General features: G+C 38.0%; 2 protein-coding genes, 1 long non-coding RNA gene and 3 pseudogenes across 9 annotated transcripts; 4 read left to right on the top strand and 2 right to left on the bottom strand.

Moving 5' to 3' along the window:
* Positions 1 to 29,241: 29,241 nt before the first annotated feature.
* Positions 29,242 to 34,214, top strand: LOC143857278 (putative disease resistance protein RGA1 pseudogene; annotated as a pseudogene). 2 transcript variants are annotated; one of them, XR_013238569.1, is made up of 2 exons: positions 29,242 to 32,616; positions 33,494 to 34,214. The product of XR_013238569.1 is annotated as a putative disease resistance protein RGA1 pseudogene, transcript variant X2 (transcript). The 2 variants fall into 2 exon arrangements; XR_013238568.1 differs by having other exon boundaries at positions 33,472 to 34,214.
* A 15,001-nt stretch (positions 34,215 to 49,215) lies between these two features.
* Positions 49,216 to 50,545, top strand: LOC143857409 (glutathione S-transferase F13 pseudogene; annotated as a pseudogene).
* Positions 50,546 to 61,974: 11,429 nt separating this feature from the next.
* On the top strand, positions 61,975 to 65,266 carry LOC143857337 (regulator of nonsense transcripts 1 homolog). 5 transcript variants are annotated; one of them, XR_013238622.1, is made up of 5 exons: positions 61,975 to 62,260; positions 62,634 to 62,689; positions 63,881 to 64,096; positions 64,585 to 64,704; positions 64,784 to 65,266. XR_013238622.1 is itself a non-coding variant. In XM_077367766.1 (4 exons), the coding sequence occupies exons 2-4, from the start codon at positions 62,657 to 62,659 to the stop codon at positions 64,904 to 64,906; spliced, it is 276 nt and encodes a 91-aa protein (XP_077223881.1). In that variant the 5' UTR covers positions 61,980 to 62,260; positions 62,634 to 62,656; the 3' UTR covers positions 64,907 to 65,266. The 5 variants fall into 5 exon arrangements, 2 of the variants coding, with proteins under 2 accessions (XP_077223881.1, XP_077223880.1); XM_077367766.1 differs by lacking the exon at positions 63,881 to 64,096 and having other exon boundaries at positions 61,980 to 62,260; XR_013238621.1 differs by lacking the exon at positions 61,975 to 62,260 and having other exon boundaries at positions 62,272 to 62,689.
* A 472-nt stretch (positions 65,267 to 65,738) lies between these two features.
* LOC143857210 (uncharacterized) lies at positions 65,739 to 67,545 on the bottom strand. The gene is made up of 3 exons (XR_013238525.1): positions 67,265 to 67,545; positions 66,260 to 66,461; positions 65,739 to 66,031 (listed from the first exon to the last, which is right to left on the bottom strand). It is a non-coding gene; the product is annotated as an uncharacterized LOC143857210 (long non-coding RNA).
* Positions 67,546 to 79,756: 12,211 nt separating this feature from the next.
* LOC143857408 (putative disease resistance protein RGA3 pseudogene) lies at positions 79,757 to 81,526 on the top strand (annotated as a pseudogene).
* Positions 81,527 to 83,296: 1,770 nt separating this feature from the next.
* On the bottom strand, positions 83,297 to 108,880 carry LOC143857235 (MADS-box transcription factor 23-like). Its single transcript, XM_077367652.1, has 8 exons — positions 108,699 to 108,880; positions 85,945 to 86,020; positions 85,014 to 85,075; positions 84,011 to 84,110; positions 83,869 to 83,910; positions 83,694 to 83,777; positions 83,417 to 83,571; positions 83,297 to 83,315 (listed from the first exon to the last, which is right to left on the bottom strand). Exons 1-8 carry the CDS (start codon positions 108,878 to 108,880, stop codon positions 83,297 to 83,299), a joined length of 720 nt encoding a protein of 239 aa, XP_077223767.1.
* Positions 108,881 to 144,179: the final 35,299 nt, after the last annotated feature.

Here is a 144,179-nt window from a genome sequence, read left to right as displayed (position 1 = left end):
TTTGTTGTGGTGCCGACTCGCGGGTGGTATGCCGTCAGACATCCAAGCTGCCTACGTACCCAAGCCTCACTGGGATCAGAGTCGACGTAGTTCGGTGCACCTAAGCCAAGCTACTTATGCCTAACTCAACTAGGACACCGACCTAGACAGAATTGACTGTTTCAACAGTTTTGAGAGAAGTTATTTAATTCAAGTTGAGGATTTTATTATCTTAGGATTTCATCTGAGATGCTATATGATTCTTATCTAAATGCAAATTGTTCCTTAGACTAATGCAGGTTTGCCTACATCCTAGGTTACTAGGCTCGTCTTAAGGAAAGATTGGGTGACTAGTGTGACTAGACCTATGGCACGGTTGTTATACATAACAAACGTCCGTGATGAGGCTGGACTCCTAACTCTAGGACTCCCTAAAACTTAGGACACGACACAACACTAGTGTTCCTAAATTGGGCTCTAATGGTTCTTAGATTGGAAACCATAATCCAATGGTTCCGGAAGACTCGAGACAAATCAATTCAAATTCTTGAAGTTAATTAATTTCAGATTTCATGGATTTTCGATTTATGGACACTTGAGGATTACCAATGGTTCTAGGGTTCACCAATTTCGGCCCAGAATAGCATCCAAGGAAGGGAATCGTGCGTTCTTTCCTTGCGCAATTTAATACTTAGGTTATAACATCTTATTGCCTGGCATATCTCAGGATTTCCGTGGACAGTAACCTCGGAGCCAACAACATGCTATAGCTTAAGTATTCAAATTGTCAAAGATCGGTTGCAATTGGGATACGATTATGGATGCACTGACCATTTTTCCAGGGAATTCTAATGATCCTAAGATTTCTGTTTCAATGGATTAAGGAGTTAATGTGTGACAGAGATTTAAGGTTCTTTAGAAATATTCAGATGATTTTCAATTAATTTCGGATTTTCAATGAATTTTATCAATTTTAAACATATGAGTGATTTTACAAGTGAAATTGTAGCAAACGAATTCGAAATGAGTTGAAATTTCTACAGCAGCAAGATATGATGAAATGTAGCTTACGGAAAGAGTTTTACAGATTTTTACATTAAGCTCATATTTAATTTCGATTTAACAATTGATTGACCAGATTGCACAAATAACACAGAAACCACTAGAAATATGAATCTAAATTCAATGAAATTTCTACAGTAATAAGATATAAGTAAAAATAACATACTGAGAAATTTTCATGAATTTTGGAAACCATTTACTATCAGTTTCAGATTTTTTAATTTTCAGACCAGATTATGAATTAACCCTACATCCCATATGAAAACAGATCCCAATCACTTGAAACTTTTACAGTAACTAGAAATGTGAGATTGAAGACTACTGTAAAAATTTTAAGAATTTTAGTTGTGATCTGATGTCAGTAACAATTCCTCCAAAAGCTGGTAAATTTCAAAGAAAGCATAAAATAATATACCAAACAAATTCTCAAAATTCTCAAAATTTCATGGTAGAATGTACTGGTATCATATTAGTTTCCCACGAAATTTCATTAATTTTGGAATTCATTTAGTATATATTTTATTTTCGAAACACTCATGGAGATCATGATTTTGAGCATACATATTTAATTTTCAACTAAATCCAATTAAATACTAAAAATCATGCAAATATACCAAATAATTCTAGAAAAATCTAAAAATTAAGTACCTACCTGTGATCGAAATCCTCGCCGAATCCGAGAGCCGAAAAATTCGAAATTCGCACCGCCGCTTGATCCGCTTCCGCTTTCTTTCTCTTTTTCTTTGTTTTATTTTCTTTTATATTTTTTTTTATATGGAACAAGGGAGAGAGATGGGGAGAAACAAATAAGGAGAGAAAGTAGATAATGATAGTGTGAGAGTGAGAGAGTGAGAGATATTGAGGGAGAGAAAGAGAAAACTATCCAAAAACAATGTGTTCTTTTTTTTTTTTTCCTCCTCTCATCACCTCTCTTTATATAGTGAAAAACTTAGTGGAGAGGTGGAAATAAACAATGAGAATGGTGGGTGTGGTGGAGAATAATGGAAATAAACAATGAGAATGGTGGGTGTGGTGGAGAATAATGGAATATATAATGGTAATGGTGGGAATTGTGGTGGGGAATAATGGAATATATAATGTGAATGGTGGGTGTGGTGGAGAATAATGGAAATAAACAATGGTAATTGTGGGAATGGTGGTGGGAATAATGGAATATATAATGGTAATGGTGGGAATGGTGGTGGGAATAATGGAATATATAATGGTAATGGTGGGAATGGTGGTGGGAATAATGGAATATATAATGGTAATGGTGGGAATGGTGGTGGGGATAATGGAATATATAATGGTAATGGTGGGAATGGTGGTGGGGATAATGGAATATATAATGGTAATGGAGATAATGGTGTTATTTTAAAGGGAAAAATGAAGTTAGTGGAAATGGTAGAGAAAGTTAAGTCATGCTAATGGTGAGTCCCACATCAGCGGGTTCCGCACAAGCAGGTCCCACATCAGCGGGCCCTACACAAGCGGGTCCCACATCAGCGGGTCCCACACAAACGGGTCCCACATCAGCGGGTCCCACACAAACGGGTCCCACACTAGCAGGTCCCACACTAGCAGGTCCCACACCAGCGGGTCCCACACAAACGGGTACAAATTCTCCCTAGTTTAGATTTTTCTGAATAATCCTTCTCAACATTTAGCGGGAAAATGCGAAACACGACGGAAATGACCAAAAATATTTAGAAATGTAACAAACGGATGCGGGAAAGAAAGACATTGGAAAACCGACGGAAAACAAACCCTAATTTCTTTATCGATTAAGGTAGAGCAAAATGGGGTGTCTACAGCCCGTTTGTGAACGGTACCTCATTTTCTGAGTCTATTTGTGAATGGTCTCATGTTTTCCTTGAGCCCGTTTGTGAACGGTGCCTCGTTTCTCGAATCCATTTGTGAATGGTCTCGTCTTCTCCTTGAGCCCGTTGGTGAACGGTACCTCATTTTCTGAGCCCATTTGTGAATGGTCTTTTTATTCTCCTTGAACCCGTTTGTGAACGGTACCTCATTTTCTGAGTCTATTTGTGAATGGTCTCATGTTTTCCTTGACCCCGTTTGTGAACGGTGCCTCGTTTCTCGAATCCATTTGTGAATGGTCTCGTCTTCTCCTTGAGCCCGTTGGTGAACGGTACCTCATTTTCTGAGCCCATTTGTGAATGGTCTTTTTATTCTCCTTGAGCCCGTTTGTGAACGGTACCTCATTTTCTGAGTCTATTTGTGAATGGTCTCATGTTTTCCTTGAGCCCGTTTGTGAACGGTGCCTCGTTTCTCGAATCCATTTGTGAATGGTCTCGTCTTCTCCTTGAGCCCGTTGGTGAACGGTACCTCATTTTCTGAGCCCATTTGTGAATGGTCTTTTATTCTCCTTGAGCCCGTTTGTGAATGGTACCTCATTTTCTGAGTCCATTTGTGAATGGTCTCATGTTCTCCTTGAGCCCGTTTGTGAACGGTGCCTCGTTTCTCGAGTCCATTTGTGAATGGTCATGTGTTCTCTTTAAGCCCGTTTGTAAACGGTACCTCATTTTCGAGTCCATTTGTGAATGGTCTCGTCTTCTCCTTGAGCCCGTTTGTGAACGGTACATCATTTTCTGAGTCCATTTGTGAATGGTCTCTTATTCTCCTTGAGCCCGTTTGTGAACGGTGCCTCATTTCTCGAGTCCATTTGTGAATGGTCTCGTCTTCTCCTTAAGCCCGTTTGTGAACGGTGCCTCGTTTCTCGAGTCCATTTGTGAATGGTCTCGTTTTCTCCTTGAGCCCGTTTGTGAACGGTACCTCATTTTCTGAGTCCATTTGTGAATGGTCTCTTATTCTCCTTGAGCCCGTTTGTGAACGGTGCCTCGTTTCTCGAGTCCATTTGTGAATGGTCTCATCTTCTCCTTAAGCCCGTTTGTGAACAGTACCTCATTTTCTGAGTCTATTTGTGAATGGTCTCATGTTCTCCTTGAGCACGTTTGTGAACGGTGCCTCGTTTCTCGAGTCCATTTGTGAATGGTCTCATCTTCTCCTTGAGCCCGTTTGTGAACGGTACCTCATTTTCTGAGTCCATTTGTGAATGGTCTCGTCCTCTCCTTAAGCCCGTTTGTAAACGGTACCTCATTTTCTGAGTCCATTTGTGAATGGTCTCATCTTCTTCTTAAGCCCGTTTGTGAACGGTACCTCATTTTCTGAGTCCATTTGTGAATGGTCTCATATCCTCCTTGAGGCCGTTTGTGAATGGTACCTCATTGTCTGAGTCCATTTGTGAATGGTCTCTTATCCTCCTTGAGCCCGCTTGTGAAAGATGTCTCATTTTCTTTTTAAAAAAAAAAAAAAAAAAAAAAAAAAAACCGCTTGAGAACGATCTTTGTTCTTTCTGTTCGGAATCCATTCGAAAGTGGTATCTCATTCTCTCGTTGCTCGTTTGTGAACGGCACCGCATCAGGATTTCTTATTATGTTCTAATTCTAGGATTTCATTTAGGGCCTTGCATTAGGTAGTAAATGTTTGCGTCTAAGTTCCGTTTTGTGTAGAGTCTTTTGTCGATTAAAGCTACGCAAAATGGCTCTGTCATTTTGACTTTGGTATTCGATGACTACGTCATCTCTACCAAAGAGGGGCATCTGTAGACACCCCATTTTGCTCTACCTTAATCGATAAAGAAATTAGGGTTTGTTTTCCGTCGGTTTTCCAATGTCTTTCTTTCCCGCATCCGTTTGTTACATTTCTAAATATTTTTGGTCGTTTCCGTCGTGTTTCGCATTTTCCCGCTAAATGTTGAGAAGGATTATTCAGAAAAATCTAAACCAGAGAGAATTGGGACCCGTTTGGTGGGCCCGCATTGGGTGCTTCGATTAAATTTGGATCGAGAAAGTTGGACCCATTTGGTGGGGCCGCATGATGCATTTTGATTAAATTTGGACTCGTTTGGTGGGCCCGCATTGAACATTTGTTTAAAATCGAATCAACCGAGGGCCCACATTGTGGGGCCCGCCTTGTGAGGCCTCTTGTGAAGAGCAATGATGGTAGCTCTCCACTAAGAAACATGATGGGCCCTCCACTAAGAGCAATAATGATGGACTCTCCACTAAGAAACATGATGGGCCCTCCACTAAGAGCAATAATGATGGACTCTCCACTAAGAAACATGATGGGCCCTCCACTAAGAGCAATAATGATGGACTCTCCACTAAGAAACATGATGGGCCCTCCACTAAGAGCAATAATGATGGACTCTCCACTAAGAAACATGATGGGCCCTCCACTAAGAACAATAATGATGGATTCTCCACTAAGAGGGACAACATGATGAGCTCTCCACCAACATATCTCTCTCTCTCTCTCTTTCTCTCCCGATATATATCTCCCTTCCCATCCATAAGAGAAAGGAAAAAAAAAAGAAATTTATCTTCCATTATCTCTTTCTCTTCCATTATCTCTTCTAATCACTCCCTCCAATCCCTTTCCTCAATGTATTCTTCCATCCCTCTCCCTAATATTCTTCTTCCATTATCTCTTCACTCCCTCAATCACTCCCTCTAAACACTCCAGAGAAAGCGAAAGACGGCGGAGCGGATCGGCGGTGGCAGGATTTTTTATATTTTTTTGGATTGGGCGGAGATCTTCACCACAGGTAGGTGCATTGTTCTCAAAATATTTCTGTATTTTTCCGAATTTTTCTGATTTTTTCCGCAAATTGTGTTTTAAAAATGGAAAACTCTTCAAAAAACATCTTTTGACGAAGAAAAATTAAATTATATACCAAACAGATTCTAAAATTAATGAAATTTCGTGGGAAAATAATATGTTACTGATTCATTTTACCATGAATTTGTAAAGATTTTTGGAGTTTATTTGGTATATTATTTAATATTTTCTTTGAAACTTATCAGATTTTAGGAGAATTTTTACTAACATCAGATCATCATTAAAATTCATAAAATTTTTACAGTAGTCTTATCTTCCATATTACTTGTTACTGTAAAATTTTCGTGTGATTTGGATCTGTTTTAATATGGGATGTAGTGTTAATTTATAATCTGGTCTGGAAATTGTAAAATCCGGAATTGGTAGTAAATAATTTCTAAAATTCATGCAAATCTCACTGCATGCTATTTTGATTCATATAGTATTTCTGTAGAAATTTCATAGAATTTAGAGTTATATTTCTACTAGTTTATGTGTTAATTGTGCAATCTGGACATTTAATGGTTTAATCAAGATTAAATGTGAATTTAATGTAAAAATATGCAAAACTCATCCTGTAAGCTACATACATTTTCATCTTGCTGCTGTAGAAATTTCAAATCATTTCGAATTTATTTGCAACAATTTCACTTGTAAAACCGCTCATATGCTTAAAATTGATAAAATCCATGGAAAATTCGAAATTAATTGAAAATCATATAAAAATTCCTAAAGAACTTTAAAATTCTGTCACATGTTCACTCCTTAATCCATTGAAACAGAAATTTTAGGATCTTTAGATTTTCCTGGAAAAATGGCCAGTGCATCCATAATTGTATCCCAATTGCAACTTGATCTTTGACAATTTGAATATTTAAGTTATAGCATGTTGTTGGCTCCGAGGTTAGTGTCCACGGAAATCCTGAGATTCTGCCAGGCAATAAGATGCTATAACCTAAGTATTAAATTGCACAAGGAAAGAGCGCACGATTCCCTCCTTTGGATGCCATTCAAGGCCGAAATTGGTGAACCTTAGAACCATTGGTAATCCTTAAATGTCTAGAAACTGAAAATCTTCGAAATCTGAAACTCATTAACCTCGAGAACTTAAATCGATTTATCTTGTGTCTTTCGGAACCATTGGATTATGGTTTCCAATCTAAGAACCATTAGAGCCCAATTTAGGAACACTGGTGTCGTGCCGTGTCCTAGGTTTTAGGGGAGTCCTAGAGTTAGGAGTCCAGCCTCATCACGGACGCTTGCTATGAATAGCAACCGTACCATAGGTCTAGTTACACTAGTCACCCGATCTTTCCCTAGGACAAGCCTAGTAAACTAGGATGTAGGCAAAACCTGCATTAGTCTAAGGGACAACTTGCATTCAGATAAGAATCATATAGCATCTTAGATGAAATCCTAAGATAATAAAATCCTCAACTTGAATTAAATAATTCCTCTTAAAACTGTTGAAACAGTCAAATCCGTCTAAGTCGGTGTCCTAGTTGAGTTAGGCATATGTAGCTTAGCTTAGGTGCACCGAACTACGTCGACTCTGATCCCAGTGAGGCTTGGGTACGTAGGCAGCTTGGATGTCTGACGGCATACCACCCGCGAGTCGGCACCACAACAAATTGTGGTGTTTTGGATATTAATTTTCTTGTAAATGCTTAATCAAATCATTTAGGGCTTTCCATGAAATTAGAATTCTAGGAGAACTTTCACTTAGAATGAATCCAGACAAATTAATAAATCAAGATACACATTTAGGATTCTCATTGAAATTAGATCATAGGATGCATGTCACTTAGTTCGCACATTAACATAGAGTTGAATGAGCCATTTAAAATAAATTTAAAAGAGTTAGCTTTTGGAATCGAAGACCGATTATCGGGCAGGAATGGTGCATGTGGCGGATAACTCCCCATACCTTCCATTCTCGTAACCAGGTAGCGAGTCTAGATTTCTGGTTAATTACGGGTCCTAGATCCCACATCTAGGTGGCGACTCTGTCAGTCTCTTTCGTGTGGAATTCGGATTGCCTTAGTGATCCCAAGTTCACAGGAAAGATTAATTCAAATCAATAATTAAAATGCACACGCCAATCGCGTGGGTACGAGAGACCAAGAGAGAGCGCGCGGCGGCTCGCGCCCCACGCCCCTCTCGCGGGATCATGTCCCACAATAACTTATCTACACTTGTGTGTAGAAATTGTTTTCTCTTTCATAAATATATACACGCATACACCCATGCATAAATATATATATCTATCTAATACAATAAGCTGGGATGAAAAGAAGAGAGTTTTTTTCATTTTTTTTAAAATCACGTGAGAATTACACGTCACATTTTTTGACTTTTTTGAACAAATGCACCCATTCAACTCTTATAATTTCAATCCTACCCCCCTTTATGCTTTTAACAAAGGCACCCATTAAATCATATAATTTCAATCCTACCCCCTCCTTTATGCTTTTAACAAAGGCACCCATTAAAGCTGTATAATTTCGATCTTACCCCCCTCCTTGATGGTTTTTTAATTAAAAAACTATAGGGTGATCTTGACCATTCGATTTAAGATAAGAGGAATTATGGAAACATCTATAGATTGGAGGGCTAGGATCAGCCTATGGAAATGATTTTTCGGGCACAACCTATTTATGTTGTGTTCCATCACATGGACGGTTTGGATCAACCTATGACGTGGTCCGTACAGTTCTTTGTCGGCCCGTGCATCGCACGGGTTTTTTACCAGTATACTATAAAGCAGAAGAGAAAAGAAGAGAATTTTTTGAATTTTTTGTATATTCTATGAGAATTACACATCACTTTTTTTGACTTTTTTTTAACAAATGCACCCATTCAACACACATATTTTCAATCCTACCCCCTCCTTTATGCTTTTTAATAAAGGCACCCATTAAAGCCACATAATTTCAATCTTACCCCCCTCCTTTATGGTTTTTTAATAAAAAATCTGTAGAGTGATCTTAACCATCCGATTTAAGAGGAATTATGGAAACCTCTATAGATTGGAGGGCTAGGATCAGCCTATGGAAATAATTTATGGGGCACAACCTATTTATGTTGTGTTCCATCACACACACACACACACACACACACACACACACACACACACATATATATATATATATATATATATATATATATATATATATATATATATATATATATATATTAGAGATTAAGACTTTTTGAAAAAAAATGCCCTCCAAGTCTCTAGAATTTATTAATAATTAATTTCAGAGGAATGCTTAGGCCCTGTTCATTTTAGATTATGACAACCGATTGCCGGTCCAAAACCTATTATTGGACTCTGGGCAATCTGTTGTCATAATCTAAAATGAACAGGCCCTAACTAAAGGGCACCACTGAGAAAATCCGGCTGCGAAGTTGCCCCATTGGATCCATCGCACTTCAGTCCTTTAACTTTGTAATTTTACTGCCATTATCAATACGTGTAGATCCAATGGGGTCCCCTTACTGCTTGGATTTTGCATGGGCGGCTTTCAATTTAGAATTTTTCTTGTTCTTAAGATTACAAAACCCTTAACACTAATTTTCCTAGAAAATATGTTTATGTGAGAGAGATTTTTCCCTCAATTGAAACATAGCCTAATGAGCTGTTTGGGTGCAGGAAAATATTATTTCCATCTTTTTCCTTGGAAAATGAATTTTCCAATGTTTGGTAAACTCTTTTTCTATGAAAGTTTTCCCAAAATAACTTTTCCCCTTTTTTAAGGAAACTGAAAACTTACTAGGCATAAGATTTTATTTTCCATTAATAGTATTATTTTTACATTATTTTATTTTCCCTGGATCCAAAAAACTTCTAGTGCACATTTGGCTACTATGATTTTTTTCCCATAATAAATCAGTGTCTCATTTTTTGCCACTTCTCATCCCCGGAGACACTAGTTCCCTATTTTTCGTATCTTGATTATTAGCCATTTAACCCTCATCACCCCTTGGAGAAACCAATTTATCATGAAAAAAATCTTCGCGGCTATAAGTGCTCCTAATGTTGTATTTTGATGAGTCCTGACATAGATAGGTCGTGCCTAGGGGTGGCCAACCGGTTCGGTCCTCGGTTCTCGGTTCCATGAACCGTAAGAACCGAACCGAACTGTAGTACACAGTAGGACCGAACCGAACCGGCCCGAACATAATCGGTTCGGTCCGGTCCGGTTCTCCGGTTCTAATGGCTAATTATTAATTATTAATTATAATTTATAAAAACTTTTAATTAAAGTTATAATATAAGTTACTTTCTTATTATAAGAATAGTATTAACTATTACTTATTAATATTATAAGTAATTTATATTATTAAGTATATGTATAATAGAAATATAAAAATATTATATATATATATATATATATATATATATATATATATATATATATATATATTCAAAGTTTGGTTCTTCGGTTCCGGAACCGAACCGAGAACATTAGTCCCGGAACCGAACCGAATAATTTCGGTTCTTCATCAGTGTAACCGAACCGGACCAAAAATATTTTTTTACAGTTCGGTTCCGATTCGGTTCTGGTTCGGTTCTTCGGTTCTGGGTGGGTTGGGTCGACCCGCAGGCACGGGTCGCATTTGCCAGGTCTATTTTTGGGACACAAGTTTCATACAAGTTATTGGCAAACCTGTAATACCGTACTTATTATATCTCCACATATGAGACGTAAGTGATTAATCTAAGTCATTTATTTACTAGACCACACATTATATGACCTTTAGAGCTACTTGGAAGACATGCCCCTATCGGGAAATTATTTCAGCACAACTCTGTTTTGATACATGAGCTCATGTAACTTGTCTTTTAGCATTTAATTGTCACTAAGTACGGCTCTTTAAATACTAAAAGACAAGAAACATGAGCATCATGTATCAAAACATGTTTGTGTTGAAATCATTTCCCCCCTTATCCTGTGTGGACTATTAGTTTTTGGTAAGTAATAAATAACTTAGAGAAGTGATATATTGGCCCTTTGTTTTACTTGGGATCATGCCCTCTATTGTATTTATGACTACACTTTTATACTAGAGGGTGCGGTCCGAAGTAGAAAAAGCGTGAATATATCATTTCCCATAATCTTTTGCCATATGTGTAGGTCCCCATTGGTTTTATTTATCGACGGGCCCATCTTAGCCCCATTATTTATGGGCAGTGATAAATCGACCCCCATGTCAAGGTGGCAAACGGGACAAATTCTCGGCCCAGCGTGGCCAATGGGCTGTGCCGTGCCGGCACGCCAAAGGGTGGGGGTTAGGCACGGCATGGCCCGCGGCCCACTCGTGGCGTGCCGTGCCATGCCGGCACGTTTCAAAATGTAAGGGTTATTTTTTTTTCAAACAAGTGCATTCTCGGAATTCCGAAAATATGTTTTTTTTTTCTACTGGAATTTTTCTTGGAATTCCGACAATATGTCTTTTTTTCTACTGGATTTTTTCTAAAAATTCCGAGAATATGTTCTCTACTGGAATTTTTCTCGGAACTGCGAGAAAATTCTTGGAGTTTCGAGAAAAAATCCAGTAGAGAAAAACATATTCCCGGTATTCCGAAAATGCACTTGTTGGAAAAAATTGGAAAAATTTGCAAGTCATTTATGAAAAATTTGCAAGTCAAATTGCAAGTAATTTAAACACAAAGATCGATTGTGCCCGGAATATTTCTCCAGGAACCCGGGTGGCACCTTAAAATTTTGTTAATATAGAAAATTATTAGAGGAGGACATAGAGCACTACGTCTAGGTCTGTTTTGATTTATTAGTGACCAAACTGGGTTATTTCTAGGTTGGTAGTTTTGTAAAGAACTCGGTCTTCTATGTCCATGTTCTGTCTCTTACAATACATACATAGAATGTAATAAATTTGTAATCTCATCTATACTATGCCCAGATCTAATACATGCGTTTTCATTACATGCATCTAAAATGACCTCTAAACCTTGTAACTTGATCCTTGGGTCTATTATTGTACTTAAAAATATAGAGGAGGAATTTCTTGAAAATATTTTCTAAATTTATCCTCAATTCTATGAAGTAGACTTCCATTGCCCAATCTCGATCTATTATTTTTAAAACAAATTGTAATTTTATATATTTGACCCAAAATTAATTGTGAAGTTGGATAGTAAACACCGGAAAGAAGATTAGTTGCATTTAAAAATGCTTCTAATAAATCTGCAATAATTTCACAATTGTTTCAATATTCTAGAGATATAGTATGATTGCAAGGTGGAGGCATATTTTCTTGGCAAATATTGTAATTATAGTTTTGAACTCAAATGATGCTTTTAACATTTTATAAGTTGAATTCCACCTAGTTTTAATATCTAAGGGGATTTTTGTAGTTTTTTTAAAATTTTTTACATAAAACTTTAAATTCTTGTCTTCTATTCCCTGAAGACTGAATAAATTTAAGACAATTCTTAATAATCTCTATCTGTGGTGCAATTTCCGATAACTCATCTTGTACAGTTAAATTTAAAATATGGCATGCACATCTAATATGAAATAGTTATTCATCTAAAATAGGTTTCAATTAAGATTTTAATAACCCTATTGATGCAGTATTATTACTAGCATTATCGAAGCTAATAGAAAAAATTTTATTTTGAATTTTAAAATCGTGAATAGTAGATAATATAGATTTTGATATAGAATGGCCATTATGCGGGAATTCTAATTGAGTAAAACTAAGTATTCTTTTTTCTAATATCCAGTTTGAATTAATATAATGTCATGTTACACAAATATAGCCGTCATTTTGTTTACTAGTCCAAATATCAGAAGTAAGTGCAATTTTTCCATTAAAATTTTTAAAACTTGAAATCAATTGTTCTTTGCTTTCAATAAATAATTTAAAGGAATCTGATTTTATAGTATTTCTAGTCACTTTTTTAAAAGCAGGATTTATAGCTTTTTGAATATATTTTTTAAATCTTTTACTTTCGGCCATAATAAATAGTTGCTCATCTTGTATGATGTATGATGTTAGTTCTCTCCTATTCCTACCTTGAGAATAAGAAAAAGTCCCTAATGAACTAGAAGTGAGGCTTAATTGGGTTTGTTTAGGGTCTAATGACCCACGCTTTGCACTACAAGCAGCGGAATGCCTTGTCAAGTGTCCTGTTCCACCTTTACTCTTTCAACTAAAATCTTTTTTATATATTGTGGGCCACATGAGTTTTTGAAGCAGCTGCTCAGATAAGCTATTTGAGCAGCTGCGCAGGAACACTATTATCTCTCTCTCTCTCTCTCTATATATATATATATATATATATAGAGAGAGAGAGAGAGAGAGAGCGGTTTCTACACACAAGTGTAGATAAGTTATCTACACGCTAGCTTAAAATACTGTGGAGGCCCACATTGTTTGGGTGATCCAAACCATTCATTTGATTGGCCCTCACATAGATAGGGTGTCCAGAAAAAATCAGCTCCGTGGGATCATCCTAACCCTTCGAACCGTGGAGGCAAAAAATGGACAGATTTGTGAAGGTTTATACACGTCCATTTTACCTCCACAAATGGTAGGGTTGGGATGATCCTATGGAGCTGATTTTTTGTGGACACCCACCCTATCTATGTGAGGGTCAATCAAATGAATGGTTTGGGTTACTTAAACAATATGCCCTTCACTGTATTTTAAGCTAGTGTGTAGATAACTTATCTACACTTGTGTGTAGAAACCCTTTTCTCATATATATATATATATATATATATATATATATATATATATAGTGTTCTAAAAAGCGCTGGGCGGTTGACTCACCTCCCAGCGCCCAGGCATTTTTAGGCGTTTTTCATTTTTTTTAGATATTAATATATTTTCATAATATCTTGTATTTTTTTATATAAAATATAAATACTTGAATACATAACAATCCAAACCATTTTATGCATAAGCACTAAACATTAAATAATAACAAAAAGTCAAAAACATAATAAGAAATTAAGTATAAAGTACTTAATAATTTAAGTATTTAACAATACAACACAAATCCATAACAAAAAAAGATTAAAATCCAAGCACTTCTTCAGTTTTCACTAATCATTGTCCTCTCCTTCCAAGAGCAAGACTATATCTTCATCTGAGTGTTCAAACCCGCCCCGCCTAGGCCCATGCTCAGCGCCCAGGCGGCCGCTTCATCGCCTGGGCGACCGCCTAATAACGCCCAGGCGATGAAACAGCTTTTTTAAACGCCCAGGGCCTGGGCGGTGCATTTTTTCTGCGCCCAGTGCCTAGGCGGTCGCCTTTTAGAACAGAGGATATATATATATATATATATATATGAGGAAAGTGTTGGTGAGCTTAAGCTCACCAAACTTATGGTCCAAAGCGCCCAATCACATTAGGGCCTACTTTGTTAGGATGATCCAAAGCATTCATTTGAAAGGCCCTTACATAGATGGGGTGCGTACCAAAAATCAGCTCCATAGGATCATCCTAACCCATCCATTTGTGGAGGTCAAAATGGACAGACATTATTTGTCCACAAATCTACCCATTTTTGTCCTCCACAAATGGAGGGGTTAGGATGATCCTATGGAGCTGATTTTTGGTACACACCATATCTATGATAGGGCCTTGCAAATGAATGGTTTGGATCACCACAGAAAATGTGGGACCCATGTGATTGTGGCGCTTAAGCTCACCAACATTTTCCTCCCTCTCTCTCTCTCTATATATATATATGTATGTATATATATGAGTTAAGTGTAGCTACACATACGTGTAGCTAACTTAGCTACACCGACGGCTTAAAATACAGTGGGCCCACATTATTTGGGTGATCCAAACCATTCATTTGATAGGCCCTCACATTGATAGGGTGTGCCCAAAAAATCAGCTCCATAGGATCATCCCAACCCTTCAAACTGTGAAGGCAAAAATTGATAGATTTGTGAAGGTTTTTACACGTCCAATTTTGCCTCCACAAATCGTAGGGTTGGGATGATCCTATGGAGCTGATTTTTTGGGCACACCCTATCTATGTGAGGGCCCATCAAATGAATGGTTTGCATCACCCAAACAATGTGGGGCCCACTGTATTTTAAGTCGTTGGTGTAGCAAAGTTAGCTACACGTATGTGTAGCTACACTTTTCTCTCTCTCTCTCTCTCTCTCTCTCTCTCTATATATATATATATATATATATATATATATATATATATAGTAAAGGGTTTCTGCCCTCGAGCGCAGATAAGCTTATCCACGCCCGAGCGCAGATAAGCTTATCCGCGCTCGAGTGTAAAAACAGGGGTGGCCCCACATTGTTCGAGGGATCCAAAGCATTCATTTGGAAGGCCTTTTCATGGATAGAGTCTCCACAAAAAATCAGCCCTATTTGATCATCCTAACACTGCCATTTGTGGAGGGAAAAAATGGGCAGAAACATGGACACACAGTGTCTGTCCATTTTCCCCTCCACCTTTGATTTGGTTAGGATGATCCTATCGATCTGCTTTTTGGTACACACCCTATCCATGGAAGGGCCTTCCAAATGAATGCTTTGGATGCCCCAAAAAATGTGGGGCCACATGTGTTTTTGAGCTAGAGCTCAGATAAGCTTATCTGAGCTCTAGCTCAGGAACTCTTTCCTCATATATATATATATATATATATATATATATATATATATATATATATATATATGTGTGTGTGTGTGTGTGTGTGTGTGTGTGTGTGTGTGTGTAATGTATGTATGCATATGTATATGCATATAAAATATGTGTTCCCATTGCAATACATAGATTTGGAACTCGTTTGGAACCAACATACATTGCTTAATATGAGCAGTTTTGGGGGTAGACAGACATAAACGGTTCCATGTATTGCTTGCAGTGGTGGGATCTTGCATCATTTGAGTTTGCTTCGGGGCAGAGATCCTTATACACTCAAAATGTAAGACAGTTGTTTTCGACACGAACAAGTGAACTGATATACGACATAATATATTTCCAAATGTAGGACACAGATATGATAGATACAAGTATTCCATATCATGATGGCTAGAAACTTAACAGAGAACATGACCTTGGATATGATAGAATGGAAGAAAATGATCCATGTAGAAGAACCCAACTAGAGCCACGATTAGAGCCGGGAAGATTCCTTTCACTTTCTTCATGAAATTTTTCTAAAGGATTCATTTAGCCGATCCCAACTAGTTTGGGACAAATGCTTTGTTGAGTTGAGTTGAGACAAAAGACATCTACAAACAAAAAACTATAAAACTCAACTTGATTTATTTAAATGATGGAATTAATAATAAGCATAAAAATAGAATATGTATAACTCATACACTCAAAACTATAGTTACAAATGCATGACACTAACAAGCAACAACATGATAATTAATTCGAAGAAAGTGATACACACACACACATATTTGAAACAATGACAATTATTTTGGCCAACATAAGTATCCATTAAGTCTCTGGTAAGAGTATCATGTCATGTTGGATGTGATATGTTGGGCCTTTACAAGTATTCGGTATCATTGGTTATAAATGCCATCTCACCTTTCTCCAATTTATGTTAATAAATGATGTGGGTATTGTCTTTTTCATTGTATTTATCAAGGTTTAAAATTTTGGTTTCGGTAGGCGTGGAACTCGGATCGGGTTCAACCCGAAAAGGGTTGAGTTCGGGTCGGGTTGACTTTTCCCAACCCGGTTTGAGTTCGGGTTGGGTTCAGGTTGAACTCAGGTCTGGTCGGGTTCGGGTTGGAAAAACGGGTTCCTCGGGTCGGGTTGAACCTCGTCGGGTTGGAAATCGGGTTGAGTTCGGGTTGGAAAAATGGGTTCCTCGGGTCGGGTTGGGTTGGCCTCAATCTGTCCCAACCTGACCTGAGTTGCACCCCGAGTTTCGGTCGACACGGAAATAGAAACATTTTGGTTTCGAAAATTTCTGTGGAAATCTTGTAAAATCACTGAAACGTATGGAAACATATGCAAATGATGAAGTTTAAAGATGAAACTTCATGGAATGCTAGAATAATCACAAATTCATACTTAAAAACCATCGTATAAACAAGAAAGCCATCCATACTGGCTTAATCACATCAAACACCCAGTGACAATGCAAGTGAAATGCATTGTCGCACAAGTCTGGAATAACAAAGTCAATAAAGAAGTACAATGTAATGGAGTGTAAGAAAGTACAATGAGCATTCATCCCTCCAAGGACCCCAACTCTATGTCAATACTACAGTTACAAGATGGTATTGGTCATATGCTGATCTGACATCCCATGCATAAGAGACGCTTTGCTTGAGAATAATGTAGCCTACCAAATATCTATCTCGATATTAATGAAATGAAATGCAAAGTCAAATGGCTTACAACGAAAAAAAAAAAACATTTCTTCTTTGTTTATGCATTTTGGTCGAATTTCAGTCGAATTTTTGAAGTTTTGACCGAAATAATGAAGTTGAATGAATTCATTGTTTTTTTTTCTTTCAATGGGGATGAAAAAAGAATCATTTTGGCCGTTTCGTGCCATTTTTTTGAAAATTTAAAACCATGGTATTTATGCAAAAAATTACATAAAATTCAATCAGGTATGTCGTACTTTCTCATCAACCTTGTATGCACATCATCCTTGCTTAATATGGACTACAAAATTGTTCATACATGATACTGAAATATTGATTATTTCAATTTTCTTGGATTTAAATGTGATTTAAATTTATTATAGATTTAATCCCAGATCTTGAAGTGTGTTTTTTTGGAATAAAAAGCACGAAGAAATATTTTAGAGTTACTTGCAAGCAATCTAAGTGTGCTGCATATTGATTAACACCTTGCCTTTGAACTCTTCTTCTCCAAATGATTTTTCACGAAATCTCTAGAGATGATGGCCCTCCAATTGTGAATTTCATGACTCATATACTTACTGTTGTTTAGACACAATACAGTGTGAGATCTTCAGGTTTTCCAGGACTAGTTATATGATTCTAATTGGAGTATTCTAAGGTATTCTAATCAGATTGGGAATTTCATTCCTACAAAATTTGAGGTTGTTATATGTTGTTCCATTAATTAATTGGACTCCCAAAATTTTATTTTCAAAACAATATATATATATATATATATATATATATATATATATATATATATATATATATAGGGAAATGATTTCCGCGCTCCAATGTTTTGACAAACATGCGCTCCAACTTTTGTCGTGTAGTATTTAATGGGCTGTCAGAGGAATATTACGGTTCTCAAAAAGCTCTTAAAGCCACATGACAAATGTGTGGAGCGCATGTTTATCAAAACATTGGAGCTTTGAAATCATTTCCCTATATATATATATATATATATATGTGTGTGTGTGTAGGGATTTGCTAATGGCTTTCACATAAAGGCATTTCACGGCTGGCTGTTGCATGAGAGAGCAGCCAACTCAGAGCAGCATGACACGTTTCAGTGGTACCAAAATGAGATGCTCAATTATCATTCCAAATTGTAAACAATTTTAGGTCTAAAGGAACAGGATCACTATCTTACATGCATCTGATTCTTTGATCTCAGACATGGTCTTTTTATGATGTTGCATAAGGAACCTTTATGTCAATAACATTTATATCTTCAAAACCATAATAATCATGATAGTGAAAGGATTAAAGCCAAAATAATATAGTTTCATATCTCTTATAAGAACAAGTCAAAATCAAATTGAGGGTATATGATAATAACACATACACATCCTTAAACAATTGGAATCTTCATTTATGGCAGCACTCCTTATAGAGAACTAATGCCAAAAGAGATTGAGGAGGATATGCAGTACATAAGCTTTTAGGTTAGTATTACTAACTGGTTTTAGGGGGATAGGTTTGCCCTCTCTCTCCTTCCTTCCTGTCTCCAATTGGTAAATCAAATAACTAATTTCTTCATCTTCATCTAAAGCAGTGAGGATGGAATCCAGGCAAACATTTAAATTTTGAGAGCATTAGAAAGCTATCACCTTTTAATAGCTATTAAAAGGCTATGGTGCAGATACCATTAAGAAAAAGGTTATGGTGCAGATTTGCTGTAGCCATGGACCAGCCCAGTCTGAAACGGCCATGTGCCTGCTTGTACCCTATGAAAGTTGTTTCAAATTGCACATACTTCCTGTGATTGGTGCTGTTCTGCAGCTGACACTGGCATTCCTCAAAATTTATTGTTCTCTTATATTGAAAGCTGTAAAAAGAAAAGGTGGCAAAATATTTTTACCAAAGCTTGAAGGAGAAAGCATTGGCCCCATAAAAACTGAGATAATAGAAACTCAACCTGTATAAGAGCAATTATAAGTTACACTGACAATATAGAGGCCATCATCCATGCAGAGGAAGGACCTTGAAAAAGAAAAAAAAGGCAACTGAGAAACTAAGTAAAACCCAAATGGTAAACTTTCATTCTTGTAATTTTCACTACACCAACTACAAAATTTAAACCCACCTCAGATCAAACTTGGTGTGCTACATACATGCCTTGCTCCTATTTTCATGAATGTCCTTGAAAATTATTTATTCGAAGAATACATGTTTTAATGACTAAATTTTTATGTGGTAAAATAGAGCCATGGCTTAAAGATTTAGGAGCCGTTTGGATGACATCATTTTAAAATCCTTGATTCCTTCAAAATTAATGGAGAGAAGAACAAGAGGGAAAACATATAAGAAAACTTAAGGAAGAATGAACTAACAATGGGAGCAATGCTCTACCACAAAAAGGGTTTCTTTACTTCATTCCAATATTTTCTTCAATGGCTTAACACCTCTAGATCACCCCCCTTTAACATATTTTTCCACTATCTAAAGCATTTACTCCCATTACAACTTTCAAGCATACCATTACCTAAGATTTTGACCCTACTTGGAACTATAGCAAATACAACTTTCAAAACACATTGTAACTCTAATCTCCTAGTTCTGATACAACCACTTCCAAAATATTACAACTACGCGCAAAATTTATTTCCTAGGCTTTTTAACTCTTTGACCACCATTATAACACCAAAATCTAGGCCATCATGCTAGGTACACATGCATGCCATCACATGTGCTACATCAAAAATCTAGAATTGAAGAAAGCTTGATTATTAAATCCTGGATTTTAAAATATGCCTATTTGGATAGCATCCTGTATTTTTTAAGGATTTAATATTACGCTATTTGGATGCAATCCTGGATTTCAAAAGCACTGAATATGGTTTTTATTATTTAAGTTGGGAATTCCAATGACTATTAAAGCATTTTAAAACTTTGGAATCCATTTTCATCATAAACTTCGGAATCTATCTAGGCTAAATTAAGGCTTTAGTTTGTCCTTCAGAACCTTTGATTTTAACATCCCAGGATTAGTTTTTCAAATTTCTGAATCCTTTTTCATCGCAAACTACATAGCAATTGTTCAATATCCTATTTATTCAAAATGTAGGCTATTTTTTTTTGAAAAGGGCAACAGAATATATATATATATATATATATATATATATATATATATATATATATATATATGTAAAAACAGGACCGAGGTGGTCCTGAAGGAACAAAGATAATACAAAGATAGCAGTGCAATAATTCAAGGAGGTAGATAGTCAAAGCACTCAAACGCGGCCCGAAAGACTCCTTTCTTGGCAAGGGTGTCTGCTTCCGCATTGGCTGATCTCCTGACATGGCGAAAAACTATTGAGGAGCCCTTAGCTCTGTCCTCAATTTCCTCTAAGAGAGGCAAAAATCGCCAAGGGGGAGAAGCGTTACCCGAAACCCAGCGAATAACATTTAAGGAATCCCCTTCGACGATAATGTTGTCGCACTCCAGACGAGGCATCGAGAGAAGCCCGCTATGAATGGCTCGGACCTCTGCCTTGTTTGAGTCTGCCACTCCGATAGGCCCCGAGTAGGCCCAGAGGACTTCCCCTTTGTGGTTTCTACATAACCCCCCTACTCCTGCCATTCCTGGATTGCCGATAGACGATCCGTCAAAGTTAAGTTTCAGGGACCCCGGAGGAGGAGGAATCCAGGAGGGGAGGATTTTCACTTTGGTAGCTGATTCCAAGCATATGATTGACCATCCTTCCCAGAGGTCGAAAGCTGAAACAAAACGAAACAAAGGAAGGCTTCGAGCCCAGGATATGACCGCAGCTATCAACTGAATATAAATCCAATAGGGAGATCTAGCCTTCCCTTCAAAGATACGAGCATTCCTCTCTTTCCACAAGAACCACCATGAGGCCAGGAGACACATCTTCCACAGCGTTCTGCCTTTCCTTTTCCAAGGAGTCCAGGCCCAACTCTGAATGAATTCAGCCATAGAGTTGGAGGGGACCCAACTGATTCCAAAACGAGAAAAAATAAGACCCCAAATATGACGAGCAACCTTACAGTGTATGAAAATGTGGTCAATGGATTCCCCAGCGGATAAACATAGAGGACAGTGATCTACCAACCACATTCCTCGCTTCCTCAAAAAATCCATAGTTTGAATGCGGCCCCAGCTAACCGACCACCCAAAGAAAGCAACTCTCGGAGGGCAAGATTGTCTCCAAACCGAGGAGGACATGTGCTCCACTAAAGAAGGGATCAGATGGTTATAAAAAGATTTGACTGAAAATATCCCCGAAGGATTCCAAATCCAAATCCGACGATCTACGCCCGAAGACTTGATAAAGCAAGAATCCAATAAGGAGAGGAGGGCGCTGTAAGAGCTTAACTCCCTAACAAAGAAGTCTCTGCGAAACTTAGGAGACCAATCCACCTTCCCATGTTCCCTTGCAAAACATTCCGATACCCAGGCCTCTTTCTGAGATGAAACGATGAATAAGTCAGGAAACATCACTTGAAGAGGATCATCCGAACACCAAGAATCCTGCCAGAACCGAACCCGATCCCCCCTATATACTCTGAATCGGATGCCAGGAGCAAATAACGACTTCAACTTCAAGATGTCCCTCCAAACCGTGAGACCTTTGAGTTTAAAATTATCAACAGAGTCCCAATGCCCATGATCTGAACCATACTTACTTCCAATGACCCGGACCCACAAAGAGGATTGTTCTTCGCCAAATCTCCACAGCCACTTGCCCATAAGGGCCTGGTTAAAACTCTGAACCCTCCTGATACCCAAACCTCCATTTTTAGTAGGCAAGCAGACCATACTCCATTTAATCAGGGAGACCCCCTTGGAAGATCCTGATCCGCCCCACAGGAAGCGTCTCTGAATTTGTTTGATGCGTTTAGCAACCGAGGCGGGACATTGAAAAAGAGATAGAAAATATATCGGCATATTGGATAGAACGGCCTTTATAAGCACTAATCTACCTCATTTGGAAACCAACCGGCGCTTCCAGGTAGCCAAACGTCGCTCAATCCTTTGAATAATAGGAGCCCATAGGTTGTGTTTCGGTCGACCCACACCAAGAGGAAGACCCAGATAGGTTGCTGGAAAGACATCTAAACCACACCCCATAATTCCGGCGAAAAAGGATGCATCGCTCTCAGAAACATTGATCGCGAACAACCGAGATTTTGCGAAATTAGATCTTTGACCCGAAACCATCTCATAACAACGAAGCATTGCTTTAAGGTTGAGAATCTGGGATATGACCGGAGAACAGAACAGAAGAGTGTCATCCGCAAACTGAAGAAGCGATACTTCCACCTTACTCTCACCAATAAGGAACCCTTGATATAGCCCCAACTCACTTCCTTTTTTCAGCAGTCTGCACAGTGATTCGGCCACAATCAGGAAAAGAAAAGGAGAGAGAGGATCGCCCTGCCGCAATCCTCTAGAAGATTTGAAGAATCCTTTTGCTATTACTTTCTTTGACCATGTAACCTTCAAGGGCCGACTGATATTCTAGAGAAGATGCATATGTCGATAAAGAATTGCCTCCAATATCCAAGTAACATGTATATGGGGAATTATTAGAGTTAATAAGAAGCTAATGCATTTTAACAAGACAAGAAAATATAATCGTCCTGATTATTCAAAGTTGTCTGTCTATAAGTGTAACCTTTTGAAGCAAAAAGATGTAAAATAAAAGATAACATACAATGACAATCCACCAAGAGAACCGAAAATGTGTTCCCCGATATGATAAGGCTTCCATACTTCAATCCTTTGTTTCTGTTGGTACAGGCTTCTTATTGCTAGTTTGCCATTTTTGAGACAGAGCTTTCTTATCTTGTAGTGGCTGCTTCTGTCCATTATATACCCTCTACAGGAAACAACCACATTAGTAAATCGTGAAAGATATTTGGGAGGATTTAGTCCTTTGAGAGCTGGATCGACCAACTTAGCCAGTGCGTCAATCAAAATCTATGTGGGACATGGGCATTGGGAAGCTAGGACTGCAACAAGCGTGCGCTTATGCAGAAGAAAAAAATGAGTGGGAACTATTTGTATTTCATTCTACATTATCCTTGTTGTATGATCATCAATTTCTATTATAAATTTATTGAAAGCTGCCCAGACTGTTGTTTGTTTTGTACACATGCGTGTTCCCCGATATGATAAGGCTTCCATACTTCAATACTTTGTTTCTGTTGATACATGCATCTTATTGCTAGTTTCCATTTTTGAGACAGAGCTTGCTTATCTTATAGTGGCTGCTTCTGTCCATTATTTACCTTCTACAGGAAACAACCACATTAGTAAATCGTGAAAGATATTTGGGAGGATTTAGTCCTTTGAGAGCTGGATCGACCAACTTAGCCAGTGCATCAATTAAAATCTATGTGGGACATGGGCATTGGGAAGCTAGGACTGGAACAAGGGTGGGCTTATGCAGATGAAAAAACATGAGTGGGAACTATTTGTATTTCATTCTACATTATCCTTGTTGTATGGTCATCAATTTTATTATAAATTTATTGAAAGCTGTCCAGACTGTTGTTTGTTTTGTACACATGCCTCCATGCAGATACTTACTTATGTATGCTCTCTTGCTTTCTTTGTAAAAATGAAAAAAAAACCCTTTTGTTTGAATATTTTTTTTCATAGGCTGTCTGCTCATCAATTCTCTAAATGCAATCTGGGCCTTAAATGCAGGTGGTTGTCAAAGATACGCTGGTTTTAGCCTACTTTTTGTTTATGTATATTTTTAAGCAGATGCCATAGAAACTCTAATTTCTTGTTCAATTCTATGGATTTGTCTTACTAATGCCAGAAATTCATTATCTACTGAAATGCTTTGTGCAACATCCTCTGAAACATCTTCTCTTTGATGATAAAGAAGGATTGTTGCTCTGATGCGAATTTGAATATGCCCTCTCCCTTTAGATTCTTATGTGATCCGTTCTTCTTCAATCTATCTTTTGGAGCTCTATGCCCATATACATAGTTGTCTGGGTTGCTTTGGGAAAGAAATTCCATATCTTTTATTTTTGATGTTCTCTTTCTTTGTTTTGTTGAAGTCCTGCTTTTTCTATGGTGCTTAGGGCTCAACTAGCTGCTCTGACTCTTAAGGCATTGGCTTTCGGGAAAAGTTGTTAGCTGATTTGGTATTAAAACGATGTTATTCCACCTAGGAAGGGTTGGTATTAAACCAAGTGAAGGTAGTGTTGGGATGCTATAACAGTTTCCTAATTCATTCAGTGAGTTCTTTTGTAGTTAAGTTATATGATTGTCTCATTAAGATGGCTATGGCTTCCCATTCCAAATTCCCAATCACATTCTGCTAAGTATTCCAATAATCAAATCCAACCCACTTTGTGTATTCTATTTTTTTTAAAGCTCGTTTAAATTCAACACATTCTTCTAACAAGGTTATACTTAACAGATTGGATTTTGTGGATAGATATCAAAGCTGTTGGTTGCACTGCCAAATACCTTCAGAGGTTTGTCACCTGCAGAGTCCAAAATCTTTAGCCTCTTATAATCTAAGAAAATGAATGGTTTTGATTGGTAAACAAAATTAACAAGGGAACTGTTGAAATCATATGCTTGGGAATCCCAACACTACCTTCAATCCTTTTCCCATTCAGTTCTCTCTATTTCTAGTACTCAACACTCTACTCATAACTTGCTTATTGGATCGTAGCGCGGCTAGGCCTTGATTAGGAGAAGAGAAAAATGAGCTCATTATTAAGAACTAGCCCAGGATGATGGTTCCTTGAGTTTTCTTTTCAGAGATTTTCATTCTACTTCTGCTTAATAGGGGCACAGGTTCTTTTTTGCTAACAAATTTCATTCTAAAGAAGAAAGTTTACGTTTAATATAGCTGGGAAATGCTACTATTTGGGCAAAAAAGGGAAGGAATAAGGTAAGGACTCAAAAGGCCATTTTTTACTGGAAGTACTTGACCTCACATAGGACAATCTTATATAATAAGGTTTGCCACTGGTGTTACCCAGCTGACTGCAGTCTGCACTATCACTGGCTCTTTCTTACCTTACTATGGCGGATGCACCCCTATTTACCATCATTGAACTTGGTCCAGACATGGTGCCTGGTTTGGATCACCAAAAAGGTTTGGGTTTGCTAGGCAATTTTGTGGAAAACCATTTTTCAGCTTACTTTTGCACGAGAGAATAGCCAAGCAGGATAACTTTTTAGCAGATTTTGTCTTATTTATGTAATTCACCTGAGGTGGCTGTTCTCACATGCTGAAGTCAGCCGCGAAATGGGTTTTCTCAAAATTCCTAGCAAATCCCTACTTCTATTATCTATTGTTTTCTAAGATAAAAATTAAAAGAAAGTTACGTTGTAAAAATAAAGTTACCAAAGGTTCAATTTCATCCTCATCATCTATACTAATGCAATCACACCAACAACTAATTAACCCACAACTAATTATTAGAGTCAAAATTAGCCCCTGTTCTTTTTAAATTTTAAGAATTGATTTTGAGTCCAAGAGTGATTATTGGAAGCAAAATTGCATTTAATTTTGAGTCAACTATCAGTTTTGAACTCAAAATCAATTCTGAAAATCCAAATAAACAGGGCTTTAATTTTGAGTTCAGGAATCAGTCATGGACTCAAAATCAATTCTCAAAATCCAAATGACCAGTGACTTGATCTTTCACAAGCAAATAAATACATGGGCACACTTCATACGATGATCCAAACCTTTCATTTGTTGGGCCAAAATGTAAATAGGTTTTACCCCGTAAATTGTTCCCATAGGATGATCCTAACCCTTTGATCCGTAGAGGGATTACACAATATAAAAACCTCTAGAGAATGGAGGATGAGGATCATCCTATGGAGATGATTCACTGGATAGAACCTATTTACATTGTGACCCAACAAATGAACGGTTTCGATCATCCTATGAAGTAGACCCCGCTGTACTTTTCTGAAAAATAATGTGAAGTGTTACTGTCAAAATCTATAAGAGATGTGGTAGTCAAGGATGGACTAGTCCGGCCTGGATAGGAATGAGTGAAGGTTGGTTTGGAAGGACATAGGAGTTCAGTACATAGCACATAGCTGTGACCTGCACAACGTAGCACCCGGCCAGACGACCAACCCGGAGTGGTAGCTCCTGATACTTAAGTCAATATGACGTATCAGATAAGGAAAGCAGAACTATGAATAGTAAATTTCGGGATTCGGACCCCTACCTTTGGATTTATGAGGGTTATTTATAGTGGAAGCCCAGGTGTTAGATAACCTTTCTACCCTTGGACATGTGTCAACCTGTGAATGGGTAGAGATTACTTTAGTGCTTTTTTTCGAGGGTATTGTTACCTGTTTACCTCTGGCTTTAGTGTGTAATTCCAGTTTTGCTTCAATGCCACGTGTCGACTAGCAATTGGAGGATTCTCTTTGTACCCCATCATGAAGAAGAACAGTAATCCCATCAATTGCGACATTCCTTTAATAAAGCAAAATGCCTTAGGACTAAAATATTTAAAAGGTACAAGTAGAGCTAAAGCATCTTATACATACAAGGCATTTAACAAAAAAAAAAACAAAAATTGTCCAGCAAGTCCCCAAAAAATCGTTGGAATTTTCCTTATTAACAAAGAAAATTGGGATTTGCTAGGGACCATCGCGTAAGGCATTTCACGGATTCACCAGACTTTGTCCTTACTCATGAGGTGGCTGAGCTCTCATGCAACAGTCGTTCCGTAAAATACCTTAGCGATGGTCCCAAGCAAATCCCAAGAAAATTATAGACTTTTCAAAAATATTGAATAGGAAAAATGAGTATAACCCAGAGGTGGAGAACTCATTATCAATGTCAATGTGTGGCACGTGGGGTTGTGGGTCCTACTACCATAACCAATAATAACAGATTCCCCGATGCCTAGTGCGTGGGACTTTGTGGACCCCTAACAATTATTGATAGGGAACTGATACAAAGGTCCTTATTAATTCAGAGGACCCACCTTCTAAGACCTTCACACCTACTCAAGGAGGTAGTCACCCGATTTAAGACCACCTCACCTACTAAAACCAGATAGCCATTTACGTCAAGTTAGAACTTTGGTAAATGACCACAATACACATCAAAGCAGCATATATCCCATCTCTCTCTCTGTTAGGGGTGCAACTTGGGTCGGGCTCAACCCAAACCCGATGGGTTCAACCCGATTTTGGCTCGGGTTGGGTTGGGTTGGGAAAGCCAACCCGATATATTTTTGGGTTGGGTTAGGGTTGAGGCCTTGGCAACCCGACCCGAACCCGACCTCCCTCCTCTATTTTTTTCATGATTTTATTAGGATTATGTTTTTTCCTTGTATTTTTTTGTTTGGCCCTAGATGAACCCAAACCCGATCCATCCCGATTTGGAGGCGGGTTGGGTTAGGGTTGACAATCGTCAACCCGGGTTGGGTCGGGTTAGGGTTGAGAAAATGCTATCTCGGGTTGGGTTAGGGTTGGCCTCAACCCGACCCAACCCGACCCGAGTTGCACCCCTACCAAATTGGATTTTTATTAGAGTTTGTTTCCCTTTATTATTTTCGGCCTTTACTTGCCCTCTCATCACTCGGATCTCCCTCAGTTCTCTTCCATTCCCGATTTCCCGCCCTAAGCTAATATTTCATGGGAAAAAAAAATCACGATCGCCAAATACGGCCTTAATAAAAATTGATTTCAGCACAATCACATTCATAATTGTTGCTTGTGCTAAATATAGGGGTGCAACTTGGGTCGGGCTCAACAGTTCAACCCGATTTTAGCTCAGGTTGGCATTTCCTCATGTTGGGTTGGGTTAGGGTTGGGAAAGCCTAACCCGACTTTAATTTCGGGTTAGGTTAGGGTTGAGGCCGTGGCAACCCGATCTGACCCAAACCCGACCTTCGTTCTCTAATTTGATCTTAATTTTCTTTGGGTTATTGTATTTTTCTGTTTTGCAAATTTGTGAACCCGAACCAACCAAACCCGATTTCGGGTAGAGGGGTTGGGTAAGGGTTGAGAGATTTAGAAGCAGGTTAGGTTAGGGTTGACCATCCTCAACTTGAGGCTTGTGTTGGATTGTGTTAGGGTTCGCCTCAACTCGATCCAACCAGACCCGAGTAGCACCCCTAGTCAAATATAGGTATTGTGATAATTATTTTAGGGGAATGATATTCCCCCCCACCCCCCAGCGGAAACGGATAAAATCCCCTCCTTTAATGTTATCCGTTAAGTTTAAAAGGCAAAGAAAAACATTAAAGGGGGTGAATTTATCCTCAAGTACTGAACCGTTCTCACAGAAACCGTTAGGGCGGGTGATTTCATTTCCTTAATTTTATAACAACTTGGGTAGAAACAGTGAAGAAAGACCTGTTGGCTAGGAACATAAAAGAGAATATCACCTTGGATAGGATAGAATGGAAGAAAATGATCCATGTAGACGAACTCAACTAGTGTCAGGAGTAGACTTAGTCAATTTGAGCTGGGTAGATCCTTTCACCTTCTTGATGAAAATTTTCTAAAAGGATTCATTTGCCGACCCCAACTAGTTGGGACAAAGGCTTAGTTGAGTTGAGTTGAGTATGATAATTATTTTATATATTGAGTTGAGTTGAGTTGAGTTGAGTTGAGTTGTGCAGGACATGTCACGTGAAAGGGGTATCCTTATGTCTTTTGTGTGTGTGTGTGTGTGTGTGAGAGAGAGAGAGAGAGAGAGAGAGAGAGAGAGGTAAAGAGAGGGTCTATTTATGTCTTGTAGTTAAAGAGTGGGTCTATTATGTCTTGTAGCTACTCCGTTCATGTCTTGTCAGATAGATGAAAGTGATAGGCATGTGTGAGGAATGGGGTGTTTGTCAAGATTAGAATTTAGAAGGGTAAGTTTGTTATAGTGGCTATGATCATTTATTTTAAAAACAGCCACATTTTCAAGATAAAGAGGGGACTCTTTTGCTAAGTTAACGGAAGATTAAGAGCATAAAGAGTAGTATGGTCTCGTATTACAAAAGTAAGATTTTCAAGTTCTGAAAGGAATAAATAAAACGTACTAAAAGCAAAAAACAAAAAGAAAAAGAAAAAGTAAAAAGAAGAGCTGTCTATATAACACAACATGATAAAGCTTGCAAGATATCTGTGTGATTCTACTGCTCTAGCTTGAGAGAATTTTTTTTTCAGTCACCAAGGAAATATGGCAGAAGCTATCCTAAATATACTGTTTGAGAATTTGAACTCTCTAATCCAAAACAAGTTTCATCTACTCGGGGGTGTAAAGAAAGATATGAAAAAGCTTTTGAGAATTGTAAAAAAGATTCAACTTATACTTCCAAATGGAGAGGCAATGGGAGTCAAGAATGGGGAGTTGAAGGATTGGCTCTCAGAGCTTTCAGATGCGGCCTATGATGCTGATGACATCTTGGCAGACTTGGCTGTGGAAGATCAGCAATTAGAAGTTGTAGGAACAATTGGGCGTGGCAACATTCACGTAAGCAATACCATCTTACCTTGTTTTCATTTCCAACATAATACATTTCACCATGAGATAAGAACTAGGATAAAAGATATCCTCAAGAGATTACACTTAATTGCAAATGAGATGAAAAAGTTCAAATTGGAAGTAACAATTATGAGTTCTGAGAGTGAAGAGAGAACACCCACTATGTTGTCCTTTGTAAATGAGTTAGAAGTTTATGGGAGAGATGAGGATAAAGTAAAAATTGCGAAACTATTGCTAGCTGCTGTTAGTAATGAAAATGATGTCCCTGTTATTGGCATTGTTGGCATGGGGGGAATGGGGAAGACCACACTTGCTCAATTGGTCTACAATGATGAGATTGTAAAGGGCCATTTTGAGCTAAGAATGTGGATTTATGTGTCTGAAGATTTTTCTGTTACTAGAATTGTAAAAGCAATTTTCGTATCTGTAACTGGAAGTTCAGCTGAACGTCCACAGTTGGAAGAGATGCAACTACTCCTCCGAGATATAATTTGTGAGAAGAGAATTTTGCTTGTACTTGATGGTGTTTGGAACGAAAATAGAGAGAAGTGGGATAATTTGAAGCAAGTCTTAGCTTGTAGAGGTAAAGGGAGCAAAATCGTTGTAACTACTCGTTGTGAAACGGTTGCATCGATGATGGGGGCGGTTCCTGAATCCCTCCTCCACTTGACTGGTTTATCAGACAGTGATTGTTGGTCTCTGTTTGAGAGTCAGGCATTTGTATCAGGGAGAAGTGAAGATCATCCAAACTTGGTCGCAATTGGTAAAGAGATTGTCGAGAAATGTAGGGGTGTGCCATTGCAAGCAAAGGCACTAGGAAGCCTCTTGCGTCTCAAAAGGGAGGAAGCTTCATGGTTGTCTGTAAGAGACAACCAAATATGGGAACTAGAAGATGAAAATTTGTCCATTTTTCCTGCTCTAGGATTGAGCTATACTAATTTGCCATCTCGTCTAAGGCAATGCTTATCTTTTTGCTCAGTGTTCCCTAATGGCTTTACTATTGAGAGAGAAGAACTTATTCTAATGTGGATGGCTAATGGCTTTGTTACCCCTAATGGAAGAATGGAGTTGGAAGAAATTGGAAATGAGATTTTCAATGATTTATTATGGAGGTCTTTCTTCCAAGACATAGAAAAAGATGGTGACGGAAATATAACAAGGTGCAAGATGCATGACTTGGTGCACGATCTTGCACGGTCTATTATTGGGAACAAATGTTATATTGTGGATCCGGAAAAAACCAAAAATATTCCTCCATCGACTCGATATGTCTATTCTGATTCACCATTAGAAGACCAGAGCTTATATAAGGCCAAAACCTTACGGACTATACTATTGCCAGGTAAATCTTATCATGTCCAAATCCCTAGAGACATCATGGAACTTAGATACCTGCAATGCCTAGATCTAAGTAGACTTGATGTTAAAGAGATCCCAGATTCAATATGCAATTTGAAACAGCTAAGATACCTCAACCTCTCCTGGAATGGGTACATTAGAACAGTACCTGAATCGGTTAGCTACCTACAAAATTTGCAAACATTGAAACTAAGAGGCTGTTTCAAGCTCTGTAATTTGCCCAAGGATATGGGAAAAATGAGTAGCCTTAGGCACGTGGATACTTATGGTTGTGACTCATTATCTCGTGTGCCCATTAGGATTGGGCAGCTAAGTTGCCTCCAAACGCTATCCATTTTCATTGTGGGTGACGAGGAAGGACGTCGCCTCAGTGAGTTGCGCAATCTAAACCTTAGAGGAGAACTATCAATAAAACAACTTAGCCTAGTGAGAAGTGCAAGAGATGCCGAAGAAGTCAACTTGAAAAGCAAGAAAAACCTTAGAGAATTGGTGTTATCATGGGAGGATGGTCGTGTTGATGTTGAGATGCAGGAAAAAGTGTTAAAAGGCCTTGAACCGCACTGCAGTTTGAAAGATTTGGGGATAAAAGGCTATGAGGGTATTCAATTTCCAGGATGGATGCTGAACTCGTCACTCGCAAATCTAGTTAACGTTTCTCTTATTGATTGCCAAAGATGTGAAAATATCCCACCACTTGGGCAACTTCCCTCACTCAAGAATCTTGAGATCAAAGGAATGCGTGCATTGAAGCAAATCAACAATGAATTTTACGGTAATAGAGCATTGAATGGATTTTCATTTCCATCCCTAAGAAAACTATCGCTAAAAATATGGATAGTTTAGAGATGTGGGCATCAGTGGAGGAAGGAGGGGCTTTTCCTTGCCTCGATGAATTGGTGATTCAACGCTGCCCAAAGTTGATCACCCTGCCATGTTTTCTGCATCTTACCTCCCTCTCTATTAGTGGTCTTCATGAGATGCCATCCTTTCTAGATAGGTTTCTACCACACAGTAATGCACTCCAAAGTTTAGAAATTATATTCTGCAACGAGGCAAGTCTTCCTAGTACGCTGGGCAATTTCATTGCTCTCAAGTCATTGAGCATTTTGGGTTGTAAAAAGCTGGTGTCTTTGCCAGAGGGATTGCGAAACCTCACATCTCTCGAAAAGTTGGAGATTAAATGGTGTGATAGTCTAATATCTTTTCCCGAAGAAGGGGTACTAGAGGGCTTGATATCTCTTCAAAGTTTGGTTATTGTGGGCTGTCCAGATCTCATTTCTTTGCCGGATGACTTGCAGTACCTCACTGCCCTCCAGTATCTGGAAATCAATATGTGTGGTATGTTGACATCATTTCCTGATGGGCTACAACATGTCGCCACACTGAAAGATCTAAAAATTTACCACTGTTCGAGGATGGTAAATTTGCCAGAGTGGGTCGAAAATCTCACATCGCTTCGAAATTTGTCCATCTGTAGTTGTGGTGGTATGACTTCATTGCCCGCCGGACTACAACGCCTCACCGCACTCCAACAACTCCATATTTACGACTGTCCTAATTTGGAGAGACGATGCAAAAGGGAGGGAGGAGAGGATTGGCACAAGATAGCCCATTTACCATATATCTACATCTGATTGCAACTTCCATCCCTTGGACTCTACCATCCCAGGTTCGTTATTTACTCAACCCCTTTTTATCTTTTAATTATATATAATGCATTTCAATTACTCATGTCTTTGCACTTTCTTTCTTTCCTTCATCTATCTAATGAATTTATACCAAATACTGTCAATTCAATATACACCAAATGCCTCCTTACTTTGGATTTTGCTTTTTGAACTTATGCTGAAATGTATATGCTTTATTCCTTTGTTTATTCTCAATAATTATTTTATCCATTAATTCCAAATATCAAAATTATATTCCACTTACTTAAGATGATTTAGCTTAAAACCTTATCTTTTTTAAATCATTTTTTTGCAAGTCCCTAAAGACTACTAATGCTAACATAGGCTAGGCATTACACTCTTTTTAGGCTCTGTTTGGATTGCAGGAATTTACAGGAAAATTATTAAAATTTCCTACTATTTCATGAGTTTTAATAGAAACTAAGGCTGTGTCTGGCCGCCAAGAATTTGTTTTCATGATAAATCCATAGTCTCGAAAGTGGAGATGAGGGTGAAGTTGCTAAAACTCAGGAAACAAAATCCAAAAATGGGGTTTCTCTAGTGATGAGATGCTGCTAAAAATTGGGAAAAGCTCTATCGGGTTTTGAGTACAGTTTTTTGTTTCATGATTTTTAGCAACTTCATCTTCATCTCCACTTTCGAGACTACCAATTTATCATGAAAACAAATTCCTGGTAGCCAAAAGTGCCTTAAGAGGTACTTTGCAAATTAGGAATTTTCATAAAGAAAAAAATCTCTTTTTCTCTTTCATTTTCGGTGAGAGGATCCTGTTATATTTTTTTCTCTCTTTCCATTCCTCTAGTCCCCACTATTTTGTTTTCCTTTCTAATATACAGGTGGTTCTTCATTGCTTTCAAGGTGTGATAATCAAGCAAACAAGAGCCTACTTCTGGGTGCCTCTCTCCCTTGCGATTTGCATAGGCTCTGCTACCTGTTTAGCTGCATTAGGAGGATTTTCTGCAGGCTTGTGGTCGGGACATCGGGTAGAAGGATTTTCTTGGGACAGAGGTCTATGTTGGTTTCTGTATGTTTATTCATGGTCTGCTCTTGGGGCAGAGGATTGCTGGTAGTTTTTTCTTCTATTTTCAGTTAATGACTTAAAGGCTCTGTTCTGGAAGTTTTAAGGGTTGTGTCTTTCTAAGAGCTGCTCTCTGAATGTTGTGTTTTCCTAGTGTGTTTGCCTAGTCCTCAGATGTGGATTCTAGTGTGAAGAATGTGGTTTCTGAGGGCATTCTTCGTTTCTTCATCAAAATTTAGTGATATGTATGTCTGAATGCTGATAAACATTAAGGGGCCGTTTGGATACGCGGATTTTAGAATCCAGGTTTTTAGTTTGAAAACAATGTAAAAGATGATTCATGATCAAGCTGCTGCATGCTGTCCTCAGATGTGGATTCTGGTTTGGAAAATGTGGTTTCTGAGGCCTTTCTTCATTTCTACATCAAAATTTCGTGATATGTATTTCTGATAAATACTAATGGTATCTCCATTTCTACTTTTCTAGAGGCTTATTAGTACCTCTAAATTGTGTACCCACTTTTTTTTTTTAATGATTACTTTTATCACTAAATATTTTACACTCTTTATCTCTATTTAGGCTTGTTTGGACTGCAAGAAAAACATTTATGATGGAAATTTTTTCTTTCCACAATTTAGAAGAAAATGATGTAGTTATAATTAATTTAGAGGATATCATCATAAATTGGAGGTCCTGCAAAATTCGAATAGGGCGGGTTTAATTTATCTTTTTCTGTGTTAAAAAGTAGGAAATTTTAGAACAGTTTTCCTTTCCAAACTATCAAAATAAGTCATCCTGCAATCCAAATCCAAATAAGGCCTTAGTGTGTGTTTCAAATTCCGTTGGATCCTACTCTTGTTTTGTCTAAATTAAAATTTGTAATAAGTTGGAACTTTTAGTGTAGTTTTAGGTGCTGTTTTGAGTGCAGGATTTGTTTGGAAAAGAAATTATTTTTGAAAATTTCTTAGCCTTTTCATTTCGAGGTAAACTAGATTCATTGCTCTTAGAAATAAAGGTACTTTTGCAAGATTGTAATTCCCCACTTGCTTTTTCGCTAATTTGCTGGATTTGGTTTAATTATTTATTCAGTAACTTTTTCATCTGTTAGTTAAGACTGTTACTGTCTCCTATTGTCAAGGATATGTTGTGCACACATATGAGTACACATATATGCATGCATGTAACATGAGATTTCAAATGAAGTCCATTTTTCAAAAGGCACAGTGTGGCCACAAGGTAAATAGGCTAACTGTAGATAATCTCCATACCATGATTCTTAACCCTAAGATCTATGGAGGTTTGGACCATCCTATGAAGTGGGTCCCATTGTACCTTTTGAAAAATAATGGACTTCACATGCACACAACATTTAAAATATACTTGACAATGGGAACTGTATTAGTGCGATGCCTTGATCTTTGATGGCAGAGGATTTTTCAATCTTTGATTGTCCCTGTGATTGGATATTGAAATCTTTGATTGTCTCTGAGATTTCAGTATCAGTCTTTTCCCATCTCGAAATTGGCTATCACCAATAGTTGCTTTTTCTCAAACATAGCATGTATATTTCCCTTCTTACCTTACCACGCTCCTTGCATCTTCTCTACAATTCCTGATAGTCTTTTCGGCAATAGGCTGCACCATGGATGGCAATCCCTAGATTCTCGAAGTCCCATGCCGAATAGGGCCACTAAGATCCAGAATTTGGCATTGTTGGCAAAATGGTATTGTAGACTTTTCCAATGTCTTATAGTCAAATATCGGAGTGGTAAATATCTCCATCATGAGGAGGGAAATACAGAGGGTTTTCGCATTTGGAAGCTTTGAACCAATAATTCTACATTTCAAAAAAGGAATATGATATTAGGCCACGTTTGGATACCCAAAAGATTTAGATTTGGATTACTCACATTTGTAGTTAAGATTTGGAACTGGACCAGATCCTTAGATTTCCAAATCAGCTACAACAGTGAAAGAAATCCGATTTTCAAATCTGTTCTGCAAGACATTATTTGGAAATCAATATTTGTGGCAATTACCTTCACCCTCACTGCTCCTCGATCTCGTACAACATGTGCATGAGGATGATTGATGTATTTGTATCCAAAACTCAAATCCAAATCTAAATACAAAAACAGGAGGTATCCAAACGTGGCCCTAGTGGCAACTATGGATTTCATTTATGATTGGATAGTTGTGTGGAATATTTTTTTCTGATTCTTTTCCTTACTTGTTTGAAAAGTTTTAAAAATTTAAAATTCTTAGGCTATTATTCTTATTATTATGATATTTCCAGTCATAACGGGGTTTAGAGAGGGTATTCCTTGTTGGAATGAAACCAATGAGGTTGGAGGGAGAAGATAAGTTTCAAGAGAAGAAGATTGTTTTCTTGATGACAAACACACAAAGAAAGTAACCCAAGTTGTTGTACTACTCAAAACCCTTCAAATTTCACTAAAAAAACTTACATATGAAAAAGATACATGGTCTAAAATATGGCCTACATTCCAAATCCGGGATTAACTTTTCTTAATTACTATTAGCTTTCCTAAGCACAACTAACACACTATCACATGAAAAATAAAAGCATTACATAATTCCAAAGTGGTCAAGACTTATCTTCCAAGCTTTCAAGAAAGTAAGTAACTTAAGTCCCAAGAAAGTGAGTAACTTAAGTCCCAAGAAAGTCAAGTTGATAGATGATCAAGATCTAGTGGTCAAGATTAATTTCCAACAACCCCCCTTAAGCTAGACCACTACCATGCCGAGTTTTGTCTTCATCATGATGAATGTATCGGTCTTCAAAGCCTTTGTAAAAATATTTGTAACTTGATCTTTAGTTTTGCAGAAGCGAACATTGACAACTCTATCATTTACCAAGTTTCGAATGAAATGATACTTGATCCTTATGTGCTTGCTCTTGCTATGAAAAATTGGATTATTTGTGAGTGAGATCGCCAAACTATTATCACAAAATAAACTTGTACCACAATCTTGCGGATGTTTGAGTTCTTCTAATATCCATCGTAGAGCTTGACAACCCGCGGAAGATAATAAAATGTACTCCGCTTCCGCTGTAGAAAGAGCAACGACCGATTGCTTCTTTGATGCCTATGAAATTGCACTAGAACCAATGTTAAAAACATAACCGGAATTACTCTTGCTATTATCAACACTTCTGCCGTAATCACTATCACAATAACTAACCAAGCTTGAATCTTCAACTCTTCCATAGCGTATCCCATGATCAATGGTTCCACTTACATACCTTAGGATTCTTTTACCGGCTTCCCAATGACTTCTTTTTGGTGATTCCAAAAATCTACTAATCATACTCACCGCAAACATAAGATTCGGTTTGTAGCCATCAAGTACATGAGACTACCAACTAGACTTCTATAAAGAGTTGCATCAAATCATTTCTCGTCCTCATTCTTGTATAGTTTCAAGCCAACTTCCATAGGTGTGCTAATATGTGTCGCACCTTCCATTCTAAACCTCTTTAGCAAATCTTTTGTATACTTCTTTTGAGAAATAAAAATTCCATCATTTCTTTGGTTGAGAAATAAAAATTCCATCATTTCTTTGGTTGACCTCAGTACTAAGATAGAAATGGAGAAGACCCATGTCGGTCATCTCAAATTCTCGCATCATATTTCTTTTGAATTCTTCACACATGCTTGAACAATTACCAGTAAAAATCAAATCATCAACATATCAGCAAACAACTAAAAACTCACCTTGGGTGCTCTCTTTGATGTAGAGAGTGTGTTCATAAGGACACCTTTTAAAACCGTTCTTCATGAAATATTCGTCAATGCGACTATACCATGCCCTTGGTACTTGCTTCAAGCCATACAAAGCCTTCTTCAATCAGCACACTTTGCTTTCTTCACCTTTCTTCACATCACCGGGAGAGTGATCAACATACACCTCATCTTCAAGAAACCCATTCAAGAATGCCGATTTGACATCCATTTGATAAACATTCCAACTATTTTGTGCTGCCAAAGCTAGAACCATATGAATTGTCTCAAGAAGAGCAACGGGAACAAACACTTCTTTATAATCAATGCCATTCCTTTACTTGTAGCCTTTCACTACTAAGCGAGTCTTATACTTTTCAACTTCACCACTTGCATTTAACTTTGTTTTGTATACCCACTTCACACCAATAGTCTTTTACCCATTTGGAAGCTCAGTTAGCTCCCATGTATTGTTCCTTTGGATTGAACACATTTTTTGATCCATTGCTTGCTTCCACTTTTCTTCTTGACAAGCTTCTTCAAAACTAATCGGATCGGTATCGGCAAACAAAGCAAAATTTGCTAACTCTTCATCGGCAATTCTTCTAAACTTTTCATAGATTTCTCTTATACTTTTTGTCTTCCTTAGAGGAGAGTCGAGGCTTTTTGAAGATGATGAAGATGATGGAGCCGAAGAAGATGGAGAAGAATATGGAGTGATAGGAGGAGCCATATCCTCTTCATTTTCTTCAATTCCACCATCATGAGTATCTTTGCATTCATTAATACCAAAACTTCTTTCTTCTTCTCACTTTGATTCCAATTGCAAGACTCTTCTTCATTGAACTTCACATCCCTACTTATGACAATCTTCTTACTCATGGGATTGATCAACTTGTACGCTTTTGAACTTTCACTATACCCAATAAGGATGCATTTTTCAGATTTATCATCCAACTTTCTTCGTATTTATTCCGGCAAGTGAGAGTAGGCAATACTGCCAAAAATTCTCAAGTGAGAAATGCAAGGCTTATGACCACTCCAAGCTTCTTGAGGAGTCATACCTTGAACACTTTTTGATGATGCCCGATTCAATAGATAGATGGCACATGCAACGACTTCCGTCCAAACATATTAGGCATCCCTTTTGCTTTTAATATACTTCTAGCCAATTCCATAATCGTCCGATTCTTCCTTTCGGCAATCCCGTTTTGTTGAGGTGTGTATTGAGTGGTAAGTTGATGCCGAATCCCATTCTCTTTCAAGAAATTCTCAAACTCATGAGAAACATATTCACCACCTCTATCGGAACTCAAAGTTTTCAACATGAAATCACTTTGCTTTTCAACCAAGCTCTTGAAAGTTTTAAAGCATCCAAAAACTTCCGACTTTTCTTTAAAGAAATAAACCCATGTCTTTCTACTATAATCATCAATGAAGGTGAGAAAATATCGATTACCACCAATTGATGTTGTTTGCATAGGCCCGCATAAATCCGAATGCACTAGCTCAAGAGGATTTGATGCCCTCTAAGTAAGGGTGGCAAAATTGGCTGAACCGAACCAGAACCAAGCCGAAACCGAACCGAAACCGAATATTTTCAATGAGTATGAGTAAGAGGTGGTAAAATTGGCAGAACCGAATCGAAAATCCAGTTTCGGTTTGGTTTGGGGGTCGAACCGAACCGAAACTGAACCATTGCCACCCCTACCTCCAAGCCTTTCCAATTGGAAAAGATTCTCTTTGATGCTTTCCAAGTGCACATCCTTCACACACTTGATCTTGGCGGTTGATGTTCGGCTTGCCTCTCACCATATGCTTCTTATTCATAAGTGACACACTTGATCTTGGCGGTCGATGTTTGGCATGCCTCTCACCATATGCTTGTTATTCATGAGAGATAAAGTGTTAAAGCTCAAGTGACCATAACGAAGATGCCATAGCCATGACATATCTTAGACAATGGTGTTGAAACAAGGAAGACCTTCACTTTGAAACTTTAGAGGAAACATCTTGTTTTGAGTCATTCTCACCTTGGCTATGAGAACATGATTCTTGTCTTTGATTTCACATACATCTTCATTGAAATGAACATCATACCCTTTCATTAGAAGTTGCCCAACGCTCAAGAGATTGTGCTTTAGACCGGGAACATAGAAAACATTGGAGATGCGCTTGACGTCTTTCTTTGTTTGAACAAGAATATCACCACTTCCCCTTATGGCAAGCCTCTTGTCATCACCCGTTTGAACTTCACTTTGGAGAGATTCATCCAACTTTACAAACATGCCTTTGTTGCCGGTCATGTGGTTACTACAACCACCATAAAGATACCATGTCTCATCAAGGGCCACTTCTTGCACATTACAAGCAAGAAAAAGTGTGTCATCTTCTTTACTTTATTCCTTCTCAAGCATAAAACTAGATTCTTCCCCCAACTTCTTTTTATAAGACTTCATGGTATGACCATATTTCTTGCAATGATAACATTGAATTTGGGATAGAGGTCTTCCTCTCCCTCTTCCTCTGGTAGAGGGACTACTTTCATCTTTTCATTTTCTTGATTTCTTCCTCTTCCACGGAAAGAATTCCTTCCTCTTCCTCTAGAGTCACCCCTCAAAGAGAATTGAGTTTGAAAAGCTTGTTCTAGAGGAGAAGAATCAAATTGCTTCATTCGTAGTTCATGGGATTGGAGCGATCCCAACAAACTTTCTAAGGATAAAGTAGTTAAATCCTTTGATTCTTCAATTGCAACAACAATATACTCAAATTTTCGAGTCAAACTTCTAAGTATTTTCTCCACAATCCTTCGATCTTGAATATCTTCACTATTTACTCTCAATTGGTTCACAAGAGAAATAACACGATTGTAAAAATCTTCAACCGATTCAGAATCCTTCATCCTTAATGCATCAAACTCACATCTAGGGGTTTGTAATCTTACCAACTTTACTTTGTCTTCTCCTTTGTATGATGTATAGAGTTTATCCCATGCTTCTTTTGCCGAAGTCACCGATGAAATTCGTTCCAAGATGACTTCATCCACCGCTTGATAGATTAAAAACAAAGCCTTCTTGTCCTTCTTTCGAATGTCCTTCAACTCATTGAGTTGCTGTGGAGTGAGAGCCGCTTGATCCTCCGGTTATTTAACGCCATTCTCAACAATTTCTCATAGATCTTGAGATCCATACAAAACCTTCATTTGAATGCTCCATTGGTAGTACTCTTTCCATTGAATCGAGGAAGTTGAGGTTGGAACATATTGGAAGCCATGATCAACCTTCAACCTATGCTCAGATACCACTTTGTTGGAATGAAACCAACGAGGTTGGAGGGAGAAGATAAGTTTCAAGAGAAGAAGATTGTTCTCTTGATGACAAACACACAAAGAAAGTTACCCAAGTTGTTGTACTAGTCAAAACCCTTCAAATTTCACTAAAAAAACTTACATACGAAGAAGATACATGGTCTAAAATATGGCCTACATTCCAAATTTGGGATTAACTTTTCTTAATTACTATTAGCTTTCCTAAGCACAACTAACTCACTATCACATGAAAAATAAAAGCATTACATAATTCCAAAGTGGTCAAGACTTATCTTCCAAGCTTCCAAGAAAGTGAGTAACTTAAGTCCTAAGAAAGTAAGTAACTTAAGTCCCACGAAAGTCAAGTTGATAGATGATCAAGATCTAGTGGTCAAGATTAATTTCCAACATTCCTTCAAGACCATCTTTTGAATTCATAAGTTTACTGTTTACCATGAAAACTTAGCGATGTGCACATATCTCTTCTTGTATGGGTCTATGACCCTTTTGATACTTTTTTGTCAAATCCTATTATTCCAAAGTGAAATTATCTCATTTTTTGTTTTAGTTTTCATCAATTTAGGATCCTCCTACTTTGTCTTCAAGGGTTGTATTTCTCTAGCTAGTGCTTTAGGGTAATTTTTTTTCACTAGAAATCAGCTCCAACAATGGGCTTATTGTTCCTACGCTCGAGCTTAGATAAGCTTATCTGCGCTCCAGTGCAGAAACAGGGTGGGCCCCCATTGTTTGGGGTGATCCAAAGCACTCACTTGGAAGGCCCTATCATAGATAGGGTGTCCACAAAATATCAGCTCTATTGGATCATCCTAACCTTTCCATCTGTGGAGGGGAATAATGGGCAGATTTGTGGACAAACAATGTCTGTCTATTTTCCCCTCCACTATTGGATGGGTTAGGATGATCCTATGGATCTGATTTTTTTGTACACACCTTATCTATGGAAGGGCCTTCCAAATGGATGCTTTGGATCACCCCACAAATGTGGGCCCACAAGATTTATCAGCAGTTGAGCGCAGATAAGCTATCTGCGCTCGAGCTCATAAACCTTTTCCCCCACACATATATGAGAAAACGGTCTCTACACTGTCCATTATTTTATTTTTTTTGATAAGTTTTAATATGATGAAAGGCCTTACAGTCCATTATTTTTCAAAAAGTACAGTACAGCCCACACCAAAGGATGATCCAAACCGTCCATAAGATGGGAGAGGTTCAGGTTGTGCCCCAAAACTCATTTCCCTAGGTTGATCTTAATCATCCGATCTCTAGAGGGTTAGGGTCAACATTCGATATATATACATGCACACACACATATTTCTATATGCTATATAGCAGAAGAGAAAAGAAGAGAATTTTTTGAAAATTCTATGAGAATTACACATCACTTTTTTGACTTTTTTTAACAAATGCACCCATTCAACCTACATATTTTCAATCCTACCCCGTCCTTTATGCTTTTTAACAAAGGCACCCATTAAAGCCACATAATTTCAATCTTACCCCCCTCCTTTATGGTTTTTTAATACAAAAATCTATAGGGTGATCTTAACCATCCGATTTAAGAGGAATTATGGAAACCTCTATAGATTGGAGGCTAGGATCAGCCTAAGGAAATGATTTTTGGGGCAAAACCTTATGTTGTGTTTCATCACATGGACGGTTTGGATCAACCGATGATATGGTCAGTACAGTTCTTTGTCGGCCCGTGCATCGCACGTGGTTTTTTACTAGTATATGAGAAAAAGGTTTCTACACACAAGTGTAGATAAGTTATCTACACATTAGCTTAAAATACAGTGGAGGCCCACATTGTTTGGGTGATCCAAACCATTCATTTGATTGGCCCTTACATAGATAGGGTGTCCATAAAAATCAGCCAGCTCCATATGAACATCCTAACCCTTCGAACCGTGGAGGCAAAAAATGGACAGATTTGTGAAGGTGTAGACACCCCCATCTTACTACGCTTTAAAAAGCAAAAGATTCGGTAGTTTAATCGAGGCTTGAGTCGGCCTTCCATATTAGATTAGGTATTCTTACATTTTAGGGTGAATTTCACCTCATTTTAGGAGTTTTGAAGTTGATTTGCAATCCTAAAAGTCTCTAAGGGGTTCCATTGGCCTCCGGAAGATGAATAATCAAGTTTCCAATCAAATAAGAAAAACTGTTATTTTTGGGTTTCTCAGGGTTTCCCTCATTTTTCCACCTCGGGGGTAATTTGGTCATTTCCAATGTGTTTCATTTGATCTCTAAAGTGTGTCTAAGGACTCACAAGTCATTTCGTGAATTTTAGAAAGCCTGCTAAATTTAAATTTCTCAGGAGTTTCGCTTGATTTGAAAATTTTGCGTGTTGAGGGCATTTTCAGGGAATGCCAAATGATCTTGTTTGATATTACCCACTAAAAGAAGCAAACTTAAAAACTTTCTATTTTTGAGGTTTGACCACAAACTTTTTCCTTTAAAAAAATGAACCAATTTGAGGGTATTTTGGTCGCATTTTGGTGGGTAATGGTTAAATAGGGGTGTTTTGGTCCAAAACAATTTTGTTTCTTTAAAGGGGACGGTTCAATCATATGTTAGGGATACACCATAAATGTCACCTGGGTTAGGTCCATGCATAAAATATTGAATTTAAAAGAATTTTATTAAATGTTTATGAAAAAAACTCAAAACCCATGTGAGAAGGCCCGTTGGGCTAAAGCCCACAAGATGGGGGTCCATGTCAACCCACCCATGTGGGTCGGCCACATAAGTGGGTGCCCCACATGAGGAGGTCACATGCAAAAACGTCCAACATGGGATGAGGTAGTTGGTGACATCATATTTGTTTTGAAAAAATAATAAAGAAATGAAGAGTTATAATTAGAAAAGGCTTATATGGTCAGGTTACTAAAATAGCCATAACTTTTTACCTTCGGGTCTAAAAACTTTACAATTGTATATTTTTCGAACGTCTAGAAAAGATCTACAACTTTGTAGTTTATGACGTTTCCTGAATTAGCCTCTAAATAGGTCAAAAATGAGCTCAAACGTCGGGCAGCCCTTTTTGGACGAGAATAATTCATAAAAGCTAGTTTCCTATGTGAGAAGGCTTCTAGATTGATCTTGAAGGATTTCCATTGTATAATTTAGCATTACTTGGCTTGCAAGAAATCAATATTAGAAGTAAATCCAATTTAGAAGGTAAGGGAAAAGCAAGCCATAGGTGAGAATTGGAAACTAACTAAAGGTAGGAGTCCTCACATTGGAAACTTCCAAATCTAATATAACCCTAACTTTTTCTATAAAGACAAAGCAAGAACAACCTTTGGCCTTGCTCTAGAAAATTCATCCCTCTTTCTTCCTCCTTGAAATTCATTCATCTCTTTTGTTGCTTTGGTGTTCATCTCTTCCACTTGGTTCTACACAAAATGCTTTCATATATTCAACATATTCAACATTGGAGGCTATATTATTATTCTTCGGAGTTTTCTTTGCTATTAAAAGGGTAAGTCAAAGAGTATATCCAAGGATTACTTACCCTAGAGAAAAGGAAAGCTAGCAACATTGGTCTTCTAAAACCCTCTGTCATGTAGTTTAAACTAGAAGCATGCTAGGATGGAATTTGTGATTTTCTTTGAAAAGCTATGAAAATGAAAGTGTTTGCATGTGAAATTTTGAGGAGATGAGATCAGGTTTAGGTTATTTCATAATCTAAAATTTTTTCTTGGAAAATCTATATTTTAATATTAAAATCCAATTTTTGAAATTAAGAGAGTTTAAATCCACTTTACAAAGCAACTTTAATAAGCCTTTGAAATTTCTTGAATTTTTCAATCTCTGAGTCTTTTGCGTATTAAAAATCATTGAAATCTGGAATTTCCAAAAATTTTGACTTCGTTTTGACCACGATTTGACCTTTTGAACTTTACCCTTAAAGGGATAAAATTCCAAAGATCGAATTTAAAAAGATGACAAAACAGATAAAAAATTAATGAAAATTTAAACATAATAGAATTTTAAGGTTTTAGAACAGTACGAATTGTTTGTAGAATTTTGAATTTTATTTAAGAGGTTTAAAATTTTATTTAATTCTAAGGGTATTTTTGGAAAAACTAATTTTCAAGAAATATATAGGGTTTCCAGAGATGAAATTTGGATGGGAATTAATTAAGACCTGATATAATCTCTTGCAAATTTTTCAAGATTTTTGGTTGCTGTTAGATGTTAGTTTATAATTTTTATGCCAAATCAAGCATGTCATGTTAAATTGGAAACAAATAGTAAATTACAATACAAAATTCTGAAAATAGTTTATTGAGATTTAATACTAGAATTACATGTTTTTACAAAGTTTGGGTTAATTGGGATTATTTTTACTATGTGTTTATTTGTAATTTCATAATCTGGACAGATATCTTTAAAATCGATTATTGATAGTAAATCATCTTAACAATCTATGAAAATTTTTCAGTTGTCTTATCTAGTCAATATATATCTACTGTAAACATCTCAACTCATTTAGACGAGATTTGCTATAAGTCGATGTGTAAATCTATAATCTGGACAGATCTATTCAACTTTGGAAAAGTGATAGCAAAACACATTTAAAATTCATGAAAATATTACAGTACCCTTTTTTGGTCATGAAAAAGCTACTGTAAAAATTTGAAATCATTTAGATTAGATTTCCTACAAGTCGGCGTGTAAATCTATAATTTGGACAAACACCTTCAACATTAGAAAACTGATAGTAAATCACTTTGGAAATTCATGAAAAATATTACAGTAACCTTTTTTGGTCAAGAGAAAGCTACTGTAAAAATTTCAGCTTAATTCGATTTGATTTGCTATAAGTTTATGTGTAAACCTATAATCTGAACTGAAATTGTAAAATCCTTAAGCAAATTGAAATTGTTATAAAAATTTCAAGAGAATTCTAATGGTCCATCGTGTATTCAATCTTTAAACTATCGAAATAGAAACTTTAGAAATCATTGATTTCCTTTGCTAATTTACAATGCTATGATAATTTAACTGTTAAGATTGCGTCCATAATCGTATCTTAATTGCGATCAATCCTTAATAATTTGAGCATTTAAATTATAGTATGTTGTTGGCTCCGAGGTCTACTGTCCACGAAAATCCTGAGAAATATGCCAGGCAATAACATATTATAACTTACGTGCTAAATTATGCAAGGGTGGAAAGCACGATTCCCTTCCATGAATGCAAATCAAGGCTGAAATTTGCCAATATTAGAGCCATTGGTATTCCTTAGATTTTAGGATTCGAAAACCTTTAAAGAACTAAAAATCATTAATTTCAGCAAACTGAATTAATTTAATCTGTGTCTTTAGAAACGTTGGATTACGGTCTTCCATCATAGGAACCTTTATGGCCCCTTATGAACACTTACGTCACGTTGTGTCCTAGGTTTTAGGGTGTCCTAGAGTTAAGGAGTTCAGCCTCATTACGACTGATTGATATTATTAGCAATTGAGTCATAGATCTAGTTACACTAATTACCCATTTTTTCCATTGGACAAGCCTAGTTACCTATGATGTAGGTTCCCCTGCATTAGTCTAAGGATGTCTTGCACTTCGATATGACCATATAGCATCTTAGATGGAGTCCTAAGATAATAAAATTCATTCAACTTGAATTAAGTAATCTTTTGAAAACCATTAAAACAGTTAGTCTAGTTTAGATTGGTGTCTAGGCATATAGCTTAGTTTAGGCACCGAACTATGTCGACTCTGATCCCAGTGAGGCTTGGGTACGTAGGCAGCTTTGATGCTTGATGGCATACCAATCACGAGTCGGCCTCACACACAATCAGTAGGATTTTTTAGGGTAATTTTTATTTTCTTTCATCATTTAAAACCTTAAATTAAAATTGATTAAATCACTTAGGATTTTTCCCCAAATTAGAATTTTAGGAGAACTTTCACATAAATTGAATCCAAACGAATTAAGAAAATCAAAATACACATTAGGAAATGCATTGAAATTAGATCTTAGGATGCATGTCATATAGTTCGCACACTAATATAGAGTTAAATGAGCCATTTAAAAGAAATTCAAGAGAGTAAACTTTTGAAATTGAAGACCGGATTATCGGGCAAGAATGGTGCATGTGGTGGTAACTCCCCATACCTTCCATTCTCGTAATCTGGTAACGAATCTAGATTTCTGGTCAATTATGGGTCCTAGATCTCTCATCTAGGTGGTGACTCTGTCATTCTCTTTTGCTTGAAATTCAGATTGCTTTAGTGATCCCAAGTTCACAGAAAAGATGAATTAACTCAATAATAAAAAAACGGCACACACCATTCACGTGGGTACTAGAGACCAAGAGAGGCGGGTCCCACAGAAGGTTTATACACGTCCATTTTACCTCCACAAATCGTAGGGTTGGGATGATCCTATGGAGCTGATTTTTTGTGGACACCCTATCTATGTGAGGGCCAATCAAATGAATGGTTTGAATCACCCAAACAATATGCCCTCCACTATATTTTAAGCTAGTGTGTAGATAACTTATCTACTCTTGTGTGTAGAAACTGTTTTCTCTTTCATAAATATATACAAGCATACACGCATGCATAAATATATATATATCTATCTAATACAATAAGCTGGGATGAAAAGAAGAGAGTTTTTTTCATTTTTTTGAAAATCATGTGAGAATTACACGTCACATTTTTTGACTTTTTTGAACAAATGCACTCATTCAACTCATATAATTTCAATCCTACCCCCCCTCCCTTTATGCTTTTAACAAAGGCACCCATTAAATCATATAATTTCAATCCTACCCCCTCCTTTATGCTTTTAACAAAGGCACCCATTAAAGCTGTATAATTTCGATCTTACCCCCCTCCTTGATGGTTTTTTAATTATAAAACTATAGGGTGATCTTGACCATTCGATTTAAGATAAGAGGAATTATGGAAACATCTATAGATTGGAGGGCTAGGATCAGCATATGGAAATGATTTTTCGGGCACAACCTATTTATGTTGTGTTCCATCACATGGACGGTTTGGATCAACCTATGACGTGGTCCGTACAGTTCTTTGTCGGCCCGTGCATGGCACGGGTTTTTTACTAGTATACTATAAAGCAGAAGAGAAAAGAAGAGAATTTTTTGAATTTTTTGTAAATTCTATGAGAATTACACATCACTTTTTTTGACTTTTTTTTTTAACAAATGCACCCATTCAACACACATATTTTCAATCCTACCCCTCCTTTATGCTTTTTAATAAAGGCACCCATTAAAGCCACATAATTTCAATCTTACCCCCCTCCTTTATGGTTTTTTAATAAAAAATCTGTAGAGTGATCTTAACCATCCGATTTAAGAGGAATTATGGAAACCTCTATAGATTGGAGGGCTAGGATCAGCCTATGGAAATAATTTATGGGGCACAACCTATTTATGTTGTGTTCCATCACACACACACACACACACACACATATATATATATATATATATATATATATATATATATATATATATATATATATATATATATATATATATTAGAGATTAAGACTTTTTGAAAAAAAATGCCCTCCAAGTCTCTAGAATTTATTAATAATTACTTTCAGAGGAATGCTTAGGCCCTGTTCATTTTAGATTATGACAACCGATTGCCGGTCCAAAACCTATTATTGGACGCTGGGCAATCTGTTGTCATAATCTAAAATGAACAGGCCCTAAACTAAAGGGCACCATTGAGAAAATCCGGCTGCGAAGTTGCCCCATTGGATCCATCGCACTTCAGTCCTTTAACTTTGTAATTTTACTGCCATTATCAATACGTGTAGATCCAATGGGGTCCCCTTACTGCTTGGATTTTGCATGGGCGGCTTTCAATTTAGAATTTTTCTTGTTCTTAAGATTACAAAACCCTTAACACTAATTTTCCTAGAAAATATGTTTATGTGAGAGAGATTTTTCCCTCAATTGAAACATAGCCTAATGAGCTGTTTGGGTGCAGGAAAATATTATTTCCATCTTTTTCCTTGGAAGATGAATTTTCCAATGTTTGGTAAACTCGTTTTCTATGAAAGTTTTCCCAAAATAACTTTTCCCCTTTTTTAAGGAAACTGAAAACTTACTAGGCATAAGATTTTATTTTCCATTAATAGTATTATTTTTACATTATTTTATTTTCCCTGGATCCAAAAAACTTCTAGTGCACATTTGGCTACTATGATTTTTTTCCCATAATAAATCAGTGTCTCATTTTTTGCCACTTCTCATCCCCGGAGACACTAGTTCCCTATTTTTCGTATCTTGATTTTTAGCCATTTAACCCTCATCACCGCTTGGAGAAACCAATTTATCATGAAAAAAATCTTCGCGGCTATAAGTGCTCCTAATGTTGTATTTGGATTGCAGGAATTTTTCAAAAAGATTCGAAATATTTTTTCAGAATTTTCAAAAATTTCAGGCATGACTTTTCTAAGACATTTTCTGTTTTATGTTTCCTTATGTTAATCCAATTACCAGAATCACATGTGATCGCCAAGTACGTAGCGCTGAAGTACAAGGAAACAGGGCCGGATCTTTTGAGGCACAATAGCTTCACAGAGTCAGCGATCGTGAACCAGTGGTTAGAGGTGGAGGCCCAACAGTTCAATCCATGCGCCGCAACCATTGTTCGGGAAATCCTTCTCAAGCCAATATGGTTCAGTGAGGAGATTGACCACCAAGTGGTAGAGACCCAAGTAGAGAAGCTTGGGAAGGTTCTCGAGGTCTACGAGGAGCGCCTCTCCAAGACCAAGTGCTTGGCTGGAGATTATTTTACGTTGGCTGATCTGAGCCATCTTCCATACATGTGTTGTCTCATTAATACTCCAAAGGCCGATCTCATTACGTCCCGCCCACTTGTTAAGGCTTGGTGGGAGGACATCTTATCGAGGTCGGCGTGGCTGAAGATCGCGGAAGGGATGAAGCTTTGGGAATGACCTAGTGCTTGACATGTTCAAGTATGGAATAAAATGAATGTAGAGCTTTATGTTTTAGTTCGTCTTTATGTTGGGTCTCGAGACTTGAGGGAGGAATTGTGTTTCGTAGTTGACATGCTCTAGTACTCTCATTTATGGGAGTCTGAATAAAATGATGGTTGTTCTATGTTTTGTTTGTTCTTCATGTTAGCTTATCTTAGGTTATGTTGAGTTAGGAGATGGAAGAAGAAGAGATTTTCAAATGGAACTCTTAGTTCTGATTTCTCTCAAGTTGTGTACAATATGAGGGATACATCATCTATTTATAGGTTTGAGACTGACCCATGAGAAATCTAGAAACTTGAACAAATCTCTTTCCACAGACTTCATCTTCTACCTAATACTAGATATTTCCTAAGAACTCCATTTCTACAACTTTCTAGATTTTTCTAAATTACTAATTACCTTCAACACCCCCTCTTAATTTGTAATTCGTACAAGTTGCTTGAGGTATTCTAACTTTTCTGAAGTGACGGCCTTGGTGAATATGTCGGCGAGCTGTTCGTTGGTGCTAATGAAGTTCAATCGAATCTCCTCTCTGCTGACTAAGTCTCAGATAAAATGATGATGAAGTTCTATGTGCTTTGTTCTACTATGGAATACAGGATTCTTCGCCATGGCAATAGCAGACTTATTGTCACAATAAATTGATGTGGCTCCTTTTTCTTCTTGGTGTAGGTCTGAAAGGATTCTTCTCAGCCAAATTGCTTCACAGGTGACGTCAGTGGCTGTAATATACCTGGCTTCTGCTGAAGAGAGTGCAATTGTTATTTGCTTCTTGGAGGACCGCAAAACTATCTTTGTTTCTATGTAGAATATATAACCAGATGTGCTCTTTTGATCATCAATGGATCCTGCTCAGTCGTTGTCTGTATATCCAATGAGCCTGCCATCTTCTTCAGTCTTGTATTTGATGCCAAGACTTTTTGTTACCTATAAATATCGCAGTATCCATTTTGCTGCAGTATAATTATTTTTGCTTGGTTCACTCATGAAGCTGGAATTGAGGCTGGCTGGGTAGACAATGCATGGCCTTGTATTCATAAGATATATCAAGGAGCCAACTAAGCTTCGATAGACTGATGCTCAACTTTTTGAGCTCCATCTTTAATAGAGAGCTTCTCTTTCGCTGTCATCGGTGTCCTGACTGGCTTGCATGGTGCTAGTTGGTGGTGCAATCGCAAGCGCGGCGGAACCTATTTGCGCAAAATTCAAAATTTTTTATTCAAACCAACCAATCCACGATCTTAGTAACTAGATTCATATTGGTGATGAATTCAATGAGTTAAAAAACTTACTTTTGATTATCCTTGGTCCAATAATCACTATTGATCTACTCCTCGCTAGGTGTGATAGGTTTCTCAAACTCAAACTCCTCCGAAGGTTGAAGTGATGGTTTCTTAGCTTGCGAAGTTGGAGGAGTTTGAAGAAGGTCCTTTGGGTTCCAAACCCAAACTGAAATCTAAGCTACAAATTTGGTTTCAAAAACCCAATTCAAGTTTAAGAGGATCTAGACCTAGAATTGATGAAAAACTAGAACTAGAACTCAACTAAAACTTACTAAACTAGAAAGGAAAGAAGATAACTTAAGAGGGGAGAGGATTACAAGAATTTTTCTAAGAAAAACTGATGTGTGTAGTGTTGAAATTCGTTCAGCCCATGTCCCCTTTTATAGAGTAAGTTTGGGAGTTTGTTTCCCACTAGGAATCCCTCTAGAATTGGTAAGCAATGTGCAATTACACTTAACCCTCCCACAACCTTTCTTTATTTAATAAAGCAAAGGGGGAAAATGCTTTTTTTACTTGTGAGAAGAGTGTAGAAGCTTTCCAATCTATTGAGTTTCCAATTCCTTCCCTAACTATCATTTCCTTTGTAGAAAACCAACCATTAGGATTCCTCCAAAGCTTTTAGCCAATAGGGTTTCACTTAAATCCCAACAAATAGTATTCAAGGTACATGCACAATTAAATCACTTAAGTCCCACCCAATAGGAGTTAAGCATTTAATTATGAAATGCTTAATTAAACATGGCCCACCATCCAATGGAGTGCCCCTTCTCCAATTAAGTGTGTACGCACCCTATGTTAGGTGTGTCTCCTTGCATCATATGCAATGGATTCAATCCATACCTCGTGCACTATGAAGTTTGGAACCTGGATTGTCCAACAATCCTTCATGGCCGGGTGTTGCGAGTTCTGAGTGGGATCATCGCAGGGATTCAATGGTCGATGCTGCAGGGCCCACAAATGGCCCGACTACGATTTCATGCAATGTAGTATAAGTACAACCCCATTACGTAAGTGGCCCCCACCAGGAAAGAATTCTATCGAATCAAAATACCCTAATCACCTCCAAGTGATTGTCCTTCCTCCAATCCTCCATCTACTGAGTTGGGTCCTACGGAGGATGGACATAACTTACTCCCAGGGTGCACTCTATGGTATACCATTTGATCAATCAATTTAAAGTCCGCAAATGCATTTGCAAAGTCTTTTAAAAAAAATAATGTTTTCAAAAACATTTGATAACACTTTTACCAAAATGGCTGGCCAGCCTCTTAACAAAGGACTGAGCTGAGATCAAAAGAGTAAATGCAATCTCTCACATGAAGGGATGGATGATTCCATGTTGGGCATCACATTCAAGTCATATTCATCCAAGTTTAGTCCTGGAATCTTTCCCACCTTTACTGCTTCAGCAGGATTTTCTACTCTTAGTTAAGCTAGTTTGAATGCTATTCCACCTTGGGTGACATGTCTCATCTCATCACACTCGAAATCTGAGGCTGTAAGATTACTATCATTGTTAGAGAAAACAAAAGGTACGGACTTTTCCATCAAAGACATAGGGGACAGATTCCTCTATGTGAGAGACATCCGGAGTAGGTGTCTTTTCATCTTCATTTGAAGAGGGATTCAACGTAATCGATTTCTTCAATATCACTCTCCCATACATAAGGATTGGTGGAAAGGGTGCAAATTAGGGTAACTAGATCAATGGGTGGAAAAGAGGTAAAAAGGGCATTAATTGCAAAGGTAGAAGCTGGTGTTGACGAATGGTTCAGAAGAGGATTAGTGGTGACATTGGTTTTTGGAGGGATAATGAAAAGGCCCTTGTCTATAAGGTCCTGAATGGAATGCTTCACGGCTAAACATGAATTGGTAGTGTGACATTTACCCTGATAAAAGTCACAATATTCTTTTTCATTGAAGTTCTTAGGTAAAGGATTTGGAGGTGGTCTTGGCTCAAGTGGGGAAAATTTACCCTTATTAATGAGGATTGTCATGATAGTTGCTAGGCTAGAAGGTAACTGGGTGAACTCCCTACGAGTTTTGGGGGCAGGTTTCTCCTCTGTCATGTCGATCTTTCAAACTACCGACATAGCAGTCACTGCTATAGCTTTGACAATGTTCACCTCCTTATTGGCAGCTTGTTTCTTGGCAGTGAAATTCTTTATATCCGAGATCGACCTAGGTAACCAACCCTTGGTCATTGAATCCTCGACCCTATTTTCAGTATTAATAAAGTGCTTGAAATTCAGATAGCCCTGATTGGATAGCTCCCACAAAAAATGGCTGGGTCTATGATGAAAAGTGGGTGGGTCTTCCTGTAATAGAAGCCAACACTTAAGAAATCTAAACCTTTAATCAAACTTTTATTTTCTTCTTTTCTTTTTATGTTTTACAAGAACACGTGAAAACAAAGAGATTTCATTGATTATCATTCATCTTGTTCCTCCTTGACACCTAACAACCAAGGGTAATAGTCTAGATCTACGTCATCCCACAAGCAGCAGCAATGTCACTACGCAATGTGAGAGATCTTCCATCCCAGGCAGAGGTCACTACTTTACCTATCCTCTTACTATACTTTTCAGAGGTATAGAAGCCAGTGTGAACTTGGAAGGCATCCTGGCAGGCGCCATATTTCCGAACAATACGATCCGGGATATCAAAGGATGTCTTCTCTATTCCCTGCAACCTAACATAATCAGAGTTCCTAGTCATCATGACAGCTTTATCAAACCTGCGCATCCTCCAAGATATGCTACCTTGGCAATAGTATTGCAGCCATGTGACCCTGTAAGGCTCAGTGTCAATATGCTTGAGGCGATACTGAGAATTGAAGTTGAAGAGAGACACATCGAGCTTGGATGGAGGAATTGCAATATTCAGCTTTAAGCATGACCACACATAGAGAAGGACTGGTCCGCCTGCAAAGGGAGACAGAGAAGATGTAGTGACGATGTCCAAACCGTTTAAAATTTCAGCAATAATAGTAGGAATCGGATTAGCTCCTCGAGGAACTTGCTCGATTATATGTGCCGGCCCAAGCAAGTGGGGGCAACATGTTGGGGTCAAAATCGGGCTCCAACCATGTGCGCAGCAGAAGAGGCCGTGGAGATATAGAAAATAAAAATTTCTCTCGTCCTTAACCCAGGAATCAAAGATTACTAGATTGATGATGGTGACTAAATTGAAATACACAAGGAATATAAAACAATACCAAGATTGACTACCCGATTAGTATTCTTTGCTTGATCGACTCCCTGGTTAGCTTCGAAGTCTCAGAAACTCAAATCCTCGAAAGTTGGAGTGATGGCTCCGCAAGATATACGAACAATGGAGGATGTTGAAGAGCTCCTTAGTCAACCTTGGATCCAAGAAAAAAATACGTGGAGAACTTTTCTTGAACAAGAGAGACAGACAGACACACACACACAGAGGAGAAAAAAATGCGTGGAGAACTTTTCTTGAACAAGAGAGAGAGAGAGAGAGAGAGAGAGAGAGAGAGAGAGAGCAAACCATCCAACAGCTTTTCCCTTCCCATCTCACTCATATATATAGAGAAGGGAAAGAGTCTTGGATGACCAAGGAAACTTGGACGCCCAAGCATTCCCAAAAGCTTGGTTTCCCAGTTGTAGTTAAAAATATTTTTTACTTATTATTTGTTTCTAAAACAAAGTTCCATAAATTAGAAACTCTCTCTCTCTCTCTCTCTCTCTCTCTCTCTCTCTCTCTCTCCATAGTTTTCCATAAAATTATCCACCAGTTGGAATTTTCAACATTCCTCAATTAATTAATCAATACACATTGTATATGCACCAAAACGCATACACCAGAAGTACAATGTAAATCCTCCACGTAACTTTTACAAACAATCTGATCCATCTGTGCAATCTATAAGTCCTTGACATTTGTCCACAAGGGATCAAAACAGGTCAAGTAAAGAGTGGGGTCGATGCAGAGATCCAACGACCGATCTTGTAGAGCCCCAAGATGGGCCCCACTACAACCTTACTCAATGTAGTCCAACTACGAATCACATAAGGTAAGAGGTCTCCACTAGGACATTATCCCAAAGATGATTGTTAGATCAAATACCCCTAATCACATCAATTGTGTATGTTCTTCATCAAATCTTACACTTACTAGGTTGGTCACTACAGGGGGTGGACACTAATTTCCCCCTAGGACCACTATACGGTATACCTTCCAATCTATTAGCTTGGGCTTGTAAATATTTTTGAAAAACAACCGTTTTCTCAAAACACCTTTGGTAAACACTTTATCAAAATCGATTGTCCAATCATATTTAAGGGCTTAGTTGAGATCGAGACTATAAATGACTTTCCTCTTTCAATAGAGGTGGACGATTCCTTATTTGGCATCCTTATTGATCCCATGGGTTATCATAGAGCCCAGTACCACCCGCGAGAGATCCCATTACGGGAATACTCTGAGATGGACCAAAGCCATAAGGTGAGCTCACAAACCAATATGACCCCTCAGGTTTAAGGACTTATAAAGGGTCTGACCAATAGTATATCATTAGTCATATCCTTGTCCATAGGCTATTATGTAAATGATCCGGTCCAATGCATGAACCATTCACCGCACCCATTCTACCTACTTAGGGCCAACAGCCGGCCAAGTCACCGAGATAACCCATCCCTACTTATTATGGAAGCATGTCTGATGCTGGTTGTATCCATGTATTGCCTCGTCTAACTTGAAGGATTTTCCAGGGGTTCCAACTCCAAGCATCCCCAACCCACTTTTTTTACTACAGATCACACGGTCAACTACTTCTCTGCCTCAGCTAGACCAAGAAGAGCCCATCTAGGCCCATCTATTACTCAAGTTAAGAAGGAAGGCCCAATGGCAAAGAACCAATGGGGCCCATATAAATGGATGAGTCACATAGTAGTTCGACCCATATAGAGGGCATAAAGGGCAAAAAAATAATGAACCCCACATATATACTGATCACTGATCTACTTTAGTGACAAAAATAAACTCGAACCATATAAAGTAATGCATTTTATTATAGTGGGACCTGCACAAAGAGCTTAATGGCAAAAAAATAATGAAGCACACATAAATAAGGGGAGTGATAAATCGACATCCATATATCTTAAATTGACCCCCTATGTGTCTTTTTCTTTCCTCTTTCTCTCCCTAACCGAGAGGAGAGAGAAAGACACATGGGGGTCAAGGTGGCAATTGGGCCGTGCTCGCACGGCACGAAGGCGTGAGCCGTGCCAGGCTAGGCTTGTCGGCCCGCCGGCACGACACGGCCCACTAGCAATTTTGCCTTCGTTTTTTTGTGTTTTTTTGAAATTTTTTGTGTTTTCTCAAAAATATCCCTTAAAGTTAGAAAAAACGGCTAGTGAGGGGGGTAATTTTGGAAATTACATTGTGTAATTTCTTGTGTTCCAAAAATACCCTTCCCAACAACTATATTTGGGGGGTACTTTAGGGATTACACATGTTTTTACTAAAATAACCCCCCAACAACTATATTTGGGGGTACTTTAGGGATTACACATGTTTTTACCAAAATAACCCCCCTAACAACTATATTTGGGGGGGACATTAGTGATTTTACTTGTTTTTACCCAAATAACCCCCCCTCCCCCCAACAACTATATTTGGAGGTACTTTAGGGATTACACATGTTTTTACAAAAATAACCCACCCAACAACTATATTTTGGGGGTATTTTGGTAACTCATTATATTACAAGTCTTATAAATATCCCTCCCCTTCCCTTCATTTCTCACCATCAATTACTCGCTTATTACTCTCTTAGAACTCTCACTCTTATTGCTCTCTCTTTCATATTAATCTCTCTAATCTTCTCTCTAATTACATCAAATTCTCTTATTATATCCAATTCTCTAATCCTTCTCTCTTATTAGTCTCTCTAATCCTTCTCTCCGTTACTCACTTCGATTAGCGATTAAGAAGGGATTAAAGAGGTGCTTAACAACTTGCGGTAATTAGTATTCAAGAAGGCGCTTAACAACTCCGTGGGCGATTTAAGCAAAGTTGAGGTATTTAGAATTTATTTTTTAAAATTTACTTATAGCCCATCTTTGTAATTTTTTTAAAATGGCCGGTTCAAGTGACCACTATTTTCAACCAAATGAAATCATGGGAAATGATGAATTACTGGAGGCTTGTGTAGAACCTTGGAATGACGATACATATACTCTAGAATCCGAATATCCAATTGCTCCTGAACCTACCGAAGAACCTTGTAGTACTAGTGGGAGTCAAGCTCCTAGTACTAAAACGTTTAGAGGTAGGATTTCACAAGTATGGAAGTTCTTTACCATTGAAGAAAAGAAGGATTCTAAGGGAGTTTTAGAAGATAGGGCTATTTGTAAATTATGTAAAAAAGATTTTAGTTGAAAGAGTAAAGCTGGAACATGGCACTTGACAAGGCATTCCGCTGCTTGTAGTGCAAAGCGTGGGTCATTAGACCCTAAACAAACCCAATTAAGCCTCACTTCTAGTTCATTAGGGACTTTTTCTTATTCTCAAGGTAGGAATAGGAGAGAACTAACATCATACATCATACAAGATGAGCAACTATTTATTATGGCCGAAAGTAAAAGATTTAAAAAATATATTCAAAAAGCTATAAATCCTGCTTTTAAAAAAGTGACTAGAAATACTATAAAATCAGATTCCTTTAAATTATTTATTGAAAGCAAAGAACAATTGATTTCAAGTTTTTAAAATTTTAATGGAAAAATTGCACTTACTTCTGATATTTGGACTAGTAAACAAAATGAAGGCTATATTTGTGTAACATGACATTATATTAATTCAAACTGGATGTTAGAAAAAAGAATACTTAGTTTTACTCAATTAGAATTCCCGCATAATGGCCATTCTATATGAAAATCTATATTATCTACTATTCACGATTTTAAAATTCAAAATAAAATTTTTTCTATTAGCTTCGATAATGCTAGTAATAATACTGCATCAATAGGGTTATTAAAATCTTAATTGAAACCTATTTTAGATGAATAACTATTTCATATTAGATGTGCATGCCATATTTTAAATTTAACTGTACAAGATGAGTTATCAGAAATTGCACCACAGATAGAGATTATTAAGAATTGTCTTAAATTTATTCAGTCTTCAGGGAATAGAAGACAAGAATTTAAAGCTTTATGTAAAATTTTTGAAAAAAACTATAAAAATCCCCTTAGATATTAAAACTAGGTGGAATTCAACTTATAAAATGTTAAAAGCATCATTTGAGTTCAAAACTATAATTACAATATTTTGCCAAGAACATATGCCTCCACCTTGCAATCATACTATATCTCTAGAATATTGAAACAATTGTGAAATTATTGCAGATTTATTAGAAGCATTTTTAAATGTAACTAATCTTCTTTCCGGTGTTTACTATCCAACTTCACAATTAATTTTGCGTCAAATATATAAAATTACTATTTGTTTTAAAAATAATTGAATGAGATTGGGCAATGGAAGTCTACTTCATAGAATTGAGGATAAATTTAGAAAATATTTTCAAGAAATTCTTCCTCTATATTTTTAAGTACAATAATAGACCCAAGGATCAAGTTACAAGGTTTAGAGGTCATTTTAGATGCATGCAATGAAAACACAGGTATTAGATCTGGGCATAGTATAGATGAGATTACAAATTTATTACATTCTATGTATGCATTGGAAGAGACAGAACATGGACATAGAAGACCGAGTTCTTCACAAAACTACCAACCTAGAAATAACCCAGTTTGGTCACTAATAAATCAAAACAGACCTAGACATAGTGCTAGTAAATCTTCTGATGAGCTAACATTATATATGGGAAATAATTATTCAAGCTACCTTAATCCTGATGAATGGGAGAGTTTTGATGTTTTGACATGGTGGAAAGAACATAAAAAAAGTTATCCAGTACTATCCGCAATGGCACGTGATCTACTAACCCCCCCGGTGTCCACAGTAGCATCGGAGTCTGCTTTTAGTGCATGTAACAGGGTATTAGATGACACACAGAGCAGAAGTAGAGGTATGCGTGTGCCTCAAGGACTGGTTGGATGCAGATGATAGAGCACAAGACAGAAGAGAAGATGACTCAACCGACTCACCTGAAGAAATATGAAGATTCAAAATTTTAAGTCGTTAATTTCTACTTGTACTTCACAATGTATTTGTACTTCATTTTTTTCTTTTTTTCTTGTATGTTCGTGGGTTAGAGGCAGGATTCTATGTCCTCCTCTAATAATTTCCTATATTAACAAAAGTTTAAGGTGCCACCCGGGTTCCTGGAGAAATATTCTGGGCACAATCGATCTTTGTTTTTAAATTACGCAATTTGACTTGCAAATTTTTCCAATTTTTTCCAACAAGTGCATTTTCGGAATACCGAGAATATGTTTTTCTCTACTGGAATTTTTCTCGAAACTCCAAGAATTTTCTCGCAGTTCCGAGAAAAAATCCAGTAGAGAAAACATATTCTCTAAATTCTTAGAAAAAATCCAGTAGAAAAAAAGACATATTCTCGGAATTCCAAGAAAAATTCCAGTAGAAAAAAAAAACATATTTTCGGAATTCCGAGAATGCACTTGTTTGAAAAAAAAAACTGTTACATGTTGAAACGTGCCGGCACGGCACGGCACGCCACGAGTGGGCCGCGGGCCATGCCGTGCCTAACCCCCACCCTTTGGCGTGCCGGCACGGCACGGCCCATTGGCCACGCTGGGCCGAGAATTTGTCCCGTTTGCCACCTTGACATGGGGGTCGATTTATCACTGCCCATAAATAATGGGGCTAAGATGGGCCCGTCGATAAATAAAACCAATGGGGACCTACACATATGGCAAAAGATTATGGGAAATGATATATTCACGCTTTTTCTACTTCGGACCGCCCCCTCTAGTATAAAAGTGTAGTCATAAATACAATAGAGGGCATGATCCCAAGTAAAACAAAGGGCCAATAGATCACTTCTCTAAGTTATTTATTACTTACCAAAAACTAATAGTCCACACATGATAAGGGGGGAAATGATTTCAACACAAACATGTTTTGATACATGATGCTCATGTTTCTTGTCTTTTAGTATTTAAAGAGCCGTACTTAGTGACAATTAAATGCTAAAAGACAAGTTACAAGAGCTCATGTATCAAAACAGAGTTGTGCTGAAATCATTTCCCGATAGGGGCATGTCTTCCAAGTAGCTCTAAAGGTCATATAATGTGTGGTCTAGTAAATAAATGACTTAGATTAATCACTTACGTCTCATATGTGGAGATATAATAAGTACGGTATTACAGGTTTGCCAATAACTTGTATGAAACTTGTGTCCCAAAAATAGACCTGGCAAATGCGACCCGTGCCTCCGAGTCGACCCAACCCACCCAGACCCGAAGAATCGAACCAGAACCGAAGAACCGAACCGGAACTGAAGAACCGAACCGGAACCGAACTGTAAAAAAATATTTTTGGTCCGGTTCGGTTCCACTGATGAAGAACCGAAATTATTCGGCTCGGTTCCGGGACTAATGTTCTCGGTTCGGTTCCGGAACCGAAGAACCGAACTTTGAATAATATACATATACTTAATAATATAAATTACTTATAATATTAATAAGTAATAGTTAATACTATTCTTATAATAAGAAAGTAACTTATATTATAACTTTAATTAAAAGTTTTTATAAATTATAATTAATAATTAATAATTAGCCATTAGAACCGAAGAACCGGACCGGACCGAACCGATTATGTTCGGTCCGGTTCGGTTCGGTCCTACTGTGTACTACGGTTCGGTTCGGTTCTTACGGTTCATGGAACCGAGAACCGAGGACCGAACCGGTTGGCCACCCCTAGGCACAACCTATCTATGTCAGGACCCATCAAATGAACGATTTGGATCATCCAAATAATGTGGGCCCATACCCAAATCCAAAGCGTTTGGATTCGGGTATGGGCCCACATTATTTGGATGATCCAAATCGTTCATTTGATGGGTCCTGACATAGATAGGGTGTGCCCAAAAAATCAGCTCCATCAGATGATCCTAACCCTTCAATCTATGGGGGTGTATTTGTCACGTTTTAAACTATAGGGGTGGAAGTAGATGTGTCAGAAACTAGAGGGGGTGTAAATGTAATTTTCCCTTTTTTTTATGAATGGTATACAGACACATTACAATTTACAACACATTACAATTTACAACTATAGTCAGTATAATCAATGTTATTCACTTGTCACTTATATAGGGATTTGCCACGGACCATCACATAAGGCATTTTGCAGAGCAGCTGTTGCATGAGAGAGCAGCCACATAGGCTCAGATTTTGTCTTATTCATTTAATTCATTTGAGGTGGCTGCTCTCTCGTGCAACAGCCATGCTGTGAAATGCCTTCTGCGATGGTCCCTGGCAAATCCCCCCCCCCCCCCCAACACACACACACACACATATATATATATATATATATATATATATATATATATATATATATATATATATATATATATATAGAGGAAACTGTTGGTGAGCTTAAGCTCACCAAACTTATGGTGAGCTAGCTTGCCCAATCACATGGGGGCCCACTTTGTTAGGATGATCCAAACCATTCATTTGAAAGTCCCTTACATAGATGGGGAGTGTACCAAAAATCAGCTCCATAGGATCATCCTAACCCCTCCATTTGTGGAGGACTAAAATGGACAGACACAAGTCTGTCCAGTTTTGTCCTCCACAAATGGAGGGGTTAGGATGATCCTATGGAGCTGATTTTTGGTACACACCCTATCTATGATAAGGCCTTGCAAATGAATGGTTTGGATCACTCCCCAAAATGTGGGACCCATGTGATTGGGCAAGCTAGCTCACCATAAGTTTGGTGAGCTTAAGCTCACCAACAGTTTCCTCATATATATATATATGAGAAAACTGTTTGTGCGCTTAAGCGCATGAAAAAACTCGTGCGCTGAAGGGGTTTGAAGTGGGTCCCACTGTGTAACGAAACAAGAAATAGAGCCTTCTTCCAAATCGATTTCCTTCTGTGAAAAAACCCAAATCCATCGCTACTCTCTCTCTAAGTCTCTCTCTCTCTCTCTAAGTAACGAAATCTCTGCTGCAAGTGGGTGGGTTTGAAAACCAGAAAAACCCCCTTCTTCCAAATCAATTTCGATCTGTAAAAAAAACCCAAATCGATTTCGCTAAGTGTCTCTCTCTGTAAGTCTCTCTCTCTCTCTCTCTCTCTCTCTAAGTAACGAAATCGATTTGCTGCAAGTGGGTGGGTTTGAAAACCAGAAAAACCCCCTTCTTCCAAATCGATTTCGATCTGTAAAAAAAACCCAAATCGATTTCGCTAACTCTCTCTCTCTCTCTAAGTCTCTCTCTCTCTCTCTCTCTCTCTCTCTCTCTCTCTAAGTAACGAAATCGATTTGCTGCAAGTGGGTGGGTTTGAAAACCAGAAAAACCCCCTTCTTCCAAATCGATTTCGATCTGTAAAAAAAACCCAAATCGATTTGCTGCAAGGCTGGAAATCCTCCTCCAACAACCTCTGTAATTGAATTCTTGGAACGCTCATATAGTGATTGTTCAGAGATCCTTCTTGTTGAGGAAGAAATGAATTTCAATGCCCGAGCTGCTTCACTATATGTAAGTAGTCTTCAGCTTAATGACTGATATTTTGTATTCTTGGGACTCTATATATCATAGTTTTCTCACAGGAAACTTGCAAGTCTGGCTACCACAATACACACTGTTTACAATTAAAGAAATACTAAAGCCTAGGAGGCAACCCTGATTTGAATTAAATTTCATTATACTTGTTGGATTACGATGGATATCATTGACTTTGGTAAATTATGAGAAGTAAATCATGTACTCTGAGTATGTCTCTGAGAAAGCCAAATCTAGGTGGAGGATAGTGCTGATAAAAAACAGAAGGCAGCTTATACGTGAGAATTGGTTTTATTAAGAAAAAGTAATGAATGTAGAATTTTTTTTAAATATTTTTCCTTGATATTCTTGAAGTTTTCACTTGAAATTATGTCATTTTGGTAGTTCAATCTATTGTGTGTTAAAAAAACAGAGTTAGAACTTGACTATGACTCAAAAACTAAAATTTCTCTCCTCATCTAAGCAGCTAGCTTCTGTTGGATTCTTGTCAAGGCATATTTCCATGACCATCTCACTTTCCAACATGCTCATCAACAAGTTACAACTCTATTATGTTACAATACACATGGCAACAGGCACCCGTGCAACAACAGCCTAAAGAATTTCTCATGCCCCAAAAGTCTATTAACTTTCAGCACTCCCCTTTAACGCAATTCTCCACTTAACACTTCCTATGAAATATTGTAACTTTTCTTTTCTCAAGGCCTTCATGAAGATTGTTGACATTTGACACCTGATTTGCAAAATTTCAATTTAACCTCATACCTGCCATCAATTTTCTGATGAGATCATGCTTTTTGCTTCTGTCCCTGTGACCAAATCAAAGATGGCCTTATGCTATTGTCAAGGTCAAAGAAATTTTTCATTTGATAACTTTTATGGTTTTTATCTTTTTATTGTTTTATGGTGGCTAACAAGCCTTGGAGTGATCCTCTCACCTCAATGTTTAGACCCTTACATCCTAACCTTGGAAATTTGTCTCCTTTCTCTGTGGTTTTGAGTTCCAAGTATGTCTGTTTATGGTGCAGCGATGATGGATAATTCTGTTCTTAGTGCTACTCTTTATGTTTATGATTCTTCTAATCTTCTTGGCCTGGGAATAGTAGATTCAGCTCTTATAACCAACATTTTGCTTTTGGTCAAAGAATTTGATGTTTTTTAATGCAGGAAGTAAGACAAGGAGGCTGTCTACTGGTAGCGACAGATTAGCTGGCAGAGGTGTTGACCTGCCAGAGACTACACATATATAGACCTTGTTGCTCCATCGTAACTCTACTGATTCCATCGTAACCATGTATGGCGACAACCCCAGTGCTTTCTTGACCGATTTCGCTAATGCCTTGCTAAAAATGTCCAATTTCAGCCCCCTCACTGGAACCCAAGGTGAGGTTCGAGTTAATTGTAAAAGGATTAATTAGAGTTGATCTCTTATTTTTGTAAGGTTGGGGACTTGGGGTTACTAAATGTTGGTGGTCTCATGTTATGTACTAATGTTGTCCTTTCCTAAGTTTGATATATGGGTCACCAACCCTAGCCTAACCCAAGATAGCACTCGCTCAACCCTCATCTGTATAGAGGTTTCCATAATATGCAGTTTCTTAGTGGGATTGATGGAGAAAGAGAAGCTCTTGCTCTTTTATCTCATCTTTGTTTTGTTGATAGGTAGAGATATGACCTTCTCTTTTTCTTCTAATGCTACTTTTGATTTATAGGTTGGTTCTCAGTTTAGAAAATTTATGGGTTTTATTTTTGTTCTTTTTTTCTTGCTTATCTGTAAACTTATCTGTTTTCCATGCCGTTCTTGCTTCAATTTCTACCTGTGTTTTTTCATATCCATTTGCTGTTTTTTTTTTTTTATAACTTTTACATAGGATTACATGCCTCATGGACCACAAGGTCTGTTTACTCAAGTTGGATTCAGTGACCCGTCGCAAGATGACTCTTCACAGAGCCACTTTGGTGTGGCTGGACCCGGTCCCCTTCAATCACAGGTATAATGTATTAACATCTGCTTTTATTTAGCTTTCTACTTTGGAAACATTTGAGCCTAAGTTTCTTATACTTCTACAGGGCTTGATGAATCCCCTTTACTCCCAGCCCTTCACACAGTATAACACTCAGCCACTGAATATGCATGCTCCTCAGCAACAGGGACAAAGCTCCCAAAACCAGAGACCACACTACAGCGGCTGAGCCAATATGGGCCGTGACCCTGATGGGTTATACTCCTATGCATCCACCAACTTGGTTGTAGTCACACGTGTGCCATTCTGCAATGTCGTGCAGATGAGATCGCCGTTTTGAATTCATTCTGCAATGTCGTGCAGCTTGGTTGTAGTACTCCGGTTATCTGCATCATGAGGTTTTCTGTTGTTCCTGAGAGAAGCCATTTGGAAAAGGGAGCATTCTGTACATAAATTGAAGGGTCTGGCTCTGTTAGTGGCACACATAAAAAGACGATTGTTTTGTACATAAACAGATAAGCAAGAACGGGATTGTTTTGTACTCTTCCTCTGTCTCAAAAAATAAAAAAAAGTGGTTCATTTTTTTTTTCTTTTTTTGCATTTTATGATCTCTCTTTTTTTTTCTAAGACTCAAACTAGTGGGTATTTGTTACCTTGGCATGTCAAGCGACAATCCATCTGTAAACCTGAACGAGGGGTTACTAAATTGCATATTTGCAACAATCCATTTGTAAACCTGAACGAGGGGTTACTAAATTGCATAGAACGAGGGGTTACTAAATTGCATAGGCCACTATCATTTTGTTTGTCCTTGCACAAGAATAAGGAGAAACAAAATAATGCATGTGTCAAGGTCCCACGTCTATTTACATTTTCTTAGAATATCCTTTGTAATTGACAGCCATCACAAGTAAAAGAAAAAGCTCTCTCTCTCTCTCTCTCTCTCTCTCTCTCTCTCTCTGGTAAAGTGAATGTGATGAGTTTTTTTTCCTATTAGAAGGTTGTTCTAACCACAAGCAAAACCTTAGAAAGAAACTAACATTCTCTAGTAAGAACAGATCTCGAAAAGTAGAAGCAAATTTATTTCCTTGGTTTTCATAGCACAAAGCTTTTTGACAAAACCTAACAGAAGAAAGCCACACCTCTCCCACTACATCATACTCTCCCACTACATCATACGACCCAACACACCCAACACACATATGCAACAATTGCATAAAATAAATGTACATGAAGCAAAAAGCAAAACACAAAAAAACGTAGGAAAAAACACATCAGAGAGACTGGACATCCTTTCATGTCCAAGTCATCCATCCATCAATGCACCTTTCCATGAGAGATAAATCTAAGCAACCTGCATACACAACCACATGTAGTCTCTAATTAAAAAATTCCAAGTATTCACATGTAGAAGGTTTTAAGAAGGGAGCTGATATTTATACCCCCTTATTTTTGTACATTGCACCCTATCTCGTCATTTAAGAAGGGGTGTATGGTACCGATAGAAAGGGGTAAATTCTCTCTTAAAAGATAAGAAGATTCAATTATAAGGAACTAAAACAAAGCAGAGAGATAAATATACCCACTCAGTGAGCAGTGATATGCAGATAGAGAGACCCAGACAAGGCAACTGTCTCCCTAGGACTGAATCCTTTGTTTCTAAATTCTTGGAGGATTGAATCAAGATTCTCAGTTGGGGCAACAAGGTCAGTGTTAGCTGCATTCCTGTTCGCACTTCTTGCGTGTCTCCTCCGCAGTGGGACTGAATAAGATGGTCCTCCGAGCTGTTATGAACAAAAACATGACATTGGGTGAGATATCAGGAGGGTTAGATGTTGAAGGTAATGGGGGTAAGATTATTTCAAAACTTCTTTAACTAACAAACAAAAAAAAAAGAGGATGAAAAAACGAGTACCTGAGAAGTGCTCAATTGAGGTTTTCCTCATTTCTAAGTTGAAACCAGTGAATTTTTTTACATATTATAAAAAAAAAAACAATTAACAGATTTTCATGAATAAAGATGTTTAGTTATACACACTTTAAACAAATTGAGGCTGCTCTGCCTAAGCCTAACAATAAAGAAGGTTCAAAATAACAAAAAAGGATCAAAACAAGTCCTACAAACGTAGTCAATTCAATAGACTATTATCTAAGACCAGCAATGTATTGTTCTTTTTCAAAATAAATTAAGTGTAATGAAATATACCATAAGTTTTTGTTCCCAAAAAAGAACCAAAAAATTAAACAGAAAATCTCTCTCTTCCATATGGGTTTGTTACTATGTAGAATGGCACTTCTGCCTGGAATCTAAAAAGGCCCAAATTGCAATCTGGGTTAATATCTCAATGCAACTTAGTAAAGATTTTAGGTCCTGTTTGGATTGCAACATATACATTTCTGAAACTTTCCTCAATTTATAGGGAATGACATGATTATGGTTAATTTAAAGCGATATTATCATAAATTGAAGGTCCCTCTAAGTAAAATTGAATAGGGTCTGTTGAAGTTATCTTTTCTTGTTTGTAACTTTTCCAGAAAATTCCTGCAATCCAAAGTGGGTCTAAAAGAAAATTATCAGAAAACTTACTGAAGGGATCTTGTGAGACAGAACGTGCTGATCTTGCTGAGAATCTGCAGAGAAAAAAAGGGCAATAATAAGAATTTTTTTTTTTAAAAGCAATATACATAGGAGAAACAAAATGATAGCAAGTAAAATGGGAGCATTTGGGTTTTTTTTACAGATCGAAATCGATTTGGAAGAAGGGGGTTTTTCTGGTTTTCAAACCCACCCACTTGCAGCAAATCGATTTCGTTACTTAGAGAGAGAGAGAGAGAGAGAGAGAGAGAGAGAGAGAGAGAGAGAGAGAGAGAGAGAGTTAGCGAAATCGATTTGGGTTTTTTTTACAGATCGAAATCGATTTGGAAGAAGGGGGTTTTTCTGGTTTTCAAACCCACCCACTTGCAGCAAATTGATTTCGTTACTTAGAGAGAGAGAGAGAGAGAGAGAGAGACTTAGCGAAATCGATTTGGGTTTTTTTTACAGATCGAAATCGATTTGGAAGAAGGGGTTTTTTCTGGTTTTCAAACCCACCCACTTACAGCAGAGATTTCGTTACTGTGAGAGAGAGAGAGAGAGAGAGAGAGTTAGAGAGAGAGTAGCGATGGATTTGGGTTTTTTCACAGAAGGAAATCGATTTGGAAGAAGGCTCTATTTCTTGTTTCGTTACACAGTGGGACCCACTTCAAACCCCTTCAGCGCACGAGTTTTTTCATGCGCTTAAGCGCACAAACAGTTTTCTCATATATATATATATATATATATATATATATATATATATATATATATATATATATACATATATGAGTTAAGTGTAGCTACACATACGTGTAGCTAACTTAGCTACACCGACGGCTTAAAATACAGTGGGCCCACATTATTTGGGTGATCCAAACCATTCATTTGATAGGCCCTCACATTGATAGGGTGTGCCCAAAAAATCAGCTCCATAGGATCATCCCAACCCTTCAAACTGTGAAGGCAAAAATTGATAGATTTGTGAAGGTTTTTACACGTCCAATTTTGCCTTCACAAATCGTAGGGTTGGGATGATCCTATGAAGCTGATTTTTTGGGCACACCCTATCTATGTGAGGGCCCATCAAATGAATGGTTTGCATCACCCAAACAATGTGGGGCCCACTGTATTTTAAGCCGTTGGTGTAGCTAAGTTAGCTACACGTATGTGTAGCTACACTTTTCTCTCTCTCTCTCTCTCTCTCTCTCTCTATATATATATATATATATATATATATATATATATATATAGTAAAGGGTTTCTGCCCTCGAGCGCAGATAAGCTTATCCGCGCTCGAGTGTAAAAACAGGGGTGGGCCCACATTGTTGGGGGGATCCAAAGCATTCATTTGGAAGGCCTTTTCATGGATAGAGTCTCTACAAAAAATCAGCCCTATTTGATCATCCTAACACTGCCATTTGTGGAGGGAAAAAATGGGCAGAAACATGGACACACAGTGTCTATCCATTTTCCCCTCCACCTTTGATTGGGTTAGGATGATCCTATCGATCTGCTTTTTGGTACACACCCTATCCATGGAAGGGCCTTCCAAATGAATGCTTTGGATGCCCCAAAAAATGTGGGGCCACATGTGTTTTTGAGCTAGAGCTCAAATAAGCTTATCTGAGCTCTAGCTCAGGAACTCTTTCCTCATATATATATATATATATATATATATATATATATATATATATATATATATATATATATATATATGTGTGTGTGTGTGTGTGTGTGTAATGTATGTATGCATATGTATATGCATATAAAATTTGTGTTCCCATTGCAATACATAGATTTGGAACTCGTTTCGAACCAACATACATTGCTTAATATGAGCAGTTTTGGGGGTAGACAGACATAAACGGTTCCATGTATTGCTTGCAGTGGTGGGATCTTGCATCATTTGAGTTTGCTTCGGGGCAGAGATCCTTATACACTCAAAATGTAAGACAGTTGTTTTCGACACGAACAAGTGAACTGATATACGACATAATATATTTCCAAATGTAGGACACAGATAGTCATATAGATACAAGTATTCCATATCATGATGGCTAGAAACATAACAGAGAACATGACCTTGGATAGGATAGAATGGAAGAAAATGATCCATGTTGAAGAACCCAACTAGAGCCACGATTAGAGCCGGGAAGATTCCTTTCACTTTCTTCATGAAATTTTTCTAAAGGATTCATTTAGCCGATCCAAACTAGTTTGGGACAAATGCTTTGTTGAGTTGAGTTGAGACAAAAGACATCTACAAACAAAAAACTATAAAACTCAACTTGATTTATTTAAATGATGGAATTAATAATAAGCATAAAAATAGAATATGTATAACTCATACACTCAAAACTATAGTTACAAATGCATGACACTAACAAGCAACAACATGATAATTAATTCGAAGAAAGTGATACACACACACATATTTGAAACAATGACAATTATTTTGGCCAACATAAGTATCCATTAAGTCTTTGGTAAGAGTATCATGTCATGTTGGATGTGATATGTTGGGCCTTTACAAGTATTCGGTATCATTGGTTATAAATGCCATCTCACCTTTCTCCAATTTATGTTAATAAATGATGTGGGTATTGTCTTTTTCATTGTATTTATCAAGGTTTAAAATTTTGGTTCTGGTAGGCGTGGAAATCGGATCGGGTTCAACCCGAAAAGGGTTGAGTTCGGGTCGGGTTGACTTTTCCCAACCCGGTTTGAGTTCGGGTTGGGTTCAGGTTGAACTCAGGTCTGGTCGGGTTCGGGTTGGAAAAACGGGTTCCTCGGGTCGGGTTGAACCTCGTCGGGTTGGAAATCGGGTTGAGTTCGGGTTGGAAAAATGGGTTCCTCGGGTTGGCCTCAACCTGTCCCAACCTGACCTGAGTTGCAAGCCGAGTTTCGGTCGACACGGAAATAGAAACATTTTGGTTTCGAAAATTTCTGTGGAAATCTTGTAAAATCACTGAAACGTATGGAAACATATGCAAATGATGAAGTTTAAAGATGAAACTTCATGGAATGCTAGAATAAGCACAAATTCATACTTAAAAACCATCGTATAAACAAGAAAGCCATCCATACTGGCTTAATCACATCAAACACCCAGTGACAATGCAAGTGAAATGCATTGTCGCACAAGTCTGGAATAACAAAGTCAATAAAGAAGTACAATGTAATGGAGTGTAAGAAAGTACAATGAGCATTCATCCCTCCAAGGACCCCAACTCTATGTCAATACTACAGTTACAAGATGGTATTGGTCATATGCTGATCTGACATCCCATGCATAAGAGACGCTTTGCTTGAAAATAATGTACCCTACCAAATATCTATCTCTATATTAATGAAATGAAATGCAAAGTCAAATGGCTTACAACGAAAAAAAAAACATTTCTTCTTTGTTTATGCATTTTGGTCGAATTTCAGTCGAATTTTTGAAGTTTTGACCGAAATAATGAAGTTGAATGAATTCATTGTTTTTTTTTTTTCTTTCAATGGGGATGAAAAAAGAATCATTTTGGCCGTTTCGTGCCATTTTTTTGAAAATTTAAAACCATGGTATTTATGCAAAAAATTACATAAAATTCAATCAGGTATGTCGTACTTTCTCATCAACCTTGTATGCACATCATCCTTGCTTAATATGGACTGCAAAATTGTTCATACATGATACTGAAATATTGATTATTTCAATTTTCTTGGATTTAAATGTGATTTAAATTTATTATAGATTTAATCCCATCTCTTGAAGTGTGTATTTTTGGAATAAAAAGCACGAAGAAATATTTTAGAGTTACTTGCAAGCAATCTAAGTGTGCTGCATATTGATTAACACCTTGCCTTTGAACTCTTCTTCTCCAAATGATTTTTCACGAAATCTCTAGAGATGATGGCCCTCCAATTGTGAATTTCATGACTCATATACTTACTGTTGTTTAGACACAATACAGTGTGAGATCTTCAGGTTTTCCAGGACTAGTTATATGATTCTAATTGGAGTATTCTAAGGTATTCTAATCAGATTGGGAATTTCATTCCTACAAAATTTGAGCTTGTTATATGTTGTTCCATTAATTAATTGGACTCCCAAAATTTTATTTTCAAAACAATATATATATATATATATAGGGAAATGATTTCCGCGCTCCAATGTTTTGACAAACATGCGCTCCAACTTTTGTCGTGTAGTATTTAATGGGCTGTCAGAGGAATATTACGGTTCTCAAAAAGCTCTTAAAGCCACATGACAAATGTGTGGAGCGCATGTTTATCAAAACATTGGAGCTTTGAAATCATTTCCCTATATATATATATATGTGTGTGTGTGTGTAGGGATTTAATTGCTAATGGCTTTCACATAAAGGCATTTCACGGCTGGCTGTTGCATGAGAGAGCAGCCAACTCAGAGCAGCATGACACGTTTCAGTGGTACCAAAATGAGATGCTCAATTATCATTCCAAATTGTAAACAATTTTAGGTCTAAAGGAACAGGATCACTATCTTACATGCATCTGATTCTTTGATCTCAGACATGGTCTTTTTATGATGTTGCATAAGGAACCTTTATGTCAATAACATTTATATAGTTTCATATCTCTTATAAGAACAAGTCAAAATCAAATTGAGGGTATATGATAATAACACATACACATCCTTAAACAATTGGAATCTTCATTTATGGCAGCACTCCTTATAGAGAACTAATGCCAAAAGAGATTGAGGAGGATATGCAGTACATAAGCTTTTAGGTTAGTATTACTAACTGGTTTTAGGGGGATAGGTTTGCCCTCTCTCTCTTTCCTTCCTGTCTCCAATTGGTAAATCAAATAACTAATTTCTTCATCTTCATCTAAAGCAGTGAGGATGGAATCCAGGCAAACATTTAAATTTTGAGAGCATTAGAAAGCTATCACCTTTTAATAGCTATTAAAAGGCTATGGTGCAGATACCATTAAGAAAATGGTTATGGTGCAGATTTGCTGTAGCCATGGACCAGCCCAGTCTGAAACGGCCATGTGCCTGCTTGTACCCTATGAAAGTTGTTTCAAATTGCACATACTTCCTGTGATTGGTGCTGTTCTGCAGCTGACACTGGCATTCCTCAAAATTTATTGTTCTCTTATATTGAAAGCTGTAAAAAGAAAAGGTGGCAAAATATTTTTACCAAAGCTTGAAGGAGAAAGCATTGGCCCCATAAAAACTGAGATAATAGAAACTCAACCTGTATAAGAGCAATTATAAGTTACACTGACAATATAGAGGCCATCATCCATGCAGAGGAAGGACCTTGAAAAAGAAAAAAAAGGCAACTGAGAAACTAAGTAAAACCCAAATGGTAAACTTTCATTCTTGTAATTTTCACTACACCAACTACAAAATTTAAACCCACCTCAGATCAAACTTGGTGTGCTACATACATGCCTTGCTCCTATTTTCATGAATGTCTTTGAAAATTATTTATTCGAAGAATACATGTTTTAATGACTAAATTTTTATGTGGTAAAATAGAGCCATGGCTTAAAGATTTAGGAGCCGTTTGGATGACATTATTTTAAAATCCTTGATTCCTTCAAAATTAATGGAGAGAAGAACAAGAGGGAAAACATATAAGAAAACTTAAGGAAGAATGAACTAACAATGGGAGCAATGCTCTACCACAAAAAGGGTTTCTTTACTTCATTCCAATATTTTCTTCAATGGCTTAACACCCCTAGATCAGCCCCCTTTTACATATTTTTCCACTATCTAAAGCATTTACTCCCATTACAACTTTCAAGCATACCATTACCTAAGATTTTGACCCTACTTGGAACTATAGCAAATACAACTTTCAAAACACATTGTAACTCTAATCTCCTAGTTCTGATACAACTACGTGCAAAATTTATTTCCTAGGCTTTTTAACTCTTTGACCACCATTATAACACCAAAATCTAGGCCATCATGCTAGGTACACATGCATGCCATCACATGTGCTACATCAAAAATCTAGAATTGAAGAAAGCTTGATTATTAAATCCTGGATTTTAAAATATGCCTATTTGGATAGCATCCTGTATTTTTTAAGGATTTAATATTACGCTATTTGGATGCAATCCTGGATTTCAAAAGCACTGAATATGGTTTTTATTATTTAAGTTGGGAATTCCAATGACTATTAAAGCATTTTAAAACTTTGGAATCCATTTTCATCATAAACTTCGGAATCTATCTAGGCTAAATTAAGGCTTTAGTTTGTCCTTCAGAACCTTTGATTTTAACATCCCAGGATTAGTTTTTCAAATTTCTGAATCCTTTTTCATCGCAAACTACATAGCAATTGTTCAATATCCTATTTATTCAAAATGTAGGCTATTACTTTCTTTGACCATGTAACCTTCAAGGGCCGACTGATATTCTAGAGAAGATGCATATGTCCATAAAGAATTGCCTCCAATATCCAAGTAACATGTATATGGGGAATTATTAGAGTTAATAAGAAGCTAATGCATTTTAACAAGACAAGAAAATATAATCGTCCTGATTATTCAAAGTTGTCTGGCTATAAGTGTAACCTTTTGAAGCAAAAAGATGTAAAATAATAGATAACATACAATGACAATCCACCAAGAGAACCGAAAATGTGTTCCCCGATATGATAAGGCTTCCATACTTCAATCCTTTGTTTCTGTTGGTACATGCTTCTTATTGCTAGTTTGCCATTTTTGAGACAGAGCTTTCTTATCTTGTAGTGGCTGCTTCTGTCCATTATTTACCCTCTACAGGAAACAACCACATTAGTAAATCGTGAAAGATATTTGGGAGGATTTAGTCCTTTGAGAGCTGGATCGACCAACTTAGCCAGTGCGTCAATCAAAATCTATGTGGGACATGGGCATTGGGAAGCTAGGACTGCAACAAGCGTGGGTTTATGCAGAAGAAAAAAATGAGTGGGAACTATTTGTATTTCATTCTACATTATCCTTGTTGTATGATCATCAATTTCTATTATAAATTTATTGAAAGCTGCCCAGACTGTTGTTTGTTTTGTACACATGCGTGTTCCCCGATATGATAAGGCTTCCATACTTCAATACTTTGTTTCTGTTGATACATGCATCTTATTGCTAGTTTCCATTTTCGAGACAGAGCTTGCTTATCTTATAGTGGCTGCTTCTGTCCATTATTTACCTTCTACAGGAAACAACCACATTAGTAAATCGTGAAAGATATTTGGGAGGATTTAGTCCTTTGAGAGCTGGATCGACCAACTTAGCCAGTGCATCAATTAAAATCTATGTGGGACATGGGCATTGGGAAGCTAGGACTGGAACAAGGGTGGGCTTATGCAGATGAAAAAACATGAGTGGGAACTATTTGTATTTCATTCTACATTATCCTTGTTGTATGATCATCAATTTTATTATAAATTTATTGAAAGCTGTCCAGACTGTTGTTTGTTTTGTACACATGCCTCCATGCAGATACTTACTTATGTATGCTCTCTTGCTTTCTTTGTAAAAATGAAAAAAAAAAACCCTTTTGTTTGAATATTTTTTTTCATAGGCTGTCTGCTCATCAATTCTCTAAATGCAATCTGGGCCTTAAATGCAGGTGGTTGTCAAAGATATGCTGGTTTTAGCCTACTTTTTGTTTATGTATATTTTTAAGCAGATGCTATAGAAACTCTAATTTCTTGTTCAATTCTATGGATTTGTCTTACTAATGCCAGAAATTCATTATCTACTGAAATGCTTTGTGCAACATCCTCTGAAACATCTTCTCTTTGATGATAAAGAAGGATTGTTGCTCTGATGCGAATTTGAATATGCCCTCTCCCTTTAGATTCTTATGTGATCCGTTCTTCTTCAATCTATCTTTTGGAGCTCTATGCCCATATACATAGTTGTCTGGGTTGCTTTGGGAAAGAAATTCCATATCTTTTATTTTTGATGTTCTCTTTCTTTGTTTTGTTGAAGTCCTGCTTTTTCTATGGTGCTTAGGGCTCAACTAGCTGCTCTGACTGTTAAGGCATTGGCTTTCGGGAAAAGTTGTTAGCTGATTTGGTATTAAAACGATGTTATTCCACCTAGGAAGGGTTGGTATTAAACCAAGTGAAGGTAGTGTTGGGATGCTATAACAGTTTCCTAATTCATTCAGTGAGTTCTTTTGTAGTTAAGTTATATGATTGTCTCATTAAGATGGCTATGGCTTCCCATTCCAAATTCCCAATCACATTCTGCGAAGTATTCCAATAATCAAATCCAACCCACTTTGTGTATTCTATTTTTTTTAAAGCTCGTTTAAATTCAACACATTCTTCTAACAAGGTTATACTTAACAGATTGGATTTTGTGGATAGATATCAAAGCTGTTGGTTGCACTGCCAAATACCTTCAGAGGTTTCTCACCTGCAGAGTCCAAAATCTTTAGCCTCTTGTAATCTAAGAAAATGAATGGTTTTTGATTGGTAAACAAAATTAACAAGAGAACTGTTGAAATCATATGCTTGGGAATCCCCACACTACCTTCAATCCTTTTCCCATTCAGTTCTCTCTATTTCTAGTACTCAACACTCTCTACTCATAACTTGCTTATTGGATCGTAGCGCGGCTAGGCATTGACAAGGAGCAGAGAAAAATGAACTCATTATTAAGAACTAGCCCAAGATGATGGTTCCTTCAGTTTTCTTTTCGGAGAATTTCATTCTACTTCTGCTTAATAGGGGCACATGTTCTTTATCGCTAACAAAGTTTACGTTTAATATAGCTGGGAAATGCTACTATTTGGGCAAAAAAGGGAAGGAATAAGGTAAGGACTCAAAGGGCCATTTTTTACTGGAAGTACTAGACCTCACATAGGACAATCTTATATAATATGGGTTGCCACTGTTGTTCCCCAGCTGACTGCAGTCTGCACTATCACTGGCTCTTTCTTACCTTACAATGGCGGATGCACCCCTATTTACCATCATTGAACTTGGTCCAGACATGGTGCCTGGTTTGGATCACCAAAAAGGTTTGGGTTTGCTAGGCAATTTTGTGGAAAACCATTTTTCAGCTTACTTTTGCACGAGAGAATAGCCAAGCAGGATAACTTTTTAGCAGATTTTGTCTTATTTATGTAATTCACCTGAGGTGGCTGTTCTCACATGCAGAAGTCAGCCGCGAAATGGGTTTTCTCAAAATTGCCTAGCAAATCCCTACTTCTATTATCTATTGTTTTCTAAGATAAAAATTAAAAGAAAGTTACGTTGTAAAAATAAAGTTACCAAAGGTTCAATTTCATCCTCATCATCTATACTAATGCAATCACACCAACAACTAATTAACCCATAACTAATTATTAGAGTCAAAATTAGCCCCTGTTTTTTTTAAATTTTAAGAATTGATTTTGAGTCCAAGAGTGATTATTGGAAGCAAAATTGCATTTAATTTTGAGTCAACTATCAGTTTTGAACTCAAAATCAATTCTGAAAATCCAAATAAACAGGGCTTTAATTTTGAGTTCAGCAATCAGTCATGGACTCAAAATCAATTCTCAAAATCCAAATGACCAGTGACTTGATCTTTCACAAGCAAATAAATACATGGGCACACTTCATACGATGATCCAAACCTTTCATTTGTTGGGCCAAAATGTAAATAGGCTTTACCCCGTAAATCGTTCCCATAGGATGATCCTAACCCTTTGATCCGTAGAGGGATTACACAATATAAAAACCTCTAGAGAATGGAGGATGAGGATCATCCTATGGAGATGATTCACTGGATAGAACCTATTTACATTGTGACCCAACCAAATGAACGGTTTCGATCATCCTATGAAGTAGACCCCGCTGTACTTTTCTGAAAAATAATGTGAAGTGTTACGGTCAAAATCTATAACAGATGTGGTAGTCAAGGATGGACTAGTCCCGCCTGGGATAGGAATGAGTGAAGGTAATGACTGAAGGTTGGTTTGAAAGGACATAGGGGTCAGTTCAGTACATAGTACATAGCACATAGCTGTGACCTGCACAACGTAGCACCCCGACCAGCCCGGAGTGGTAGCTCCGGATAGGCCCTCTGATGCTTAAGTCAATATGACGTATCAGATAAGGAAAGCAGAACTATGAATAGTAAATTTCGGGATTCGGACCCCTATCTTTGGATTTATGAGGGCTATTTATAGTGAAATACCAGGTGTTAGATAACCTTTCTACGCTTGGACATGTGTCAACCTGTGAATGGGTAGAGATTACTTTAGTGCTTTTTTTCGAGGGTATTGTTACCTGTTTACCCCTGGCTTTAGTGTGTAATTCCAGTTTTGCTTCAATGCCACGTGTCGACTAGCAATTGGAGGATTCTCTTTGTACCTCATCATGAAGAAGAACCGTAATCCCATCAATTGCGACATTCCTTTAATAAAGCAAAATGCCTTAGGACTAAAATTTTTAAAAGGTACAAGTAGAGCTAAAGCATCTTATACATACAAGGCATTTAACAAAAAAAAATAGTTGGAATTTTCCTTATTAACAAAGAAAATTGGGATTTGCTAGGGACCATCGCGTAAGGCATTTCACGGATTCACCAGACTTTGTCCTTACTCATGAGGTGGCTGAGCTCTCATGCAACAGTCGTTCCGTAAAATACCTTAGCGATGGTCCCTAGCAAATCCCAAGAAAATTAGACTTTTCAAAAATTAGGATTATGTTTTTTCCTTGTATTTTTTTGTTTGGCCCTAGATGAACCCAAACCCGATCCATCCCGATTTGGAGGCGGGTTGGGTTAGGGTTGACAATCCTCAACCCGGGTTGGTTCGGGTTAGGGTTGAGAAAATGCTATCTCGGGTTGGGTTAGGGTTGGCCTCAACCCGACCCAACCCGACCCGAGTTGCACCCCTACCAAATTGGATTTTTATTAGAGTTTGTTTCCCTTTATTATTTTCGGCCTTTACTTGCCCTCTCATCACTCGGATCTCCCTCAGTTCTCTTCCATTCCCGATTTCCTGCCCTAAGCTAATATTTCATGGGAAAAAAAAAATCACGATCACCAAACATGGCCTTAATAAAAATTGATTTCAGCACAATCACATTCATAATTGTTGCTTGTGCTAAATATAGGGGTGCAACTTGGGTCGGGCTCAACAGTTCAACCCGATTTTGGCTCGGGGTTGGCATTTCCTCATGTTGGGTTGGGAAAGCCTAACCCGACTTTAATTTCGGGTTAGGTTAGGGTTGAGGCCGTGGCAACCCGATCTGACCCAAACCCGACCTTCGTTCTCTAATTTGATCTTAATTTTCCTTGGGTTATTGTATTTTTTTGTTTTGCAAATTTGTGAACCCGAACCAACCAAACCCGATTTCGCGTAGAGGGGTTGGGTAAGGGTTGAGAGATTTAGAAGCAGGTTAGGTTAGGGTTGACCATCCTCAACTTGAGGCTTGTGTTGGATTGTGTTAGGGTTCGCCTCAACTCGATCCAACCCGACCCGAGTAGCACCCCAAGTCAAATATAGGTATCGTGATAATTATTTTAGGGGAATGATATTCCCCCCCACCCCCCAGCGGAAACGGATAAAATCCCCCCCTTTAATGTTATCCGTTAAGTTTAAAAGGCAAAGAAAAACATTAAAGGGGGGTGAATTTATCCTCAAGTACTGAACCGTTCTCACAGAAACCGTTAGGGCGGGTGATTTCATTTCCTTAATTTTATAACAACTTGGGTAGAAACAGTGAGGAAAGACTTGTTGGCTAGGAACATAAAAGAGAATATAACCTTGGATAGGATATAATGGAAGAAAATGATCCATGTAGACGAACTCAACTAGTGTCAGGAGTAGACTTAGTCAATTTGAGCTGGGTAGATCCTTTCACCTTCTTGATGAAAATTTTCTAAAAGGATTCATTAGCCGACCCAACTAGTTGGGACAAAGGCTTAGTTGAGTTGAGTTGAGTATGATAATTATTTTATATATTGAGTTGAGTTGAGTTGTGCAGGCCATGTCACGTGAAAGGGGTATCCTTATGTCTTTTGTGTGTGTGAGAGACAGAGAGAGAGAGAGAGAGAGAGAGAGAGAGAGAGTGAGAGAGAGGGTCTATTTATGTCTTGTAGTTAAAGAGTAGGTCTATTTATGTCTTGTAGCTACTCCGTTCATGTCTTGTCAGATAGATGAAAGTGATAGGCATGTGTGCGGAATGGGGTGTTTGTCAAGATTAGAATTTAGAAGGGTAAGTTTGTTATAGTGGCTATGATCATTTATTTTAAAAACAGCCACATTTTCAAGATAAAGAGGGGACTCTTTTGCTAAGTTAACGGAAGATTAAGAGCATAAATAGTAGTATGGTCTCGTATTACAAAAGTAAGATTATCAAGTTCTGGAAGGAATAAATAAAACGTACTAAAAGCAAAAAAGAAAAAGAAAAAGTAAAAGTAAAAAGAAGAGCTGTCTATATAACACAACATGATAAAGCTTGCAAGATATCTGTGTGATTCTACTCCTCTTGCTTGAGAGAATTTTTTTTCAGTCACCAAGGAAATATGGCAGAAGCTATCCTAAATATACTGTTTGAGAATTTGAACTCTCTAATCCAAAACAAGTTTCATCTACTCGGGGGTGTAAAGAAACATATGAAAAAGCTTTTGAGAATTGTAAAAAAGATTCAACTTATACTTCCAAATGGAGAGGCAATGGGTGTCAAGAATGGGGAGTTGAAGGATTGGCTCTCAGAGCTTTCAGATGCGGCCTATGATGCTGATGACATCTTGGCAGACTTGGCTGTGGAAGATCAGCAATTAGAAGTTGTGGGCACAATTGGGTGTGGCAACATTCAAGTAAGCAATGACTTCTTACCTTGTTTTCATTTCCAACATAATACATTTCACCATGAGATAAGAACTAGGATAAAAGATATCCTCAAGAGATTACACTTAATTGCAAATGAGATGAAAAAGTTCAAATTGGAAGTAACAATTATGAGTTCTGAGAGTGAAGAGAGAACACCCACTATGTTGTCCTTTGTAAATGAGTTAGAAGTTTATGGGAGAGATGAGGAAAAAGTAAAAATTGTGAAGCTTTTGCTAGCTGATGTTAGTAATGAAAATGATGTCCCTGTTATTGGCATTGATGGCATGGGGGGAATGGGGAAGACCACACTTGCTCAATTGGCCTACAATGATGAGATTGTAAAGGGCCATTTTGAGCTAAGAATGTGGATTTATTTGTCTCAAGATTTTTCTGTTACTAGAATTGTAAAAGCAATTTTAGTATCTGTAACTGGAAGTTCAGCTGAACTTCCACCACAGTTGGAAGAGATGCAACGACTCCTCCGAGATATAATTTGTGAGAAGAGAATTTTGCTTGTACTTGATGGTGTTTGGAACGAAAATAGAGAGAAGTGGGATAATTTGAAGCAAGTCTTAGCTTGTAGAGGTAAAGGGAGCAAAATCGTTGTAACTACTCGTTGTGAAACGGTTGCATCGATGATGGGGGCGGTTCCTGAATCCCTCCTCCACTTGACTGGTTTATCAAACATTGATTGTTGGTCTCTCTTTGAGAGTCAGGCATTTGTATCTGGGAGAAGTGAAGATCATCCAAACTTGGTTGCAATTGGTAAAGAGATTGTCGAGAAATGTAAGGGTGTGCCATTGCAAGCAAAGGCACTAGGAAGCCTCTTGCGTCTCAAAAGGGAGGAAGCTTCGTGGTTGTCTGTAAGAGACAACCAAAAATGGGAACTAGAAGATGAAAATTTGTCCATTTTTCCTGCTCTAAGATTGAGCTATACTAATTTGCCATCTCGTCTAAGGCAATGCTTATCTTTTTGCTCAGTGTTCCCTAATGGCTTTACTATTGAGAGAGAAGAACTTATTCTTATGTGGATGGCTAATGGCTTTGTTACCCCTAATGGAAGAATGGAGTTGGAAGAAATTGGAAATGAGATTTTCAATGATTTATTATGGAGGTCTTTCTTCCAAGACATAGAAAAAGATGGTGACGGAAATATAACAAGGTGCAAGATGCATGACTTGGTGCACGATCTTGCACGGTCTATTATTGGGAACAAATGTTATATTGTGGATCCGGAAAAAACCGAAAATATTCCTCCATCAACTCGATATGTCTATTCTGATTCACCATTAGAAGACCAGAGCTTATATAAGGCCAAAACCTTACGGACTATACTATTGCCAGGTAAATCTTATCATGTCCAAACCCCTAGAGACATCATGGAACTTAGATACCTGCAATGCCTAGATCTAAGTAGACTTGATGTTAAAGAGATCCCAGATTCAACATGCAATTTGAAATAGCTAAGATACCTCAACCTCTCCTGGAATGGGTACATTAGAACAGTACCTGAATCGGTTAGCTACCTACAAAATTTGCAAACATTGAAACTAAGAGGCTGTTTCAAGCTCTGTAATTTGCCGAAGGATATGGGAAAAATGAGTAGCCTTAGGCACATGGATACTTATGGTTGTGACTCATTATCTCGTGTGCCCATTAGGATTGGGCAGCTAAGTTGCCTCCAAACGCTATCCATTTTCATTGTGGGTGACGAGGAAGGACGTCGCCTCAGTGAGTTGCGCAATCTAAACCTTAGAGGAGAACTATCAATAAAACAACTTAGCCTAGTGAGAAGTGCAAGAGATGCCGAAGAAGTCAACTTGAAAAGCAAGAAAAACCTTAGAGAATTGGTGTTATCATGGGAGGATGGTCGTGTTGATGTTGAGATGAAGGAAAAAGTGTTAGAAGGCCTTGAACCGCACTGCAGTTTGAAAGATTTGGGGATAAAAGGCTATGAGGGTATTCAATTTCCAGGATGGATGCTGAACTTGGCACTCACAAATCTAGTTGACGTTTCTCTTATTGATTGCCAAAGATGTGAAAATATCCCACCACTTGGGCAACTTCCCTCACTCAAGAATCTTGAGATCAAAGGAATGCGTGCATTGAAGCAAATCAACAATGAATTTTACAGATGATTGATTGTAAACTTTCTGAGGTATATATATTATATATATATATATATATATATATATATATATATATATATATATATATCAGATGATTGATTGTAAACTTTATGGCTATCTTGAAGAGGACCTATACATGTGTTCTTATTTTGTTAGTGATCTTATCATTGTTGTTCTTTGGTTTATTCAATGTTGCTACTTATCTTGCTTGATAGTATCGTTGACTTCTGGTTTTGATGGCTCCACCCATTTGGTTTTAGAAGGAAGAATTCTTTAAGTTGGTTCTGAAGTCTTTTTGGGGAATTCTTTTACCTTCCATATTGTGGTTCATGTGTCGGGACCGGGGTAGAACTCACCCTTAAAAGACAGCTGTTAAGGGGAAGAATTCTTTCAAATCTTACCAACCGAAGTGGGATTTTTGCTCGTGTGGAACCCCAAAAATCTCCCCTCCGCGTGGGATCAAGTTGCGAACTGAGAGACCTTCCTGGTGGTAGACTGGAGTTACCATGCCCCAACTCGGAAACTACTGATGGGACCCAGGTAGAACTCACCCTTAAAAGCCGGTTGTTAACGGGAGGGTGCCCAAGTCCGTATAAGCCCTCCACATCAGTTGCTCACCAGCCAATGTATTTTAAGTTTCTTGCTCATAGATTGTGGATTCTCATTCTATAATGCTTCAGTAGTTGTTAGCCTTACGAATTCTTGCTGGTATTTTGGATGTTGGTGGTGGGGTTTTCCATGTCTACATAGTTAATAACTAATTATGCATGCTCCTTACAAAATACAATTACAGATCTTAGTATTAAAGCCAAAGGCTCTTGTCATGGATTATGATTTTGAACTCCCAAATAACTACAAACACCATGCACATCTGTGCTTTTTTATTACTACATATCTTTACATAGAATATTGATTTCTTTGATCATGTGACACATGACACCAGATTTAAAGAACTTGTGTTGCACAGTCATCCTACTGTAGTGTAGCATACATATCACTTGATGATTGAACCTTGGTTATGGTAATGATATGAGGTGAACCTTGGTTATGGTAATGATATGAGGTGAAGTAACATCCCCTTCTATGGTTCATAAATCTGCTTCTCTAATTCAATTGCAATCTGCTACAAATTTCAAGGAAATATGAGTTGGGATCAAAATTGGATAGATATATTTCCTACACTTATTTGAATTTTCAAGAAGATTGGAGAGGAAAATATTTTACCCCAACTTCACAGTTCTTGCTGGTGTCTCATAGTTTTCTTGTTGAGGCTGGCTTAGTTGGAGATTGACAGGTACATGCAAGTCTTCTGTAATGGTAAATCCACTTGGAAGAATTGAATTTATGTTTAGACCATTTAACTCTCTTGTTGCATAAACCTGAGGCCGGAGAGATTTGAGTTATTGCTTAGGCTGACTACAATTGAAATATAGGTTTAATGTGTTTGGTTCTAAAATTTGTAGACGTATTTGATGTTCATATTAGCTGTCCAAACCAGTACCTTTTTATATAATTCCATGTTTTCTTGACGAATGAGGTTTACCGTCTTATACAGTTCCATATTTTCTTGATGAATTATGTTCCCCTGCAAATAACAAGCGAAGATTAGCTACTTGAAGGGCATCGCACTTAAAGCAAAAGAATATGATAAATGTTGCCCACTGTTTTGGATTGACCTTTCGGTTCAATTCTTGAATTTCTTCAGTTCGAATTTGTTCCTGCAAAAATGAACGACGACATTACAATCTATGCATGTGATTTATATGAAATTTGGGAGGATCAAAGAGAAGCATTATATGAGGCCTAGTGTCTTAGGACCTTTTTCATTCTAACACCCTGCAGACTCATTTGCAATTGATTCTCTAGATTTTGTAGGTCCTTGACACTCAAACCTGAAAGCTCTTCCCCCATCAACTGCCTGCAATTTTCATGATCAGAATAAATAGTATGTTACCAGTCTAAAAGTCATATTTCAAGTGTGAGATATTAATTTGCATCCAGCATAATGTGACAGGAAAGATTATGTCTTTTATTGATTACAATTCTTTTGCTAGAATATGAGGTATACAATGTGTTTATTTCGTTTTTTTGATAAGTTGAAAGCAATTTTGTCGATTGATAAACCATAAATTCGAATTATGTTTTCGAAGCACAAATAAGTTTGGTAGTAAAGGATTATAACTAGCACTTTTAGATGTGTCTGCTAATCAGTGTATGTTACATTATAAACAAACTGTAAATTTGTAAATAATTTTTTTTTTTCTTAATCTCCTGATATTATAACTAGCACTTTTAGATGTGTCTACAAATCAGCATATGTTGCATTATAAGGAAATTGTAAATTGTTAAGTACTTTTTGTCTTAATCTCCTGATGTGTCTGCACAACCTTTCACTACATTCTTGCTTGTTTTGGAATATGTTTACCATGGGGGATGCAATTTTTATTTTGGTACGTAGTACTTATAACCTTTGTACTTTTTCACACCTTATGTAATTAATGAATAAATGCCTGTCTCCCATTTCATAAATACGGATCATTTCTATAAACATTTGGTTTTTATATCACGTGTGAGTCGCACGCCTTTTTCAAGGCATTGCTAAAAAATTCGTAGGATATTTTGTCTCTATAAACTCCACGCAGTCTTACATATGCACCCTTTTTCTAACTTGAATGTTTCAATACCTTAAATCAAGTTACTAGTAGTCAGTCTTTGAATATTTTCATTGGTATAATGGATTAAATTCATATGGAACAACTTCAATGATTTTATTGATATAAGTTACTCTAATATGAACGTAATTGGGGTTGAAATTTTTTACCGATGACTTTCTTGCAACTGCTGTAATTGTTGCGTCAAGCTCGCTGCTTCCCTTTTCCAAAACTATTGAATCCAAGGGCACAAGATTTAGTACATTCAGTGCATGCTTGAAAAAAATTCATCCGCATAAATATATAGATCTAACATAAACTTTAATTGGCATGATTTAGAAATTGACATTCTTTTAAGTTGAATGATATCTCCAATGTGGTGGTTGATTCATGGCCATGAGGTAGAAAATTTAGATTCTCCCTACAAAAATTATTTCAAATCTAAAACCATAGCCATGAGGTAGAAAATTTAGATTTTCACTGCCCAAACTATTTTCAATCTAAAACCAAAGTCAACCAACATTTGAATTTTGATTTTCATTATTTTCAAGCATCATCTTTTCATTCAAGTTCCAGTAAACTGAATTATACATTGCAGTGCCTATTAATGCAGTTTATGGAGAATGCAGTGTATCTATCTTCTTCTTTCATGGTATCATATTAGTCTTTTATTCGTTTCAATGGGTTTATATTCCACAAGCCTACATTGGTTGAACATTGACGTATCAGATTATACTGTCCCTATATAGAAACACCAACATTCATAAGATTCGAGGCTCTTTGACTCTTGGTTGATTACAAATTTATTGTTATGATCATGGCATGATTCGAAATAGAAACTCAAATGGTCATTGCTTCGAAATAGAAACTCAAATGGTCATTGTTTCTTCACATTTTTAGGTAATTCTAAACATAAACTCTTTTGGTTTAGCTTTTGTTATTTCCTGTATGAGAAATGCCTTCTTTTAACTTATGAGTCATCAGGCAGTACAAAAATGTAAAAATCTGATGGTTATCGACAATTTTTATTCCTCAACATGCATTTATTATCGCAGGACAATTTGCAGAAGAAAATGTATTTAATTTTTATGGAAGGCATACCTTGACTTCTGAAGTTGGGTTTAACACATGACACTGCTCTTTTGTTTTCTTGTACCGATCGATTACTGATTTCATGCTGATAATAATAGAGAAAACACTTGTCAGTATTGTTTTCGTAATTATATTGGTTAAGATATCATCATGCATGCAATCCCTAAAGACAAGATTATATGCCTTATCTTAGAAGATCAAAATATCCTACACCTTGGGTTAAGTCGTTGGCTATCTGTAAGCTGTGGTGTAGTGATGGATATCCATACAGAGAAGCGACGAAAGAATGGAGAAAGAAAGACTAAGAGAAAATGGGGGAAAAGGGTTGCTCACAGCCTAGAGAGAGAGAAAGAATATATAACTAAGATACACCTCTTCAAATAATATCTAGGGAAGTAGTGTTTCATGCTAGTAGGTGTAACTTTGTACCTGTTTTCTACCATACTGCATCTGAGTAAGTTGATCATTTTTTTGGGGGAGGTAAGCTAGGATTAGACGTCCGACCTCAAGGTCAAAGAACAAAGCCTTTGACCAACTGAGATAGAGGCTCTACCCCGAGTAAGTTGATCATTTTATCTTATCAGGTATATAATAACTTCAATTAGATAGATCAACCTCAAACACAAGCCTAAATGTAGTTCTTTATCTTAAACTTTAGCTTTCATAAGTAATGGTTTACATGATCCACTGCAATTCTTTCAATTATTATCCTAGTGAAATTTGTAAACAGAGCTTAATACTTTTATGTTCACCATTAAAAATCTAGGTTCAAATTGATTGTTGCTTTATCTGAAATTTAGGAATGACTGGTCATCATCAAGTTCTGAAGCCTTTTGTTTGTTTACTTAGGCAACAATTTATTAAGAAGAAAAGAAATTACAACAGTGGCGCTGCTTGCCCCACCACTCACTAAACGTCTCTACTGTCCCCATCTTTTGCTAGAGAATTAGTCATCTCATTTACTTCACACAATACATGAAAGAAGGAAGCATCCATATTGGTACAAATATAAAAAATCTCAGTTAAAATATACACTAGGATAACCACTTCACTCACTTGTCTTCAAAGAATTACCTTTTACCATAACTAACTCCCATCACCCGCTCCACCTTGTTTTCCGGAACCCTAGTACCAATCTCCGCCTTGTTCCTTCTTAATCATTGTTAGACGTATTTTACATATTAGGGGTATATTTGTCATTGTCATATATCATAAGATTCAACTATGCAAGTAGAAGAAGATGATTTTTCATTTAAGATTTCAAGTACATTAAGTACAAACAAGCTATTGGCATTGTAGCCATTTCCTACAAACACATTATTCTTACAACTAATCGCCTAGCGGATTATTCTTAGAAACACATTAAAGGGGATTCAGTCAATGTAATTAAGTGGCTACAAGGTTGACAGAAGAACCCTTGGAGGTTTGAATCATATTTCGATGAGGAATATACAAGAACTTTGGCCATACCCTATCAACATGTTCGTCGGTCAGCAAATGAGTGGCAGATAAGATGGCTAGATTGGGAGTGTTTAAGGAGTGTTAGCCCAAGGGTTCTCATAGGTTCATTCAATCACCTTGTTTTGATGATTAACAAACTCAAATTGATTAGTCGTTTATGGACTAATCGTTTGCCTTGAGTGTTGTGCTATAGATAGGTAATTCACAGGTCATCCATGCTAGCACACACCATTGATGGCCTATGCTTGAAGATAGACCAAACACAATGCAAATGAGCTAAAGCATACTTAAATCAATCATACCTTGGAGGATCAACCAAGGAGAAGCTCAACATTAGTTATCTCAAAGCATTGAACAAACAAAGGAAGATCAATGAAGGCCAAAGCTTGTGGATCAACAACTTGCAAAGGAACTTGAACCAAATGGTGCCATCATCCTTGGAAGGTGTCAAGCAAATAAGTTCAACCTTGAAGATCCCAAAGCAAGCCATGCACTAAAGAGAAGATCAAGCAATGACTACCTCAAGAGTTCATCCAAGAGAGTGGTAAAAAGGGTAGATTATATCACCTATCTCTCTTGTGTTTTCTCTAGTCAAGGCACATCTTAAAACCCCTAAAAAAATATTTTTCAAAGAGACCAATAAGCTTAAAGAAGGACATAAATGGATAAGTGAATGGCCATGGTGGTGTACCAACATGTTGGGACCCATATGACATTCCATCACATTTGACCAAAAATCGAGTTCCGAAGGCCAACCTGAACCAACAACTAAATCCTATCAAAACTTGTTTAAAATATTTTAAAATATTTTTAAAAATATTTTTAACAGATAGCTCTCATTTTTCTTATATCTGTAGAGTAACATCAAAATCCGACAAGAAACGAAGGAGATATGGATTTTACAAGATAAGAATATCCTGCTGAAAATGGCCTACTCGGAACTCCTGAGAATTATTCTCGGAGCTCCGAGCTCGGAACTCTGAGATAATTTCTCAGAGCTCTGAGAAATGGTTCAGGTTAAAAAATAAACCTGTAACGTATCTTGACCTCCCCTATATATATATGAACCTTGGGGCCTTTAAGAACTTACTCAATGGTTAAACTTAACATTCTTTGAGCATTTAAAGGCATATTTACTACATTCCATCAAGATTTTCACTCTCTCCTTCTCTCTTGTGTTTCGTCTTTAGATTGTTCTTGAGAAACCTTAGAGCTTTTATTTGTTCATCCTTTTCTTGAGTGAGAGTGAGGGATATTTACATGTAATCAACCTACTAAGAGGCAAGCAAGCTACATCTTCAACTCTTTGTTGTACTTGGCAACAAAGGGTGCCGTAGAAGACCCTTGGAGCTTGGAATCTCGGTTTGTATTTGACGAAAGGGGCGCCGTATTTAAGTCCCTTAGAGCGGTGGTGCTTGTTGTAATCGGCCGGTGTGGCGAAGACGTTATTAGTGGATTCCTCAAGAGATCAACTTGGGAAGAGTGGAGTAGGTCTTGGGTTTAAAACCGAACCACTATAAAAATCTTGTGTGCAATATTCTTCTCCACCTTGGTGCAATCTCTCACTCCCTCTCTCTCTCTCACTATATGTTTACTTGCATTTTCTTATCTTTACTTAAGTGAGTGATTAGCATAGGCATTTATCATACATATTATTACCATTCTAATTAGGCCAAATTACATTGTTAATTAAGTTTGTGAATCAACTTGAATTTTGAGCTCACACTATTTGTAATATTCATTTAAGCTCAACTAACTAAACTTAATTAACTAAGGGATAAAACTAGGGTGATTTTGGAAAAAGTTTTTCAAAAGGTAAAAGTCTTATAAACAACCTATTCACCCCCTTTCTAGGTTGCCAAACCGGACTTCTATTTGGATTTCACTAAATTTGGACTACACTTGAAAATAACTATAAAGAAAATATTTGTCTTATAGCATTAGAAGAAATAGAAAATGATTCTTCAAATGAACAAAAGGAAATATCTTTTGATGAACTCCAAGAAGCATTTTAAAATTTATATCAAGAATCCCACAAGCAGATGTTGAAAAATATAACTCTTAGTAAGTCACTTGCTTCTACTTCCAAAGAGGTTAAAAAGTTAGAAAGAGAGTTTAATGATTTATTGATTAAAGAAAAGAGATTGATTGAAGAAAATGAAAAATTGGAAAAAGACAACTTGGTGTTGATTGAAGAATGTAAATTCTTGGAAGAAGAGAATGAAAAACTAAGAATTAATTCTACTCAAGAAATTAGAACTTTGAAAGAAGAAATGAATGACATGAGGTCTAAAAATGAAATATTGGTTTTGGAAAACCAAAATTTACAAGAAGTAAATCATAAATGTTGTCATCAATCTTCTTGTAATGAGTATAGTAGTCCTACTTGTTCTTCCATTTCTTGTGACTATTGTGGTAGATTTGGACACTATAAAATCAAGTGTAGATATAGGTTTGTGAAAAATGTTAAACTTATATGGATAAGAAAAGATTCATTGTATAACACAAACCTAGTTGGATCCAAGTTGGTTTGGGTTCCAAAACCTCCAACATGAATATATCTTGCTTATCTTAGTATTAGGGGTATGTGTTTTAATTTGAAAATCTTTTGAAAAATATATTATAGATACTACGAGCTTATCTTTGATTGATTCCCATGTATCTATATGTATATGATCTTAATTGATGAATATCTTTTTGAAAATATTCAAAGTTTATATGCTTAAACTTGTGTACCATGAGACTTTGACATGTTGTACTTATTTACAATATCTATTGGAAAAGGTTCCCTAGATATCCCATTTTGATATCTAGTTTATATTTGAGCTTCGATGTGAAAATTATTAGAAAATATGTTTCTAGATACATGTGTACATCTTAAACTATCTCTATGTATCTAGGTTGAGCCTAATGATGACATCATTAGAAAATGTAGTATAGATACAATAGGCTTATATTGCTTGATTGGTACGTATCTATATGAAAAGCCACCATAACTTATACCCCCTTGCACTTAGTATTCATCCACATGAAAAGCCACAATAGAGAACTTAATGTGAAAATCATATCTATGCTTAAATGATTATCAACCTCACCATTGTCCATGAGTTCATGTTAAACTCATAAGTATACATCTTTCATACTTGAACTCTAGTTTGGACAAAATTGGCTTTTGCTAGTTTATTAGGCATTTATATATCATTTCTAACAAAACTAAGAGATTAAATGCCATGTCTAGGAAAACTTATTCAAATCCTTTCTTAGACATCTCTTGTGCCCTAGGTGAGCTAATATGTTTATAAATTATTATGCACGTAGTTGTCCTTCAAACCCATTCACAAGACTTTCCTATTATGTGCTAAATGGTTATCATTAAATGTAATAAGAAATCTTAATGGGTTAAAGTAGATGTGTTCCAAAAGCTTAAAGTGGATATCCTCTCATGACTAAGATGAACCTTGAAATTTAGATGAAATTATTTAGTCATGGTAGTTCATTTTGGAATACATGTGTCCAAGGTGTTCTCTCTTGAAGAATATTTTCTAAGTCCTTGGATCTTTGCCTAAATTCATATAAGAATATATTATACAGGGAAGTTGAAAATGAGGCTAGATTCAATGTATGAAACTCATTTGAGTAAAATTGAAAACGTTATAAGAATCTAGTATCATTGTTAGGCATTTACCCATTATGGTGGTTGGCATGCAATACATTATGATGCGGACATGTGTCTCCCACATATTTTGGTTTTTTATGGGCTTATGCACTTTTGTGCTTAATGCCTTACCATTATATATGTGGTTTGTAGATGTGATGCAAATGTTTGGACCATGCACCCTATGTGTCATGTTCCTTGTATCCAAACATGGTAGACTATCTATGAATGCTTTAAAATGTCATATCTTGCTCATGATTATCTATAGTGGTATGCTTTCACTTGCATGAGCCATGGATGTCTCTCTCAGACATAGTTCTATAGTCTATTCCTCCTTCGTCTGAGTCTTATAGATTTAAGCAAAATTGGCATATTTATATAATCTATAGTTATCACCCCTTGTATGATATTAGCTATATGGTAAAGATGTTGAATTTTAAAGTTAAAAGCTACTTAATTGGTGCTTTTAGCCTTGTTACTTGTTAAGAAGGAGATTGTACCCTCACCTTTAATCAATGCATCTAATTTTGGCTTCTTGCCAGCATCTTAACCATGATAAGCCTTACGTGTTTTGAAATGTTATATATATATATATATATAATATATATATATATATATATACACATAGTTAGGGGGAGCATGGTCTGCTAGGTTATCATCTCCTTTGGGTATCATTTGATTACCCCTAGCAATCATGCATTTGTAGCCCAAGGGTTGTTTTTTAACTAATCATCTCTCAAACCCTTGGTGACTCTGTGTTTGGATAGCCCTTTGGATTCATACCTGGCATGAGTCTCTAACAAAGGGGGAGCAATATGTGTAAATATCTGTCATTTTCATCTTATCATATGATGTTTGATATGGGTATTACATTTTATATGTTAAGTATACTCATTTGCAGCCCTATTGCTTCATTTGTATTGCAGTTGGGTTTTGTCTTATACTTTCATTTTTGAGATCATATCTCATTTATGGCAAGTACCCTTAGCTTGAGCCTTAGTGTCATATCCTCTTAGGCTTCATACTTATATTGGATAATCAATTTGGTTAGATCTTAAATTTGGTATCATTTATTCCAAGAATAAGTAATCTATTCTAGAGCTATATCTTGTAGAATCTCTAGAACTCCTTCATAGGACCATACCATAGTCGATTTTCCTATTCCCTATGAAAAGATCTCCTTATCACGTGCTTGTAAAGTGATTTATTCTATATATTCATGATAAGTTTTATTGGCCATGTATTCTCTTTTATATTTTTGGCCTATTATGCCTTGTCATGCCTTACCTCATACGTTTCACCTAAGGCCAATGACAAATCTTTAGGAGGAGAGCTAATTATTGCTATCTTTACATTTGTATGGATCACGGTAAGATGTTTACACTGTCCATTCCAACATTTCCCCACCAATTGTGCTTTATGTTGCATATCTTAACAAAAAAAAAAAAATGGGTGGGGGAGGCCTTATCAGGCTAAACTTTATATTTACTCTATTTCCTTCATGATAAGTATAACATGAGCTTTATTTTGCCATATTATTCTTGTGAAATTAATTACGGGTCATAGGGTTATTCAATTTTTGATTTTATTCATATATCTTACAAATTTGAGCTAAAATGTAATGTTTCTTTATTTTTTCTCCAACATAGACTTGATTTACATTTGGTATCTTGTTTCTATGTTGTTATGCTCTTATCATGGCATCTATACCTTGTTTATCTTGTATTCATGATAAGAAGTTAGGGGGAGCATCTATATTCATTGAATATCATTCATGCTTTGTATTGTGCTTAACTGTTAATCCTTCCTTTTTGCTTATGCTAAAAGGGGGAGAATTATGAAATTGATTAGATGTCCATAATTCATATGAATTCTATACTATAATTTGGTAAATTTAACTTACACATATGTTGAGGGAGAGTTGTAATCATTATCTTGTTTATCTAATCCTCATAAGAGGTTCCTCCCACGTATCTAATCAATTTAGTTTGTCATCATAAAAAGTGGGAGATTGTTAGCCTATGGGTTCTCATGGGTTCAATCAATCACCTTGTTTTGATGATTAACAAACTCAAATTGATTAGTCGTTTATGGACTGATCGTTTGCCTTGAGTATTGTGCTATAGACAGGTAATTCACAGGTCAATCTATGCTAGCACACACCATTGATGGCCTATGCTTGAAGATGGACCAAACACAATGCAAATGAGCTAAAGCATACTTGGATCAAAAATACCTTGGAGGATCAACCAAGGAGAAGCTCAACATTACTTATCTCAAAGCATTGAACAAACAAAGAAAGATCAATGAAGGCCAAAGCTTGTGGATCAACAACTTGCAAAGGAGCTTGAACCAAATGGTGGCATCATCCGTGGAAGGTGTCAAGCAAAAAAGCTCAACCTTGAAGATCCCAAAGCAAGCCATGCACTAAAGAGAAGATCAAGCAATGGCTACCTCAAAAGTTCATTCAAGAGAGTGGTAAAAAGGGTAGATTGTATCACCTATCTCTCTTGTGTTTTCTCTAGTCAAAGCACATTTCAAAACCCCTAAAAATATATTTTTTCAAAGAGACCAATAAGCTTAAAGGACAAAAATGCATAAGTGAATGGCCATGGTGGTGTACCAACATGTTGGGACCCATATGGCATTCCATCACATTTGAATAAAAATCGAGTTTCGAAGGCCAACCTGGACCAGTAACTAAATCCTTTCAAAACTTGTTTAAAATATTTTAAAATATTTTTAAAAATATTTTTAACAGATAGCTCTCATTTTTATTATATCCGTAGAGAATAAGAACGTCGAAATCCGACAAGAAACGAAGAAGATATGAATTTTACAAGATAAGAATATCCTGCTGAAAATGGCCTACTCGGAACTCCGAGATAATTTCTCGGAGCTTTGAAAAATGGTCCACGTTCAAAAATAAACCTGTAACGTTCCACTCGGAACTCCGTGCGCGGACTCCGAGAAGACCGTTGGGGAGCCTAAAAAAAGGCATATCTTGACCTCCCCTATATATATGAACCTTGGGGCCTTTGGGAACTTAATGGTTAAACCTAACATTCTTTGAGCATTTAAAGGCATATTTGCTACATTCTACCAAGATTTTTACTCTCTCCTTCTCTCTTGTGCCTGGACTTTAGTTGTTCTTGAGAGACCTTAGAGCTTTTATTTGTTCATCTTTTTCTTGAGTGAGAGTGAGGGATATTTACATGTAATCAGCCTACTAAGAGGCAAGCAAGCTACATCTTCAACTCTTTATTGTACTTGGCAACAAAGGGCGCCGTAGAAGACCCTTGGAGCTTGGAATCTCGGTTTGTATTTGGCGAAAGGGGCACCGTATTTTAGTCCCTTGGAGCGGTGGTGCTCATTGTAATCGGCCGGTGTGGCGAAGAAGATTATTAGTGGATTCCTCAAGAGATCAACTTGGGAAGAGTGGAGTAGGTCTTAGGTTTAAGACCGAACCACTATAAAAATCTTGTGTGCAATCTTCTTCTCCATCTTGGTGCAATCTCTCACTCACTATATGTTTGTTTGCATTTTCTTATCTTTACTTAAGTGAGTAATTAGCATAGGCATTTATCATATATATCATTACCATTCTAATTAGGCCAAATTACATTGTTAATTAAGTTTGTGAATCAACTTGAATTTTGAGCTTACGCTATTTGTAATATTCATTTAAGCTCAACTAACTAAACTTAATTAACTAAGGGATAAAACTAGGGTGATTTTGGGAAAAGTTTTTCAAAAGGTAAAAGTCTTCTAAACAACCTATTCACCCCCACTAGGTTGCCAAACCGGACTTATATTTGGATTTCAAGGTGACTCTAGCCCTTTATGACAATCCTTTACTTTCTCTATTTGTACTTTCTATGTAATTTGGCCACCTCAGTCTTTCTTTTTAATAAAATTGGCGATCATTCAAAATAAAAATAAAAATAAAAATAATCACCTTATCGGATTCAAGGGTGAGCTTCAGACCATTCTTGTTGAGAAGCGCTCCTGACACCAAGTTTCGTCCTATTACGACACATGCAGCACCTTCTGGAGTGCAAGTACCTTTCCTGAAGTTAACTTCAGTAGGACCTTGCTTTTACCAATGACTTTTGAGGATTGAGTTTCCCATGAAGACTTGATCTCCTTCTTTAATAGTGGTGTAGTGCTAGAAAGAGGTTCGGTCTCCACAAATGTGCTTAGTAGCACCAGTATACAGAACCCACTCCTTTGGATTTTTCATCAAATTTACCTCAGTCAAAACCGCTACAATCACATCCGGCTTGGTTAGAATAGCCTTAGCACTGTACGAACTAGTCTTTCTGTGTCAGCAATCCTTCTTGTATTGTTCAGGATTTCCACATTCAAAACAGACCCCTTTCTTCATTTGTGTAGGTTTCTTGAACTTGTTATCCTTTATGGTTTTCAGGTTCTTAAACCTATCACTCTTAGTTTCAACTATGTTTGCTTTAGAGGTAACCTCTTTGGCCTTCTGTTGTTTGTCTTTAAGTATGTTTTTCTCTTCAATCTTAATCTAAACAACTACTTGGTCTATAATCCATTCCTTTATCTTGTGCTTCATTCCGATTTTAAAATCTTTCCAAGACAACAACAATTTCTCAATGAGAGAACCTGCCACGAATGATTCATATAACTTCATACCTTCCGTAGACAATTCTCCAACTAGGAATTGATACTCATCTATTTGGGCAGAAATTGTTTTTCCATCTTTCATTGCAAAGTCTAAGAAGTTTCCTATGATATACTTCCTATTTCCAGCATCCTCTAATTCATATTTAGTTACTAAGGCATTCCATATTTCACTAGCATGTTCATAGGAGTAATAAACATTGTAAAGCTCATTTGATAATCCATTCAGTAAATGATTTTTGCTGATGTAGTCATTGTGATTCAAAGTAGAAAAATCAGGAGCATCTTCCCGTGTTTTTGGTTGGGTGAGAACATAAGTTGTGCTAGTTTGTTGCAGGGCAAAAAAGGATTCGTTGTTTCCACCACTTGTAGTTCAAACTAGTAAAATGTTCTATTTTTGAGAAGTATGGAATAGTAGTTAGAACTCTGTTTACAATAGGGGTGGGAAGGATAGAAGTTGAAGTTTGATTCTCAAAAGCCATACTTAGAACCACCTTAGTATTGTGCTCAGACACGAAGGAATGAAGGAAAAAGAAGATAAACCAAAACAAGCACAGAAACTGTATTTCTCATTGCAAAACAGAATTCGTGAGAATAGAGGTGTTTGCAATAGTGCTTTGATCTCTCTCTTATATAGAGGAAAATATGTCTGTTGGAGGAGACATAAATACAATTAAGAGGCTCGAAAGTTTCTCTCTCAACAATCATATTTGTGACTGTTGGAGATGAAGCGTTCCACACACTTAATGGGTATTGATTGGGAAAATCTCTACAAAAGGTCATACACTCTCCCGTACCTAAAATGTCTCTGACCAGACGATGCTACATACACGCTACAGGAGACACATGAGGGGATCTGCGGAGAGCATCTAGGAGGCAAAGCTCTGGCCATCAAGGTATTGCTTAGGAGCCTATATTGGCCGACCCTGAGGCAAGACGCTCTGAATCTGGTAAAGAAATGCGAGAGGTGTTAGAAATTCTCGTCTACTAGTCACCAACCAGCCATTCCAATGGCCCCTATAATCAGCCCGCTCCCTTTCGCTGTATGGGGAATGGACATCTTAGGTCCCTTCCCACCAGCTCCAGGAGGGCGAGAGTTTGTGGTAGTCACCATAGACTACTTCACGAAGTGGGTGGAGGTAGAGCCCCTCTCCAAGATCACCGAACAAAACATCCAAGCATTTTTCTGGGAATCCATGGTTTGTCGATTTGGAATCCCTCGAGTTCTGATAACGGACAATGGTAAACAGTTCGATAACAAAAGTTTCCAAAAATTCTGTGTAGACCTCAAGATTGAGCAGTGGTTCACCTTCGTGGCCCACCCTCAGACCAATGGACAGACAGAAGTCACGAACAGAATCCTCCTTCAAGGCATCAAGAAGAGGTTGGATGAAAAGGCATGATGATGGGCCGACGAATTGTACCATGTCTTATGGGCATACCACACTACTCCGCGCACCGCGACGCGAGAATCCCCCTTTAACCTAACTTTTGGAACTGAGGCCATAATCCCTATCGACATCGGCGTCCCCTCTCTGCGGGTAACCTGCTTCAACGAGCAACTGAACGAGGGAGGGCTCGGTGCCAATCTAGACCTACTCGAAGAAGTCCGTGGAGAGTCCCAGATTCGAGCCGCGACGTATAAATAGAGGGTGTCTCGCTACCACGACACCAAAATCCACCCTAGAGAACATCGCGTGGGTGATCTGGTCTTGAGAAAAGCTGTCGTATCCCAACCCAGAAAAGTCAGAAAATTCTCCCGCACTTGGGAGGGGCTGTACAAAGTGGTAGAAGTGATCCAACCTGGCAGTTACAAGTTGGAGACCCTCGACGAGCACCAGCTCCCCCATGCTTGGAACTCCAAAAACCTGAGGAAGTACTATCAGTAGCATCCTTACGAGAAAGAAGAAAGTGAAAAAAGAATACAGATGTAATCGCATTGGTTTTTTTTACGATTAATGAAAAATACTACCGCATTTTGCAAGTCACCAACCCATTCGCCTCGCACTAATATTAACTTGGTTCGCTTCGTCCATTTCCATTAAGGCCGGAAATACATTTCTGGTCGGGATAAGTTGAAGTAGAAAACCAAAAAAACTTTTAATGAAAGCCCAAGTCATTCAGCTCGGGCTAACTTGGTTCGCTTTGACCATTTCCATTAAGGCCGGAAATACATTTCTGGTCGGGATAAGTTGAAGTAGAAAACCGAAAAAACTTTTAATGAAAGCCCAAGTCATTTAGCTCGGGCTAACTTTGTTCGCTTCGACCATTTCCATTAAGGCCGGAAATACATTTCTGGTGGGGATAAGTTGAAGTAGAAAACCATAAAACTTTTAATGAAAGCCCAAGTCATTCAGCTCGGGCTAACTTGGTTCGCTTCGACCATTTCTAGTAAGGCCGGAAATACATTTATGGTCGGGATAAGTTGAAGTAGAAAACCAAAAAACTTTTAATGAAAGCCCAAGTCATTCAGCTCGGGCTAACTTGGTTCACCTCAGCCATTCACATTGAGACCGGAAATATATTTTTGGTTGGAAGAGACTAAAGTAGGGAACCTAAGATCTTTTGAGAAGGCCTAATTCTTTCAGTTCGGATTTATACCATTCACCCCAGCCGTTCTTGTTGAACTTAACGATGTACTTCAAATGGATCAACATTCACCCCGAATTAAAGCAAACAGGGTGAACATAAACATACGTGGGCGGACTCAAACACTTGTAAAAATTCACAAAATATATTCCATTCAAAAAGCCCTATGGGTGTTGTACAACTTGGCCCAAGGCCGACCCAACGAGTCCTAAAATAAGAGGAACGATACATAACAAGACGAAGAGAGATAGAGTTCACGAAGAGGCATCAATGGTCCCCTGATTCGCAGTTGGATCGGACTGAGTTGGAGCCAGGAGTTCCACTTCTGAGACAGCGAGGACGGGAGATTGACCCTGATCGGTCTCCTGATAGTTTTCTTCCGGCACAGGAAGGAGCTCATCATCAAGGTCCAAGTCAGAAAACTTCGCCCTGACAAGGGACTTGCACTCGTCAAAACCATCCCTAACGACACAATGGCTAGGTTGACCAGCTCGTCCTCCTTGGCCTGCACCGCTTTGGCCAGAGTAGACTGGTGATTCCCTTGCTATTTTTCTGCAAAATTAACGGCCTTTCTCGCCAACTCCTTCTGCTCCTTAAGTTCCTCGGTCAAACGCTCGATGGTAGCCCTCTCCTCCGCAACAATCGTCTCCAAGTCGGCCTTGTCTTTCTCCAACTTACCGACTTTCTCTTCAGACGAGGTCAGCATCTTGGAAAAGTAGGCACACTTATCCCCTATATCGGTCCAATAGCATCTGAGCTGAAAAACCATATGAACTAAAGTAAGGTTCCCAATCATGATCCAAGACTAATGAACAAGCCGAACACATTAAGAAGAAGGGTACCTGGTAAAGAGCACCAAAACCACCTGCCTCAACCATCTCGTGGTTCTCATGAAGGATTCGAAGCTGGTCCTTGTGTAAACGGCTCTTCGAGATGATCTCATGAGCAACCCAGGTATCGTCTAGGCCGCAGTCATCCTTTTTCACTCCCCACTTCGGGCGAAAAGAAGTATTCGCCCCTACCCGAGTAGTAAGTGCCGTCTCTAAGCCAAGGACATGCATGTCATCATCTCCAGAACGGGTGGTTTGACTGGCCGAAGATCCCTCAACCACCTTTACGGATTTAGGAGCTTTGCTGCCCTTGTCACATGGGATGGCTTTTCCTTTAACCTGAGCGGTAGGGGCAACCGGTTCAGGCACCTTTCTCTTCTGGCCATCGCTCTTCCCAAGGACGGAGTGACGCACCTTCTCCCAGGCTGACTGCTTCTGCATCTCTGCACCAAAAAAAAACACGTAAGTATCGAAGATCAGTCCAGGCTAAGGAAACCTAATGAAAGAAGCGCAAGTAACTAAGAACGACCTACGATACCTATGTGTTCGGGAGGCGGCACTAATCCCGATCTCAACCAAAACCTCCTTCCTGGAAAACTCCGAGCAATGGATAAGACCATTCTGACGGATCTCATCATGGATCATTGTTAGGGTCACCTCGTCCTCATCATCTAAATTCAGTTTACGACTCATGGTCTTCGTGTTCAGAAAAGACCAATTAGTTGAGATCAGCCATCCTTCCTCAGAGCTGGCATAGAAGAACCTGCTCTTCCAAGTGTGTATGGAGGTCGGAATATCGGTGATCATCCTCATTTCAGGTCGTTGGCTGATATAAATCCAACCTCCCAATCGATGGCTTTTCAGTTGAGCACACCTTTTGAAGAGAGGCATAGACAAGTTCCATTGAAGACGGAACCGTAAAAGATAGGCAAAGCCGGCTAAAGTCCTCCACGAGTTCGGTACCACTTGAGCAGGGGCCAGGCCGTAGAATCTCAGCACTGCGGCTATAAAGGAATTAATCGGTAGCCTAAAATCAGTCTTCATGGCCTCTTCATTTATACACAAGTTGACTCTATCGTTACACGCCCTGTCCCACTCTATAGCAGCTCTCAAAGTAAATCGATCAGGAATACAGTACCGATCTCAAACATCACTAAGTCGAGAGACATCAAGGGTGTTTTCCACCCGAGCAGCTGCGGTACCTTCTCTAATACCGCCCTCCATCCTTGCCGTAGCCACGATGTCGACTGCCCTGCTCCCACTACAAGAAACAGACGCTCTCCTATCAAGGTTACCTTCTTCATTACCTTCTTCGTCTCCATCGCTATCAGAAGTTGGGTAGTCCGGATTCTCAACCAGGACAGGACTCAGATTCAGGTCCACAATGACCTCGTCCGAACCTATATCTACCTCCTCCTCGTCACCTTCAGGGTCTACAACTACATCAGCTGACCGGCCAGCCATGGCCTGATGCCCTCTCAAACCTAAGTCCATTCTCGTTCTCTCCGACGAACCCGAACTGGTGCTGCTTGAGGAGAAAGTTCCTCCCGAGGACGAACCTGAGCTAGACCCTGGACCGGACTCCGAACTAGAACTACTACACATAAGCGGCGAAAGAAAAATAGAAAATGATCTAGAGAATTACCTATGGATAATATGACCCCGAGCTCAAGCAAGCCGCACCGAACTGTGCAAAAGAAACAAATTGCACTAGCAGAGCAACAAGGAAAACAAAAATTACGGGTGGTAAAAATGAGACCCCGCAGGCCCTTTTATATGCCAACCTGTCAGACGGCCAGTCAAATCCGCGATCCGTTGAGCGCCACGCGGCATGGTATTTAATTAAGACTTGAAAAATGAAGAGTCAAGTGCCAGAAGGAAAATAAAAATACCAGAAATGGAATGAGAATGGAGGAAAGTCCGGAAAGGGAATGAATAAAAATCCACTCACCAAAAACTACAAACTATGGGAGATCGTACAAAAGTTCAGATCATCTAGAGCTGTGGTGGATATAACGCAATGCCCTAAACGACAAAAGTTCTGATAGTCCGAAGCCGTGGTGGATATAACACAATCCACTAAACGACAAAAGTTCAGATCGTCTGAAGCCATGGTGGATATAACGCAATCCACTAAACGTCAAAAGTTCAGATCGTCTGGAGCCGTGGTGGATATAACGCAATCCACTATACGACAAAAGTCCAGACCATTCGGAACCGGGGTGGATATAACACAATCCACTAAACGACAAAAGTTCAGATCGTCCGGAGCCGTGGTGTATATAACGCAATCCACTAAATGAAAATAGTTCAGATCGTCTGAAGCCATGGTGGATATAACGCAATCCACTAAACGACAAAAGTCAAGATCGTCTGAAGCCGGGGTGGATATAACGCAATCCACTAAACGACATAAGTCTAGATCGTCTGGAGCCGGGGTGGATATAACGCAATCCACTAAACGACAAAAGTTCAGATCGTCTAGAGCCGATTTGAATTCAAGAAACAAGAATATCCAATTCGTCTGAAGCCGATCTGAATAACTTCAACTGGCCTGAGTGTTGAATATAGAAGTCAATTTTCCAGATCGTCTAAAGCCGATCTGAATAACTTCAACCGGCCTGAGTGTTGAATACAGAAATCAATTTTCAAGATCGCCCGAAGCCGATCTGAATTCAAGAAACAAGAATATCCAATTCGTCTGAAGCCGATCTGAATAACTTCAACCGGCCTGAGTGTTGAATACAGAAGTCAATTTTCTAGAACGTCTAAAGCCGATATGAGTAACTTCAACCGGCCTGAGTGTTGAATATAGAAATCAATTTTCCAGATCGCCCGAAGCTGATCTGAATTCAAGAAACAAGAATATCCAATTTGTCTAAAGCCGATTTGAATAATTTTAACCGGCCCGAGTGTTGAATACATAAGTCAACTAGATCGTCTAAAGCTGATCTGAATAACTTCAATCGGCCTGAGTGTTGAATAAAGAAATCAATTTTTCAGATTACCCGAAGCCGATCTGAATTCAAGAAACAAGAGTATCCAGTTCGTTTGGAGCCGATCTGGGGAACCCCAGTTCATCGAAGACTTGGCCACCTCCTGTGTAAACGCCCAAGAAAACTTCCCCAAGTCATTACAAGGACTTGAAGAACTGGGGGGAAATGATGGGGTATGAGAAACAGCTCCAATCATCATACGACACGTGGCACTAGGGCAAACCCATAAAGCCCTCATTCCCTAAAGGGTATCACGGTCATTGCACCAAGAAAAAGAGAGAATCATGTACTCACCTCACCCAACCTTGGGCCTACACCTGTCCAAGGGTAAGGAAACAAGGGCAAAACTTCATCCAATAACAGGACGACACCTGTCTCAAAAGGGTAAATCAATAAACTGACACTCAAAGCCTCACTATAAATAGCCCTCATAAGACAAGGTAAGGGACTCGAATCCCAAAAAATCACTGTTTATAGCTTTGATATGCTCAGTTGTACCCATCACTGACTTGAGTGTCGAAGGGCCTGTTCGGAGTTACGACTCCAGGTTGGTCTTCTGACCTCGTGTTCTACTGTGCAGGTCATAACCTTTTAATTAGTTTAGCAATTAGGACTCGTCAAATCAGCTCCTTCGTCACTGCCCTATCTGTTACCAATTCTGGGCGTAACAGGTATCACTTGAAAAAACGCGTGGGAAAGTAAAATCTGATTTTGTTTTAATGAAAAAATAAAACCGTTTTTAGCACTAAAAAAGTCATTTTATTATTCTCAAACTCGGACCTCGGCCACAACCCGGCCTGGTGAGCCAGGCGCGCCCTCGTGTGTTTGTATATGAACTTGTATTCATACAAAACCAAGTCACCCAACAAATTCCAATGCCTCTTGAAAGGCCCAAGCCTTTCCTCCACTCCACCATAAGGATGAGAAACTTTCTCAAAAGTTCCAATGTGGGACTAAATGTTTTTGCATTGTAGTTGAGAGCCATCTCCTCTCACCCCAAGGTCTTGGGTTCAAGTCCCCATAAACCACAAAAGTCACTTGCTTTGAAAACAAGAGGGATCTTTCAAATTTTTGAATCTTTCCTCCAAATTTTAAAGCCACAAGAAAAAGTAGTTTTTGACTTTTCTTTGTTTAAAATCTCTAACAAAGTATGACTTTGATCTAGACCTTGAACCCAAGATTGAGAGGCTTATTTTACATCTTTGAATAGCTGTGGGATGGTTCTTTCATTTCTTTGTGAGTGGGTTAAGGAAACCCTGACTCCATTAGTAATATCAGATTGATTTCATGAGTTGTTCCTGCATCTCTTTGAGATATTAGGTTGAGAAATGTTATCATACTGCACTATCTATTTTTTTTCTCCACGTCTTTATGAGGTTTGATTGAGGAAACCATAGGGCACATAATCCATTCAGCTCATGGGATTTAGGATCATGTTGAGGGTGTTTTTTTGGCTTATGTCTCATTTGTGAGTTGTTTATGATCCGATTGGATCTGAAATTTTCAAATATTTGAAATTGATTTATGTGACTGAATTTTGAGTGACTTAAGACCTATTGAGCAATCAAAATTGTTTTTTAAGGTCTAAATCTCCATTTCAAAAAAAACGTTATCCTATTGTGAAGGAATCTAGTTTTGTATACTAGCTTTGCCATTATTATGATATTAGTGTTTTGGGGTCCACCCCATGTAGGCCCCACCCCACTCACGCCACTCTCTTAATCAAAATAGAGAGTCGGTGGGTGGGGTTTCCAACGAGTGAAAAATAGTGGAAACAAAAAAACGAGGAGAGAGAGAGGGAGAAATAGAAAGAGAGAATAAGGGTTTCTCTTGTGCCATCTAGGGTTTGCTTTAGGGTAAATTCTAAAGGGGTTTTTTGGAAGCCCTAATCTCCATTGAAGCTTGAAGTCTTTGCTTGGGAAAGAAAGAAGAGAGAAGAGGAGCCAAAACCTAGGGTTTTGGAGTGGTTCTTGGAGAAGAAGAAGAAGATCTCTCACGCTTGGTTCTTTGAGGTGGGAAAGTGTTCTCTTACAAGGGGTTTGTGAGGTATCTCGTATTTCCTCCAAGATTTGATTGTTAATCTTCTATTCTTGTGTATTCCTCAAGTTTTTGGGAAAACTTGAGAAGAAAGACTTTGTACTTCTCTTTTCTTTTATGGATTTCTTTCGGAGTTTGTCCCGTGGTTTTTCCTTTCACATCGAAGGGTTTTCCATGTTAAATCACGTGTTCTTGATTTGTGTGGTGAATTGCTATTTTTCGTGCTTTATGGTTTTCTTGTCGTTGTAAGTTTCTTGATTGGCAGATAGAAGGGGGGAATTTATCCGCTGCGGTTTATTCGTGTTTCCCCAACAAACTAGTATCAGAGCCTGGTTGGGAGTTTTTTCTTCGTCTGTGGATCAGAAGGATGGAGGCAAGTAGTACATCAAGGATGATTAGCCTAAATGGAGGAAATTGGTTAATCTAGAAAGCCAAGATGGAAGACCTATTATATTCAAGAGACCACTATTTGCCAATTCAAGGAATAGAGAAGAAGCTAGAATCCATTAAAATTGATGAATGGAAGGAGTTGGATCGAAACGTTGTTGCTTGTATCCGACAATGGCTAGATGATGTTGTGTTCCACCATGTGGCAACAGAAACCAGTGCAAGTTCCTTGTGGAAACCTCTGGGGTGTTGCCATATGTTTGCTTCCGCTCATTATATGAAGGGTCTCTTTGCTGAGAGCCTTGTCTATAAAAGGCAATCGATGTTGCTTCTTCTTATTCTCTAGGTTATGAAATCTTATGACTTGCACCACACTTGGTCTCCTGAAGCTGGCTTCCTTTCATGAGTATCGTCCTTCTACTATTTCGGTTGCTGGCTTGAGTAGCCGTGTACCCTCCGGTATGTCTCTAGTGACAAAGGGTGGTCTTGCTAGGATTAGGATGGAATATTTCATTCCAGAAAATGTTGTTCTTCGAATATCGAGGGCTGGTGAAGCCGCCTCTAAAGGAAGGGTGATCGAGATTTACCTCTATGAGGCCTTCTTTCACGGTGGGCTTTGCCTTCCATTACATAGATTATTTCAGAGATCATGAGATATTATCAATTGGTTCTGGCTCAATTGAACCCGGAATCTTGGCAGTGCTTTTCTGCCTTTCTTGTTCAAGTGCTGAATTTGAGAAGGTGTATTTCCGTCGATCACTTCCGGCAGTGTTTTCTCATAGGGAGTGCACCGAGCGAGGGCAATACTTTCTTTGGCCAAGAATCTTTGGAGGTTTCTTGTTTAGGATCTGAGATGGCGTATTACCGTCGATCACTTCCGGCAGTGCTTTTTCCGGGGGAGTGCGCCGAGGGAGGGCAATACTTTCTTTGGCCAAGAATCTTTAGAGGTTTTTCGTTTAGGATCATAATCCCTCAGCCTAGGTGGGAGCGGAGGTTCTTTTTTGCTTGGCGGTAGTATGGACTAAAAAACAAAGATACTTATAGTTCATATATCTGGTCTGTTTTGGACTAAAAAATACATACACTTACAGTTCATATATCTTATCTGTTTTGTGCTCGAAAATACATACACTTACAGTTCATAAATCTAGTCCATTTTGGACTCGAAATTACATACCCTTATAGTTCATAAATCTGGTCCGTTTTGGACTCGAAAATACATGTACTTATCGTCATGGTTTTAAATTTCGGTTTCGGTCCCAATTTCAGCCTTGGTCGAAATTGAAATTTCAGCCGAAATCCTGAAATTTCGGTCGAATCTGGTAAAAAAATAATTAATTCATCATTTCTAAAATTTCGTCCGAAATTACAAGATTCTTTCTGATTTGTAATTCTATATTGGTCATTTATAATTCTTTCTCTCTTACAAGATTTGCCAAATGCACTTGCCCTTGTTATTTAATTTGATTGATTAGATTAGGTTGACAAAAAGGGGGTTGCCTGTTTGGTTTTCCTCCTTTTGTATTAAATTTTGAAAGTTAAATATCTTTTCTAATGATTTTCATGTTAGCTATGGATTACTAATAAGAGAGGGGGAAAGTCTAACTCTATATGAGATTTGCCATCGAGGCAAATTCCAAAGATTGATAAACTTTCCCTTCTAAGGGAAAATTCGTCCAACACAAAAGAGGAAAGAGAATAATTTTCTACGAAAAAGGATTCATGGAAAAACTCAAGGTGTTTTGTATGTAAATTTATGTGAAATTTTATGATGAAAAATAACTTCTAGACCTTAAAAAGATTAGACAACATCTCTGCTTCTGACTATCATACTCTTTCCAGGATCCCATAATCTGTAGCCAAATTCTTCATTTTCATCGCCCACAAATATACATGGTTTAGCTTTTATCATCAAGCTGTAACCCCTGCTCTTTGGGCACATGGGCAAAGGATTTACACTCAAACAACTTCACATAAGAGGAGTAAATATCTTTTCCTGTCCATACTCTTTCTAGAATATCAAAACTCAAAGCAATCGAGGGAGATCTATCAATTAAGTAATAAGCAGTGCGAATTGCTTCACCCCAAAATGACTTTGGTAACTTAGCAATCTTCATAATGCATCTGCCTCTCTTAGTAATTGTGCAGTTCATCTCTACCATCCCATTATGCTATGGAGTGCCAAGAACTATCTTCTCATGCCTTCTACCATGTTTAGACTCGTTTCATGTATTCGCTCTCCCATTATCATTACGTAGGCACCTCAAAGGTTTTACTGTCTCTCATTCTACCATAGCATGAAATCGCTGAGAATTTTAGAACACTTGGTCTTTTATTCTCAACAAGTAGCCCATGCTTTCCTCTATGTATCGTCAATAAAGTGACAAAATAGCGATTGCCACCAAGAGACTCCACCTCAATGGGACCACATACATGTTGGAAATGTAAGCTTGACCACTTGACCCTTGACTACTTGACTCTTGGTTTTTCCATTGTCTTGGAAATTGTTACTTCATTGGTAGCTTGCAAGATAGTCTCGACTACATTGGAAATCTAGTTTTTAGGAGTTATTGTTCTATGAACTTAGTTTTATGTTTTGGAATTGTGCAAGTCATTAGCTTTCATATGTTACTGTTCTAGTGGTAGCTTAAGGTCTTGTTAATCTCGGATTTGAAGTATAGGTTATATTTTGGGCCATGTATCTTCTTCATATGTAAGCCATTTTAGTGAAATTTGAAGGGTATTGAGTAGTATAACAACCTAGGCTACTTTCTGTGTGTTTGGCATCAAGAAAATAATTTTCTTCTCATGAAACTCATCTTCTCCCTCCAACATAGTTGGTTTCATTCCAATAATACATAAGAATAAATCATGTCTAAAACATTAAATTTTCTTTATGATGACATATTAATATAAACCCCGTCTTGTTTACCTAATAAACAATCATCACAAGGGTCAAGATGCTTAGCTTTGGCGAAAGAAAAAATGCCTTCTTTGCCAGAATCTGCAACTCCTTCTCACTCATGTGAACAAGCCACTTATGCCACATGTTAGAAGAACTGTCTTTGGTAACATTCACCACATCCACTATAAGAAATATAGGTTTTGGCAGCAGACTAAATCAGTAACCGAAAAGCAAAGAACTATATCGCTATAAGCAATTAGCGACGGAAAAGCTCATCTCCAAAAAAGGCATCACTAAAGGTTTTCACAATGGAAATTTAAGGAAATAGTGTCGGATTTGTTTTTGCCGCTAAATATTACTATTTTTAAACAAAATAGGAATTGTTTTAGTATTATTTGTTTAAAGCAAAAATGATTTTTGTTTTTTGTTTTTTAATGGTGGTTAAAAAAACCGACATTAATATTGAAAAAATAACTCAACCCCTCGTCTACTTCCTCTATCCAACAACATCACCAAACCCCAAATCTCCTGACATTCTTTTTGCATACCTCGAACATTCTATCAGATCAAATCCGGGTTGAAGACAACAATCTTCCATAGAAGCAAAAGTAGGACAACTTTTGGTCAAACAGAGAAAACCCAATACCCAGTTACACCATTTTCTTGCAACACTACAGTACTTAACCAGCATTAATACATTTAACTCCCAACTTTTCCTCAATACCGGCCCTCTGCATAAACATTTGTTGATTCATTTTGAAAACTAGGCAAGCTAACAATCCTTAAACAATCCCTCCACACCCACCACTTAGCCATTTTTCGAGACTCTCATAGTCACATCACATGTAAGCCATCAGAGTCTTCATTGGAATAATAAGGAAACAAAGAATAACCTCCCTATGATAAAGGCCATGATTTCTAAACCAGCAAGTTAGCCACATGCCATGCAGTTCGTATTCATACGATCAACTCTAAAAATATTGAATCCTTTACTATCTATCAATAAAACATGAAACTCTATATCTAATAACTATTATCAAACTTCATCTATGAAAACTAGCAAATAGAAATGAAATATAAATCAGCATCAAACTAAGCAAAGAAAAAAAGAAAGAACCAACGATATTATTCATAAAGTTAAGATGAGAAGATGCATAATCTTATTTAAAAAAAATCAAAATCAAAATGACACGAAAATATTAAGGAATATGAAGAGAAAGGAATAAAAAAAGAGAAGATTAAATTCCATTGACCTGGTGCTCGAGAAATCATAGAGCCTCCCTGTACTCGAAAAGATCATGAAACCCACTTCGGCATCGCATAAAATCGCCAACTCCTCGGCTTTTTTTAGCAATCCGTTTCTTCGCTTCGAAAATGTCACTTGCCTGCTCGAAGAATTATCGATCCTTCTGATAATGATCTTGCCTCGCCCCATCTCAATCGCATAGTTTATATTTCAAAGCCTTTTGAGATCTTATCAAAACACAGTACAAAAATCAGGATTGGAGAAGAAGATCAGAGATGGAAAAAACCTGTTGGAGATTTGGAAAGAACCTGTCCTTTGTCGAGCTTTTTTAATGGCTTCAAACGATGCTTTTTACCCTTTTTATACCAAAAGGGGCGGTTTTAGTCAGAGAAACCTCTAATTTTGCTGTCAAGACGGTTTTAGGTTTTGGTTGAGAGAGAGAGAGAGAGAGAGTATTTTAGTATGAAAGGAGCATGGAATCGAGGACGAATCAGAGGCTGTCTAGGGTTTTTAAATTCGGGTATTTTGATGATGCCGCCTGACTTATAGATCATCAACACGTGGGAATACAAATGTGTAGGTCGACCTTGGGAAAGGAGTTTTTCCAATAAGCAAATAGGGTTGCCCTCATCTTTTTTTTATTTGCCATGGGCTTACTGGACGTAACAAGGTTTTTAAATAATTGAAAAAATGGAGGGAACAATACTTTTAATATTGACATGTGGAAATAGGAATACATTAGTGTTTTGACACTGGATCCACTTTGGATCTGATCACCTATGACTTAGTTACGATCCATAGAGCTCCCTTCTCTTTGGATTCTTAGGCAACATTGTGAAGGATGAGGGATCCATAGAGCTGCCCATCACTGAGAGGCACTGCCCCCAATCAGAGAACGACCATGGCAACTTTCCTGGTCTTCAAGGTTCCATCGGCCCACCAACGTTGAATGCTCTCCTAGCCGTGGTCTAAACTAGCCATCTTAAGATGAAGTTCTCTACTAGTGAGGGAGTGGGAGAAGCCCAAGGAGACCAGATTGTGGCTCGCAGTTGTTATGTTGCTGCCCTAAACTGAACCAATATGGCCAAGGAGGCTCTCCCTATCAAGTTGCCTGACCTCAGGGATTAGGCTCGAGTTGTCCGAGGCAAGCCGGCTAAAGACTTGACCGCAGTACCATTGTTCGATGGGGACGATGACCGAGCCATCCAAATTGGTTTGGACCTCTAGGGAGAGCTCCAAGTAAACTTGATTAACATCCTAAAGACCAATGCTGAAGTCCTTGCTTGGACGCTAGCTGATATAAAATATCGACTGATGTTAGCTGTCCAAAAGCTGTAAGTTGACCCGCGCTTCAAGCCCGTCAAGCAGAAGAAGCGAAACTTTGCCCTCGAAAGACAACGTCACAGAGAAGAGGTCGACAAGCTTCTCTGAGCCGGTTTCATCCTGAAATCCACTACCCAGATTGGCTTGCAAACATAGTGATGGTGAAGAAGCCCAAAGAAAGTCAAGAATATACATCGACTTCACCAACCTAAATGGGAGCCTGCCTGAAGGATTTTTACCCACTTCTTCGGAGAAATCTCCTCCTCGATGCCACCTCCAGGCACAAGTTGCTGAGCTTTATGGATGCCTTCTCTAGCTACAATCATATCAAGATGTACGAACCTGTTATCCTAAAGGCATATTTCATCACCGAGCAATGATTGTACTTCTCCCGACTTATGCCGTTTGGGCTAAAAAATGTGGTAGTGACCTATTAGGGGATCATCAATAGCTTAATCAAGCAACAGATTGGCGAAAACATGGAGGCGTACATCGATGGCATGCTCTTCAAGACCCTGAAGGCTGACCACCATGTCACCGACCTAATAGAAACCTTCGCCATCCTCCACCAAAAGCACCACAAAGTCCATGTTCGAGGTCACCACCCAGAAGTTCCTCATTTTCATGGTAATCCAAAGAGGATTTGAAGCCAACTCGGAGAAAAAAAAAGGTCCTCCTTGACATGGCTCCGCCTCCAACTACCAAGGATGCGCAAAAACTTACTAGTCAGATCGCTGTGTTTAGCTGATTTATGTCCAAATATACTAAGAAATGTCTTATATTCTTCAAGATATCGAGGAACGTGAACGGATTCCGTTGGACCGAGGAATGTCAATGCACTTCCGAGCAACTTAATCACTACCTTGGTTCACTGGCCTTGCTTACAAAGTTCGAGCCTGGCGAAGAACTTTATCTAGACCTCGTTGTCAGCCCGATGGCAATAGCCCGAGAAGAAAATAAGAACTAGTTTCTAATATACAACATTAGCCGGTTACTCCATGATGCTGAAAGTTGGTATCAGAAGATCAAAAAGTTTGCCTATGCTCTAATGATTGCTGCTCGGAAATTGAGGCCATACCATAAGGCCCACTCCATCATTGTCATCATTGTCCTAACTGACGGACCAGTCCATAAAATTCTCCAAAATACCGACATGTTGGATGACTGATTTATTAGAGTTTATGCCCTAAAAGCCGGTCATTGATGTATTGAAACTTTATTTATAAGTAAAGATTTCATTTCATGACATTAACTGGGTACTATAAAGGAGTGCGTGATGTGTTTGTTTTACTTTGACACACGTTTGTCCTTAGGTATCCTCATAGGAATATCTTGCCCACGGATTCATAGATCCTAAGGGGCAGGGAGATATGATATTCTTGCTCTTTGCAGACGTAAAAGGTTCCTGGTTGTGGTTCAGACTGGACATCTCTTTCTTTACTCAACTAGCATCAGACTTTGCCTCCATAAATGCATTGGGGTGGCTTCTCTCAGCCACTAAGATATTGGACCCTAAGCAAGTAGAATGGGTCTAACAAATGGTTTGTGCACTTAACAGATAATTACCTGTCGACAAGAAATATGGATAAGGCTATTCTACCAAACCAGACCCTTTATATGTCCTTAGACGTGAGGGGTGATATTGGTTCATGGTCCCGCTATGCATCTATAGTCTACCTAATGCTGGTTATGACTTAGGATCACTTTCAGCTAATATTGGGTTATAGAGTAATCCTCAAAGTCAATAGGGACGCCAATAAGGAATCCTTAATGTAGAACGCATGGCGTTGAACAAGCCTTTTATTTTTTATTTTCTATTTTAGTCATTTTATTTGTAGTAATTTTTTAGGACATCAAATCTTGTTCTTTTGGCCTGATTTCGGTGTTTTTAGAAAGGTTTTTCAATTACCTATCTAAAGAGCTCAAGATTGGGTGATTTAGACTTGATTTGATTAAGTTATAGGCATTTTACGGATATGGTATAGGAATATTATGGGATCACTAATTTAGGAATATTTTAGTCATGTTTCTACTTTTTATTTATGTTGCTTTAGTTTGAAGATTGAGAATAATAGTTAGGCAAGAAATTAGGATTGCTATTCTTAGGTTTTGGCTCTTTATATAATGTAATGACATGAGGAAAGAAAAAAAAGATTGAATAAAGTTTATTTTGGGATATCACTTGTGTAGAGAGCATTGGCTCTTTTACATGGGTGAAGGAGCTTCGCTCCTTTCACGTGTTATATTGGAGTTTTTTCTCCAAACCGTGGCATGGGTTTTCATACCCCCACGAGATTATTTTATTCGCTTCTTGTGTTGATCTTTATCTTGGGTTTACCACTCCACGCTCCCTGCATTAGTTGGTACCAAAGCACAAGGGATCTCTGACGCAAGCACGATGGGATGAAGAAATTGCTGCACCTAATGTCGGCTATATTTTGATATGTGCACAAACTCAGCTATCTTTTCATCTTTAATTGGCTCATGAGAGCTTTTTGGGAATTTTAACACTTTTTGACAGGCCATTAAATAGTAAAAGACAAGATTGATTGTGAAAATATCAAAATACGGTTCTGCTAATATCATTTCCCAAATAAAATATAAGGTTTTAATAAAAAAGAAACTAGGCTTTCAAATGTCTTGTGTTCTTCCTACAACAACTTTATAAATTATAGGGTTGAGGCCATGACCAGGTATAGTTCTCTAATTTTACTTTCAATTGATTAAGAAAAGGGATATGATAAATGCGCCCCTTTTCATCACATGGGCCACCCAACTGCAGTGTACGTGGCAATCAAATCAGTTGAAACCTTTGGCTGCAGTCATTGATACACTGCTGCTGGGTGTCCCGAGTGATGAAAAGGGGCCGCATTTATCATTTCCCTTAAGAAAATAGGTGTAGTTAATTGCGTTAAATTTTTGATGAGTATAATAATTGTCTAATCATTGACCCACCCAGTTGTCCCTATGTGAAATCTGATCAAGTGAGCATCCTGTCAATCTAGCCGGTGGTGATCTCCCCATCAGCCCCATATGACAACTATAGAATCAAAATCAGATAATAGCCGGGTTTTCTTACACTCAAACTTCAATATATGTCATTAAACCTTAATAGGCAGCTCTTTTTATCTTTTTTTCTTAGAAAAAAATCATATAAATGGAATTTTTACAAAATATTGAAAGTATCCTTTTTTTTGCTTTTTACATATAAATCACTAAATTTGAACACCTCAGAAACAATTTGTTTTGGGATTTTGAGCAGTAATAAGTTCTTGGCAAAAGTGGGCATTTGGTTCACATTGTAGAATTGATTTTGAAAACAAATCAAATCTTTATCTCAACAATTTGTACTTTTTGTTGTGATCTAGGATCGATTTGTGTACAAAATGCCCAATTTTTTCTTTTCAAAAAACTGTTTTGGGCTCAAACTGGATTCTTAAAATCCAAAACAAACAGAAATTTAGAAAATTTCCCCATATCATTCTTTCGTGACTTCGTGTGCAAATCCTAAGGAACATGCAAACAATAAGCTCACGGACACACTCGTGAAGAACTTGACTCACCTTCCGCCAATCGAGGTTCACATCCCTTTATTGTGCTTAGCCCATCCAAAGACAGTCGTGTGAGTCTTAAACCATGGACAAAAAAGAGATAAACACACTAACACACGAATTACAAGACACAAAACATCAACATCTAGGTCTGTTAAAACCCAAATTTTTTTATTAACCTTCCTCTTCATATAGTGTTTGGAAATGTCAAACAAAACATCTTTCTCCATCAATTGGTCCAAACCATGTGAAATTAATTGCGACAACCAATGAAATTGCACCAACTCTGCATGGGGCCATGGGAATATAAAGACTCGAAATCAATGGCTTTCAATTAAGAAATGTGGGTTTAGTGCCTCCAAATAAGAGCTTGGCCATGTGTCAATCATCGCCAAATCATGTATTTATATGACCAAGACGGAACTTAATTTCTCATTAGATTACTATCCCAACCTTGTAAAGGGTTAATTTCTTTATGGAGTCTCTTTGAATTCCAACTTTGTGTAGTGATTTTATCATATAATAAGAGAAGTGGTTTTATTCCTTATCACCACCCAAACGAAAGTAGATTTTCGCTTTCTTTTGTGGGGGAAGATAAGCATGTCTCGATTATGCTTCCTCTATTTGCACACTAGGACGATGAAATCGATAAGTAAAAGAATAATACCAAATTTTATCGAGAGGTTTGATGGACCCTGTAATTAGATATGCATGGATCACACGGAAAGAAAAGGGGGAAAAACAAACTATACCAGATTTTTCAAACTCCACCTATAGTCAAAAGAGAGTGTCTTTTCATGTTTTTTTACCTACATGAACATCCTCTATCGTTGTCACCTAATAATTGGGGGAGAAATTTTATATGGTAGACACCAATGTAAACAGTCCCAAATTCAATTGCGTATACATTTTTTTAACCCAAAATTAAGAGGCCACGGGGCAAACTGATACATTGAAATATGGAAAAACATGTCATTGGGGGGGGTGGACAAGCCACCTAATGAAAGCCACAAGGGAAAGCAACCCCATTACATGACAGTAAACACACGTCTTTGGAAAAGTAAGAGTACCTTCGATTAGAATCATGAATTATTTGTTGATATTTATGAATGATTTCTCCCGTTACATGTGGGTTTATTTTCTAAAAAAAAAAAATCATAAGTTCTTGGAAAGTTCATAGAGTTCCAAGAACCAGTGGATAGTAATATTGATTGGAAGATCAAATGTTTAAAAACCGATAACGGCGATGAATACAGATTGAAAGAGTTTGCAACTTACATAAGCACAGAATTCGTAGGCAGTTCATGTATCCTCACACTCTTCAGCAAAATGAGGAGGCCGAGAGAAAGATCGGATGTTTGACAGAAGTTTTCAGTAGTGTGACGCATGCAGAGAACATTCCATCTCGGTTTTTAGCTGAGTATATGAAAACTGTTGGAAGTAATGAATCAGCTTCCACAACTGAAGATTGAATTATCTCACAATATGAGTTGTTGTAGGACAACAAACCTTCCATAAGTTATTCATAATGCTATGTCTTTGTGCCTAACTATCTGTGTAGAAAGTTTCATAAGAAGACATTTTGATGTATCTTTATTGGGTAGGGTTCAGAAAGGAAGGTTTGGAGATGTGTGAACCCACACATTTCAAGACATGTGGTATTTGACGAAGTCTCGTAATGGTGGTCATTTGATAGAGTTAGTTTTTTTTTTGTTGGGATAATTACATTTACACCCCCTCTAGTTTCTGACACATCCACTTCCACCCCTATAGTTTAAAAAGTGACAAATACACCCCCGTAGTTTCAATTTGTTTAAGGTTTGCCCCCTCAGCTCAAGGTTCGTCCATAGATTGAAGGGTTAGGATGATCCGATGGAGCTGATTTTTTGGGCACACCATATCTATGTCAGGACCCATCAAATGAACGCTTTGGATCATCCAAATAATGTGGGCCCATACCTGAATCCAAACACTACCAAACGCTTTGGATTCGGGTATGGGCCCACATTATTTGGATGATCCAAAGCGTTCATTTGATGGGTCCTGACATAGATAGGGTGTGCCCAAAAAATCAGCTCCATCGGATCATCCTAACCCTTCAATCTATGGACGAACCTTTAGCTGAGGGGGCAAACTTTAAACAAATTGAAACTACAGGGGTGTATTTGTCACTTTTTAAACTATAGGGGTGGAAGTGGATGTGTCAGAAACTAGAGGGGTGTAAATGTAATTATCCCTTCTTTTTTTTTGAAATGGTAATATTATAAATGACGGAAAAACAGGAGACCGAGATGGAACTCCCATATTTACAATAGAATACAAGAAGACATAAGAACCGAAATATACAATTAACGGCACACCACTCCTCAAGGAGGAAGATGGTCAAACCACATAATAGGACCACCAGATACATCGCGCTTGGCAAGCGCATCCTTGATAGCCGATAGAAGACCCCGAAGTTATATCACCAATCTCATAAAAAATGGAAAGAAATATCCATGGAGAAGCTGCCCCACCTTTCAGCCAACGAATCACATTTAACGAATCCCCTTCAACAATGGTCTGATCCATCACACTTCTATCAATATGCAAAATGCCAAAATGCGCAGCCCTCACTTCAGCTTCTGAGGCATCACAAACACCTATAGAGCCATAGTATGCCCACACTACTCCCCCCTGTTCGTTGTGACACAACCCTCCCACCCTAGCCGGACCCGGATTGCTGAAGCTCGCTCCGTCAAAATTAACCTTAAGCATATTTTGTGGAGGCAACTCCCAGCTTTGTGAAACAAGAGCTCTCCGATCAACACGAAAACAAACCTCCCTCCATCCTTCCCAAAGATCAAAAGCCAATACAAACCGGAAGGAAGGAAGGCATCTCACCCAAGATATAACCAAAGTGATAATCTTCAAGTAGATCCAATGAGGGTTCTTAGCTTTCACCTCAAAGATCCTAGAATTCCTCTCCTTCCAAATAGACCACCACGTAGCGAGTAAATAAAGATTCCACAAAGTTTTCCCTTTTTCCTTCCAAGGAACCCCTCCCCAATGATGCAATAGCGATAGAATAGACTTTGGGAAAACCCAACAAATCCCAAATCTCATGAAAACCCAACAGCCAAATGAGCCGAGTAAAAGAATAATGCATAAACAAATGATCCACAGATTCCCCATCTTGCAGGCATAGGGGGCAATAATCTATAAGCCACATACCATGGTTTCTCAGAAAATTGATAGTTTGTATTCTATCACGACAAACAACCAAACCAAAGATACAAACTCTATGTGGGCATTGAAATTTCCATAACTTTGCCGAATATGAAGGGTTAGAAGTGGGCAATAAACTCTTATAGAAAGATTTGACCGAGAAAGACCTAGAAGGTTCCTCAATCCAAAGCCTTTTATCCTCTCCATTCCTCTTAATATAGCATCCCTCAAGAAGGACCATCAGGCTAGAGGCCAATTCCACCTCCCACTCAAAAAATGATCTTCTAAACCCCGAATTCCACACAAGGACACCATCATTCCAATCAAACCAATCGCAAACAAAGGCCTCCCTATTAGAAGCCGTGCTAAATAATCTCGGGAATCTACATTTAAAAGACACATCCCCGCACCACACATCATGCCAGAACAAAATTCTATCACCCCTATAGACACTAAATCCAACCTTTAACTTGAAAAGAGATGACATTTTTAAGATATCTCTCCAAACCGACAGCCCTCTTATCGCAAACGAGTCATTGGGTTCACATCTCCCCTTATCGCACTCATACTTGCTACTAATGACCTTAACCCACCACCGATCATGCTCATCCCCAAATCTCCATAACCATTTTCCCGAAAGCACATAGTTGAACTCCTTAACTCTCCTGATACCCAACCCGCCCAGCTTGATGGGGACACAAACATCCTCCCATTTGACCAAAGCAATCCCTTTCTTTTCCTCTTCCCACCCCACAAGAATCTCCTCTGAATCTGTTCAATTCGCAGAGAGACACTCACAGGGCATTTAAATAAAGACATGAAGTAAATAGATATGTTGGACAATATAGCCTTCACCAACACAAGCCTACCACCACGAGATACAAGATTCCTTTTCCATGAGCCCAATCTTCTCTCAATCCTCTTGACTATAGGATCCCACAAGTATTTATTCGGTCTACTCACCCCCAACGGAAGACTCAAACACGAGGAAGGGAGCGATTCCAACTGACACCCCAGGATCAAAGCTATCTTCTGGGCCCTCTCCTTAGAAATATTCAAGGCACATATTTAGACTTGTGGAAATTAGATTTTTGACCCGAAATGAGCTCATAACATCACAGAATGGCTTTTAAGTTCCGCACTTGACCAGTTCCGGCTCACAAAACAATAAAGTATCATCAGTAAATTACAAATGGGAGACCTCCACCTCATCCAAACTGATCCTAAAACCTCTAAAAAGATCAAGACCACTCTCCATCGCGATAAGCTACTAAGGATTTCCGTAACAATGACAAATAAAAAGGGAATAATGGATCTATTTGTCTAAGCCCTCGAGAGGACTTAGAGAATCCATTTGGAGATCCATTTATGAGGATAGAAAACCAAGCAGAGGAAACACAACTCTTCATCCACGAACGCCATAGACATCCGAATCCCATTCTCTCTAAGGAGAAATCTAGGCATCCCCAATCCACTCTATCATAAGCTTTCTCCATGTGCAATTTACAAAGAATGCCTTTCTTTCGAAGTTTTCTATATGAGTCAATGGCCTCATTCGCAAACAAAGAACAATCTAAAATTTGTCTCTTCTCAACGAATGCACATTGATAATCTGATATGATTGTTGGAAGTACCCTCTTTAAACGCTCAGCTAAAACTTTAGCCAAAACCTTATAGCGGCACCCCACGAGACTAATTGGCCTATACTCTAAGATCCTACTAGCACCCTCAACCTTAAGAATTAGAGCTAAGAAAGTTGCCCCTGTACCTTGATCCAATTCCATACCCTGATGGAACTCATGAAAAAATACCACTATATCACATTTGACATACTCCCAACAAGATTGGAAGAAGGCCAAACAGAACCCATCAGGCCCGGGAGCCTTATCTCATCCCAAAGAGAAAACAGCCCTCTCAATCTCCTCCATCTCGAACGGTTCCTCCAATTTCCTTCTCTTATCACCTCATAAGGGATTAAAATCCACACCCTCCGGAAGTGGCTTCGATTTACCATCTGATGCATACCATCAATGAGACAATCTGATTTCTCCTTCTTCTGGCACTCGCCATGGCATGAAAGTAAGCAGTGTTCTTATCACCTTCCTTCATCCACTTAACCCTCGACTTTTGCCTCCAGGATATCTCTTCATGTAGAAGGAGACTTTTATGTTCTTCCCTAATGTGCCCCAATTCCTCCCTAGATTCGATGTTACCCAATCCCTCATCCTCTAGAGCATCTAGATCTACAATTCTTTTTTCCAACCAGTTCTTCCTGCAAGAGTCAACCACTCTCTTCTCCTTAACCCAATCCTTCATCATCTTCTTGACAAATCTCAACTTTCTTCCTATTCTCACATCTGCAGGCCCCTCAAAATTTTCAGAGGCACACCAATTTCCCAACCTTTCTTCCATATTCGGATCCTGGAGCCACGCAATCTAAAATCAAAATGGCGGGGAGCCCCAAGATTCTAACCTTGGATCCAAGAGAATGGGGCAATGATCCGAAACAGAATGAACAAGGGTTTTTTGAATCACCTTGGGGGGTCTAACTCATCCATTTCGGACATAAAAGGAAGCGATCTATCCTACTATGACTCTCCCCTCTATTCCAAGTGAACCGAGCCCCAGATAATGAAAGGTCAATTAATTAACTCATGCTTAGCAATGAAATCAGCAAAAGAAATCATATTCCTATTGGACCTCCTACAAGCCACTCCTTCACACACAAATCTAATTTCATTAAAGTCCCACCTATACACCAAGGATGGAGCCACCGGGCCCTAATCCCATCAAGCTCCTCCCATAGCAACCTTTTTTCCACCCGTAAAGAAGGGCCATAAACCCTGGAGAAAACAACCCTCACCGCATCTTCCACCCTCTTCAGAACAACTGACAGGGAAAACCTACCCTTCCTTTCCTTAACCACTTTCCAATAAGACTCCTTCCAAGCAACCAAAATCCCCCCGGAGAGGCCTACCGAACCCACAAAGGTAAAGCTCCAATCACCTCTAAAACCAATGCTCCGAGCAATTGCCTTATCTATCACCTCTAACTTGGTTTCTTGCAAACATACTAAAGTCGGTTTGCAACTTTTGACAATTTCCTTTACTTGAGCTCTCTTCACCAAAGAGCCCAATCCATTTATATTCCATGATAGCGTCTTCATAAAGAACCAATTTTCACATACTTCCTCCCCTTTCTCCCTATCTTAAAACTACTCGATGAAGAACTCACTTTCTCTACCTCACTCTTTTTACCCCCATAATTATCCCCTGATTTCAATCTAGCCAACTCTCGGAGTGACTTCTTCGAAGATTCACACATATGAGACCCATTTACCTCTCCCCCAACCTTATCCCTTAATTCAACCGACCTTATCATACCGTGAAACTCTGACAAGGGTCCGGGGTATCTTACCCCAACCTTCCCACTGACTTCTATAACATTATCTACAGCCCTCTCCACAGACTCCAAGTTTTCTTCAGATCCCTCTTCCCCCTCTAGCCCATCTGGAGTAATGGAATTGCCCCTGCCCATCATAGACCTCTTTTCAAGATTCACATTACGAGAGGGAATAGGAGAGGATAACAAGCAATGGTTCTGGAATTCCATACCAAAAGTCTCACTGGTTTCATCATCTACAGAGAAACCCATATCAAGCCCCTGCATATTTGGACAAGGAAAAGATATCTCTTTACCACGAAAAGAAAACGAAGAGTTAATACCTCCGGGGGAGCTGAAGCCAAGACTATAGCCATCGCGTTCCTGTTGTGATTGATTGACTTGAAACAGCTTCATCTGCCCACCAATGCCTGGCAATATAAGATCATCTTCCTCACTTGAAATACATTTTCCTCCCACACGGTCCATGCTTCATTGAACACTATACTCTGTGCTTCCCGTCGCTTCTTGCAATCTTCGGAAAACCAGTTCCGTCGGGATAATCCTTCTAGAGTGTTCATCACACCCCCCTCCCCTTCAAAGCAATATTCAAAATCTCCCGACTCTGACTCACCAGAGTTCTTCTGAAATCGACTACACTTGGAGGGACGTTGTCCACCGCTCTTGAATCAGTCCTCCACTTGGACGGGCGTTGTCCACCACTCTTGAAATACATTTGATAGAGTTAGTCTTCCAGATAGTCTAGAATTAGAGTGTATTCTGTAAGAGAAACTAATAATGGAGGTTCTTTTCGACTTAAGCATAGGTGGTGTCGAATCAACTAAACCCAAGGAAGTGCCTAGAGAGGAAAGTCTTAAAAGAAAAACCAACGAAGTCTATTGAAGACATGTATTCATCAAACAATAACAACTTAAGAGATGAGAGAGTTTCAAAGAGAGGAATCTTACTCTCAAATACTCAAGCCTAGAGGATCCTTTCCAAATTATTCTCGTGGGCACATATGACCGATGTCTTTTTAAGAAGTCGACTCCTTGCTTGAAACTTATCTAGACACAGAAACTACTTCCATACGATACCAAACAACGACATTTGGAAGATGAGAGCCATCTACTCTGGGGAGAGGCCCTGAGGTTGAAGCATGCCAATGTACATCTTTAAGTGCATGGTGGGACAATCTATACCATCGTACTTCTCAAAGTCAGGAATCTTGAAATCTGTCGTAGCATCACATCAGGGAATAAAGAGTGGTCTTCCAGCTCAAACCTGGGCCATCTTTCGGAATTTGTCATTACATATTTTTTCTACTTTTGCTAAAGGTTGCACACAATTCTCATTCGCATACAGCTCTTCTTAGAATATGTCGGGAGTAACTGGTACTGGTCTTGTGGGTGGGTGTACTTCTTGCACATCTTGTGGGTCTGGTTCTCTAGAGGTTCCAGATCTCTCACTAAGCTGAGCTCTCAACTGACTATTTTCTTCCGTCATGGCGGCCATTTTCCTGGACATGGCCTCTAGCATCTGTTGCATTCTCAGATGAAATAGACCTTCCTCATTTGGTTCGGCCATGATATTGGGCTCTGAGGAGACCGATGATTCTACAGTTCTAATAAAGCGGGAGGAGCTTCTGGACATTAGGCTTGGATTTTCCGGGAGCTATTGTGGACGGGTAATGGTTTCCTGAAAATGGAACAAGATACACTACTTCAGACTCCTTAGGGACATTATTACTGGGGAAGTAAAGATTATTTTTATGTATTACCAAATGGTGCCCAAACAAAAAGTGTACAGGTCTTAGTTACATCGACCATGGTCCATGTTAGCCCAAGGGTTCAACAAATACCTTTGTTTTGATGACTCACAAACCCGAATTGATTAAGTGGACTAATTGTGTGCTTTGCAAGTGTATGCTTATAAGACAAGTTTTAGTGAAACCACAACTTGCAAATGTACAAAAGCCAAGCTTGAAGATGAACACTTGATGGTGACACACTGACACATTCCTGAAGCAAAATGGAGATACTCAACACTTGGATGGAGTCACAAGGACAAGCCAAAGTAAAGAGGATCACAATCAAGGTCAATAACCAAAAAGGATCTCACACATGGAGAAATCAAAATCAAAAGGGAGTCTTTATGTTTAGAATATAAAACCCATTCTCCCATAGATTTTCTAGGTTGAAATGCACACTTTAAAGACCCCAAGTTTGAAAAAATTAAGTTAAAACTATGTTCTCAAAGATTAAAAGTCATTTTATTAGTTTTAAACTAAAAAATTTCAAGCACTTTGTGCTCGGTTGACTGTGAAATCTCGGTATACCGCGAGGATATATGATGTAAAATAAAAATGGAACAGAATCTATCGGGCGGTCTACCAACCCCTCGTGGTCTACCGAGTTCGGTCGATTGAGAGTCTGCGGTCTAACGCGCTCGATAAGAAGGTTTTTTTCAAAATCCCGACGGCTAGTTCGGCAGTAGACCGAGGCTCTACCACGAGAGCCATTGAATGCCTACTAATGGGTAGTTTTGAGAAATCTCTATATATATGGGGTTATTTGATATTTATTCTACTATTATACTTTTTAAGGCTATTAATTTCAACCTAAAACCAATACTTACTTGAAAATTCACTTGGGCAATCAAATCTATCTTTCCAAACCCTTAATGTGCTTTGAGACTTAGAATCAATCTTGGGAGTTTGGAATATGTTTTATACTTGTTATCTTTAAGAGACTTGAAGCTTGTTCTTGATTGTGTAATCAGCCTACAAGAGGCAAAAGAGTTGTAATCTTCTTCTTTCTTCCTCAACTTTGTGAAGAAGTGAAAGGGCGTCGTATTTAAGTCTCTTGGAGTTGTGGAGCTCGAATTGTATTTGGGTAAGATCCATCCATTGAGGAGGATCAGAGTTAGTGGATTCCTCAAGAAGAAAAACTTGAGAATAGTGAAGTAGGCTTGGGTTAAAGACCAAACCACTATAAATCTTGGCATTCAAGCTTATTCCTCTCTATCCTTCTACCTTACTTGTGGTGTGTGGTAATTCATATTCATTATCTATTTTAGTATAAATTGTTAAGTTGTTTTAACTTCAAATTAGGTTAAAAGTTTTTAAAAGACACCCAATTCATGTTCGAAAGTATGCCCTAAAATCCAGTGGTTGTCGTATTCAAACAATAATTTATTACTCATTTGCATCTAGTGGGTTCTTATTGGAGTGTGTGATGTGCTCTTGGACACATATTTGTTCGTAGGTAGCATCGTAGGATGGGTCATGCATATAGAGATTATGCGGCAGGGAGATATGAACATCCGGTTCTTTACAAACCTACAATGTTCACGGTTGGGGTTGAGGTTGTAATATCCCACAATGACCAAAATACCCTTTAAGAAATTTGTTTCCCTCCTTAAAGAGAAAGGGTATTATCGACCCTGCCCATAATTAGCGATTAGGGCTTCTCTTAAGTTACTATAAATACTAACTTAGGGCTAATCTTGCATAACGTTTGCAAAGCCTTGAGGAAACAGCAGTGGGCGAAGAGAAGAGTCACGTGGAGAATCGAGGGAGATCGAGTTTAGAGGCCAAAGATCAAGATCAAGGTAAGAACTCTTCCAAAATCTTTAGATCTTGTTCTTGGTATAGCAAAAGTTGAGAATCCACCTCACAAGCAATTTAATCTCTTTGTATTTTCTCTCTTAATGTACTTCCATCCTTAGATCGGTGTTTCTTGGGGTTGTCTCATGGTAGGGAACCCACGAAAACCGTGTTTGATCATTTTGATAATCAGAGAAGGAAAAATAAAGTTTTGTTCATGTAAAACAAAATTTCTTTATGGAGAGTTCTGGCGACATTCCAGAGAGGTTATCAGTCTCTTGGAAGGCTTCTCGCTTTAAGATTTCCAACGGATCCGGCCATGCCCAATTCCGATGGAAACGATCAAGTTAGAGCCTTTTTTGTGCCGAAACGGTGAGAAAATTGCGTTTTGGAGAAAACTGAGTCCGCGCAGGGCCGGGCGACCGGTAAAGCGGCGGTCGACCGACAAAGCGGAGGGTCTGATCCAAGACGGATCCCTGCAAGAATCCCGGACGTCCGGCATGGTAGTTTTTTTCTCCCAGCATCTCAACTTTGAAAATTCTTAACTTCTTCGTTTCTCGTCCATTTTGTATGCTCTTGTACTCTAAGAACATGCCGAAAATGCATAATTTCTGTTAAAAATGGTTTCAAAATTTTATAAGGACTATATAGTGACATTAATTTTAAAGTAGTAAGAGGAACCCTACTTTGGTTTACCAATCTCTTCCCAGTTAAACATCGTAGGGTGTCTCGTGTCTCTGAGAGGTTACATATAACATTATTTTGCATATTCATAATTATTTGAGTGATGACTTGATGCTAGGTGACTGAGTTCAAGTTCCATAGAGGTTGGAACTTCACTTTTGAGGTACGGTTCTTGTTGTATCATCGACCTATACCCGACCAAGAACCCCGTTTTATTTCGAATAATGTTTGGGTTGGTTATATACTATGTTGTACCACTTGGTTAGTATCTCCAATGATGTTTTGGTACTTGGAAACACGAATGCCTATTGATTGCTTTATCCTGAACTTCAAAAGTTAGGACTCGTCATGCCAATGTCCTTCCTTCATATCCTATTGTAGAGAAATCCATGTTCGCATATACTAATGGTTCTAACGTGTTACGCCACTACACACAATGCATATTCCTGTTGTTACTTGTGTACATGGATTCTCTTGTCATGCTATGTGATGCATGGTTAGTATTACAATTGTGTACTTAACACTCGGTATACTTTGGTCGGGCCTTCGTGGTCTGTACGGTATACTTGAACATTTGGATGTATGGTATACTTTTGTTGTTCCCTTCGTGGTCTGTGTGGTATACTTGGAGACTTTGATGTATGTTATACTTTGGTCGGGCCTTTCGTGGTCTGTGCAGTATACTTGGAGACTTAGATACATGGGATACTTTGGTCGGGCTCTTATGGTTTGTGTGGTATTCCCTGTATTCGGATGGAGGTATTCACAGGTTGCTTTGGTTGGGCTCTAGTAGTCTGTGCGGTAAACCTGGCACGTGGGTTATTTTGGTCGAGCCCTAGTGGCTTGTGCGGTATACCCTACGTATTGAATACTGGAGGCGGAGCATCCGTGGCTTGGGTACCCAGGTGGAGTAATATGGTTATTGTGAGCTGTTTGCTTTGCTCGGTTCGAGGGAGCAAAGGTCTTGTGGGTGTTGGATGTTTATATTGTTGTTATTCTTCAAGGTTATTCTATCTAGTTGGTTATCTTATCTTAGTGACCTTTGATATCTTATGGCATGCCCAGATCTGTCATGGATCCTCATATAAACGTGCAAGGCTATTAGCCGACTGTTGATAATATCTTGCAGATCCTGAGAGTTAGCTGAGATCATAGCCGTGAGCTCGGAGATCGAGCGTCGTTAATATCGTTGGTTCAGTTTTATTTCCATTATTATCTTTTCATGAGTACTTTGAGAACTCTGTAATAATTTGTTACTTTATTTGGGTTGGGTTTCTAAGAACAACGTTATTATGATTTGTCCTTTTGGATTTCGGTTGGTTAGCGAACTAGTATCTAACGGAACAAAATAAAGCATTTCTGCCTTGTGGATTATCTAACGGAACCTTGCCTTGCATATCTCTGAGGTTGCCTACAGGTATGTGGCGTTGTCACGCGCCATTGTGTGGTTCGGTTCGGGGCTTAACGCCCTTTGTACGGGATACATTATACATCTCGAGAGCACAAAAATGTACAAGGACCTAAAATGTAATTATTGGTGGAATAATATGAAGTGGGAAACAGCACGCTTTGTAGCTCAGTGTTTAACTAGTCAGTAAATTATGATTGAGCAGCAGAGACCAGCTGGGATGTTGAGATCTCTTCCCATTTCTGAGTGGAAATGGGTGCCGATTTTGTATCAGGTTCGTCCCACACTCCTAGGCGAATGATATAATATGGATGATTGTAGACTGGCTGAATAAATCCATACATTCCCTACCTATTACAATAGGGATGTTAATGGAAGAACTGGCTAATGTATATATCAAACAAATAGTGAGATTGCATGGGACACCAATGACAAGAGTGTCCAATCAAGACACTCATTTTCTATTGTACTTTTGGACCAATTTGCACAGGGCGATGGGGACCTCATTGAACTTTTCTACGGCTTATCATCCACAGACGGATGGTCAGTTGAAGTGTACCATTCAGACATTGGAGGACATGTTAAGAGCATGTGCCGTTTTACTTGAAGCAATCTTGGGATGATCACCTGCCTCTGGTAGAGTTTCCCTAAAACAATAGTTATCATGCGAGTATTCGGATGGCTCCTCACAAGGCCTTTTATGGGAGGAGGTGTAGATCCCTGATTTCCTGAGATGATGTTAGGGAAAGAAAGATTATGGGCCCTGAGCTTGTGCAGTAAACAGTTGAAAAGGTACATTTGATTAGAGAGCGACTTTGGACAGCCCAAAGGTGACAAAAAAGTTATGTAGATGTCAAAATGATGGAATTGGAATTCCAAGTGGGTGATCATGTCTTCTTTCGGGTATCTCCCACCAAAGGTGTCATGAGATTTGGAATATGTGGGAAGCTCAGCCCTCGGCATGTTGGACCTTTCGAGATCCTTGAGAGAGTGGGAGAAGTGGCATATGGACTTGCCTTGCGACCGTGCTTGTCTACCATCCACAATCTATTTCATGTTTCTATGCTGAGAAAGTATGTTCCCTGCCTAACCCATAGGGTTGGGATATCTCCCCCTGAGCTTAGGGACGATTTGTCTTTCGAGGTTGTGCCCATAAGGATTATAGACAGAGAGGACCAGGTACTTTGGCGTCGCACTATTCCATATGTTAAAGTTCAGTGGGCAAACCACACTGAGCAGGTCGCCACATGGAACCTCGAGGAGTGAATGGCGGAGAAGTACACACTTGTTCCTTGACTCATGTATCCTAGTCTTGTTTAAATTTCGCGAGAGAAATTTCTTTAAAGGAGGACGAATAAAATACCCCAAATACCCCCATGTAAAACTCATCCCCTCTCTTGAGAGCAGGGTATTTTCTTCCAACTCTAATTAAGTGATTAGGGCTTCTTTGTGAGCTAGTATAAATATTAAATTTTGGCTAAACCTTCAGAGAATTTAAAAAACCAAAGGAGGCGGCAAGAGGAAGCCGAAATCGCGTGAGAGATTGAGGACCAAACTAGGGGATCAAAGACCGTGATCAAGGTAAGAAACCCTCTTAAATCTAGTAAACATGTTCTTCGAATTGTGAATGTTGGGATTTTTTCCCGCCCAATGATTAAATCTTCTTGTATGTCCTCCCAGGATGTGTTTCCCTCCTAATTAGATCGGTGTTCATTGGAGTCTTCTTCTCATAGAGATTCCACCGAATTCGAGTTTGACCATTTTTGGTAATCAGAGAAGAATATACGAAGATTTGTACCCTACACGCTAGATTTTCACTGATCGTCGTCTGATGAGTTTCTAATAACCAGGTTGGATTTGATGGAACTCTCTCATCATTAGGGTTCCAACGGATCCAACCGTGATCAATTTGGATGATCAGTGCGCAAGTGATAGCCATTTAAAGTTGTGAAAATCAGAATAAATTGGAGAAATTCGAAAAACCCAAACAGGAATACCCACGGTCGACCGTCAGAGACTTCACGGAATTCTTTCGACGGTCGACCATGTGGCCGACCGTCATCGGTACTGTCCGCAGGACGGTTGACCGTACGGTGGACCATGAATGGTTCTGTCCGCATGGGTTGTTTTACGATTTTTTTCGGTTTTGGCTTAGATTTTGGTTATTCTCCTCATGTGTTCTCCACCCCCAAACCTCCTTATTGATGAGGTGATTCATGTTGATTGGTGATCAAGCCTTGGATTTGAAAATTTGAAGAGTTCTTTTTTAGGTACATTTTATGTGGATCTTTGATGATATGTACCCTAGAAAAGAACCCTTTGTAGTTTCAAACGGTGGTTTGGTTTTGGATACGTGTTAAATTATGCTGATCTATTAGTATCTCAAATGATAAATTGATACTTGAGAGCTTTTCAATCTTATCAATGGCTTTACCCTGAAATTCCGAAAATAGCTTCTCAAATGATAAAGAACCCGGCATGTCATGCTAGTTGTATGTTTCACATGATTTATCAATATGAAATCCATGTTCTCTCATATGTTATATTCTGATTTAACAGTCCATTATTGTGTTATGCATACCTCTGTTGCGCAATGGTATACATAGGTTTCATGTCATGCTGTGTGATGCATGAGTAGTATTGTGATTATGTATCTGATACTTAGGGTGCTTTGGTCGGGCTCTAGTGGCCTGTGCTTGCTTTTCTCAGTTGAAGGAAGCAAATGTCTCATGAGCATTGGACTTATACATTACTGTTATTTCCATGTTGATTCGTATATATATGAGTTGCAGTTATACCATCACAATTCATGAAATCACTATTTCATTGCGTATTTTTTTATAGGTTGGCCTCATGTTGTTTTTGCATGCCTGGATCAGTCAAGGATCATCATATAAACATACGAGGCTTAATCTGACGTTGATAATATCTCACAGATCAAGAGAGTTAGCTTGGGATGTGGTCAGGAGGTTCGGAGTCCGAGAGTGGCTGGATCTTTTGGATTAGCATTATCCTTTATTTATTTACGTGATTATTGTTAGAGACCTTGTATTCCTTAGTTTATTTCATTAGGCATGGGTAGTGAGAACTGAGAACTATATTAAATGGATAATTATTCTGTTGGGATTATGGTTATTTCATTGTGGATTGGTAATGTTTAAGCACGTACGTGTCTGGTTACATTCGCCTTGTATGTCTGCGAGGCACTTGCAACTATGCGGCTCTATTGCGTGTTTGGGCTATGGGGTGTGACATCAGCAATCCATTTAAATGATAAATATAATAATTGTTTTATAAAATAAAAAAGCAGCAAAAGGGAAAAAACTGCAGTCTCACGTGGGAACCGAGCTGTGCCAGACTAAGTACAGCAATTGAAATATTGTGTGCACACACTAGATTAACTAATTGTTGGGCATTCAATGCTACAAGAAATACAATTGGAGATGGACAAAATCTCTCACCAAAAAGGCTAATTCCATCCCTATATATCTTTAGCGGCGGAGATGAGTCCATTATGGCTGGTTTTTGCAAGGGCGGCCTTCACTTTAGAATTTCTCAAAGCAAAAGATAAATACTAAGACTTGTCTGCCAATCTTGTGATTTGGTCTTCTTTTAGATTCAAACCTCCATAAATATATGGGAATTGCTTGCATCCATCGCAAAAGACATTTCGCGGCTGGTCTGTCGCATGTCAGACCAGCCACCTCGTGAATGGTGGCTGGTCTGAAGTGCGACAGACCAGCTGCAAAAAGCCTTTTGCAATGGACCCTAGCAAATCCCTAAATATATAACTGAAAATGGTGGATGGGTAGAAGGGAAGCATGCATGGTATATAGTATTTGATGTTTGGGTATGAAAAGATATTAATTATAAAGATTGAGGAGTAATATCAACATGAGTGAAAATTCAACTTACGTTTTAGTCAAATCTTCCATTTAAAGAGAAAACCTAAAAAATCTCATAATAGAATCCAATGGATTCATTGAACAATTTAGGTGACTATTTTTTGTTTCAAAGACACCCATATTCATATATTGAAAGAGATGCAACCTGGTAATGGTATTATGGTCATTTTAATTCTGTTTATAGTCTATATAATTATCTTTCTTCGCTCTTCCCCTCTCAAAAACATTCAGACGCAGACACACACACATAGAAAAACATGGCGTGCAAGGTTTATGGTCATCCTATGTCCAAATACACTGCAACTATGTTGACATGCTTACATGAGAAAGGCGTGGAGTACGAGTTTGTGTTCGTTAATTTCAACTCTGGGGCACATAAGAAGCAGCCCTTCATCTCTCTAAATGTGTGATCTCTACCTTACTTAGGACAAGTTTTGACTACGATAATTTTTTTTTTTTTTTTGGAGTTTTAATATGATGAAAGGCCTTACAGTCCATTATTTTTCAAAAAGTACAGTACAGCCCACACCATAGGATGATCCAAACGGTCCATAAGATGGGAGAGGTTCAGGTTGTGCCCCAAAACTCATTTCCCTAGGTTGATCCTAACCATCCGATCTATAGAGGGTTAGGGTCAACATTCGATATATATGTATAGATACATATAGATACACACACACATATATATAGATAGATACATGCACACACACATATTTCTATATACTATATAGCAGAAGAGAAAAGAAGAGAATTTTTTGAAAATTCTATGAGAATTACACATCACTTTTTTGACTTTTTTAACAAATGCACCCATTCAACCCACATATTTTCAATCCTACCCCCTCATTTATGCTTTTTAACAAAGGCACCCATTAAAGCCACATAATTTCAATCTTACCCACCTCCTTTATGGTTTTTTAATAAAAAAAATCTATAGGGTGATCTTAACCATCCGATTTAAGAGGAATTATGGAAACCTCTATAGATTGGAGGGCTGAGAATAAGCCTATGGAGGTTTTTTAACAAATGCACCCATTCAACCCACATATTTTTTTTGAAAAGAAGAGAAAATATAGCAGAAGAGAAAAGAAGAGAATTTTTTGAAAATTCTATGAGAATTACACATCACTTTTTTCACTTTTTTTAACAAATGCACCCATTCATGCCCACATATTTTCAATCCTAGCCCTCCAATCTATAGAGGTTTCAATAATTCCTCTTAAATCGGATGGTTAAGATCACCCTATAGATTTTTTTATTAAAAAACCATAAAGGAGGTGGGTAAGATTGAAATTATGTGGCTTTAATGGATGCCTTTGTTAAAAAGCATAAATGAGGGGGTAGGATTGAAAATATGTGGGTTGAATGGGTGCATTTGTTAAAAAGTCAAAAAAGTGATGTGTAATTCTCATAGAATTTTCAAAAAATTCTCTTATTTTCTCTTCTGCTATATAGTATATAGAAATATGTGTGTGTGCATGTGTGTGTGTGTGTATATATATATATATATATATATATATATATATATATATATATATATATATATATATATATGGAGGAAAGTGTTGGTGAGCTTAAGAGTCCAATCACATTGGGGCCTACTTTGTTAGGATGATCCAAAGCATTCATTTGAAAGGCCCTTACATAGATGGGGTGTGTACCAAAAATCAGCTCCATAGGATCATCCTAACCCATCCATTTGTGGAGGTCAAAATGGACATACATTATTTGTCCACAAATCTGCCCATTTTTGTCCTCCACAAATGGAGGGGTTAGGATGATCCTATGGAGCTGATTTTTGGTACACACCCTATCTATGATAAGGCCTTGCAAATGAATGGTTTGGATCACCACAGAAAATGTGGGACCCATGTGATTGGGGCGCTTAAGCTCACCAACACTTTCCTTATACATATATATATATATATATATATATATATATATATATATGAGAGAACGGTTCCTACACACATGTGTAGATAAGTTATCTACACACTAGCTTAAAATACAGTGGGGGCCACATTATTTGGGTGATCCAAACCATTCATTTTTAAGGCCCTCTCATAGATAGGGTGTCTACAAAAAATCAGATCCATAGGATCATCCTCACCATTCGAACTGTGTAGGCAAAAAATGGACTAATTTGTGAAGGTTTAAAGACATCCATTTTACCTCCACAAATCGTAGGGTTAGGATGATCCTATGGATCTGATTTTTTGTAGACACCCTATCTATGTGAGGGCCTTTAAAATGGATGGCTTGGATCACCCAAACAATGTCGGCCCCCACTATATTTTAAGCTAGTGTGTAGAGAACTCTCTACACATATGTGTAGGAACCGTTTTCTCTATATATATATATATATGTGTGTATATATATATATATATGTATAGATATGTATAGATACACATATATATGTATATATGTATCTATACATATATATATATGTATAGATACATATGTATATGTATCTATCTATATATGTATATGTATCTCTACATACATATATATATATATATATATATGTATATGTATATATGTATCTATCTATATACATATATAGATAGATACATATATACATATATATATATAGATAGATACACATATATATATATATATATATATGTGTATCTATCTATATATGTATATAGATAGATACACATATACATATACATATATTTATACATATACATATATATAGATATATGTATATATATAAATATATGTATATGTATAAATATATGTATATGTATATATGTAGATGTATAAATATATGTATATGTATATATGTAGATACATATATACATATACATATATTTATATATATATATATATATATATGTATAGATATATATATATATATATATATATGTATAGATACATATATACATACTATATATGTATCTATACATATATATATATATAAATATATATATATATATATGTGTATATTATATATCTATACATATATATGTATAGATATATAATATACACATATATATACATATACATACACATACACATATATATACATATACATATACATATATATATATATATATATATATATATATATATATATATATAATACAATAAGCTGGGATGAAAATAAGTGAGTTTTTTTCATTCTTTTGAAAATCACATGAGAATTACACGTCACTTTTTTTTGACTTTTTTGAACAAATGCACCCATTCAACTCATATAATTTCAATCCTACCCCCCCCTCCTTTATGCTTTTAACAAAGGCACCCATTGAATCATATAATTTCAATCCTACCCCCTCCTTTATGCTTTTAACAAAGGCACCCATTAAAGCCTTATAATTTTCGATCCTACCCCCCTCCTTTATGGTTTTGTAATTAAAAAACTATAGGGTGATCTTGACCATCCCATTTAAGATAAGAGGAATTATGGAAACATCTATAGATTGGAGGGCTAGAATCGGCCTATGGAAATGATTTTTGGGGCACAACCTATTTATGTTGTGTTCCATCACATGGACGGTTTGGATCAACTTATGACGTGGTCCGTACAGTTCTTTGTCGGCCCGTGCATCGTACGGGTTTTTTACTAGTATATATATAGGAGAAGAGAAAAGAAGAGAAGTTTTTGAATTTTTTGAAAATTCTATGAGAATTACACATCACTCTTTTTGACTTTTTTTAACAAATGCACCCATTCAACTCACATATTTTCAATCCTACCCCCTCCTTTATGCTTTTTAACAAATGCACCCATTAAAGCCACATAATTTCAATCTTACCCCCCTCCTTTATGGTTTTTAGTAAAAAATCTATAGGGTGATCTTAACCGTTCGATTTAAGAGGAATTATGGAAACCTCTATAGATTGGACCGCTAGGATCAGCCTATGGAAATGCTTTTTGGGGCAAAACCTATTTATGTTGTGTTTCATCACATGGACGGTTTGGATAAACCGATGATGTGGTCCGTACAGTTCTTTGTCGGCCGGTGCATCGCACGTGGTTTGTTACTAGTATATGAGAAAACGGTTTCTACACACAAGTGTAGATAAGTTATCTACACATTAGCTTAAAATACAGTTGAGGCCCACATTGTTCGGGTGATCCAAACCATTCATTTGATTGGCCCTCACATAGATAGGGTGTCCACAAAAAATCAGCCAGCTCCATAGGATCATCCTAACCCTTCGAACCGTAGAGGCAAAAAATGGACAGATTTGTGAAGGTGTAGACACCCCCATTTTGCTATGCTTTAAAAAGCAAACGATTCGATAGTTTAATCGAGTCTTGAGTCGATCTTCCATATTAGATTAGGTATTCTTACATTTTAGGGTAAATTTCACCTCATTTTAGGAGTTCTGAAGTTGATTTGCAATCCTAAAAGTCTCTAAGAGGTTCCATTGGCCTCCAGAAGATGAATAATCAAGTTTCCAATCAAATAGGAAAAACTGCTATTTTTTGGTTTTTCAGGGTTTCCCTCATTTTTGCACCTCAGGGGTAATTTGGTCATTTCCAATGTGTTTCATTTGATCTCTAGAGTGTGTCTAAGGACTCACAAGTCATTTAGTAAATTTTAGAAAACCTGCTAAATTTAAATTTCTCAGGAGTTTCGCTTGATTTGAAAATTTTGTGTTGAGGGCATTTTGGGCATTTTCAGGGAATGCCAAATGATCCTGTTTGATATTACCCACTAAAAGAAGTAAACTTAAAAACTTTCTATTTTTGAGGTTTGATCACGAAAACTTTTTCCCTTTAAAAAATGAACCAATTTGAGAGTATTTTGGTCGCATTTTGGTGGGTAATGGTCAAATATGGGTGTTTTGGTCCAAAACAACTTTGTTTCTTTAAAAGGGATGGTTCAACCATATGTTAGGGATACACCACAAATGTCACATGGGTTAGGTCCATCCATAAAATATTGAATTTAAAAGAATTTTATTAAAGTTTTATGAAAAAAACTCAAAACCCATGTGAGAAGGCCCATTGAGCTAAAGCCCACATGATGGGGGTTCATGTCGACCCACCCATGTGGGTCTGCCACATAAGTGGGCGCCCCACATGAGGAGATCACATGCAAAAACGTCCAACATGGGATGAGGTGGTTGGTGACATCATATTTGTTTTGAAAAAATAATAAAGAAAAGAAGAGTTATAATTAGAAAAGGCTTATATGGTCAGGTTACTAAAATGACCATAACTTTTTACCTTCTCGTCTAAAAACTTCACAATTATATTTTTTTCGAACGTCTAGAAAAGATCTACAACTTTGTAGTTTATGACGTTTCCTGAATCAGCCTCTAAATAGGTAAAAAATGAGCTCAAACGTCGGGCAACCCTTTTTGGATGAAAATCATTCATAAAAGCTAGTTTCCTATGTGAGAAGGCTTCTAGATTGATCTTGAAGGATCTCCATTGTGTAATTTATCATTGCTTGGCTTATAAGAAATCAATATTAGAAGTAAATCCAATTTAGAAGGTAAGGGAAAAGCAAGCCATAGGTGAGAATTGGAAACTAACTAAAGGTAGGGAGTCCTCACATTGGAAACTTCCAAATCTAATATAACCCTAACTTTTTCTATAAAAACAAAGCAAGCACAACCTTTGGCCTTGCTCTAGAAAATTCATCCCTCTTTCTTCCTCCTTAGAATTCATTCATCTCTTTTGTTGCTTTAGTGTTCATCTCTTCCACTTGGTTCTACACAAAGTGCTTTCATATATTCAACATATTCAATATTGGAGGCTATATTATTATTCTTCGAATTTTTCTTTGCTATTAAAAGGATAAGTCAAAGAGTATATCCGAGGATTACTTACCCTAGAGAAAATGAGAGCTAGCAAGGTTGGTCTTCTAAAACCCTCTATGTCATGTAGTTTAAACTAGAAGCATGCTAGGATGGAATTTGTGATTTTCTTTGAAAAGTTATGAAGATGAGAGTGTTTGCATGTGAAATTTTGAGGAGATGAGATCAGGTTTAGGTTATTTCATAATCTAAATTTTTTTCTTAGAAAATCTATATTTAATATTAAAATCCAATTTTTGAAATTAAGAGGGTTTAAATCCACTTTACAAAGCAACTTTAATAAGCCTTTGAAATTTCTTGAATTTTTCAATCTCTGAGTCTTTTGTATATTAAAAACCATAGAAATCTTGAATTTTTAGAAATTTTGACTTCGTTTTGAGTACGATTTGACCTTTTGAACTTTACCCTTAAAAGGGTAAAATTTCAAAGATCGAATTTAAAAAGATGTCAAAACAGATAAAAAATCAATAAAAATTTAAACATAATATAATTTTAAGGTTTTAGAACAGTATGAATTGTTTGAAGAATTTTGGATTTTATTTAAGAGGTTTAAAAATTTATTTAATTCTAAGAGTATTTTTGGAAAAACTAATTTTTGAGAAATATATAGGGTTTCCAGAGATAAAATTTGGATGAGAATTAATTAAGACCTAATCTAATCTCTTGCAAAATTTCCAAGATATTTGGTTGCTGTTAGATGTTAGTTTATGATTTTTATGCGAAATCAAGCATGTCATGTTAAATTGGAAACAAATAGCAAATTACAATAAAAAATTCTAGAAATATTTTATTGAGATTTACTGGTAGAATTACAAAGTTTGGGTTAATTGAGATTATTTTTACTATATGTTTATTTGTAATTTCCTAATCTGGACAGATATCTTTAAAATCGATTATTGATAGTAAATCAACTTAAAAATCAATGAAAATTTTGCAGTTGTCTTTTCTAGTCAAGATAAATCTACTGTAAACATTTCAACGCATTTAGAGAAGATTTACTATAAGTTGATGTGTAAATCTATAATCTGGACAGATCTATTCAACTTTGGAAAATTGATAGTAAAACACATTTAAAATTAATGAAAATATTACAGTAACCTTTTCTGGTTAGGCGAAAGCTACTGTAAAAATTTAAAATCATTCAGATTAGATTTCCTACAAGTCGGTGTGTAAATCTATAATTTGGACAGACACCTTCAACATTGGAAAACTGATAGTAAATCACTTTGGAAATTCATGAAAAATATTACCGTAACCTTTTTTGGTCAAGAGAAAGCTACTGTAAAAATTTCAGCTTAATTCGATTAGATTTGCTATAAGTTAATGTGTAAACCTATAATCTGAACTGAAATTGTAAAATCCTTAAGCAAATTCAAATTGTTATAAAAATTTCCAGAGAATTCTAATGCTCCATCGTGTATTCAATCTTTAAACTATCGAAATAGAAACTTTAAAAATTATTGATTTCCTTTGCTAATTTGCAATGCTATGATAATTTAACTGTTAAGACTGCGTCCATAATCGTATCTTAATTGCGATCAATCCTTAATAATTTGAGCATTTTAATTATAGTATGTTGTTGGCTCCGAGGTCTACTGTCCACGAAAATCCGGAGAAATCTGCCAGGCAATAATATATTATAACTTACGTGCTAAATTATGCAATGGTAGAAAGCACGATTCCCTTCCATGAATGCAAATCAAGGCTGAAATTTGCCAATATTAGAGCCATTGGTATTCCTTAGATTTTAGGATTCGAAAACCTTTAAAGAACTAAAAATCATTAATTTCAGCAAACTGAATTAATTTAATCTGTGTCTTTAGAACCGTTGGATTACTGTTTCCCATCATAGGAACCTTTAGGGCCCCTTAGGAACACTTACGTCACGTTGTGTCCTAGGTTTTAGGATGTCCTAGAGTTAAGGAGTTCAACCTCATTACGACCGATTAATATTATTAGCAATTGAGTCATAGATGTAGTTACACTAATTACCCATTTTTTTCATAGGACAAGCCTAGTTACCTAGGATGTAAGTTCCCCTGCATTAGTCTAAGAGATGTCATGCACTTAGATAAGACCATATAGCATCTTAGATGGAGTCCTAAGATAATAAAATTCATTCAACTTGAATTAAGTAATCTTTTGAAAACTATTGAAACAGTTAGTCTAGTTTAGATTGGTGTCTAGGCATATAACTTAGTTTAGGCACCGAACTACGTCGACTCTAATCCCAGTGAGGCTTAGGTACGTAGGCAGCTTGGATGCTTGATGGCATATCAATCACGAGTCGGCCCCACACACAATCAGTAGGGTTTTTTAGGGTAATTTTTATTTTCTTTCATCATTTAAAACCTTAAATTAAAATTGATTAAATCACTTAGGACTTTTCCCCAAATTAGAATTTTAGGAGAACTTTCACATAAATTGAATCCAAACGAATTAAGAAAATCAAAATACACATTAGGAAATGCATTGAAATTAGATCTTAGGATGCATGTCATATAGTTCGCACATTAATATAGAGTTAAATGAGCCATTTAAAAGAAATTCAAAAGAGTAAACTTTTGGAATTGAAGATCGGATTATCGGGCAAGAATGGTGCATGTGGTGGTAACTCATCATACCTTCCATTCTCGTAATCTGGTAACGAATCTAGATTTCTAGTCAATTATGGGTCCTAGATCTCTCATCTAGGTGGCGACTCTGTCATTCTCTTTTGCTTGAAATTCAGATTGCTTTAGTGATCCCAAGTTCACGGAAAAGATGAATTAACTCAATAATAAAAAAAACAGCAGACACCATTCGCGTGGGTACTAGAGACCAAGAGAGGCGGATCCCACAGAAGGTTTATACACGTCCATTTTACCTCCACAAATCGTAGGGTTGGGATGGTCCTATGGAGCTGATTTTTTGTGGACACCCTATCTATGTGAGGACCAATCAAATGAATGATTTGAATCACCCAAACAATATGCCCTCCGCTGTATTTTAATCTAGTGTGTAGATAACTTATCTACACTTGTGTGTAGAAACTGTTTTCTCTCTCTCTCTCTGTCTCTCTCTCTCTCTCTCTCTCTCTCTCTCTCTCCCTCCCTCTATATATATATATATATATATATGTATAGATACATGCATAAATACATGCATATATATATATATATAGAGAGAGAGAGAGAGAGAAAACGGTTCCTACACATGTGTAGAGAGTTTTCTACACACTAGCTTAAAATACAGTGGGGGCCCACATTGTTTGGGTGATCCAAGCCATCCATTTTAAAGGCCCTCACATAGATAGGGTGTCTACAAAAAATCAGATCCATAGTATCATCCCAACCCTACGATTTGTGGAGGTAAAATGGATGTCTTTAAACCTTCACAAATTAGTCCATTTTTTGCCTCCACAGTTCGAATGGTTAGGATGATCCTATGGATCTGATTTTTTGTGGACACCCTATCTATGTGAGGGCCTTAAAAATGAATGGTTTGGATCACCCAAATAATGTGGCCCCCACTGTATTTTAAACTAGTGTGTAGATAACTTCTCTACACAGATGTGTAGGAACCGTTTTCTCATATATATATATATATATATATATATATGTATGTATGTATGTGTGTAGGTACATAATGTATGTATGTGTGTAGATGTATCTACACGCATACATACATACATACATACATATATATATATATATAGAGGAAAAGGAGTGTGCAGTCAACCGTATGAAATCTCTATGCGGTCGAAGAGAGAGAACGGCTTTCATAAATCTAAACATGCCCATAATTTTCCACCTAATGCAAAAAATATGAACAAGGAAAGAAACTGAAACAAGCATTTTTTTTCACTTCACAAGAACATGAATAGATCAGGCTGTTCCTGAGCAAATATTCAAAGAAACTTTTTGTATCATTCCCATTTACATGAGAAAAATCTATGGCACACACCTGTGATTAGAAACATTCATTCAAGCCTTTCAACTTGAATCAGAGGCTCCACATATATACTTGCGAAGGGCAAAATTTCACTTCAGAAGAACTTTCGTACAATCTTGGATCTATTTGCTTAGAAAGCACATGGTGTTCTCATACAATCCCTGTATTTTCAACAAGAAAAATAATAGAACAAAAATACAAACCTGTACTAAGCCATTGATGATTGATCACCATGTGGGCTATGTCCACTAAAACACAATCCGAATCAAATTTACAGCCAATAGACATGTCCAGTAAAATGAAAAGAACACCAAACATAAGAACCATATCTAAGTAGAAGAGGAAGTTGACCCGGCACAAGTTGTTGACGCTAGTGAATATCCGTGAGCGCTGGTCTCCTCTTTCCCATTTTGTACGCACCCACTACTGCCATGTAAATAGGCATGAAGGACAACATCTGCCTCCTGCCTAGTCCCATATGATTGATAACAAGCTCCACTGAACTTGTTGACCTGAAGATGGCAATCCTGCCAATTTTCAAATACACCAACCTGCCTTCCCTTGAAAACAACGTAGAACTTTTGTTTTGCCATTCACCTGCAGGAACGCAAATTCAAACAATAGCTATATGGATAAAAATGAAACAAATGCGATATAAACAAGACCTAGAAAAGAGAAACAGAAAGCCCAATTAAAGACTAATCAAGCTAATAAGTAGTGGACCTATAACAATTATTGCTATGACAAAGAAGAACATTTAAAAAAAATCCAACCATTATACTAATATCAGCAACAGGGGGAAGGGGTGGTATCTCATACCATAAAGAAGCGTACAACAACAGTAGTACAACAGCAAGAGTCTAACTCCCTTCATCTTACTCATTTCCATCTTGGGTATCGGCATTTTGCTGCTCATTTGCAGCCACCTATTAGCAAGCACAGTAGTAGAGATTTAAATCAATAAGAAAAAAAACGGAGCATAATAAATTGAAAAGAGCAATAATAACGTTTCCAAACCTTAGTCCTCTTTTGACAGCTTGTTCTGTAATGTCCATATCCCCCACATTTTGAGCACTGGCGTTGCTGTTTTTGTGCTTGAGTCGCCTCTATGCCAGATACATGACGCGTTGCACGCTTTGGCCTGCCCTTCGTCCTTACAACTTCAGGGTCGCGAATTGTAAACCCAATTATTTGACTGGAATCAAAGTTTGACAGAGGTATTTGACTGGGACCAATGTTTGACTGTGGTATTTCACTAGGACCAATGTTTGACTGCACTTGGCTACCAACTGTTACCAAGTCACTCTGCGGAGAGACAATCTCATTCTCCTTCTTTTCAACTTCTACAGCAAGCTCTGTACAAAAATCAGTCATCTTCTTGAAGAGAATCTCGTCATTACCAACTTTTTCAATCAGTTGCGGAGTCGAGTCACCCTTTTCTTCATCACCATATTTTATAAATATTTCTCACCTTTTCGTCCGAACTACGTTGGCTTGATCCCTCTCCGCAGGGTGCGTAGGTAGCTTGGGTCCACCCAAGTTCAGTCAAACCTTTTTAATAAATATTTTCAAACATTTCAAAACAAAAGCAAAAATGGGCAAGGATGGTGATTGCCAGGTCACTCGGAGCCCTCTTTTCATTCCATTTCCGGTTTTCATCATGATTTTCTGGTTTCCATGGGTTTTCTGACGTTTTATCGGGCTTTGGGACGGGCGATGACGTAGCGTGGCCCCTTTATAGGGATTGTCCTCGCTGAGCCCAACGATAGGTCATGACGATCGCGAGACTTGTCCGATCTTCAGCAGATTAGGATCGCTGGGCTTGATTCCTTTTGAATCGCCCTCTGAGCCGTTCTCACATGCCGTTGATTTTCCGATTTCTTTCTTTTCTTACACCTTTTAGCTTGCTGTGTGCTTATCTTAGATTTCTCATGCATTCTAGGTTGTTTGTTCTTCTAGCGTGCGATCGATTGCCATTTTCTTAGTCTTATCTCTTGCATAGGCTCGCATGCTAGTGTGTTTACTTTACTGTTTTGACTACTTAGCTATAGCGTTTATCCATTCATCTTAGCTTGATTATCTGTCTAAACTTAGATATTTGCTTTCCTTATCTTATATCTATCATTATCTGCTTAGCTGTAGCTATGCATGCGATTGTTTATTGCTTTCTTAGATGTGATGAGTTAGGATTAGATGCGATGAGTTAGGATTTGGATGTTCATTTTCTTTGCCCATCCCCGGGTCATGCATGCTTAGATAGACGTCTTCTCGGGGATGATTGTTCCCATTTCACATGATTTTTGCCCAAAACTCTTCAAAGTTAATAATAAATGGCATAAGAGACCAGGTGCTTGCACTTGGGCGAATTGGGGGCGCCTAACCCCTTCTCCATTCGTCATCAGGCACGGACCTTTTGTATCTCTGGTTATCTGTTGCGACAGAGCACAGCATGGGATCCAGGGCCCACTTCCTTGGATGGCGACTCTTTCTTTATTCAAGGTACGCCTCGAATCCGGGCTAGTCCCCGAGTCGAGAGGTATCTCACTTTACATCGCCACTCATGCTGTGAGGGGCACTCTTTCGAGAGTTCCTTCGTGGAGCTCTCCTTCACGTGGATGATCTAGAGACTTCCTGGGGGGCCGTCCCCCCGCCTCTCTCGGATTGGGGTCCATAGGATTCGAGGCGTACCTTAAATAAAGAAAGAGTCGACATCCAAGGAAGTAGGCTAACAAATTCGAGGCGTACCCTTGAAGGTGTAGCTAACAAATTTGTCCAGCAGTTCTCCATGGAAGAGGGGATTGACGTGACAAAAAGGGACCTAAAATCGTTGAAGCAAGGACGTAATGAGACATTTACTTCATTCGGCGATGGAGGAGAAAGGCAGCGCAAATGACCAACAAGTTACCGGATGAAGATCTTATCAAGATTGCTGTCAAGAATCTTTCCCCTTTTTACTTTCCTCATATGTCAATCCAGTACTTCAATGACTTTGATCACCTGATCAAGACCGGGACGAGAATCGAAGATATACTGGCTAAGGGCGGCTTGAGAGCTAGGACCTCCACCTCAGATGTCAGAGAGGGAAAAAGGCCCATGGCGCTTCCGAAGGAAGTTAACAATGTGAATACTGCTCGTCCAGTTAGGAGAGAAGGTCCCGAAGGAGGTCGTCCGGAGAGGAATGAGCCCAGACAATTCACTCCTTTACGTTATTCCCTGTCTGTAGCTCTCAAAAAGCTGTTGAGGGACAAGAAGATCACTCTGCTAGAACCCCGGGAAGCCCCAAATCCTCTACCGAAATATTGGAGAAAAGATCAGTACTGCGAATATCACTAGAGTGTTGGGCATTTGACTGACAGATGTATGGCGCTAAAGCATAATATCCAGAATAAGATTGAGGCAAAAGAAATCGCGATGGAAGCTCTTCCTAATGTCACCAGGAATCCATTGCCAACGCATGCTATGCCTCCTCCGAATGTCTATGCTATTCTTACTGAAGTAGTTGTCCTGGATCATTCTCGTATATGTGCCGTTATTTCTGATGAGCCGTATATCTTGAGATGGGAATCCGATGATGAGGAAGTTGAATGCGAAAAGCCTTATGTCTTATCCTCTACGCAAGAGGTTGGGGAATCTTCTGAATGTCCTTATGTCCTCAGATTCGAGGGGGAGGAAAAGAAAAGCGAAGTCCCATATGTCCTTAAGCTTGAGGATGAAGACTTGCTACTGTTGAACGATCCTTGTGATGAGGTTCGCCATGTTACCCGCGGTGGACGTGTCTTTAAGCCTCCTGAGTTGAGAGCAGAGAATCCCGCTGAGATTGCCAGAGCAGTTGAAAACCCGAATCAGAGGTTGGGTCCTGAAGAAGACGAAGACATTCTGTTGAAGCAGCTTAGGAAGACTCAAGCTAATGTTTCTATCTGGGGTCTGTTAATGTCATCCCCTAAGCACCGTCAAGTCATACTTCGTGAATTGAATATAGCACAGGTGTCTGTTGATAAAACCCTGGACTCGTATCTATGGCCAGAGCAGCTATGACTGTGTCTTTTTCTGATGAAGATCTGACTCCAGAGGGTAAGAATCATACAAAATCTCTCAGAATTACCGTCGTGTGCAATAAGAAGAAAGTACCTGAGGTTTTGGTCGATAACGGGTCAGCCCTGAATGTGTGTCCTTTGAGCACCGCTACTGCCTTGGGGTTTGGGCCAAATGACTATATTCCGTCAGAGCAGGAGATACTGGCTTACGATGGGACCAGGAGAGACGTCATCGGAACTCTGGTCACCAAAATTGAGATTGGAGGTGAAATGTTTGACGTAGAATTCCAAGTTCTAGATATCAAGACCTCCTTCTTTCTCCTTCTCGGCCGACCTTGGCTTCACAAAGTCGGAGTGGTTCCTTCCACTGTCCATCAGAAGCTCAAGTTCATCAAGAATAACAAAATTATCACAGTTAGAGGGGATCCATAACCAGAGGTTGGACAGATTTCCCAAGAGCAAATTGATTCAAGTACTATAGATGTCAGTCTAACTGGGTTTTCACTTGAAGTTTCAACCATTACTATGGAAGAAGCTATGAACGAAGAAATTTTGTTTATGTCCAGTACAAATGCGCAGGTAGCACGAATAATGCGCAAATATGGGTATATTCCTGGAACTGGTCTAGGGAGAAATCTGCAGGGTTTAACTGAGTGGCCGGAGCTGAAGGT

The sequence above is a fragment of the Tasmannia lanceolata genome, unplaced genomic scaffold, assembly GCF_043159265.1.
Source record: "Tasmannia lanceolata isolate RefF3 unplaced genomic scaffold, GAP_Taslan_0.1 ptg000024l, whole genome shotgun sequence".
Taxonomy (NCBI): domain Eukaryota; kingdom Viridiplantae; phylum Streptophyta; class Magnoliopsida; order Canellales; family Winteraceae; genus Tasmannia; species Tasmannia lanceolata.
Note: the sequence above shows the minus strand (reverse complement) of the source record. Positions and strands in the feature narration are given on the sequence as shown.

What these genes read in the sequence shown, in the direction of transcription:
- LOC143857337 (XM_077367766.1), top strand. Translation starts at nt 62,657, where the DNA reads ATGAATTTCAATGCCCGAGCTGCTTCACTATAT. An exon ending in CCCGAGCTGCTTCACTATAT is followed by an intron (nt 62,690 to 64,584) that starts GTAAGTAGTCTT and finishes ACTTTTACATAG; the next exon opens with GATTACATGCCTCATGGACC. An exon ending in CCGGTCCCCTTCAATCACAG is followed by an intron (nt 64,705 to 64,783) that starts GTATAATGTATT and finishes ATACTTCTACAG; the next exon opens with GGCTTGATGAATCCCCTTTA.
- LOC143857235 (XM_077367652.1), bottom strand. Translation starts at nt 108,880, where the DNA reads ATGGGGCGAGGCAAGATCATTATCAGAAGGATCGATAATTCTTCGAGC. An exon ending in ACCCAACTTCAGAAGTCAAG is followed by an intron (nt 85,076 to 85,944) that starts GTATGCCTTCCA and finishes TGGATTCAATAG; the next exon opens with TTTTGGAAAAGGGAAGCAGC. An exon ending in AGGGTGTTAGAATGAAAAAG is followed by an intron (nt 83,911 to 84,010) that starts GTCCTAAGACAC and finishes TCATTTTTGCAG; the next exon opens with GAACAAATTCGAACTGAAGA.